Source organism: the organism of the source record quoted next, unplaced genomic scaffold (genome assembly GCF_019419815.1).
Source record: "Pyrus x bretschneideri cultivar Hongxiangsu unplaced genomic scaffold, Pyrus_bretschneideri_v1 Contig4, whole genome shotgun sequence".
NCBI classification, from domain to species: Eukaryota; Viridiplantae; Streptophyta; class Magnoliopsida; order Rosales; family Rosaceae; genus Pyrus; species Pyrus x bretschneideri.
Window position 1 is genome coordinate 4,220,654 of NW_025999723.1, and position 103,304 is coordinate 4,323,957.

At 37.0% G+C, this 103,304-nt stretch overlaps 15 protein-coding genes and 1 long non-coding RNA gene across 26 annotated transcripts; 9 read left to right on the top strand and 7 right to left on the bottom strand.

The window, feature by feature from the left end:
- Positions 1–17,088: 17,088 nt before the first annotated feature.
- LOC125468693 lies at positions 17,089–17,469 on the bottom strand. Its single transcript, XM_048564913.1, has one exon. The coding sequence runs from the start codon at positions 17,467–17,469 to the stop codon at positions 17,089–17,091; it is 381 nt and encodes a 126-aa protein (XP_048420870.1).
- Positions 17,470–18,869: 1,400 nt separating this feature from the next.
- On the top strand, positions 18,870–19,599 carry LOC103953703. The gene is made up of 2 exons (XM_009365479.3): positions 18,870–19,278; positions 19,392–19,599. Exons 1-2 carry the CDS (start codon positions 18,972–18,974, stop codon positions 19,406–19,408), a joined length of 324 nt encoding a protein of 107 aa, XP_009363754.1. The 5' UTR covers positions 18,870–18,971; the 3' UTR covers positions 19,409–19,599.
- A 7,436-nt stretch (positions 19,600–27,035) lies between these two features.
- LOC103953705 (probable pterin-4-alpha-carbinolamine dehydratase, chloroplastic) lies at positions 27,036–28,395 on the top strand. The gene is made up of 3 exons (XM_009365480.3): positions 27,036–27,392; positions 27,717–27,909; positions 28,054–28,395. Exons 1-3 carry the CDS (start codon positions 27,048–27,050, stop codon positions 28,143–28,145), a joined length of 630 nt encoding a protein of 209 aa, XP_009363755.1. The 5' UTR covers positions 27,036–27,047; the 3' UTR covers positions 28,146–28,395.
- Positions 28,396–29,194: 799 nt separating this feature from the next.
- LOC103953708 (SET and MYND domain-containing protein 4) lies at positions 29,195–34,612 on the top strand. Of its 2 annotated transcripts, none has more exons than XM_048565872.1 (15): positions 29,195–29,476; positions 29,581–29,715; positions 29,810–29,893; positions 30,001–30,072; positions 30,213–30,411; positions 30,890–31,095; positions 31,339–31,731; positions 31,844–31,978; positions 32,255–32,392; positions 32,653–32,808; positions 33,026–33,265; positions 33,381–33,541; positions 33,648–33,762; positions 33,930–34,010; positions 34,234–34,612. In XM_048565872.1, exons 1-15 carry the CDS (start codon positions 29,348–29,350, stop codon positions 34,459–34,461), a joined length of 2,472 nt encoding a protein of 823 aa, XP_048421829.1. In that variant the 5' UTR covers positions 29,195–29,347; the 3' UTR covers positions 34,462–34,612. The 2 variants fall into 2 exon arrangements, with proteins under 2 accessions (XP_048421829.1, XP_009363760.1); XM_009365485.2 differs by having other exon boundaries at positions 29,197–29,476; positions 30,977–31,095.
- Positions 34,613–35,085: 473 nt separating this feature from the next.
- On the bottom strand, positions 35,086–40,504 carry LOC103953707 (muscle M-line assembly protein unc-89). Of its 4 annotated transcripts, none has more exons than XM_018649029.2 (10): positions 40,229–40,501; positions 39,690–39,829; positions 39,506–39,612; positions 39,015–39,200; positions 38,745–38,856; positions 38,615–38,649; positions 38,385–38,537; positions 35,836–38,258; positions 35,629–35,718; positions 35,086–35,479 (listed from the first exon to the last, which is right to left on the bottom strand). In XM_018649029.2, the coding sequence occupies exons 3-10, from the start codon at positions 39,574–39,576 to the stop codon at positions 35,409–35,411; spliced, it is 3,141 nt and encodes a 1,046-aa protein (XP_018504545.2). In that variant the 5' UTR covers positions 39,577–39,612; positions 39,690–39,829; positions 40,229–40,501; the 3' UTR covers positions 35,086–35,408. The 4 variants fall into 4 exon arrangements, with proteins under 4 accessions (XP_018504545.2, XP_018504546.2, XP_009363757.2 ...); XM_018649030.2 differs by having other exon boundaries at positions 39,690–39,833; XM_009365482.3 differs by lacking the exon at positions 39,690–39,829.
- Positions 40,505–43,890: 3,386 nt separating this feature from the next.
- Positions 43,891–47,478, bottom strand: LOC103953706. The gene is made up of 8 exons (XM_009365481.3): positions 46,821–47,478; positions 45,954–46,101; positions 45,695–45,845; positions 45,378–45,503; positions 45,206–45,286; positions 44,895–45,087; positions 44,545–44,815; positions 43,891–44,402 (listed from the first exon to the last, which is right to left on the bottom strand). The coding sequence occupies exons 1-8, from the start codon at positions 47,022–47,024 to the stop codon at positions 44,140–44,142; spliced, it is 1,437 nt and encodes a 478-aa protein (XP_009363756.1). The 5' UTR covers positions 47,025–47,478; the 3' UTR covers positions 43,891–44,139.
- A 7,020-nt stretch (positions 47,479–54,498) lies between these two features.
- Positions 54,499–58,826, top strand: LOC103953709 (cytochrome P450 714A1-like). The gene is made up of 5 exons (XM_009365486.3): positions 54,499–54,855; positions 56,881–57,107; positions 57,217–57,461; positions 57,597–57,945; positions 58,186–58,826. Exons 1-5 carry the CDS (start codon positions 54,561–54,563, stop codon positions 58,612–58,614), a joined length of 1,545 nt encoding a protein of 514 aa, XP_009363761.1. The 5' UTR covers positions 54,499–54,560; the 3' UTR covers positions 58,615–58,826.
- Positions 58,827–60,230: 1,404 nt separating this feature from the next.
- On the top strand, positions 60,231–67,264 carry LOC103953716 (peregrin). Of its 4 annotated transcripts, none has more exons than XM_048565318.1 (12): positions 60,231–61,146; positions 61,251–61,343; positions 62,013–62,273; positions 62,445–62,525; positions 64,044–64,271; positions 64,595–64,619; positions 64,721–64,790; positions 64,962–65,013; positions 65,091–65,189; positions 65,521–65,589; positions 65,690–65,861; positions 66,004–67,264. In XM_048565318.1, exons 5-12 carry the CDS (start codon positions 64,074–64,076, stop codon positions 67,038–67,040), a joined length of 1,722 nt encoding a protein of 573 aa, XP_048421275.1. In that variant the 5' UTR covers positions 60,231–61,146; positions 61,251–61,343; positions 62,013–62,273; positions 62,445–62,525; positions 64,044–64,073; the 3' UTR covers positions 67,041–67,264. The 4 variants fall into 4 exon arrangements, with proteins under 4 accessions (XP_048421275.1, XP_009363767.1, XP_048421276.1 ...); XM_009365492.3 differs by having other exon boundaries at positions 64,968–65,013; XM_048565319.1 differs by having other exon boundaries at positions 62,059–62,273.
- A 360-nt stretch (positions 67,265–67,624) lies between these two features.
- Positions 67,625–69,467, top strand: LOC103953714. Of its 2 annotated transcripts, XR_007251195.1 has the most exons (5): positions 67,625–68,294; positions 68,378–68,436; positions 68,700–68,756; positions 68,841–69,133; positions 69,440–69,467. XR_007251195.1 is itself a non-coding variant. In XM_009365491.3 (4 exons), the coding sequence occupies exons 1-4, from the start codon at positions 67,746–67,748 to the stop codon at positions 69,025–69,027; spliced, it is 852 nt and encodes a 283-aa protein (XP_009363766.2). In that variant the 5' UTR covers positions 67,625–67,745; the 3' UTR covers positions 69,028–69,202. The 2 variants fall into 2 exon arrangements, 1 of the variants encoding a protein (XP_009363766.2); XM_009365491.3 differs by lacking the exon at positions 69,440–69,467 and having other exon boundaries at positions 68,841–69,202.
- Positions 69,446–70,677, top strand: LOC103953713 (protein SRC2). Its single transcript, XM_009365490.3, has 2 exons — positions 69,446–69,902; positions 69,993–70,677. The coding sequence occupies exons 1-2, from the start codon at positions 69,446–69,448 to the stop codon at positions 70,559–70,561; spliced, it is 1,026 nt and encodes a 341-aa protein (XP_009363765.1). The 3' UTR covers positions 70,562–70,677.
- LOC103953712 (abhydrolase domain-containing protein abhd-5.2) lies at positions 70,630–73,786 on the bottom strand. The gene is made up of 6 exons (XM_009365489.3): positions 73,418–73,786; positions 72,605–73,076; positions 71,768–72,107; positions 71,404–71,502; positions 71,196–71,316; positions 70,630–71,006 (listed from the first exon to the last, which is right to left on the bottom strand). Exons 1-6 carry the CDS (start codon positions 73,635–73,637, stop codon positions 70,792–70,794), a joined length of 1,467 nt encoding a protein of 488 aa, XP_009363764.1. The 5' UTR covers positions 73,638–73,786; the 3' UTR covers positions 70,630–70,791.
- Positions 73,787–73,877: 91 nt separating this feature from the next.
- On the top strand, positions 73,878–76,091 carry LOC103953711 (quinone oxidoreductase-like protein 2 homolog). 3 transcript variants are annotated; one of them, XM_048565321.1, is made up of 6 exons: positions 73,878–74,236; positions 74,339–74,455; positions 74,545–74,625; positions 74,725–74,983; positions 75,381–75,524; positions 75,799–76,091. In XM_048565321.1, exons 1-6 carry the CDS (start codon positions 73,878–73,880, stop codon positions 75,892–75,894), a joined length of 1,056 nt encoding a protein of 351 aa, XP_048421278.1. In that variant the 3' UTR covers positions 75,895–76,091. The 3 variants fall into 3 exon arrangements, with proteins under 3 accessions (XP_048421278.1, XP_048421279.1, XP_048421280.1); XM_048565322.1 differs by having other exon boundaries at positions 74,545–74,604; XM_048565323.1 differs by having other exon boundaries at positions 74,347–74,455; positions 74,545–74,621; positions 74,710–74,983.
- Positions 76,092–77,310: 1,219 nt separating this feature from the next.
- On the bottom strand, positions 77,311–83,110 carry LOC103953710 (disease resistance protein RPV1). Its single transcript, XM_009365487.3, has 6 exons — positions 81,848–83,110; positions 79,913–81,032; positions 79,392–79,673; positions 78,598–79,305; positions 77,991–78,486; positions 77,311–77,755 (listed from the first exon to the last, which is right to left on the bottom strand). The coding sequence occupies exons 1-6, from the start codon at positions 82,354–82,356 to the stop codon at positions 77,673–77,675; spliced, it is 3,198 nt and encodes a 1,065-aa protein (XP_009363762.2). The 5' UTR covers positions 82,357–83,110; the 3' UTR covers positions 77,311–77,672.
- A 5,316-nt stretch (positions 83,111–88,426) lies between these two features.
- On the top strand, positions 88,427–90,690 carry LOC103953717 (quinone oxidoreductase-like protein 2 homolog). The gene is made up of 6 exons (XM_009365496.3): positions 88,427–88,804; positions 88,880–88,988; positions 89,074–89,165; positions 89,264–89,522; positions 89,975–90,118; positions 90,412–90,690. The coding sequence occupies exons 1-6, from the start codon at positions 88,446–88,448 to the stop codon at positions 90,505–90,507; spliced, it is 1,059 nt and encodes a 352-aa protein (XP_009363771.2). The 5' UTR covers positions 88,427–88,445; the 3' UTR covers positions 90,508–90,690.
- A 132-nt stretch (positions 90,691–90,822) lies between these two features.
- Positions 90,823–93,792, bottom strand: LOC103953718 (autophagy-related protein 18c). The gene is made up of 6 exons (XM_009365497.3): positions 93,640–93,792; positions 93,427–93,489; positions 92,143–92,998; positions 91,631–91,886; positions 91,333–91,456; positions 90,823–91,061 (listed from the first exon to the last, which is right to left on the bottom strand). The coding sequence occupies exons 3-6, from the start codon at positions 92,896–92,898 to the stop codon at positions 90,965–90,967; spliced, it is 1,233 nt and encodes a 410-aa protein (XP_009363772.2). The 5' UTR covers positions 92,899–92,998; positions 93,427–93,489; positions 93,640–93,792; the 3' UTR covers positions 90,823–90,964.
- Positions 93,793–96,722: 2,930 nt separating this feature from the next.
- On the bottom strand, positions 96,723–99,096 carry LOC125468844. Its single transcript, XR_007251198.1, has 2 exons — positions 98,649–99,096; positions 96,723–97,757 (listed from the first exon to the last, which is right to left on the bottom strand). It is a non-coding gene; the product is annotated as an uncharacterized LOC125468844 (long non-coding RNA).
- Between the last annotated feature and the right edge of the window lie 4,208 nt (positions 99,097–103,304).

A 103,304-nucleotide genomic window follows, 5' to 3' on the forward strand; every position in this document is an offset into this window, starting at 1 on the left:
ATTAGGACTAGAATTATCACGAAGTGGTTAAATGGTTGGAGACAAATTTCAGACCCGGCCGTATGCCACACGACACGTCTTGTGTTCAATTTTTGACACTGGTGAATCAACAATGGTGACTAGAAGAAGCTGAAATGACTCTGTAAGTCTTCTTGACTTCCAAAAAAGTGGATTGCCTTAACGAAGCCACCATCTAATCTCTCTTTTTTTGTTTTTTTTTTGTTTTTTTTTTAAATACAGTTAGAACTAGGGAAATAGTTGATTTTTCTATGTATATATATGGGTGTGATTGAGCAAGCCACACACATGCATGCCTCGTGCAAAATGTATGTATACCATGAGCTAGCACAATGTATAGAACAAATATAGTGTCTTACTTTTCAAAGAATCTTCCCCATATGTTCCACTTTGTAAAGAGGATAATGCTCATCACCTGACGTGGAAAACTTATTTGTCTCCTACTTACGATTAACATATCTTTACTGTATGAACATCATAATCGAGATCATTCATTCTTTTTATTATCAGGTAAAGCTCATACATGTACAAAAAAATCAATTTAAAGATCTTTTAGTCATTTACATGATAAAGAAAATGAACGTTTCTTCCATGAGGGGAACACAAACAATATCCTTTTAAAGAATCCGCTAATTAGCATTCTTAACTACCATTTTAATTTGCAGAAAAATAAACTTTTCTTGCATTTTCAAAGAGATAGTATATACTTACATTCCCTCATAGAAGAATGAACTCATTCCTTATTTGCAAATAACGTATCTTCACCACTGAAATTTTAAAATCAAAATTATTCAATTTTTTAGTTAAATTGAAAAAATTTCTAGACCCTCGCCTAGATGCTTAAGCACTAAAAGCTCCTACCCGTCTAATATCCGCCTAGACGCTTGAGCTCAAGCTGTGACATTTCATCTGGAATCCTAAACCCCACCCCCAGTACCTCCTTTTCCCTCAAGAATTTGTAGAGCTACAAAATAGAAGTGTATTCTTAGTTTGATTGTTTTGTAAAATTAATCAATAATTTTCTTTAGGGCGGCAGCTCAAGTCAATGGCAAGTCTCTCCACGTCAACTTCATCACAGAAGGACCCATGACATGCATGAATATTAAAATAAAAGCCTTCAGTTTTGTATACGACGCGTCAATTTTAATTTGGAGCCTATTACCCATCGATTTTGTCCACAGCATGTCACATTACTAATTTTCTTTTTCCACATTGCTGGTTTTTTATTTTTCTTCGATTTTACTCAACCAACAGTGCACGACTAAGAGAAAATTTTCAATGTGCATAAAACATAACCCGATAGTCGAATAATTCAATTGATTGATTATTTTTTTTTAATTTTTTAACTAATTAAACTATTACATTTGATGTATCGAATTATATTCTCGGTATACTAAAAAGTTTTTCCACGACTAAGAGAGGAACAACAAGTCATCTCACCACATTTTCTCTTCCACATGAATACAAGTGAATACACTCCATTATGATTTTCTCATTGATTTGTGCCATCACAACCTGCCGGCCGAAAGATTTTTTGAAAACTGCCTAACTAAAATGGATAGAAATTAAATTTTAAATTGTTGAATTGATTAATATAAATTATCGACGATATGGATAATGCTAGGGAAATCAAAATTTCAAACTAAATTTTCAAACCAAATGATGTGGTTGTAGATGATTGGATTATTAATTATCGATTAACGTGCTTGTTTTTTTATTGGTAACACATTATTTCGTTTGTAAATTTGGTTTTAAAATTTGGTTTTCCTAGTATTATCATTAAACATTAATAACATATATAACACTCAAAGACAACACATCGATTAATTTCAACAATTGAAATTTAAAACAAATTTGTAAATCAAATGATGTGGTTGTAGATGATTGTAAACCAAAATTTTACAACCACATCATTTGATTTACAAATTTGTTTTTAAAAAGGGGTCTTTGAACTTTAATCCTTGATGAAGATTAAAATTCAATAAAAACCTGGTGTTAGATTGGATATTAATTTTAGTCCTCTAATGCGTACTTAATTCAAATTTATATTATATTTTTGTTTTAATATTTAATAGATATCTTAATGTCATTACATTAAAATTAAAATTATTATTATACACATTTTAATTCATTATATTTATTTTACTTCCTGTAATTAGTGTACCTAAGTGTTCGTATCATAATATATTGTACTAAATTAGTGTACCGAAATGTTCGTACCTAAATATATTGTAGCGAATTAGTAGCACATAAGAAAATATGCAAAAACATAAGTGTACCGAAAAATTCCGTACCTCAATATATTATATTAAACTAGTGTACCGAAATGTCAGTACCTAAATATATTATAATAAACTAGTGTACCGAAATGTTCGTACCTAAACATATTATACTAACCTAGTATACCGAAATGTTCGTACCTAAATATATTGTAATGAATTAGTGGCACATAAGATTATATGCAAAAACATGTGTACCGAATCTTTACGAAAATATTTTTTTATATAAGATACTTACCATAATGAGAATTAAAATTTATAATATTTTCATAAAATTTAATTTATGAACACCATAAAATTATAAATAAAAGAGAGAGACATTTAATATGTTGGCATTAAATAGAGTCTAGGGACTAAAATCAATTTTCAATATGCATAAGACATTTTTCTAAACTTCATCTTATTTAAGTATTAAAATCTAGGTTGTTATTTAAAGAATTTAGTTTTCCTAGCATTATCCATGGATAATATACTACATTTTGTAAACTTCTCAATAATAAAATAAAAGAGTTAAGTTAAGGTACTCAGTCACTTACTGTAACATATCCCACATCGCCCAGGGGAGTGATCCTTATATGTATATTCTCATCCTTACCTAGCACGAGGCCTTTTGGGAGCTCACTGACTTCGGGTTCCGTAGCACGATATTGTCCGCTTTGGGCTTATCATTCCCTCACGGTTTTGTTTTTGGGAACTCACGAGCAACTTCCCAGTGGGTCACCCATCATGGGATTGCTCTAGCCTCTTTCTCGCTTAACTTCGGAGTTCCTACGGAACAAGAAGCCAGTGAGCTCCCAAAAGGCCTTGTGTTAGGTAAGGATGGGAATATACATATAAGAATCACTCTCCTGGGCAATGTGGGATGTTACACTTACACAGAAGGAACTCAAACAAGAGCAACAAAGAAGGAACTCAAACAACAAAGGAAAAATATCAGGGAAAATCATGAGGGCAACAGGCTCACTGGCCGTGATCATATGCTTGTTATGGTGTGGTGTCTGGGAGGGAGGAGGATTCTCTATCCTCCTAATCTCTCTACCCTTCTATGCCTCCTATTTGAACGGTCACGGTTAAGTCACGTCGACATCTTATACTGATTTTTTTATAGAGATAATAAGACAAAAGACAATGTGTGAGAGGAGGAGATGGGAATAGGAGGGTAAAAAATCTTCCTCCAATTGGGAGGTGGTTCCGATGGCGAAGGCGGACTTGTCGCCGAGCCAATGTAAGCAGGAGGTGGGCCATGTTCGTGATGAATGCAGGAGCGCGATACTTCCAGGACGTAATCCTTCTGCACTCTGCTGCCAACTTGTTAGGGCTGCTCATGTTAAGTGTGTGTGCCCTTATGTCACCCCCAAGGTGGCCAATTTTATCCCTGTCCGACGTACGATTAGGCAGATTGAATGTTGTGGAAGAAGTGTCCCTCGCAACTTTAAGTGTGGGAGTGAGTTCTCCACATCTAATCTCTATCTGATCTATATTAGCTAATTATTTTATGTGCTTAATAAATCTTTTTCCCTTTTTTCTTTTGCAGGCATCACAACCCTGCCATGAGCATCAATCCCACAAGAATAAGTATACTTAAAGAGCTCCTACTCACCGACCGACTAATGCCTAACGCCTAACGTATTTTAAAACCTTAATATATATTTCACGTAAAATTGATGTGTTAAGACAAAAGACATTGTGGATTTGCAATTAATGATTACCGTGAAATTTTCCATTTTATTGGGGTTTGAAATTTTCCATCTTATTAGGGTTTGAATAAGATTGCAAAATTCTACAACGAGGTGAACACGTTCACATTTATATTACAAGCGGTGACATTTCTTCATCTAGAATCCTAACCCCCCAGTACCTCGTCTTCCCTCAAGAATTTGTAAAACCATTTAGGGCGGCTAGATGAAGTCAATGGCAGAGTCTCTCCAGGTTAACTTCATAGGACCCAGGACATGCATGAATATTAAAAGCCTTCAATGCTTTAGCGCATTGCACGGCAATTTTGTGTACGACGCATCAATTTTAATTTGGAGCCTATTACCCGTCATTTTTTTCTACAGCATGTGACATTAATAATTTCCTTTTTCCACATTGCTGAATGTGCGACTAAGAGAGGAACAAGAAGTCATCTCGCACATTTTCTCTTCCACATGAATACAACAATTGAACAGATCATAGTCTTGCGTACACAGTACACTCATTGCCGGCCAAAAGATTTATGAATACTGGTTAGCTAAAATGATTCGAAATTAAGTTTTGATTAATATAAAATATCGCCAATACAATGATTAAATATTCAAATATCGACAATATAACAATTAATTTTAACATTTGAGATTTAAAAACGATCATTACGGTGTCATAATATCAACCCAAAAAGTTTTATTGGGCAATTTCGTCGAACAACTAGTAGGCACCTATCAATTTCTGCCTAGGGCAGCCTAGGTGAGAGTTGATTGGCCATTGCCATGATTAATTCTTAGACGTTTAAAAAATAATAAAGGGTGCCTAGACTTACCTAGGCAGGTACTTAGCCCGCCTAGATCGCAACTTTCACATAGGCAGGAAATAGATAACTTCCATTTTACATTTTATTTTTTCAATAAGTTGTAAGAAACTTGTTGGATAATTGAATGAACTCTTTAAGACCCCATCTATAAAAAGGGGTAGTCTCCACTGCTAAAATGCACAAGAGCAACAAAGAAGGAACTCAAACAATAAAGGAAAAATATCAGGGAAAATCATGAGGGCAGCAGGCTCATTGGCCGTGATCATATGCTTGTTATGGTGTGGTGTTTGGGAGGTGGTTCCGATGGCAAAGGCGGACACGTCGCCGAGCCAGTGTAAGCAGGAGGTGGGCCGTCTCCGTGATGAATGCAGGAGCGCTATACTTCCAGGACGCAATCCTTCTGCGCTCTGCTGCCAAATTGTTAGGGCTGCTCATGTTGAGTGTGTTTGCCCTTATGTCACCCCCAAGGTGGCCAATTTGATCCCCGTCGGACGTACAATTAAGCAGATTGAAGGTTGTGGAAGAAGTGTCCCTCGCAACTTCAAGTGTGGGAGTGAGTTCTCTCCACATTTAATCTCTATCTGATCCATATTGGATAATTAATTTAAACTACATTAATTATTTTATGTGCTTAATAAATCTTTCTCCTTTGTTTCCATTTGCAGGCATCACCACCCCGCCATGAGCGTCAATCCCACAAGAACAAGTAGGGGTGGAAAAAATTCCCGAAAATCCCGAACCGAACCGAAAAAATCCCGATCCCAAACCAAAAATTTCCCAAACCGAAATTCCCGAAATTTTCGGGATGCTATCCCGAACCAATCCCAAAATTTCGGTATGGGATTCGGGATTGGCTTCTCGATATTTCGGGAATCCCATACCAAACCGAAAATATATAATATTAATTATTATATATATTTATACATATATATTATTCTTTTATAATTGATGCTAGTAGTTTCTAATTCATGCTCAGCAACCTCGAATGCCCTACACCTTGCATATTTTTCATGTTCTGTTTGATATTCATGTGGATTTTATTTTTGCTGCTGCCATGGCTAATGATTTCAGAATGCTTGATTCTTTTGTCTCTCAACAGATTGCAAAAAGAGTTTAATTAATTTGAATTTTGACTATGATAAAAAGAGTCAAGCATGCCAGTGTTCAATTAAATAGTAGTGTGAATGAAATAAAATTCCTAGTTCATAAATGTGTTCTTGAATTATATATTTGAAGAACAATTCATAATTTCATATTTCAATTTGGGATTCCCGATTTGTCCCAAAATCCCGAAAATATTTCGGGATTCCCGAAATTTGGGATTCCCGAAAATTTGGTTTGGGATTGGTCTTCAAATTCTCGTCCCGAAAAATTTCGGTTTAGGATTCGGGATACTAGTTTCGGTATGGTATCCCATACCGAACCACCCCTAAGAACAAGTAATCTTAAAGAATAAAACGTCCCTTTTTATTAGCTAGCTTCCTTGCTAGCTAAATGATGAATTAATTTACATGCAATTTAAATTATGAAGGGATGTAACGTACCCATGTTTATGTAATAGAGAGTGGGACGGAATGTATTACTTTTAAAAGTCGTTTGTTAATTATTTTGTTTTAGGTTTTATTTTTTATTTTTTTTAAACTGAATTCTTATTTAGTAACTACGTTCAGTTTTTTAGAAAAAAGAAAACTGAAAACCAAAAGTAAAAACTCAAGGAAGTGGTTTTTAGTTTTCATTTTTTTTTTTTTTGAAAGTTGAAAGTAGTTACCATACAAGATTTCAGTTTTCAAAAAACTAAAAAACAAAATTATCAAACGGCCCGTAAATAAGTCAAATTCTATTGATCTGGAGGGGACGTCACTTTGTTTTCTGTGTCTTACCATTTGCTCACAAGGCTCAACCTCCTAAGCTCAGAAGGGGATCCGGTTCCTTAACTGAGCAAGCCTATATATATCGGTGTTCTTAAGGACTTGCTTAGGGATGCTTAGGCGCTAGGTGCCATGATTAATTCTCAGACATCTAAAAAATAATACAGGATGTCTAAACTTACTTAGGCACCAGCCTAGATCACGACTCTCACATAAAAAATAAAATAGATAACTTTCATTTTGAATTTTACTTTTTCACTAAGTTGTAAGAAACTTGTTGGATACTTGAATGAACACTCATTATATGTTTGTTCCCAATGTTTTCAATATGCTCTAGTACTTTATAATTTATATGTCAATTTATTTTGTAATTTAATATATTGGAACACAATTATGTATATTTTTTTAAGTATAAGTCATTTATTTATAAGTTATATATTAAATTTAGTAAAAACTGAAAAAAAAATATCCTAGGCCCCCGCTAGTCTCCCTAAGCGCTAAGCTCCTACTCCTGTCCAGCTAACACCTAGCGCATTTTAGAGCCTTAATATATATTACACATAAAATTGATGTGTTAAGACAAAAGAGAATGTGGATTTGTATCTAGTGATTCCCATGGAATTTTCTATTTTATTAGGGTTTGAAATTTTCTATTTTATTAAGTACAATGCTTGGCTACTCAAGAATGAGTAGGAACTCTTACTCAAAACTCTTCTAGTTCAAATCATAGAGATTTGTGCTTCTGATCAGAACCCTTCATATTATGAATCACATTGTAAAGATCATCTCTATAAAAAATAAAATAAAAGTAAGATCTTTTAGTCGATCTATTGTAGCAAATATATAAACAATTCATAATGCTTTTACTAGTTCCATTCTTTTGTTTTTATACAATTAGATTATAAAACAATCTTAGTTTTAATTATTTTTTGCAGAGATGATCGTTATAGAGTAATTTATAACATAAATGGTTCTGATCATAAATGACACACCCCGACCGAAGTCGAGACGTGATGACCGTCACGTGAGGATGACGTAGCCAAGTGCGCAACAAAAGTGATGATGGTAATAGGTCAATGCGAATAAATAAAAACCAACCTAAGCTAATTTAACTAGTGATAATAAATAAGTGCGTGAAAGTGATCAAGTACCAAATACAAGTATTCAAAGCATAGGCAATCCACAGTGCAGTCAAACCAACTAAGTGCTAATTATACAAAACAGGGAGAAGATGCCTATGCTTATTTAGTAGATCGTCAGAACCGTCTAGAAGTTCTCGTGTGCCACCAAGATGTATAGCTACTTAAGACCTAGAGGAGCATAAAACAGAAGGGTGAGTGGGCAAAAATAAAACGTTTGAAAACACATTTATCTTTTCTGAACATAATAACCCCTCACTGTAAAACCCGTATAGTTTCTAGAAAATAATACTATGTATATACATACGAATACCAATGCAGAAGGCCCGAAAAAAAAATGAAGTATGCCATGTCATAACATTTCCGCACTAAAAGATGTAAGCCAGGTGAAATCAATATAAAGTAGTATGCCAGTCGGAGTCACCTAATGTGACCTATACGACTAGACCCATAGCTCATTAGTATATGCTAGCACATGAGTCGGAATCACCTATTGTGATATGTATGATAGGGCTGGGTGTAAATATGTACGCTCAAGTGCTACGATCACGTGAAGGTTGTGCGAATAATCGTGGGTCACCTACGAGTCGGAACCACCTATTGTGGTCTGTATGATAGGGCTCGCACCAAACTTGGATCCAAGGTGAGCGTGCTGTGCGGGAGGTAAACATCACGTGAATGACTGTGCCCTAACCTTGGGCGGGAGCACTAACATCGGGATGCAGCAATGATGAGCTCTAAATGCATCTATGCATAACAATGTGTAATGCAACCAATACCATCACAATATACTCACCTGAAGCTTACTTGAGCCTACGCAGATCAAACAATATAATTTAGGATTTATAATAATGCAATACTTAAAATGTAACTCATTTTCGACATGGCATTTAAAGCATAAATCATTTTAAAAATGTTCTGGAAACCACGATGTGTGTGTATATATATATATAGAAAGCAAATGCCCACTCACTAATAAGTAACAGGATCGTAGCCCCCCAATCTTGCTTGTCCACGCTTGTCCTCAGGGTACGTTTCACCTATATGCGAAATCACTAATTTTTCATTAATTTTAAAGCACATACATAAACCCGAGGAATAACTTCTCATATGTTGCTCAAATGGGTGTTTGAATATACCAAAATGATCTACTCGACAACACGAACACCCTTATATTTTTAGAATAATTTTTTGGACGTCACACACGCCTTCACATGCCAACCAAGGCACGTGCTTGGCACACTTACGAAATCCCTAACGACATTAGGGAATATTTTATTAAAATAGTAGAATATTCCATTAAATCCTAACGGAGTTACTTGATGCCGTTAGTATATTCCATCAAAGTTGACGGAATCTTCCTCTTCTTCTTCGGTGACTCGCCGGAATCCGCCGTCGGCTGCCGTCTGTACTCGCCGGTTTCTGGAAAAATTTCAAAGTTTAATATCCTCTTCAATTCTTAACCAAAATCCATGAAACTTATATGGATTTGAAGGTCTTGAAGAGTAGGACACAACCATACCTATTAGAGGTCCAAAATCTAACGGAAAAGCCGACCAAAACTAGAACTTCAAGAACTCGACCATTCCTACGTCCAAACCACTCCAAAATTGTTCCAAGATGTTAGAGAAGTTGAGTGGGTACCTTACTAAGCCTTAAAACCTTGAAATCACGTCAAGATCGTGATCAAGCAAACTTCACCTCGCCGGAGGTTATGGTTTCTCGAGTTCCCGTAATCCGTTCTTCGAACTAAGGGTATGGTTAGGTTCCTAAGCTTGCAAGGAACACGAAGGTGGTCTTCAAAAGCTCGATCCATGCGAGTTGATGATGGTTGGGTGTATGGGTGCTACGGTGTACGGACAAGGAAAGGTTAATAAGGTGAAGGAGAGAAGAAGGATGCATACTTGTGTGGGTGTCTATGTGTGTGTGCACGAGATTAGTCAGAAGAAAATGATGACAAGCCCTAATTGGGCTACCGTGAGGAAGAGAGAGAGAGTTAGGTTCTAGTTGGCCCAAGGAAAACAAAACAACCTAAATCTAATTGGCTCAAGAATATAGGGACTAAAATGATTGGTGAATAAGTGATAGGCAACCCAAAATTATATTTCTACCAAATCTCGATCTTTAATCGTCGTAACATTTTTGTTAGAAATCCGATTCGACCCTAACTCACGTCGACGGGCTCGTGACGTCAAGTACGATTTAATTACAACGGTGAGGAAATAATTTAAAACTACATATGTGCATCCACATCACCAAGCCAACGATGGCATATTCGTCACTTTACACACTCGGGGAGAAAAATTATATAGGGACGAGTCGTCACAATAAACACAAAATTCTACGAATCAAAAATGAATAATTTTAAGTGTGAATTCTTACTCATCATTTAAATAGTCAAGTATTGTTCTTTTATTAGGGTTTGAATAGCATTGCAAAATTCTACAACGAGGTGAACACGTTCACAGTTATATTATAAGCTCTAACATTTCTTTCTACTTGAATCCTAAACGACCCCCCACGCCCCACCCCGCCCAAGGCCACTACCTCCTTTTCCCCTCAAGAATTTGTAAAGCTAGCAATATTGTGGGATTTGTTGATTTTATGATAACTTTGAATACTTGTTTTATTTCAAGTTTTTACGTTGTTTTTAATAGAACCTATTGGGCACGATTGAAAGTTGTGCGCAAATGATTGTCACATGGTTGTCAGAAGTAAGGCACAAATAGCCTGCTAATTGTGTTTAATTATTATGAGCACAAATAGCAAGTGTGTGCCTTATCACCAAAGAACACGTCCATAGAAAGCACATATAACATTTTAGTTGCTGTATTATTGCTATTGGTCTATGGACACATATGTAGGTGTCCTTAAGCCTCATAGGGCACAAGTAACTTTTTGTGCGCAGTGGTTATATTTTTTGTAGTGGTACCAAATTTATGCACTAAATTTGTACACCAAATAATGTGACATTACTCAAATTTGTGCTTTGATTCAAATTTAAATTTAAATGATAATAAATAAAAGTCCATGTGGTGTAACATAATTTGGTGTCTCTAATATTACCTTATTTCAACTTTTGAATTTGATCTAGACTACACTTCAAAGTAATTAACCTTGTAAAAAATTGGATCAAAACATTTAAAATTTTGACGATTCTGGTGAGGAACAATACTAAAATCTAGGGGTGGTTCTGTATAGGATCCCAAACCGAAAATGGGATCCCAAATCCTAAACAGAAATTTTTTGAAGGAATTTGAAGACCAATCCCGAACCGAAATTTGGTATTCACAATTTTCGGGATTTCTGAAATATTTTCAATACTTCAGGATTGGATATTGAGTTTTGGGTTTTTGGGTTGAAATTTGAGATTTTTTGGATGTGGGCTAAAATTTGGGCTTTTGGCCTAAAATTTTGTTTCCCAATTTCATATTAATTGAAATCTAGGTATTTTTACTCGTATTAATTTGAAATTTTATACCAATTGAAATACCAATTCATTCATATCAAGTCAAATTGATGTTTCAAAGTTCCAAACTACTTTGATTTCATACTTCTATTTCTGATATAGTTTACTATTAAACTACTTAAATTCAGCATTCAACATGCATGCAACCAAAGTAAATATATATATTTTTTCTCTTTGGTTCAGGATTCCCAAACCATTGAATATGTAATTCTGATTTCCGTACTGAAAGGTTCGTGATTGGTTTGGTATGGATTCAAAAAAATTCGGTATTATCAGTTTGAGAATTTTTCAATATGGGATCAAGATTTTTTTGGTTTGGTTTGGGATTTTTTGGAAAAAATTCCAGCCCTACTAAAATCTTGTCATACAAGGGAGACAATTGCACAATGGTTCAATATTAGTGAACATTTTCTTAACATACTAGTTTTTTTGGAAAAAATTCCAGCCCTACTAAAATCTTGTCATACAAGGGAGACAATTGCACAATGGTTCAATATTAGTGAACATTTTCTTAACATACTAGTCTCTCTAAATGCACTCACACGTAAGCAAGAACGCGACTTTTAAGATACGTTGTGTTAATTGTTTTCTTTCTCACACAGACTTTTACTGCATTCATCTACGTGAAATGTATTATGATTTGATACATTTTTGAAATATAAAATTTATTAAACTAACTGTGTTATGATTAGATTCAACAACACTTGCATATATTTACATGATAAGGGCACACCTCTTATTATATTAAAGAGATACAAACAACTTTTGAATTAATCTGCCATCTCAATCCACATTGCTTTGATATTTATTCTATCCAACACCCCACCAGCTATCAAATCAAAAGGTCTTGAGGAACGAACTTCTGCATATATAAAAAGGGTCACGAGAAGTCTTGCATTTTAGTCCAAAAGAAACCAACTAAATCACTGTTAGAGACACTTGCAAGCTTTCGGCCAGAAACGCGTAGTTACTATTAAGTAATGGGAAGTGCATACTGCTGTCATGTAGAGAAAAAGCTTTTAAATTGAATGCAACGCCTCTTGGCCATTTTTTTCATCTTGACACTTTATGAAAAGCTTACAGCATAATATAATTGAAAATGTTGCAGACCAATCATGAACTCAAATGGTTGCTGAAGCTTTTTCTTAGTTGCCAAACCCTTTGGACTGCCAAATTCACAATTTACGTTATGCATACTTGTGCAACAACATCATGCATTACACTTAAAAAATACAATACCCAATATATGTGAGATCAAGTTCATTTGAAATTATGAAAAAGGAACCTCAACTATGCGTTTTTTATCGTCAAGATGAATTTATCCGTACATTTTGCGCATGGTGCCATTTAATTTCCCTCCATTTTTCACACAGCCGTACTTTTGAGATTGAGAATTGAGAATAAAAGATTAAGATTGAAAATTAAGAAGTTGTACCAAGGAAGACTCTTTGTTGATCTGTCTCTCCGTTTCTCCCTCGGCCTCGCCCTGGTTCTCTTCTCCTTGATTTCTGCACAACTACAAACAAACTGCCGGTGTGCAGTTAATGACTGCGTGGGAAACTAGCGTATGCGAGCGCTGCGGTTGGCTGAGAAAAAGGATGGTGAATCAGTTTTTTTTTGGGTTTTTCTTTTTTTCCTGATTTGTTTACAAAAATACCTAGGGGATTCATGATAAATCAGTTTTTTATTTTTTTTTTTTGCAGCACTCCGATGAGAATCGGGTCAGATGGCTATGATTAAAAGACAACCCTTGCCCTGAGTAATCGAAAGACAAAAATCACACCCTCACCCTCAGTCTAAACTTCTCATCGCCAACTCTATCTTTATCTTCCTCACATGAACAATGGCCACCACAGCATCATTGTCGTTCGACAGCGACGATGACGCAACTAATAAATTAGAAACATCTCTCTCGAGGCACCTCCCCTTCACGATCTAGCAACCACCAAAACCCTAAATACCAAAATCAAACGTCCTTTGAATTCCTACCCAATCCCTATCAGCCCCTAACCGAATGGCGGAGACCCAGTGGTCAGACGGAATGGCCTCCGCCTATTCCTCATCCGCGGGATATCTGAATTTGCAGTTTGAGAAAAGGGTGATGTGCAGATTAAATTTGCAGACAAAATTTTGAAAATTAAAAAACATGAAAGTTGATGATTGATTTATTACTTAGGCGTTAATAAATGTGCTCATTCATATTGGTAACACATCATTTAGTATGCAAATTTTGTATCCTTAACATTACCCTTGACAAAAACTGATCTGCATAAAATGTGGTGGGATTTTTCTCTTCCACGTTTATATTTCTAATTGTTCCATATTACTATTTTATCCCTATTTAATTGGGTAATTGTTAATTAATTTCTTAAGACCTTTGAGTTATCAAGGGTGTTGTGATCATGTTATTTAAGCTATTGGCTAGCTCTTAATCATCTTTCAATCATTAATCAAGTAACATTTTCGATTGTGTCCCTATCTCTAGTGAATTCCAAAAATTGTTGTTCCTTGAAATTTAAGCTTGCAACCCTTATACCCTCGTGATTTCTCCTAAAAAATTTGTAGAGCTACAAAATAAGTGTATTCATAGTTTGATTATTTTTTAAGGCTTTAATGTCAAATTGGTCCTTGTGTTTTAGTCTAACAATCAATTTAGTCACTGTGTTTTCAATATGGTCAAATTGGTTTCTGTGTTTACATCAGCTAACCAATTTAAGACAATTCGTTACAAGATACTTAAAACTGACATGACCTAAATCGCATAGTACTCAAGTGAATTGATCTAAGCGTCAATTTCTAAAGATAAACATCGTATATGTTTAGTGGATGTACGTGAAATCATGTTTTTGTCCTCTCACATGCTTGGCACATGTCAATTTTAACAAATTGTCTTAAATTGACTAACTAATATAAACCCAAGGATCAATTTGACTAAATTGAAAATAAAGAAACTAAATTGACATTTAAGCCATTTTTTAATAAAGGGGCTTTTAGATCCAAGTCCAAAAATATAGATGGTTTTTAGGAGTGAGTCCAATTACCTAATTATATGTATTTATTTTTTTAATGCTCATTTTATATTTTCTAAAAATATTAAAAATCAATTAAAATCTTCTAATATTATTAATTTTCAACCCCAAAAAATATAATTATTATCTTATAACAAAAAAAATAATATATTGACATAAATCTATCTGCAAATCATTCTATTCTAACTCAAGTAACAAATATATGAATGTATATCATACATATAAGTAAGATATGAAACTTAACTAAAAGGTAGGAAAAAAACATAATATATCTACAAGCAAGACACATGAATCTTACTTGATTATAAAAAAGAATTTATCATATAGGTAGATAAATATAATTAACATATGATATAGGTTGATTATAAAAATAAAAAATAAAATCTATAAATGGGGTTTAAAACGGGATAAAGCACAAGAAAGAACAAAACAAAAAAAATAATCAAAGATATAATTAGGAAGAAATTTTATTTTTATAATAAATCTTATCATTTAAGAGATAATTATTGATAATAAAATAATAAGATTTAAGGAATTGAACTTATTTTAATAAATTAGACTATTCCTACTATTGGCTCAAAAAATTGGACCTATATCAAGTTTCTCCTTTAATAAATAACCCATGTGAATATTAAAAAACCTTCAATTTTTAGCCCATTAAACGTCAATTTTGTCTACAACGAGTCAATTTTAATTTGGAGTCTATGACCCATTAATTTTGTCTACAACACGTCACATTACTAATTCTCTTTTTCCAAATTGCTTGTTTTTTCTCCTATATTTTCTGATTTACCTAAGTAATGATGCCTGATTGAAAAAGATTTTTCAATGCGTCGATGACACGACTTAGTACACAAAATGTAATAATACAATCAGTTAAAAAAAATTTCTTTAAATTTTTAGCTAATTGTATTATTACATTTAGTGTACTGGACCATATTCCAAACCACTGAAGAATTTCTCCACGACTAAAAGAGGAACATCAAGTCATCTAATACAACAATTCAATACACTCCATTATGAAGTTCTCATTGACTTGTGCCATTACAAGCAGCCGGCCGAAAGATTTTTGGAAAACTAGCTAGCTAAAATATCGACTTACAGTGATTAAATATTCACAAACATATATAGTGTTCAAATCTCAAAAATATCACGATCAATTTCAACAATTAAGATTTTAAAAATAATTTTTTTCCAAGATTTTTGGTTGGTACCTAACTTATACATCTGTGGAAAATATACTAGACTTTTCAACCCCTATCGAAAATAAAGCAAAAGAGTAATGTTAAGATACTCGGTCACTTACACAGACGCAAGTGGGTGATCTTATGAACCTATATGTACATAGCATTATTGATAATCTATAAAAAGGAGTAGTCTCTACTGCTAAAATGCAACAGGAGCAACAAAAAAGGAATTCAAACAACAAAGGAAAAATATCAGGGAAAATCATGAGGGCAGGACGTTCATTGGCCGTGATCATATTCTTGTTATAGTGTGGTGTTTGGGAGGTGGTTCCGATGGCAAAGGCGGACACGACTCCGAGCCAGTGTAAGGAGGAGGTGGACCGTATGCGTGAAAACTGCCGGACAGCGCTACTTCCAGGACGCAATCCTTCTGCATACTGCTGCCAAATTGTTAGGCCTACTCATGTTGAGTGTATCTGCCCTCATGTCACCCCCAAGCTGGCCAATATTATCCCTCAAAGACGTACAATTCTGCAGATTAAAGGTTGTGGAAGAAGTGTCCCTCGCAACTTCAAGTGTGGTAGTGAGTTCTCTCCACATTAATCCCTATCTGATCCATATTAGCTAGTTAATTTAAACTACATTAATTCTTTTATGTGCTTAACAGATCTCTTTCTCCTTTGTTTTCATTTGCAGGCATCACCACCCAGGACCAGGAGTAGCATCAATCCCACGAAATAATTATACTTAAAGAATAAAACGTCTCTTTTTATTAGCTAGCTTTCTTCCTAGCTAAATGATGAATTAATTTACATGTAATTTAGATTGTGAAGGGAATAGGCGAGTTTTACGGGGGAGAATAAGGGAAGAAGAACGCAGAAACTGTAATAATCCAAAAAAAATTTCTCTCTACACAATTTTTTTTTTGGGAGTTTTAACGAAAAGTCCCGGTACTGTTCACTTTAATGAAAAACCACATTTTTACACTAAAAAGTCAATCTTGGTACTATTCACTTTACCCTTTATTTTGTCCTTATCATTAAAACTCAAAGTTTTCAAATCATTTTCATTAGTTTTTATTTTTTTTTAAAACGAATTGGAATGTAAAATATACCAAAAAAATATTGGATGTGGAGATTATTAAAAAAATGAATATTACAGTGGTATATTGAACGGCTATGGAAAGCGATGGACTGAATACCCTTCGAACATTGCATTGCCAAAGTAAGAGTATAATATATACACAGCTAGAGTCAACTAATTATCTCTACAAGAATGCCTAGGAAAACATGTTATCCAGTATATTACACGATCCTTTCTTAATATAGATAAAATTATTGGGTTCGAATAAAATTTTTCTTTTGTTCTATATATACTCGTATCAAAGTTCCAACCACAAGTTTATTAGGTTTTCAATTGTATTTAGGGATAACCAGGTTGCAAAGTCCATCACAATATAAGAGCCCTCTCGAATTTCAGTCCAGAAAACAATCCTTGAAATCTATTCATACAAAATGAGAAAACAGTAAACCTATCCTCACATGAACAATAGAACAAATAAAATTACAAACCCTCCCTGACTAAAATGTCCTATATCAAATCCGGAGGCTCCTCAAACCACACAAACTCCTGAGGGCTACTAAGGCCCATCCAGGCAAGTCGATGCGCCGCCTCGTTTCCTTCCCGCTGAACATGACTGACCCTCGAGTTTGGCATTCCTGCAAGAAAGCACCTCAAATCGTTGACTATAGGCCTTAAGGGGGAAGAATCATCCCCTTGTCCCTTCATAGCAGCCATCCCCAAGCTAACATCGCCTTCAAAAGTAATTTGACAATCCTCCGACCAACAATGTTGTACCAGCAGCACCGCCTGACGTGCAGCCATGAACTCCGTGTGGATTGCAGAGGTTGGTCTCGTAATGGGACCTGCAGCAGCTGCCATGAAGTCCCCCAAATGGTTTCGTATCACCATCCGAATCACCACACCCCCCCCCCCCCCCCGCGCGCGCACGCGCGCAGAGGATCCGACTTTAATAAGATTATACTTAGAAAAACACTTCAAACTCAATAATTTCGAAATACGTAAAAACTAATCATTTTGTATCAAAAGAAGGAACCAAAAAAATCCGAGCTTACAAGTAAATAGATGATGAGTTTTGTTTTCCTTCTTTTTGAACTTTTAAAGTGTTTTTTATATAAATCGTGAGGTATTTTTTCTTATTTACTAACCCAGTCAATATGGGACTAAAAAAATAATGATGTTTTCGAGTCTTTAATTGATATGTATAAGCAATGAATGAGCACTAAATTAAACCTATTGCTGACACGTCATATGATTTGTAAATTGGCCTATGCATTACTCTTTGTTGAATGTTAGACTTGAATTGAAATGAATGTTTAAAAATTGCGACCCATGTAGATACTAGCTAGTGATTAAAGCAAAAATTAACAACCAAACACAAATTCGTAAAAATTGAAAAGAATAAACATGCAAATAGTACTTCTAACTCATGGCTTCTCGTTAATTTTAAACAACAAAAAGCACCACTTCAAGTCCAACTTTTTTATCATTTGGCCATATAAATTTATACTTTTATGAAAAGAAATTTATAAAAATTAGAAAGTAAAGACACATGGTGTTTTGAACTCAAGACCTTCTAATTAATTTAAACACAAAAATACTAGTTCTACTTAAATTTCTTTGACTTTTATCCAAATTATATAAATTTATAGTTTACCTAGCCCGCACTGGACCTGGGCCATCCCTGCACCCTACTAGCAAGGTTACCCTTCCTAGCAGGACCCAGTTCCATACCGTATGCATTCGCTCATGTCAAGCACTTTACACACTTTCTCCTACTTTTCCTCGTTCTCTTATACACTACCTATGTGGACAACATTTCGTGTGTTTTGGTATCTTATCTTTGGTTTTTATGGGGTTAGGTTTTGGTTTTGAGAATGATTTGGGATATGAGTGGTTAAGTAAGAGGATTCTCTCAAAGTGTGACTCTTCCAGATAGACTCTCTGTCATCTCACAATTTAACGTCAATTTATATGCCATTATTATTAAATATTGTGCAAAAAATATGGTGATAGAAAATTCATGAAGAGTCCCACTTCTAAAATAGTCACCTTAACTTGAATTATAAGTTGGAATAAACAATACCAAGTTCGGAAAACTTATGATCAAGTCAGGTACGTAGCCATTTCCAATAGTTGACTGACTCATGCCCTTCACATCGACCCAGAGGTCGGCGGGGCCCTCCTAACAAAGGAAAATATTCAAGCCGAAGGTTGACGTGGTTGACTGGTTGCCCTAAATTATTGAACCATCCATCCTCTGATTCCTCTCTCTCACAACCAATAAAAATGCGTATTGGTGTAGTTGCTAAAACCCAAAGTAATTAAAAATCAATAAAGAAAGAGAAGGAAGAAAAAAAAGAAGAAATCAGCAAAAACATATATATTATATCATGAGGCATGCAGCAGGCAGCAGTGTGGTATTAGGGTTCGTAATATTATGCGTGGTGATGGTGGTGGATGCGGACACGAGCCCTAGCCAGTGCAAGCAGGAGAACAACATTCTGATTAGTGCATGCAAGCCAGTTTTCATGGGGCAGAAGGCTTCTGCGTACTGCTGCCAACGCTTTAGGATTATGCACTTCGAGTGCGTCTGCCCTCTCGTTACTCCCAAGCTCACTAATTTGATCAACGTCCAGCATACCATTCAGCAGATTCGAGCTTGCGGAAAGCGTGTCCCTCACAACTTCAAGTGTGGCAGTGAGTCTCTCCCTCTGTCTCTCCTTCTCCCTCTCTCTCTGTCTCTCTGATATTATGTAATTAGTGTATATAATTAGCTGATTTGATGACTAAATCTTATTTGATTTATGCAGGTATCACCACTTCATAGAAGACAGCGGTCGATCCTATCAGAATCAGTATATATAGTTATATTTAATACAATAATATGAATTACATACTTTGAAGTTGAATTCATGTACTGGTGAGCACATGAGTGTTGCAGGAGAGGAAGAAAGGATGCGAAAATTGTATTATTTAGTATCCATAAATAAGTGGAACTAAAAAATTTCATTTTTATTGTTTGATAATAAAAATATACTTACCTTATTCTTTTCAAAGTGTCTATTTTTTCCTCTTAACAATCAACTTAGTTCGCTAACTAAAACCTTTTTCTTGAATTAGAAGTTGGAATAACCATTTCCAATGGTTGACTGACCCGTGCCCTTCACATCGACCCGGTAGGTCCCAATGGATAGATTTTTCAGTGTGTGTCCAAAATACGGGTACATATGTCATTGCACAAGTGGAAGAATTCTTAGAAGAAAAAAAAATTCCTCTACTTGTATAATACCATATGATACTGTCCTGTGAAAAATCTCTCTTCCTAATGGCCCTCCTAAGGAGAAGTTTTTCATTGCCCGAAACAAGGATGGTACAACATTTGCAGAGACAGATCTATTAAGGGACTGGAGTGGTTTTGGGATCACCCGGAAGCTCGGATAAGTGGCTGTAAGGACCTTCGATGACCACCCAAATTTGGGCTGTGGTGGCAGAGAAGAGCAACCATGGCAGTTGCACGTTCTGCAAAACAACAAGAGGAAGAAGAAGACACTTTTTTTTTAATGACTTGGCCAAAAAATATCGTTTTAGCCAATCTATTAAAAAAAAATTAAAAGCACAGAACATGAGAGACCTTGCAGACCAACATTTAAAAAGCATTTATTAGCATGCTAGTAGCACCACTTTTTAAGTTCAAAAGGTCAAAGCATTTAAATATAAATAAAAGACAAATCAAATGACTTTTGAGTAGACACCATTTTCAATCTATTATGCAACAAAATGGGTGATTAACATTAAATGATAGGTTATTTATTTACATTGAGAAATATTTTTTTTTTTTTCTGAATTGATAATCAACTATCATGATACGTTTTTAAATTATAAAAGCTTATTGTGGACAAATTTAGTTTTTGTAGCTTGTGATTATTTTGCACAAAGATTATGAATGAAAAATTGTAATTTGTCGTTTATTTTTTCAATGTTATTTTCATCTCTTTTTTTAAGCTTTTATATTGGGATTATCTTGTATTAAAATTTTAGATCCACCACTAACCACATGTCATTATATAAATAGAGGAAAATTTTATTTTTTAACACAAGTATCTCACCACTTGTATATATAATAACACGTAGTATACAACCTTGTGTTTTGAGCATACTGAAAAATATCTCCCTCCTTACAATGAAAAATATCCAAGCGTCGGTAGTCTTGGTTGACTGGTTGCCCTAAATTATTGAACCATCCATCCTCTCTCAACCTATAAAATGGGGTATTGCTACAGTTGCCACAACAACCTAAATAATTGAAAAATCAATTAAGAAAGAGAAGGGAAAAAAGAAAAAAGAAATCAGCAGAAACATATCATATCATGAGGCAGCAAGTGGCAACAGTGTTACTATTAGGGTTCATCATATTATACATGGTAATGGCGGCGGAGGCGGATACGAGCCCTAGCCAGTGCAAGCAGGAGAACAACATTCTGATCAGTGCGTGCAAGCGAGTTTTCATGGGGCAGAAAGCTTCCGCATACTGCTGCCAACGCTTTAGGCTTATGCACTTCGAGTACTTCTGCCCCCACGTTACTCCCAAGATCACTAATTTGATCTCCGTCCAGCATATACCATTCAGCAGGTTCGACATTGCGGAAAGTGTGTCCCTCACAGCTTCAAGTGTGGCAGTGAGTCTCTCCCCCCTCTCTCTCTCTCTCTCTCCCTCTCTCTCTCTCTCTCTCTCTCTCTCTCCCCTTCACAACAACAACAACAAAAAAATTTATCCTACTAAGTGGAGTCGACTATATAAATCCAAGAATGCCACTGCGCTTGGTTTTGTGCTATATCTTTCGTTAGGTCCAAGTAGTCCAAGTATTTTCTTAGATCACTTTCCAAGTCTTCCTAGGTCTTCCTCTACCCCTTTGTCCCTGAGTCTATGTCTCATATATTAGTGTTTATGATCTGTGTGTAGTATTAGAGGTATCAGAGCAAATCATTCAAGCAGAAAAATCAATGAGATGATGATCTCTACTCTAAGAGCATGGAAGAATAGTGATGCAAGAAACTCATAATCATAGCTCCTTGACTTCGATTTAGGTGTAACTGAATTGATGCTTAGAGAAAATGGAAATAGAGGGTGAGTTATAGCCGTTGGAGGCGCACACATTCATCCAACTTACACACTCACATGGACAACACATGCTCACTTATAAGTGAGTTGTTATGACATGTGACACACATCTAACCTATTAGCTTTGTTTTAATTCCAGCCCTACATTACAAACTAAGAACAAACCCTCGAAATTGTAAGGAAACATGAAGCTTGGATCAAATGCAGCTGCAAAATCTTAAGCACCAACATTGTAATCACATCTTGTAGCCGAAGGGTCTGTAGGCCTTCGTTTTAGATGTCCAAATCATCTTAACCGATTGTTTCTCATCTTATCTTCATTTGGCTACTCCTAATTTATCTCGGATATTCTCGTTCCTAATTTTGTCCTTTCCCATGTGTCCACACATCTAACGAAGAATTCTTATATCCGTTACACTCATTTTGTGTATGTGTAGTGCTTCACCGCCCAACATTCCATACAATAAAGCATTGTTGGCCTTATTGTCTTTCTATAAAATTTTCCTTGAGCTTTAGTGGCATTCAACGGTCGTTCAACGCACGCGATGTATTCTTCTACTTCATCCATCCAGCTTGTATTTTATAATTGAGGTCTCTATCTAATTCTCTGTTTTTTTGCAAGATAGATATAAGATAGCGAAAGCGTTCGCTTTTTTGTACTTCTTAATCTCCAATCCTCATTCCTAACTCATTTGAATATCCAATCCCACTGAACTTGCACTCCATATACTTTTTCCTTGACCTACTTAAGTGAAAACCTTTAAATTCTTGAGTAGTGCAAGACAGACTAAATTTGTAGATAAAATTTGCAAACTAAGTGATATGTCACCAATAAAAAAATGAGCACGTTTTTCAATGTTTAAGTAATAATCTAATTGTCAACTTCCTTGTTATTTAGTTTACAAGATTTTATCTATAAATTAAGTTTCTCTATCATTACTTATTCTTACTGAATTTGCACTCCATATACTCTCCCTCCCTTGTAACTTCAAGTAAATCTTATTTAATTTATGCAGGCATCACCACTCCATAGAAGACAGTGGCCAATCCTATCAGAATTAGAATATTTAATATAAATAATTTATAAGTTGAATTCCATGTATTGGTGAGCGTATGACTATTGCAAAAGAGGAAGAAAGGACACAGAGGTGGTATATCCATAAAGAATAATGTTAAGGAGACCAAATTGCAAAACAAATGACGTTTCACCAAAACGAAATAAGCATATTAATCGACACTTAATTAATAATTCAATCATCTACAACCACATCATTTGACTTGCAAATTTAATTTAAAAAATTTGGTCTCCCTAGCATTAGTCGTCCATAAATAAGTGGAATTGAAAAAGGTGTGTGTTATCCACACACCCCTTTTTACTTCATATACACCATTTTAATTTGCGGCCATCAGATTGACTGAATCAAAGAAGATCAAAGGATATAAATTAACAAGGTGTGTGTGAGAAGTAAAAAAATGTGTGTAGATAGTATACCCCTTAATAAATTTCATTTTTATTGTTTGATAATAAAAGTATACTTTTTAATTTTTTTCTGTTTTTTCCTCTTACCAATCAACTGATGAATGCTCCTCACATAGGGTTTAGAATATTTTAATGAATAATGCGAAAGACACAAAATTCATGCACTAAATTTGTGTAATAAAAATTGAGAAAATTAGAATTTCCTATATATTAGATTAAATATTCATCCTTTTTAAAGATTTGATTAAGGTGCTTTGATCAATTGTCACCTCAATAACTTTCTATTTATTTAATTTCTATGTCATTAATTTAAGGGAACTTTAACGAAAAGCTCCTGATACTGTTCACTTTAACGAAAAACCATATTTTTACACTAAAAAGTCAATCCTGGTACTATTCACTTTACCGTTTATTTTGTTCTTATCGTTAAAACTCAAAGTTTTCAAATCTTTTTCATTAGTTTTCATTTAAAATAAATGCATTTATTTAGAAGCATAAGATAGCTTAGCAACTAATTGCCTATAATATAGGAATTTAATTTCGTCAATCCCCTTTTACGTATTAAATGACATTTTTTAATAAAATAAAAAAAAATTAACTAATTCCTCATTTCCTTATTATCAGTATTTTTAAATAAAAAAAAAGTTCTCTTTCGATTAAAAGTGTCTCAATAAAAAGTTTTCAATACGTATTTTTTCACGTATAAATATGATATATATATATATATAATATACTTAAAACTTATGGTACATTTGAGAACAAAAGTACCAACTTTTGGTACGTTTAGTTTTCAAGTGTACCGAGAAACCAAATGTACCAAAAATTCAAATGTACCCATTGTTATGTAACCCTTTTGGTACGTTTAGATTTCAAATGTACCGATAAACCAAATGTACCATAAAACCAAATGTACCCATTGTCAAGCAACCCTTTTGGTAAGTTTAGATTCCAAATGTACTAAAAGACCAAATGAACAAAAAATCTGAAATCCATTACAAAACCAAATGTCTTTATCAGATAACCTTTTTGGTACATTTACATTCCAAATGTATTAAGAAATACAAAAAATCAAATCCACTATAAAACTAAATGTATCCATATTATAGGTAACTAGACGTAGCTGTATAATCAAACAAATCTTTATTATGTGCTCGGTCTTTTCAAATAATCAAATCTGACAAATTTTCTATAAGTGTTCTACTATATTCACACAAAAAATAAAAATTATAACAAACAATAAAAACAAAAGCATAGAGATGGATAATAAATGCATAAATATAGGGATAATAGGTAAAGAAAAAAAAATGAAAATGAAATGCCCAGGAGAAGCGTGAAAAACTAAAATTCTAAACAAAGTTGAACTTATGTGAAAAACTAAAATTAATAACCAAAATTTTAGGAAAATGTTTGATCAAATTTCTAAAAGGAGTATATGTTTAGTCTAAAAAAAATTAAAAAAACGAGACGCCTATATCAAAATGTCCCATAAAAATTTATGTGGTGTAAAATATACATGCGCATCATTTGGTGCACAAATTTAGTGAAGATTTTGGTATCTCTAGCCTTTCTCTATTTTAATTTTGCAGTTTGATTTGGTAGACACTTTCAAACTAATTAACCCTGTAAAAAAATTGAATCAAAACATAAAAGAAATTGATAAAATAATCACTACCACAATTCTGAGGAGGAACAATACTAAAATCTCGTCATAAGTGAGATAATTGCACAATAGTTCAATATCAATGAACATTTTCTTAACATATGTTGGAAGTTTGTAATTCAAGTAATTAAAAAAAAAATTATTTTTAATTACGCCTCTTGGAACTTTATTTTTATCTCACATTGCTTATGCAACTCAAAAGTCACCATTTTTTTCATTGAAACTCAAAATTCGTTCCACTTTGACTTGTAGACTCTCTCTTCTCCTTGAAAATTATAGGTTGACTCTTAGAACATATGTGAGACCCAACACCCAATAAGACTATATCATATGTGAAATACATTTGATTATAAATAACATTGTACATTAACATTCAATAATTATATAATATTAAATTTAAAAGAAATTGAAGAGATGAAAAAAAAAAAAAAATGAAATTTGTTTAACTTGGCACACACAAATCAAACTCACATAAGAAATTAACAGATTTAAGGCAATATAGAGCAAATTTTGAGTTACATGAATCAAATGAGTTTAAAATCGAGTTCTAAGAGACGTAACTAAAAATAAGCCTTAAGCATATATGTTTTGTACCCGATTTTCTATGTTCGAATACATATACCCAAAATCACTTAGGGCACGTTTACCAAACATGAATGAAATGGAAAGAAACGGAATCGTATTCCTCCCGAAGCATTCCGGTGTTTACTAACATGTAAGGAATGAAAAAGTAAGTGGGACCCACTTAAAATCCGGAATCGAATTCCTTAATCTTCCGGAATTCAATTACCTACATGGAGGTGGTAATTGAATTCCCGGAGAAAGCTTTCTTCTGTAATCAAACATTTCTACCCAAAATACCCTTGTACCTGTCACCAGTAGCGCACCCTCTCCTTCGTTTCTCCTCCGCCGACTCCGTACACCTTGACCACCACCACGACACCGAACTTACACATACCAGCAAGAACACCAAAATTGATTCGACTCATCCGCCGAGTCGACCATTCAATCTCGTCCGTTAGCCACCACAGTGGGTTTTTGCTTTCTGTTTGTCCATAGTCATCCACCACTGACCCATCTTGATCCACACACCGGCAACCCATTATAGCACTTTCCCAGCACAACCCACCTTATATATGACAATAAGATATGGTAACAATTCTATCTTCTATTTTGTGTATGATTTGGTGAAGACAAAGGTCAAATTTGGTGGAATAGGGATTGGGCGTCATGATTGCAGGGTGAATTAGGAAGTACTATGCGAGTTGGTATTGGCGAATGAGGTGCTTCGGTGGAAGAGCTGGTGAGATGCAAACGAAACAGAGGGTTGGTATCGATAGAAAGAGTTTGTGTGTGGTGGTGGCGGCGGCAGAACGAGGGCTGGTATCGGCACAGAGAGAAACTGATGGCCCTTTTGTTCTGGCTGGCCCTGTTTTCGGATGTTTAAGACCTGATTTAGTACTAAGGTGTTTTTTGAAAAAGTTGGTATCAAAAAAAGTTAGAGCTATTTTTGTGTTTGGTAAACATTCAGCTTCTGTTTTTTTTCACAGTTTTGGGTAAAAAAAGCCAAAAACAAGAAGCTGCAAAACCCAGCTTTGAAAAATCTGTTTTTTTTCACATCTGTTTTACATAAAAGTTTACCATACACTATAATACTATTTTTTTTTTCAAAAGCACTTTTACAAAAAAGTTTACCAAACACTTTGCTGCTTTATTTCACAGCCGCTTATTCTCACAGCACAGCAAAATCAGCTTTTTTTCAAAGCACAGCAATACCAAACCAGCCCTAAATCCAAAAAAATTTATATATTACCTAACACAAGGATATTTTAGTAATCACATTAATATTCATTCCGATTCATATGAATTAGTAAACAGTTTATATCATTCATATTTCGATTTCATAAAGTTTTAGTAAACGACTTTTATAAGAATCTGATTCTGATTCCACCTCATTCAATTCCTTCTCAATTCAATTCCTCCTCAATTCAATTCTCTCCCTTTTGATTACGGATTAGTAAACGCACCTTTATAGCAAAAACATGATTTCTTAAAATTGAAAAAAATAAAAATAAAAAAACATAATACCATTAGTTAATGACGTGGGTTTTATCCAGCCACTGAGAACCGACCTTTCCCTGGAATCCAAGATAAGCAAACACCAATCCAAACGACCCTCAAAGCAGCACTCTGCCTGCACATCCCCCATGGCCATGGCTACCATCATCCTTTCCTTACCCCATCTCTCCCTTCCAACTCACCGCCGCCACCACTACCTACCCACCTTAACCACCGTTCCAACTCGGGTTCGACTCGGCCTGCGAACTCAGGCTCTGGGCAATGACATGCTGGGGGATTTCGGTGCCAGAGACCCCTTTCCGGCTGAGATAGCGAGTGGGTTTGGTGAGAAGGTGCTGGGCAGCGGCAACACCGACCACAAAATCCTCATCCCCAATTTGTCTGCTCTCTCTCTGTCCCAGTTAGACTGCAGCCCCGTCTCTCCCCTCCAGCCTCCTATGGCGGAGGACGATGCCAAGGAGCTCCTCAGAAAGGTCAATTCGATTCTTCACGTACATGCCCATTTTATATGAGATGCCCATATGGTGTTCGATGAAATTACCCTTTCAGTCTCTGTCTTTTTTTCTTTTATCATAAACGAAAAATATCAACTTCACTTGAGGGAGGGGACCCTTTTGGGTTCTGTTCAAAGTTCAGGACTTTGTGGGTTGTCTGTTTTTTGATACAATACAAACTGCGGGCGCGAGGGGGATTCGGACTTTGGGTGAACTTGGCACATCCGCTCCAACCAATATGGCTACGCCCGCCCTGCTTCGGTTGTGTTTGTAGAGTTGAAATGTGCCTTTTGTTTTCTGTAGGTTATTGGGTGGAGATTGATAGTTGGAGAAGGTGGGCTGAAATTGCAGTGCCTGTGGAAGTTGAGAGATTATCAATGTGGGGTTGAACTCATCAACAGGATTTATAAGGTTGTGGATTCTGCAGGGCATTTCCCAAACCTTCACTTGGAGCAACCCAACCAAGTTAGAGCAGAGCTATGGACATCTTCCATTGGTAAAACATCTTGTTACAACGTCTCTACTTTTTTTAATACAAGCGATATTCTAAATTAACACAGGTGACGTCCAATGAGGCTACGTCCACACACGCTTAACTTTAGAAAGTTTTGATTGGGCTAACAGGTAACTTTGATTGCAGGAGGATTGAGCATGAATGATTTCATCGTGGCTGCCAGAATAGATGACATAAAAACATCAGATCTTGTGCCCAGAAAAAGAGTTTGGGCTTAGTGGAAAGCATTGTGTTTGTAATATGGATTTTGTTACAACAACAGAATCTTATGATTTTCGTATAAATTTTGTGGATTTTGTTTCTCAGCTTTGTGTTTGGACGAGGGATTTTAAGGGGAGTGTAATCAAATGAAGCATTACGGAATTACATATGTTGTTGTACCATAAAAACATGTTGAATCAAGTAGTGCAAAACATTGATTTGTTGTACTAAACATGGTTAAAATGCGATTCGAAATTTGATTTGGTATTTCGGGTTGCTGCACTTCTCTTTGATACAACTGGACCTTGACTCCCCCCCCCCCCCCCCTTTTTCTAATTTCAGGGAACACAGTAGCAAGTAACAATGCTTGGCTACTATGAGTAGAATCTTTTACTTAAAATTCTTCGTGTTCTAATACAGAGCTTTGTGTTTATGATCATAACTGTTCATATAATGAATCACCTTATAAATATCATCTCTGCAAAAAAATGAATTAAAACTAGAGAACTTTAACGAAAAGCTCTCGTATTGTTCATTTTAACGAAAAATCACATTTTTACATTAAAAAGTCAATCATGGTACTATTCATTTTACCTTTTATTTTAGAGAGTTTAAACGAAAAGCTCACGGTACTGTTCACTTTAATGAAAAATCACAATTTTACTCTAAAAAGTCAATTTTAGTACTATTCATTTTACCTTTTATTTTGTCCTTATCATTAAAACTCAAAGTTTTCAAGCTATTTTCATTAGTTTTCCTTTTATTTTATCCTTATCGTTAAATGTCAAAATTTTCAAGTCATTTTCATTAATTTTCCTTTAAAACTAAGGTTGTTTAATCAACCTATTATAGTAAATACATATTATTCCTAATGCTTTTACTATTTTCGTTCACCTGTTTTTATATAATTGGATGAGGCCTTAATTTTAGTTGATTTTTTGTAAAGGCGCTCTTATAGACTGATTTATAATATAAATGACTTAAATCATAAACACAAAATTCTGTATGTCGACAAATGAACGATTTTAAGTACAAACTCCTACTTCTCATTTGAGTAGCCAACGGCCTTCGTGGTTACTTCACATCACGTGTGATTTCCAAAAAAAATGAAAGAAACTGGCTTCACACGTGTGTGAAAAGCGGAGCAAAAGCGGCGTGGCCGTTCGGCGGGTAGCAAATAGCCGTTGGGTGAAGTTCCAAAGCTCAAAAACCCGCTCTCATGGAGAAGCTGAAGTCTCTGGTTCCAGAAACCCTAAAGCGATCGATCGCCGCCAGCACCGCCGACGATCTTCCTCGAAACTGCTCTTCTCTCGCCGATTTTCTCCTCCACTTCGAGCCCTTTCACCAAGTAAGTCGATATCTTTATACACTGAAATTTGCGAGCTTCGAAAAGGAAACAGGAACAGAAGAAATCAGATAAGAAATTGATTGGAATTTGTGGGATTTTATCAGATGGTGAGGGACTTAGCGGACCCTGAAGTAGCTCTCTGTGGAAAGAACATAGAAGCTGCTTTGGAGGCGAAGCAAAAGGGCAATAAGTGCTTTTTGAGAAGTGATTATGCTGAAGCTTTGGATTGCTATACCCAGGTACTTCTGTATTTGAGATTACTTCTCTAAACAGTAGGCATTGCTAATTCTATATTATGTTTGTATATATTTTTCATTGGCATGGGGCACACAGGCATTGAGAGTTGCTCCTATGGATGTAGATGAAGACAGAAATCTGGTTGCTACTTTGTATACAAATCGGGCTTCTGTGTTGCAGGTAAGTCTCATTCTTTAGATATGTGGGTAATTGTGTATGCACCAAACTTAAAAGTTCAAAGCTTTTTCGACAGATTTCATTGCTTACTGCTATATGTTTTCTTTTAGAAACTGGGTCTTCTGAGGGAGTGTGTACGAGACTGCAATCGGGCACTTCAAACTTCTTCAAACTATGCAAAGGTGAAATGCTTTTATTGTGTTGCGCTATTTCGTGTTTTGTAGCGTGGATTTGAGTTTGACTCCTTTGTGACTATAGAACAAGGGTAACAAAAGGAGTTGCGCTAGTTTTTCCAAATTTACATTTTTTGTATGTGCTGCAGGCATGGTATAGAAGGGGCAAGGCAAATGCTTCTATCGGAAATTATGAGGATGCAATCCGTGACTTGGATGTTGCTAAGGTTCTGGAGTTGTCAATGAGTGGAAAGAGACAGATAGAAAGTGAGATGAAGATAATTTCAGATCAGCATAAAAGTATGAATCCATCAGAACAAGATAACGAGAATAACTCAAGTATTTTCGGTAAGATATTAACACTGTTAAGTATTAAAGTATGTGACTATATTCAAATCTTTTGACCTCTGGACTGACAGTCACTGCTCACTTTTGATGAATAATCATTCCATGGTTTCTCAAGATAATTTTAGAGATTGGCCCCAATACGTTTTTCTAAACCCTGTGATTAAAACAACAGATGAATAAATAACAATTTGGAGACATACAAAAGCTACAAATATGAATCCATGTTGACGCCTAACAGCTTGAAATGATATAACTCGCTTGGAGTATTCGTTATTTCATAATATTTGTGTGTCTTACATTATATTCACTTAAGCTGATGGATTTTTCACACTTACGTTAGGATGTAGCAGTGGCCAATGGTCTCATTTCTAGTGTACTTTTGTTATTAAAACTCTTAATGCAGTCTTTACATGGTTTCCAGTTTTTCTAAGATACCTGTGACTGTGCAGCTTGTTTTACTGGTTAAACTTCGCAACAGTTATTTTCTTTCTAATAAAGCTAGTCGTAACTCATCTTGGGGATGCAAGTACTAATGACCTAATTAAAGTACGTTGTAATCCACCAGATGAACTGCGCCAAATGGAATTACAATGTGTCACCACACCAGAGAAAGGAAGGGGTATGACTTCAACCAGTGACCTTCCTCAAGCCTCCTTGGTACATACAGAAGACCCTTTTGCAATGGTATGAACTGACATCTCTTTCATATTTGCTATTATTTACTTTTTAATCTTGTTAATTTCCTTTAATTTTAGATTTTAGTGTTTCAGTCCAAGTAGATTTCCTTTTTATTCAGCTTTTCTTGAATCCTGATGCTATATTTGTGGTGTGGTCCACTGCCTTGTCTTCTTTTCCCTTCCCAAAGGGAGGGATTGGTGCATTTCTGTGCAATACTGATGGATGAAATTTTGGCCTGGTGTTTTGCAGATAATATTAAAGCCTTGTCGGGAAACTCACTGCCACTACTGCTTGAATGAGCTACCCGCGGATAAAGTCCCATGTACATCATGTTCAACACCATTGTATTGCTCCCAGAAATGCCGTATACAAGCAGGAGGAAAAATGTGCTGGGATTACCCCAGCAATCAAAACATTCTTGAAAATCTGTCAGCCGATCTTGAAAAGTACATTGCAGATACCACTTTAAATGTTGAACCTGAAACAGGTACTGAGCACATTCCTGAACATAAACATGAATGTAAAGGTGTACACTGGCCAGCAGTATTGCCATCAGAGATAGTTTTGGCTGGCCGAGTGCTAGTAAAGTCTGTGATCAAAAGAAGAGGTTCCACTGATACTTTTCATCTTAGTGAAATTTCGGTACATATACTTATTATATTGTCCACAGTACTAACTTTCATTTCAATTTATCATATCACTATCTCATGAATAGATTTTACTTGTAGCTAATGACCTCTATTTTTTCTTGCAGGATCTTTCTCATCATTATTCGAAAATGCCTCCAGAAACGAAGTTGGAATTACATATATATTCTGCTGTATTATTATACTGTCTTCAGCATTCCGATGGTTTTGAATTACCAATAAATGGGCTCTCTATTTCACAGGTCGCCTCTCTATCTCTCAGTCTTTCTCTCACTCACTTACACACACACACACGTACAAACCCAATGCTCTCATAAATGCAAGGTGCACGTGCAGATCCTAAATTTGTTCATTGGTATCATCACCAAATTATGTTATCATTTCAGAGATTGTAATAAATATTGAACTTTTTTTTTGACATCTGTAAATACTTGGATGACCTATATTTCAAAAGGATTTTATATGTCACATCTTGATTGTCATCTGTTATATGAGGTTCCATTCCCCTGTTGTTGCAGATTGTCATACTTATATCCCAAATTAGGGTGAACTCTATGACAATTGTTCGTATGAAATCCATTGATTATCATGGGTTAGAAGATCAATTTGGAAAGCTTACACCTTGGGGAGAAGGTCTAACTAGTAATATGGAACAGGTTCGCATTTATGGTATGCTTTTGTTTTTATTTGTTCTTGTTTGTTTCTCCTCTTTTCCTGACCATCCTTGCCATCCTTGTTCACTGCTCTTGCGTTGAACGATCTTTATGAAGTGGCTATTTTCATTTGTGACACTTGTGATAATTTATGTAAAAGATGCTTGTGTTGATCAGTTGATCTGTTTATGTACATCGAACCTCAATTCATAAATATTATGCCCTCTGATCTATCTGCAACATTATTTTTGCTACTTATATAGGTCAAAGTAGGTCAAGCAATCTATTTATCCGGAAGTCTGTTCAACCATTCTTGTCAGCCAAACATCCATGCATATTTCCTTTTACGCACTCTCTTTATACGAACAACAGAATTTGTCGCATCGGGGGTTCCTTTGGAATTTTCATATGGTCCACAGGTATGCCCAGTTACCATTATATTGTTCAGTTTTTCTAATATGGAATAAGATTATGATGTTCTTCCATGAAATGCTATGGTGATGTTGAATCTTGTCAATGAAGGAGCTGTATATGTAATTGTGTATCAATGCAGGTAGCCCTTCCGAAGGGCCCTTTCTACATGGTGAAACACTACAAATTTCTGTTCTTACTATAAACTAAGTTTTGTTTATACAGATTGGGCAGTGGGACTGTAAGGACCGTGTCAAGTTTCTGGAAGATGAGTACTCATTTCGATGTCAGTGTAGGGGTTGTTTAAATGTGAACTTTTCCGACCTGGCCCTAAATGGTTTTCACTGTGTCAAACCAAATTGTTCCGGCATAGTCTTGGATACCGGCATTGTTAACATTGAAAGAGAGAAACTTAAGTATTTGCCCAGTATCATCAGCACTAGTAGTGTGGAGCCTCATCTTCAGGTATTGTAAATAACTATATATCTCAGGAATGTATGATCTCCCAAGTCACTTTCGGTTCTTTTCATGTGGTCCTTAACTGAATTTTTTTTATTGATTTTCATTTATGATCATACAGGTTGAAGAGTTCAATACTGATGAGATCAATAAACTGGCTCCTCATGTGCAACCCAATAATGTTTTCGACATTAATCCGGGCTTTTGTTTAAAATGTGGTTCTTATCGTGATCTGGAATCTTCCTCTGCAGCTGCAGATAAAGCTCGGATGTGCATCAGAAGGTATAACACTGTCTGAAAAGTGGTTCTTATCTTTCCAAATTACCGGAGTGCCTATTTTCTATGTTCACTATGCGTGCTGGAGTATTGACTGTTCATTTCTTGACAGACTACAGGATGCAATAGTCTCACAAGATGTTTCTAGTACCGTACCTTTGGATGCTTTAAGTTCTCTTGGTCTGCTGAGATCAACATTTTTTGCATATAATAGGAGCATTGCAGAAGTGAGTTCTGACCACCCTTTTGTATCTTAGAAATTTATCATCACTAAAATCATTAGGATCTTTAACTCTACGTTTTTATCTAAGGAGCTACTTGGCCATTGTTTATATCATTTGAATGTGCAACTTTTATTTGTATACGGTTAACTAAAATAATTCGACATTTGCAGGCGGAAGACAATCTTGCTCAGGCATTTTGTTTGGTCGGAGAGTTACAACCCGCCATGGAACATTGCAAAGCATCAATCGAGGTAAAATTCTTGTCGTACACAAGCCATATCATCCTGAACTTTATGCATTAGTGTTGATTAGATCTAAATTCTGCAAGGATATGTATTCATAGATAGTTATTTGTGAATTAAAATGAAGTAGATCTTCTTTGGTTTTTATAAAAATATCTCACTAGTCACTTGGTGTATTTTTCTCGTGCATAATTCCAATTGACGTTTTCACATTCGCGTTGGCAATTGGCAGATCCTGGAGAAGCTCTATAACCCTAATCACATTGTCATTGGATATGAACTTGTGAAGCTTTCATCTCTTCAGTTATCCTTGGGTGACTGTGCTGCCGCGGCCAGCATAAAACGACTGTATCAAATATTTTCATGTTATTATGGGTCTCATACGTACGTGATTTTCCCGTACCTTCGATTTCTGAGGAGGGAAAAGCACATCAGTTCTTTGGAGGACCAACTCACATGAAAGCATGATTCGGTCTGATCTCTTCTGTTCTTGTAAGGACCAACTTCCCTGATTCTGTTGCAATATCTAACTCATCACAGACTGATTAATTTTAAAAACTGTTGAGAATACTACATGTAGATATAAGTTTCGATGGATAATTTCTCTTTGAGTCTCGGCACCTCTCGACATTGTTGCACGAATTAGCATTCGTTTTGCATCGTCTCCTTCGATTCATAAGCCGCCATCTACGTGAAACAAGATGTGAGGTTGCAACCGAGATCTACCTGGATAAGATTTGGATATGGTATTAGGTTGCAACTATGATATTTTTCCAACATGTATGCGAAATTCTTCAGTCTGGACGCCGCGCTAGACGCAAGTTGGTGTGACCGGGGGTGGGTAGGATCAAAATACAAGAGGATGGGGTGGTGCGTGTGGTTGACCTCCGCACCCAAGAATTTTCCCAACCGACCGCACATGTAGATAAATTCTTGGGCGCAAGGATCATCCGCACGCACAAAAAGGCCCAAGAGAAAACTGGTAAATGACGTGCTCTTCGCAATTCGGGTGACGCAAATAATGAAGACGAAGTCGGCATTTTACTATGTAATTTTGTAAAGAACTTAGGAAACAGACATCCTCTGTCACAAAGCATTCGTATTGATGCCAAGATACGCAAAGCATTCATATTGATGCCAATGTACCGATCTGTAGTCGCTTTGACATCCGAAGCATAAGGGTTAAGAACAAGAGCTCTGTTTAAATCTCTGAGAACAACAGAACAAGGGCATATAGCATGTACAAAGACCCGGCAACACAGTACTAACACAAGAAAAGAAGTAAAAAGAAATGCCACAAGTATAGGGATGAATGCATCATGCATGCTAGTATGCTACAACGACAGTGAACGAAAAATTGAAGGTTTCGCAGAATCTGACTCCGGTACTCCACATGCGCCTCTAGGATTAGCGAAACTTCATTTCATTTGGTTTGCTGCCTCTAAACGCTGAAAGAGAGAAGAATGACCTTGTTGCAGCTGAAACACAAAGATAGTAGCGTTGGAATCTTATTAAGCGAATTAGAATTGGCGCGTTGAAATTCTGTATGCAGGTGTAGAAAAATTTGCAAGAAAAACAAATCAAAGAAAACGATACTGTGTATACTCTAGTCGCGTGGGAAGACAACCTTTAGTTGCGGGTCCTGCAGCTGCGTCACGGTTCTCTTGTGACTTATGTGAAGAACTCTGATCGTCGAATCTGCTAATATTTGATTGAGCTGCATGCACAAATCCAAAATGTTAATAGCACGAGGAAAAAGATGAACATTCAAACGTCTAACTTTTCACAACTACAATATGAAATACCATCTGCTTTTGTCAAATAGAAAACTTACTAGAGTATGGTTCATAGTTCCTTGTATGAAGCGAAGCCTTTCTGAGTACACTGTCAACATCATCCTCTCCTTCAGAGAAAACTGGCGGACTAGACCAATCAGTCAAATTACCATCTCCCTTGCTCTTCCGAGCAAACTTTAAGAGCCTCTTCAGTCCTTTTGGGGCATCCTTTTGGAACACAATGGCAGGAGGATTTTCAGCATTTCCCCACTCAATATTATCTGGTCCGTTAATTTCCTCTTGCAGCATCTGGGACAAAGAATGACGGACACGAGGACTTGACAGGCCAGCTGGTGCAACATTGGCTGAAGTAGTTACTTGAGATGAGCCGTTGTTACAAGGGGGCATGGCCTGATGCTCCTCTATTTCCACCCAAGCACTTGGGGAGATGGTTGATTCTTCTTCAGCTTGAACTTGCAATGATGATTCTGCAACATTTTTTAAGTCATCATTACGATCAGGAGAAACTGGGTCAACATGTTGTGTCTCACTACATGTCAGGCTATCATTTACCAGAGCTTCTGGTTCCACAGCATCATTTGAAGGGCTGACTGACACAACATCTGGCTCTTGATGCTGACTCACAGGATCAGAGGCACTACCAATTACCTCATCCTCTTGAGTCTCAATCATATTTGTGCTGTTTCCCAAAGATTCCTCCGAGTGAGGAGAAGTTCTTGTCTTGTTAACAACGGGACCAACACCAGGGCTCATTCGAGAACCCTTCCGAAGAAATGGTTTTGATTCCACTGGAACTACACTGCTTTTCTTGGTCACCTTGCTGTGCTTTGCTGAAATTATATCAGAATAATCACCAGAGGTTGTCGCTACTTTGGGTTTTGTTGTTTTACCACTCTTTTTCACTGCTTGCTGCTGCTTCTCATTCACTCCCTTTGAGCTCCTGTCATTAGTACTCACAGATTCCTTCACATTCCTCTGTCGCTGCAGGGGTCTTTCCACTTTAGTGCTGGGTGGTGTTGGCTTGGGTTTTTGACGGGTAGGGGTAGTGCTGGTAGAAGAGACCCCAACTGGAGTTCTAGCTGGCGATGCCCCTGTGGCTCTCGGTGTTGGTGTCGATGGCCATGACTTGCGTGTAGCAGGCAAGGGTGATGTTCTAGGCAAAGCCTTCTTTGTAACAGAAGGTTTTGCATTTTCCTTTCTAGGATTTGCAGGTTGAGATACTTTTCCAAGTGATTTTTGGGGCTTCTGCATGGCACTTTTTTTATCAATATCATTCGCCTTTGTAGAGGACATTTCAGCTTTCCTTTCATCAAGAATTTGTTGCATGGCTTTGAATTGGGCTTCTTTCTCTGCTCGCTTTCTAGAATTCTCACCTCGTAGTTTTTCATCTCTCTTCTCCTTGTAGTGGTCATAAAAGCCACCTCTCTGTTCAGAAGGAAGGCTTTGATTTCTGGTAGCTTGAGGCTTTGTAGATTTAACAGGCTTCACAGGCTTAACAGGCTTCACAGGCTTAATAGGCTTACTTTCCATCATTTTCATCAGCATTCGGTTCAATTCTGCTTCCCTTTCTCGAGTCCATTCCATTGATGCTGTTGATTTTTGATTACTTTTCTCTCCCGGAGTTACATTAGAGTCTGCTTCATTATCAATTGGACTAGATAATTTTTTCTCAAATTTTCCTTCGTTAACTGCAGGTTTAGGAGCTTCAATAGTACTTTGATCTGTGGGTAAAAGGTCAGACTCTGGTTTCACTTCTTCTGAAGATGTTGGCATCTCATCATTTGGTATATCATTGGGAGTCGTTGGAACACGGTCTCCAGAGACAATTTCAGATTGGCATTGGGTGGAAGCTTCCCCCAAACTTGAATTCCACCTTCTTAAAACAGCTTTATTTGTACTCGTAGAGATATTTGTTAACGAGCTCCTTTTTTGAGCATCTGCAGCAGCTTGATCTCTTTGTTTGCTTTCGAAAAGACTAATTGCATCTTGAACACTCATCCTCAGTGCATTACTCTCAGATTTCTTATTTGAGTGTTCAGGTTCACCCTCTTCAGAAAAAGGCTTTTCCCTAGAAGGAAAGTAATTGAGGCTTTTAATGGTTAATGCAGCGGCTCTGCGCGATCCAGTTCTCCCTATTTGAATCCTCCGCATTGGAGATGCTGACCTTCTAGATGTGGCACTTCTCATAAGACTCCGACTTCTTTCTGCAGATGTTTGCTCCTCATCACTTGACTCAGATGACTCCCTGCTTTCGGTTGAACTCTGGCGCTCAACCTGGGCAGCTTTTGCAGGTGAAACACTATATTTTACTGGCGTATCAAAATTCATGGGCTTTGATATCTGAGCACTTCCATTTGTCTTATCAACATTCGCAATTCCAAAATTGCCGCACTTGTCATCATTTTGAGGATCACCACTCTTGCTTTGTTGATACTGTTCTAAAATCTTTAACAGAGCATTCCTGCATTTTCACCACAGTACTGCCTATGTAAGAAAATTTAGCAGATAAATCTTCAAACAACGGATTCTTTCAGAGCAACTAGGAAGCTAAAATACCAGTGCACTTTCTATCAATCTAAGTGACTACCTGAAATCTGTTGTTCCAAAATGTTGAGAAAAGTTTGCTAAATTTGAAATCTCTTTAGTGTTAAACGAGGAATGAGAAGCCTTTTCAACAGCGGTAATTAATTCCCCTTTTAGTGCTGTGAGCCTCAAATCCAAAGCCCGCAAAAGTTCGTTCCTGACAGCACAAATTCCTATAGCGTCAGGCTGATGCAACTCAAATGAAATTTTAAATGAAGAATTAAAAGGACTTACTTTGAAGCATCTGATGATGCAATCTCAGCTTCAGACTGTTGACAAAAATCACACACCTTAGTTACCAGATAACAGAATAGTTATTAAACCATACATTCAAACATCAATCTTGAAAGAAGGGAGAAGGGACCTGGCCATATAAAGAAACATGAAACTTTCTGGCTTCTTCCAGTTGAGATATTTCTTCTTCGGTAGCTGTAATGGTTTGCATTATTTCTGGTGAACCAGTAATTTGCAGGAATCTGTGATGAAGTAAAACAATTTGTGAATCAGGAAATAAAATGGATAATTTCCAAAAGTGAAAGGTTAAAAGAATTCTAGTGGTAGGAATTATTACAAGTCTTTATTATAAACTAAAGGTAAAAAGACAAGAAAAGTAAAACACTAGTGTGTTTAAAACCTGGTGAAAGTCGACTTCGTGAACCAGGCTGCACCATGCAGGCTTTTAGGAAGTCGAAGTGTGAGGCTGGCATTCGTTCCCTTCCGATGCAATTCATTTACTTCTGGTAAATGTGGCAACAGTGGCTCTAGCGTCCTGCCTGCTAACTTTTCTACTTCTCCATCACTGGAAACAAGCGCCTCATACCTAGAGCATCCCTCAACACATTAGTGAAGCAAACTAGAAACAATTGGAATCACCAACGGGAAATTATACATATCTTTCTGTCGATTTATAGGTTTCATGAATATCTTGAATTTATTATAGAATCCTATCTCCAAAAACTCGTTCTAGTTAAAGTGATGATCAAAGGTTTCGTAACATTTGTTGCGATTTTGATAATGCACTTAGTGTAGTATATACAGAAAGAATAAATTTTATAATCCAATACAACAGAAGAGAAAACACATGCCCTTAAAAGAACAAAATTTACCGAAAGGCGAAAACCTAACCTGTTCTGGGATGGAAAAATCTGAAATTCAGCGTAGTCCAAGGGTGCATTGGCATCAATCTTCGCCTCCATTCTAATGCGCTTACAACTGAACCGAAGCAGAGCAACCTGTATCGCAAAAGAGGGAAACAGATTTTAGGTAAAACCCAAAAAAAAACAACAAAAATGACAATAACTAGAGTGACCTTTGACCGAGTAGAGGTAAAGAGTGTATGCCCAGGCTGCTAAAAAGTAGTAAGCTTTATGCTGCAACAAGTGCAGTTTCTAAGAGAATTTAATCCGGTAGGCGCACCGACAACCCGAAATTCAAAGCATCGTTCTCAGTCTCTCTCTCGCAATTGCAATCACAGTCTCACATTTACTTATCCACATCAAAATTTACAGAAAATATATAAACCATTGCTCAACAAAGTCACTGAAAACTCAGATTCAGCTGAAACTTCTTCTTTTCCGATCGAGATTCAGCTGAAACTTGAGCATTTCATTTACTAAAAGAAAAGTCAGCATTTTAAATTTTGAAAATGCAGATCTAGAAAAATGAAAGTCCTCCCCTATATCTCAGCATCCAAATTAGAAACTAACAACCAAATCAGTCAATAACAATCTCACCAATAATCTAAAAAACATTCGATTCATTCGCAGTACATTGATTCGAATCCAAATCAAATAAAAAACAAAGAGATTCAATCAAAATAGTAACCAAAAATGCAGAGGCAATGCTTACCTTTTAGCCCGAGAGATCTGCGAGCGAGTGCGATTGCGAGTGAGAGACTGAGGGCTCCAATGGCGAAATGCACATGCAGGAGGCGGAGGAAGAAGAAGAAGACCGAGGAGCAACACACACTAGACTTGTAGACTGAAGAATATGAGAAAAGCCACCGCGTTGATTGCTTTGTGTGGATGCTGGAGAGTATACTTGTCCTCCACTCGCCTACTTCTCACGCTCTCACCTCCCTCCCTCCACCTCCTTTTTTCTCTGTGCGCTTCTTTGCCTAATTGGCATTTTTTATCCCCGCAAGTTTGTTTCCTTTTTCACTTCACTGTCATTTCAGTTTCGAGTATGTTTGACTTTTTAATAACAAGGCGAGTTTGAGGCAGTGTTCGAGAATTCTTCGATACGGGTTGATATTTTCGTAAAAAATGTTAGGATAAAAAAAACATATGGAATGAAGTGAACTCTAACTTTGTATTGGAGAAATTTTCAAATTTCAGTTAAAATTGACAGTTTTCATTAATATTTCAAACATATCATTCAAATATCGACAAAATGTTATATAATACTCCTTAACGTTTCATTTAAATTTTCACATTTTTGGACAAATTTCTATCGTTTTCATCGAAAGAAACGGATATCGATATATCCCCTTGGTATTTTTAATAATTTATAAATTGATATTTCCACCGATACCATATCGTAAACACTGGTTGTAGGAAGTTTATGATATTGGTAAATGTTATTGTGGCGAAGTCTATTGACAAAAATGTTTTAGAGAGATAAGACGTCACCCCCACGTGGTGGTTGCATACTACCCCATTGGATTTCATGTATTAATATATATACATATATATATATGGATTTTATGATTAGGACTTGACTGCAAGTCATACTAAACTAGAGGTTAAGGGAATTATCTTAGAAGTGCGACTTTTCATGAACTCTTTGACACCTTACAATTTAATATGAATTCTTGTGTAAATATTATGCAAAAAACATGAAATGACGAGAGTCAATGAAAAGTCTCACTTTTGAGAGAGTCAATCATCTCACAATTTAACGTCAATTTTCTAACTAATACTATTTTTTATTATTTTAATTATTACTAAAAGTGCAATAATTAAAATGACAGAAAATAAAGTGAAAACGAGTAATGTAATAGTTTTTGTAACTTTTGAGTTTGAAATTCCAAAAGCAACAGTTCTGTTATTATCAGATAGTTGTGCTAAACACATACTACCTTTTACCTTTTATGCATTTTTTTTTAATTTTTGACTATTAAATTGAATAAAATGTATAAAATCAACCGAAAAATGAAAAATATATAACACTACTCATTCTCATATCACATGCTCGTGTCGTGTTGCTCAACAAATTTAAGGACAACAACAAAAGTAATGTAATAGTTTTTTACCTCACAGTTTAACATGAATTCTCGTGCAAATATTATGCAAAAAACATAAGATGATGAGAGTCGATGGATAGTCTCACTTTTAAGAGAGTCTATTACCTCACAATTTAACGTCAATTTTCTGACTAATATTATTTTTTGTTATTTTAATCATTACTAAAAGCGCAATAATTAAAATGACAAAAAATAAAATGAAAACGAGTAATGTAATAGTTTTTGTAACTTTTGAGTTTGAAATTCCAAAAGCAACAGTTTTGTTATTATCATATAGTTGTTGTCACATCCCGGTTTTGGCCCCCATCACATCCCGGACTCGACTTCACCGTAGCATAATATTGTCCGCTTAGGGTCCCGACCACGACCTCTTGGTTTTGTTTCTAGGAATTCATGCGAGCAAAACTTCCTAATGGGTCACCCATCCTAGGAATGCTTTGGCCCCTTTCTCGCTTAACTTCGGAGTTCCTACGAAACCAGAAGCCAGTAAGCTCTCAAAAAGCCTAGTGCTTGGTAAAGATGAGAATATTCATATAAGGCTTACAGGATTTATTCCTCCGGGCGATGTGGAATGGTACACTTGTGCTAAACATAGACTACTTTTTACCTTTTACGCAAATTTTTTTTTTTAACCATTAAATTGAATAAAGTGTATAAAATCAACCGAAAAATGAAAAATATATTACACTACTCATTCTCATATCACATGCTCGTGTCGTGTTGCTCAACAAATTTAAGGACAACAACAAAAGAGGTCGTTTCCAAATTCCGAAACGAAGGAAATTTTATATGTTGGTTTGGTGCCATTAAGATCCAACAGACAAGACGAAACGACTACATTTCCCACAAGCATTATTAAATCTCGTTCTCTCTTCCTGTATTCTCATCATCTCTTGCCAAATGTTGTCTTATATGTTGTCAAGCACAACCAGTGTGGAAGTGTGCATATAGTTGCAGCACAAGGACACCTGTAGGTCCGACAGTGTATGACATAAAAATTTAAAAATACTTACGGACGCAAGTGATTTGAGTAATTAGATACTCTTTGGGAGTGTGTTTTAAAACAATTAAATGTGTTCTTAAATGCTTTTAGGTTAAAATAAACAGTACAATGAGCTTTTCATTAAAGTTCCCTTAAAAATATTAATGTGCTTTTAATAAAATTGCTTTTAATGAAATCACTTCTGAGCAAAAGTGCTTTTAGATAAGCACGTTCAAATGGGTCATGCACAAGGGCGGATGCACATTGGGACCAAGGTGGTCCCATGAGCACCCGGAGGTTGGGAAATAATCATGTGAAGGCTTTCTGGAGATCCTATGAATATACGGCACTGGTTCCTCTTGTGATTACCAAGTGTTTGATGTAACCCATGCTAGATATATCTCGGCAGTACTCCAAAGCACTCATCAGATTGTTTTAGTAAATGTCGATATTTGTTAACATATGTCTAACATAGTTCAACTGACAACAACAATCCCACTAAATGTTTGATGAAATGTCTCCGTGACTAAACTGAAATTTGGTTGTGCGTTTTGCACTATGTTTATATCTAAAAACCTTGGACATTTAACATTAAGACCCCTAAGTTAAAATCTTTATTCCGTCACTTGTCATGCATCTTCATGAAGCATTTTCAAGATATTTTTTAAAATAATTAACCGACCTTTTAAAAAATAAAAAAAATAAAAAAGTCTGGCATGCTTTCAACAAAAGCTCGTACAAGCAGAAGTGCTTCCAACGAAAGTTGTCGCAAACGGCCCCCTAAATCATTATAATTGGGTGGTGCTGCAGAAGTAGCACGAGCTTCACAAAGGGATCGAAGGTTGGCAAATCGTAAAGCTGCTGATCCACTCATGCCTTGGCATTTCCATATGATGCATGAATGGTAGATATTGCGAGCCTTCTAATCCATGCAAAGTATTCTTCACACACCAATTCCCACTTTATTCCTTTCAGAAAAAGGTAAGAAAAAAGTGAGCTAGCTGTTCCATGTGGTCACACCAATTCAAATTTGGATCACCCCTGACTCTAAAGTTCAATGTTTAAAGATCAGGAAATCCGAACCCTAAGTTTGTGTGAAGAGAAATATATGCCTCTAGTTTGTGCAAGGTGAGATAACGAATTGAATTATTATGGACCGTTAAATTCAATTTGAGTGACCTGAGTGAATCTCTGTCCCACCAATTCCACTTCCTAACATTTCCAGCTCCATTACTGTAACAATAATTGTTGTAAAAAGAGTGCAGTTAAAAAGGGAAAAAAAAATGGCAAACTCAATTCTACATTTATATTACACCACCATGAAAGAGTCGCTATAAAATAAGTTCTCAAGCTCAACAGAGACACAAGGAACGAATTCGGATTTCAGGCAACACAAAGGGATTAATGGTACACGAGCAAACTAATGGTACAGTTCTAGGGAGTCGTTGCGGTGGGGAGCGGCGCGATCAATTCAACCATCTAGAAGACCAAGAAAGAATCTAATGGACATGGAGAATAAACTCGAAGAAACCATTAGTTGGACCATACGTGAACTAGACCGAGCCTATTGCCCGTGTAAATCTCGTTGCGCTCTTCGTCGTAGAAGAGAGCGGTAATGTCTTCCAAGGCCTCTGCAACTGTACTCCTAATTCGGGATGAAAGGGCCCGCTTCTTCGAATTGGAACTGCCACCACAAGACTCACCACTACAAGTGCATTCTTTTTCAGCATTGTTGGTTGCTCTTATCTTAGCAAGGCATTTTCCAGTCAAGATATTGCTGATGTTTATGGATCCAGCTGCAAATATAGATGCAAACACCGTTTCAGATACAAAACAACTGTCACAGAGAGGACTCTCCATCCAATGAGATCCCTGTGGTGGATAGTTGAAGATCAAATTGGATAGAAGACTAGAAGTAAAGGAAGAAAACAACGTTACCATTTCCTTCAGATAATGGATCGTCGGAATCAGCCTTGCAGTAAGAAATAATAAGATCCTGGTCACTTGTAATGTATATGTTATTGGTATTGCAGTCGGGATGCCACAAAAGATGATCCTCAAAAGAAGTCACAAGTTCTCCTCTAAAGTTCCAAACAGCCACGGTTCGATTCCGAAACGTCAGGAATAACTGATTCTCATACAGAAATATGAAGGCTGATGGTGTCATGAATTGAGTTCTGCTTACTTCTGTCATCTCAAAATTGCGAACCTACAGATAATAGCAGTCAGACGTACAAATCCAAACGAATAAATTATAGTACTTCTGCAAGATATCAAGAAGTCCTCACATCGAGAATTTGAAGGTTCTCATTTTCTTGCTTTACAAGAAGCTTTTCGTTGAACTGTTCGATGAAATCCACCTTTTTATTCCGATGAAGGAGATGGTTAAAGGATTTGAGGACAGTACCATCCTCTATAGACAGAATCTTTAGAGGAACATGGCTACTAGCTTTAGTAAAAATCAACAGCATGATCCCAGGGCTATGACAGAAACAAAAGAAAAATTAGAAATCATAAGCGACACAAATGTCCACTAAGCAATAACAAAAGAATTCCAAATACAAATTAGACACACTGTGTAAGGAGGCATGCGAACTACCTGATCTTAATCTCTTGGACATTCTTATCCGATATGGAGTACAACATTGTGTAGTTTTTCAGATCAAACACCTTGTATATACTGATAATAAAATGGAAGCAAAACGAAGATTAATCAAATCAAGAAGACAATAGTGTATTAGAAAGGTATACCAATAAGACAGACTACTTACCTATCCTGTGCAGAATAAGTAAGAACCTTCCCATTTACATCATCGAACTCTACAAAACCAGGCCATTTCAGTGACTCGGATTCAAAAAGAGCAAATCCAGCATCTGGTTTACCCCTTCTTATGTATCTGGATCATATAATTTTACAGTGCGTTCAGAAAGAAATAAAAGAAGATAACGTAAATTGGACAACTACACTGTTGTTTCTTTTGAATTTCATTTTTCTTTTTTTTCTTTTCTTTCTTTCTTTTTTTTTTTTTTTTTTTTTTTTTTTTGTGTGTGTGTCTGGAGGGGAGGGGGAAGATAGAGAGATACGTACTCAATCCTTGTGCTTCTGCATTTCAAAGAACTGAAGTTGTCTGAGGCATAAACCGAAACAGTGATAAGTGAGTCATTGTTTTTATTGTAAAACAAGCTTCTTATCACTTCATCAGGACTGACATTCAGAAAGCATATTCTCTGGTTGGTTTCTGCATAAAACAACATAAACATTACATATTCCCTTCATTGAATATTTATACGTAATAAGATTAGTGCATGCAATATAAGTTCAGAAATACAGATAATACAGCTACTACCTCGGCTAAATGCTGCACAAACACCGGATTGTGCGAGGGCAAACACAATGTCACGTGCTGCTACAATTTCAATAATTTTGGACCTCTTTCGCAGGAAAGGCAGAACCATGGCACAATGACCCTTAGGATCATGCGTATCATATTCCTCCTATGCATCCAAATATCATGACAAGCAGAAATTAGGTATTGCAGACACACACTAACACCACTAGTGGAAAAAAAAAAAAAAATCCTTCCACACAATTCAAAATTGAAGAGAGCATGCGTACACAACAGCTTGACTGCACAAATTCAAATCTCCAATCTTGAAACTCAAAACTTTCTTACTGCATCGTTGCATCTAGGCTTTATTATACAGCATGCTTTCAAATGTTGGCATTAGTAACATGGCATGGACTCCGAACGTGTACTACCAATTTGATGGTAAGAACCTCACGAGGATAAAAGACATATTTGCGCAAACTTAACAGGAAGTACTAACGAAAACAATCACACACTCACGAACACATAAGCATAAGCATGTTTATGTTGATTGAATTCCACTGAATGTTCCTAACACCCAGATGTAACGCTACGGGGGATTTTCTGGTAGGGGACTTGACAAAGTAATTATCCATTGCTCAACAGCTAACAGAAAGATAAATCAAAATTAAATAAAAATGCACATAATTCATAACAAAATCCCCTTTTTTTCATGTTTTTGTGAGAGGATCTAGCATCCTAGCAATTTAACAACAAAATCCCATTACTTAACTTCGGTTTTTGAATTAAATGGAGACCATCGAACCAAGCAGATGAGGTAAACAAGGATCAAAGCCCCAACCTTTCCTTCGATTAAATAAATCAATTCAAAAAAGTAAATAGTACCTGGAGGCGGATATTGCGAAACCTCTCTTGGGCATCGCTCATAGTGAAAGCACGGTCGCGCTTGGAGCTGATTTCGCGCCTCTGGAGCTTCTTAACGCTGTTGACGAACCCATCAACCCCACCAATACGAGGTCGTTTCTTCGCCACCACCCTCCTACCGTTGCAAGGCCGAGGACTCGCCGAGATTCTCCTTCCCCCTTCCATCAATTTCTCTCACAGAAAAACCCGAATAAACTCACTTCAAACCTAGAACCAAATAGCAACACATACCTACTCCTCCAATTCCTCACTAATTACCCAATTTCTGACCTTTAGCAGCATCGCATAAACCCTAAAAACTCAGAGAAATCGAATTCGGTAGGAAAATCAAAAAAGCTCTAGGACTTTAGCTGCAGAGACACCCACACACAACCCTAATTTCAGAGACAAAACGGCGTCGCCTCCCTCTATCTCTCGCTACGCGGAGCACTCGGAGGTGGAGCTGTGACGGAGAAGGAGATTTTTGTTGTCGGATAGGGGATGTTGGAGTGTTTCTAGCTCCGATACATTTTCAAAAATCTCTATTTTTAGAAAAGTTGACGATAATTACCGACGGCGGTTTTGTGGGCTTTTAAATGAATTATTGGATCAGATAAGGCCCATCCACATGTTTGGGCCAACATTGTTGGATTTCGAATGGTTTTGTTACGATGCCCAGTTCTAATTTGGAAGCCCGACTTGTACCCCTTTGGTTCTCCTTTTTCTGTTTATTTTTGGCCTCTGCTTTCCTTTTGAGTGCTTCGATCAAAAAGCATATAACAGGTGCTGCTCCAGAAATCATTTTCGATGACTCATATGCTCAATAGTGATTTTGTTCGAAGCGCACACACACATACACACACACACGAAGCACAACCCATTTTTATTAAAATTTCAAGTGACGGTTTTTTGAAGGTAATAAGTATTATATTAATTAAATAAAACGAAGAATATCATCAGTTAAGAATACAATTTTATGACTACAAACACAACAGAAAGACAATACAAACCTACCCCACCACCCCACACATCTATATCTAATAAAATGTAAAGATAACACTCACAAGGACAAAACCTTGCATCACTTTCTAATGAACTTGCAAAAGACGACGCTTCTTTGGCAAAGAAGCCCTGCTATGAGTGTTGTCATAGACTCACGGTCCTTTGGCAGGCAAACAAACAACGAAAGCACAACCAAAACAAAAAAACAACACAAAAACTAAAGTCTTCAAATGTACGATTCTTTATCATGGGAGACCCACACCTAAACAACAACAAAAAATATGCTCACAAGGCCTAAACCATCCGATCAGGACCTAACACCATTAAGACATACAAAATAAGAATCGTACTATCATCAGAAGACGTTGAACAACAAGGTAAATAAATTCCAAGTGATGCTTGAAGAAGAGTTATTTCTCTAGCAAGCACTCATAAATTCTTTTATAATTTAGAAACACTTTTTTAATTTTTGCTACACATCATAACGAACGTTTTTGGTTATTTAAAAACACTTTCTTCTAAAAGAGGCGTCAACAAATGCCTTTTAAGTATCTTATGTGGCAATACACAGTCTAACTTGTAAAGTCCTAAAATACATTTACACATCGACGGAACATTAAAGCACCATTCTAGCAACTCATTCATTGTACCTGAATTCCAAATGACACTTTCAAATTGCATGCGTTGAAAGGGAAGTCTGAGATTTATATGATCCAACATGCATTAAGTATAATGTTCTTTAGTATTTTGTTTTCTCTACTTGGAACTTTGAAGTAATAAGATACTACCACCACTTTGAAAAATTTTCAGCGTGTCAAGAATACGGTCCGATACACCAAATATTATAATACAAGTGGTTGTTTTTTTTTTTCAAGTATCTAACTACTTATATAATAATATCTAATGTACCGAATCATATTTCTAACACATTAAAAAATCTATCCTCCACTTTGTCGTATCAAGAGATATCTCTTTCCCTCTTTGTGTAACCAATTATTGAACCATACAGTCCAACAAGAAGTTTATTATTATATAAGTCTTCTATGGTGACCTAACATATATAGATAGCTAGATTTCACTATGGTCATCATCATCAACACTTGTAGACTTGTAGGTTTTTGAAACTATAGTGTTGACACATTCAACGTGTCCTGATAAGCTGTATTAAAACAGATAACGATGACATGTCAATTTAACGATTATTGCTGTGTTATCTTACTTGACAACTAAAGGGTGATCATAAGCTAACAAGACTTTTAGTTCTGCGAGTTTCAAAAGAAAAAAAACGTCTATCGTTCATAGCCTAACTTTTACTTTATAAAAATGTTATTTTCACTACTTAAATCCATGACCTTTTGATTACAAATAAGTAATTTTTGTGTTGCGTCAAGACTCGTCCTATAATTACTAACAATTAACATGTAAAATGGGTTTTGAAGCAATCGTATTGATACAATGCAATGAATTGTGTTAACCTATATATATTGCACTAAAGAATGATGAACTCATCAATCTAACAGATACAACCGCAATAGCTTACCAGACAACTCACATGTACAGATTTGGCTTTGAAATCATCGTGTTAACACAACTCAATTGATTGTGATTAATCGAAACACAAAAATATGAACTCGTGAATCTAGCATCAACAACTTCGTTCACTCACCCGACAACTCACCCGTCAAACTGACAATTCAGTTCTCTGAACACATTCTGTGTATTTCTGGAGGATGGTGGATCCCTCTCGTCCCACTCTATGATCCCAATGTGTGTTGTATGGTTGAAAATGGTTGAGATGAAGTGGAACAAGGCTGGCTGTCCTTCCAGTGGAGGGCTACCTGATTAACCAAGGAACCCCAATCTATCTTCCGGACAACGAGGAGTACCCCTAGCCCCTATCCATTTTTATGCCACGGGGCAATCCTGTGTTCCGACTTCCAAGGACGGCGCGGTCCGCCGGTTCCTGATCTTGCTTGCTCTCCGAATTCTCTTTGTCATGATTCTGAAAATTCTTAAATTATGTATGTTCATCGTACATTTTACGATCAATTTTTCTTATTACTATTTTTATTTAATTTTAAATAAAAATATTTAAAATAATTTCTAATCGCACGATGTACGATGAACAGATGCATATTCTCGTAAAGAGAATTTGGAAAGAATCCTCATCGGCTTTCTACCTGTACCCAATAATGCATAAAAACATTGTTGATTGAAGCATCACATGATGGTGAATCACATAATGGTAGTTAAGGGAAAACTAAAATGCATTTATGAGCCTTTTTTGCTCCAAAAATAATGAACTGTCGTGTCAAAGTCACCATCTAATCCCTTTTATTATAGGAAAAAGCATCACACCATAGTCCTCTACAGCCATTAGCCATTAGCCATTAACTAGCTTTTGTTTTAGACCTTGGCTTTTGCTAAAGTTTGGTTGGATTCTTATTATTCACGCATGCGACACAAGTATGCCTTCGATCATTGTCTGAACCTTTAGATCAACAAAATTATGTTGATCTAGCAATTCAAGAAGTGTCTTCGTAGCACACCACATTATTGTGCAATGCTGAGGGGAATTTTCTCGTACGATCGTTGTCTGAATCGTTAAATTTGTTAATTTAATAATTCAAGATGTGTTTGTGTAGTTAATAACAATGGTTTGAACTATTAGGACAATATAATTATGTTGATCTAACGATACACTATGTGTTCATATAGCTGGCAATCTCGTCAGCAAATGCGATTAGGGCATCGTAAGTTGAGAGTTGGAAACAAGAAGATAGTTTCAAAGCCCTTCAAACAGGATTAATTTACAAGATAATTAGTTTGGTCACATCAGTAGTCGATTAGTTTATTGAGATAGCTCAAGTACAAAGTGGTCCAAAAATGTAATTAAGAACCTTGAGGTTCGTTTGTCAATTTCTCGCATATATAATAAGCTTATCGGCCTGGTCCATCCTAAGATTTCACCAGGAAGTGGCACTGCATCTAAGTGTGTGCAGATTACAATATAAGTGTTATTTTCCAGTAATTAAGTTTCTTTAGGTTCGATTATTATTAAATGCGAGTTTGAATCATATTATTACTAGCTTATTATAAGGTTAAACTCATCCATTCTCTCTTAACGTAGATAATATCATTTGGTAAAAAAAAAAAAAAAAATTTAGTTATTATTATTATTATTTTTTTTTTTAAATTCCTATACGGTACGATGGAAGATCACTGTTAAGTTAATTATAGTTGCATTTCTCATGTAGTTAACGTTTGCGAATAACTTATTTCCGTCAAGAATATTTTTTCCTCACAACTTTGTTCATTATCATTAGAAGAGTTTAAATTTCGAGATCTATTTAATGGATAGATACAAATTTTAAAATTTAAACTCATATGATAGTAATAAATAGAAGGGTGAGCATTACCACCATTTGAGGGTGGTGAGTAAAAATGCACCTATTTTTCCCTTCCACCTTATCATAGGCTACACCCCATCCCGAGCATCTACAAAAGTGATAGCCAAAATTTCTAGCCACTTTAGCCAAAATTTCTAGACATAATTCCTCATTTTGGTATTTGACAATGAAAATCGATAAAAGTGGTCTCTGAGCTTATCCACTGTAAATCATTTTAGTTATTCCATGAAAAATCTATCAATATCCTCATTAAATTGTCATGTGAACAACCACATGGCCACCTTGTAAAGAGTATTTTTGTCAAACCAATAAACTCTTCCACTCAACTAGAATATTGACAGATTTTTCATAAAATAATTTACAACAGACAAACTTAAAGATTACTTCAATTGATTTTTATTGTCAGGAATTAAAATACGAAGTTACGTCAATATCAAAAATCATTGTAGCTCAAAAGCATAATTTTTGAGGCGCTCTTCGCGTTCTTTTTTTTGGATAGTAATTCGTGTATATATTATATGTGTAAATAAAATATGAAAAATGCATGCCATCAGCACCCCATTTAAATTGCATACATCAACGTCTAAGTTTCCCAACTTAACATAAAAAAATAAAATTCAACTAATTGATGATGTCGTCCTAGACAGATCCATTTCATCAATCATCTCATCACCAAACAAGTACTTGATCATTCTTCTGGCAAGACTTAAAACTTGCTTTTGTGTGTACGATAGATTACAACCCCATGTCCCCTTATATATGGTTGAATCATTCGGAAAGAGATTAGGGGAGGATCTCTTCTACTTAATTCATTCAATTATCTAATTCGAGCGCTTAAAATTTGATCAAATAATTAAAGTTATTATAATTGTTAAAGGGACCCCCTGTTTGTAGCCGTTGGATCAAATTTCGAGAGTTCTGATTGATTGATTGAGTGGATTTGGTGGACGGGATCCAGAGAGAATCCCTTTCCAAATCCTTCAACCTTTTATGTGTACAAGCGTGCTGCACGTATAATTATTTATTGTGCACAACTCAATTTTATATCAATAATGCTAGACATATCAAATCTGTTTACCGTATACATTTGTTTTTTCATTGGTTATTCAGTATAAATGTCATATCTCGCTTGTCAAAAATAAGATTTAGTCAAGTTTGTTAGGACATCACAATTCACTATTTGCATTCAAGTTCGAATAACCCTATTTATATCAATAATTTACAAGCATCCTACACGTTTGACCTAGATATTTACTGTGCACAACCCTATTCTATATCAATAATGTTAGACATATCAAATTTGTTTACCATATGTATTTGTTTGTTCATTGGTGTTTTAGTTTAAATGTCAATATCTTGCTTGTCAAAAAATAAGGTTTAATCAAGTTCGTAATGTGATTCACTGTTTGCACTCAAGTTTGAATAACCCTTTTTTATATTCATAATGTAGAAGCATGATACACGTGTGACGTATATATTTATTGTGCACAACTACGTTTTATAATACTAGACATATCAAATCTGTTTCTTGTATGTATTTGTTTGTTCATTGGTTAATTAGTATAAATGTCAATATCTTGCTTATCAAAAATAAGGTTTAGTCAAGTTCGATAGGGTAGCGCAATTCACTACTTGCACTCAAGTTCAAATAACACTATTTTATGTCAATAGTGTAAAACCATGCTGCATGTGTGACGTATATATTTATTGTGCAACAACCCTATTTTATATCAACAATGCTAGACATGTGAAATTTTTTTTACCATATGTATTTATTTGTTTATTGGTTTTTTAGTATAAATGTCAATATCTAGCTTGTCAAAAATAAGGTCCAGTCAAGTTTGTTAAGGTAGTGTGATTCATTATTGGCACTCAAGTTCGAGGAATCCTATTTTATATCAGTAATGTACAAGCATGTTATACATTTGACGTAGATATTTATTGTGCACAACCCTATTATATATCAACAATGCTAGACATATCAAATTTGTTTACCGTATGTATTTGTTTGTTCATTGGTTATTTAGTATAAAGGTCAGTATCTTGCTTGTCAAAAATAAAGTTTAGTCAAGTTCTTTATGGTAGTGCGATTCACTATTTGCATTTTTGCATTCAAGTTCGAATAACCCTATTTTATATCAATAATGTACAAGCATGCTACATTTGTGACGTAGATATTTATTGTACACAACCTATTTTATACCAGACACATCAAATCTGTTTACCGTATGTATTTGTTTGTTCATTGGTTTTTTAGTATAATTGTCAATATCTTGTGGGTGGTGCTATTAGGACACCTGCTTTGTTGAAAAAAAAAAAAGAAAAAATTGGACACCTATTTTTACCTTCCACACATCCCTTATTAATTTATGTCCTTTGATTTTTTTCAATTCATCTAATTCGACAACTGAAATTTGAAAAAGGTGTGTGAAAGGTAAAAAGTAGTGTGTGGATAGCACCACTCTATCTTGTTTGTTAAAAAGTAAGGTTAAGTCAAATTGGTTAGAATAACACAATTCACTATTTGCACTCAAGTTCGAATAAATAAAGAAGAATTGTATGGAAATCATTTCCCCAAAGTAATTTACTTTCAAAGTGGATCCAAATTGAATAACAATGGCTCATTTAAAAGTATTTTTAAAATTGTTAAAAGCGTTTATGGTGAAATTGTTTTTAATTTTAATCTTTAGTAAAAATGCAAGTGAAACATGGAAAAACACTTAAAATGCTTTTTACAAGAAACATATAATTGATACTTTTTGCAGAAAGCATTTCAAATGCTTTTGGGATCTAAAATCATTTTCAGTCATTTTAAAAATACTTCCAAATGACACCTAAAACAGTATCAATCGCTCAATTAACAAAAAATTGGTAAATGTTTCATCATTTCTTATGGAAAAATATCAAACTCTTTATATATATATATATATATATATATGTATATCAAGTCATTCTTCATTGCACAAAAATCAGTATTGGCATGTTTGCAAAAACTTTTCTTTTCTGCTTTCAATGAAACATTACTGTAATTTAATTAAGAAATAAATACCTTGTAAGGAGCTAAGCAACTGTGGTCTGTAAGACAATTGGCATATTTTATTTTTCCATACTACATTTTGAAACCGAATAATATTAATATAAATAAGTACATTTACTCAATAATTCGAAAGAGTCTGAAAAATACGTATGACAATAGAACATTTCCGCTCGTTCCATGGCCTATATATCATCACTCTAACTAGCTACAAACTGAAACTGTGAGAGAGAGAGAGAGAGAGAGAGAGAGAGAGAGAGAGAGAGAGAGAGAGAGATGGATGTCTCTATTGTCTTGAGAATAATTTCTTCCATGGCTGTCGTGGGACTGGTTGGCTTCTTCCTCCACCTCTACAGCACTGTTTGGCTAAAGTCCGAGAGGGTCAGAAGGAAGCTCCGACTGCAAGGCATCAAAGGCCCTGCACCTACTTTTCTGTATGGGAATCTTCCCGAGATGCAGAAAATCCAACAACTGCAAGAGTTGAAGACTCCAAACCTGCAGGCTGATTTTATAGCCCATGACTACACCTCCACTCTCTTCCCTTATTTCGAACACTGGAGAAAACAATACGGTATTAATCTTATCCCTTTCTGTTTGTCGTAATTAGTCCCATCCAATGTTTGTTCTTCTTTAAGAATTTATCTGTGGCATGTTATATGTATAATATATATATATATATATATAAATTTTCATACGTAACACAGGCTATAGCTCCTATATATTTCTGTAAATTTCTTTTTTTATTAAACGTGAAAACAGATAATTTATTAGAGAAATAAATCCGAAAAAAGAAATGGATATCAGCTAAGAAGGAAATAGAGTTCATGAGAATTTGATTCTTGCTGGATATGTTGAATATTTTGGAGATTTAAGAGGCAACCGTCCAGCTAAGAAGGAAATAGAGTTCCTGTACACGCCAGTCGAGTTTGACTATCAAAACCAGGCCATGTTCTAGCCAATTAATCTGAACCCGTGTGTCTTTTAAATTCATGTTTGAATCCCATGTAAGTTAAAGTCGATAAAAGTATTGTTGTTTTTTTTTTTTCCGGATGAGAAGCGATAGAGATTTCATTAATATGATCATAACAAGTACAAGGTGATAAATGAGTATGTATTCTGTAATGATTAATTTCTGGATTTGAAGTGAATAACAACGAAGGTAAGGAGAAAACAACTACATCAACGTCTGCAGATCCTTAAGCCAGTTGGTCTATATATGTTCAAATCTCGTTTCTTGTAAATTAAACCAAATTAAAAATCGTTTTTGTTAAATAAAAAAAATTCATGCCAATGTCTCAGGCCCTAGAACTAATGACTAGAATCCAAGTTGAACAAATATCCAAATTTTAAGGGTGGTGCTTTCACAGCTTTCTTTTTAACCTTTCACACAATTAATGTTATTTTTTGTCTTTTAATTTTTTTCAAGTTATTTGATCCGACGTTTGAAAATTAAAAGAGATATATAAAAAGTAAAAATAATATATGGATAGCCGCACCCAATCTTAAATCATGTTACTTTCTAATCATATTCTCTTTATTATAAGTTACAATTAAATGTGAGATGTCAAGACAGTGACTACTATTAATAATAATTCAAATTATGAAAAACGATACCACTTTTTAATACAATATTCTAGAATTTTACTATGTTATGTAATTTGTTTAGGATGATTGGAACATGGGAGGGCCACATCTAATATATAATATGAGATTATAAAATACTAATTCTCAAAATTATCAACCAGAATTGTTGATGTGGCCATGGCTCACAATCTAACAAAAAAATAAAAGTATTTTATAAAAGTGTGGAGATTTAGATGAAGGTTTAGAGGATTAAATAATGATTAAATGGTTGTTAACATGGAGAGTCATATCTTTTAGGTTTCCCAAGGTGTCCTCAGGCAAAGCCTGGGACTAATCCTTCAAGGTATGGTTGGGCGCATATGCGGAGACCGCTCTTAAGGGCTCGAAACCGAGACCACTTACTTAAGCGACCAGAGTCCCTTCCACTTTGACCAACCTTTATTGGAGAGTCATATCTTAATTGTTGATGATGAAATTGATGAGTTTTCAATTTGGGTAGACAAAAATAAATTTTTTTATAGCTGGCCCGATCTCATTCTGTCCCATCATAGAATCAAAATGGACTTCATGAATCATGAATGTTCTTTGTTAACTTGTTCAATTCCTTTGGTGGTTACAACGGAAGTATCCTCCAAATCATAGGTACTAATATGCTCATGACCTGTTAGGATTGTTTTTAAAATGACTAAAACGCTTTAACATAATTTGGACAGAAAAGGTTAACATTCAAAAGTTTTTCTGTATTATAAGAACACGATTTAGTGTTTTCTATTGTGGTAGGTGTTTCTTCGGTAAGCAATTCCAATTTTTAATAAAATCTTCAACGTGTTTGATGTTTCTAATAATAGTGCTTTCAACAAAAACAATTATAAGCAGAGGTGCTTATAAGCATTCTCAAATTGGCCATAATCTGGTGGAACAGTTATTTCGAACGTTGAAAGATGTTCCAAGTTTGGATCTCCTCTAGACGTCGATAAGAAAGATTGGTGACGTGAAGTATGAAATGTTGCAGGTCTAGTGTACACATATTCAACAGGAATGAGGCAACATTTGTATGTGAACAACCCAGAACTAGTGAAGGAAATGAACCAGTGCATGAGTTTGGATTTAGGCAAGGCTACTTATGTAAGCAAGAGACTTGCACCCATGCTTGGCAATGGAATTGTGAGGTCCAATGGCATTGTTTGGTCACAGCAAAGGAAGATTATTGCCCCTGAGTTCTTCTCAGACAAAGTCAAGGTAATTAAACTCGCTTCCAAATCAAAATTCGAATGGTTTTGCCGCAAATAATTGTTTCATTGCATGATTAATTTGTAAACTGAGACTCACCGTTGACATAATGTGGCAGGGCATGGTGTCGCTGATGCTGGAGTCAGGACAGACATTGCTTAGAAAATGGGAGGACTTAATCGAAGCGCAAGGCAGCGTGACAGCGGAGATTCAGGTGGACGAGGATTTGAGAGATTTCTCTGCAGATGTTATATCAAGAACTTGTTTTGGAAGCTCTTATGTAAAGGGCAAAGAGATTTTCAAGAAGCTTAGAAGTCTTCAAGAAGTAATATCCCAGCAAAACTTCCTCTTTAGTAATTTTGGGTACGAAAACTTTCCATTAGTTAACAGTGTATGCTAAACAGCAGACCTGAGCGTAGCCAGGTTGATAGTTTAGATTACATCAGAATATCGCTACCCATAAAATTTTAATTCATAAATGCTTGTTTAACAATGCAGTGGATTGAAGAAGCAAAATGAGAAAGGCTTGGAGAGGGAGATAGAAACTTTGATTTGGGAGGCAGTGAAAGAAAGAGAAAGTTCATGTGACCAAAAGGATTTGTTGCAGAAAATACTAGAGGGAGCCATCAATGACCAAACCCTAGGTAATGGTTCATCCAAGCAGTTCATAGTTGACAACTGCAAGAACATATATTTTGCAGGCCATGAATCCACAGCTGTTGCTGCCTCTTGGTGTTTGATGCTGCTCGCGTTACATCCTGAGTGGCAAGCCCGAATCAGGACGGAGTTGGCACAAGCTTGCCCGGATGGCCTGCCAGACTCAAACACCCTCCCTCAGTTGAAAACGGTACAAGCGTTTACATTGCTCGTTATGTTAGTTAATTAAGTTCGAAATAGAGTAATGTTTTGATGCCATACTATATTGTCACTGTACATTCAAACAAAATGCTGATAAATCGGCGATCTTGATTGATAGTGTGACAATATAACTATGGATTGTCTGCCCATTCAAACAATATTCCACCTCACTAGTAACTCGTATTCGCAATCTAAAAACATGACATGTTAAGACTGTTTGACCATGCAGATGGCAATGGTGATCCAAGAAGTCCTGCGCCTATACCCGCCGGCTGCATTCGTGTCAAGGGAGGCACTCGAAGACACCCAAGTGGGAAACATGACTTTCCCAAAAGGCGTATGCTTATGGACATTGATCCCAACACTGCACAGAGACGCAGAAACTTGGGGACCAGATGCAAATGAGTTCAAACCAGAGAGGTTCACTGATGGAGTCTCAAAGGCATGCAAGTTTCCCCACGTCTACATCCCATTTGGGTTGGGGCCTAGGACATGTTTGGGCAAAAACCTTGCCATGGTTGAACTAAAGGTTGTGCTATCCCTTGTTATCTCCAAGTTTTCCTTCACTCTATCTCCAAAATATAAGCATTCTCCTGCCTACAAAATGATCGTGGTGCCTGGAAATGGTGTACACATTCTTATTCAGAAAATCTGTTGACGGATTCAAAAATAAGTCAGCTAGGTGTCTCTTGATCGGAATTACAGATAGAAGATAAGAAATGTCATGTTTGCAAAATGTGGGATAGTGGAATGTAGATGTAGGTTTACTTATCTAAAACATTTTTTTTTTTTGCTTTGGTAATATCTAATTTGTATGCACGTGTTAAGTTATGATTTTTCTATAATGAAAAATGACTCGGCATGTATATAGTGACAGATGTACATTGAGATCATGGTGGTCCCTAAACCACAAGGAGCTCGGGAAATATATATATATATATATATATATATATATGTAAAGTTCTTTCGAGGATCCTTCGACTTTTTGGTATGGATCCATTTTGTTCACACCAAATGTTTGATGTAATTCATGCTATGCATATTTCAGCATCACTCAGCAAGTTGCGCTGAGAGCAATTGACAAATTCTCTTGATATCACTCATCATATTACTTTGACATATATCAATATTTGTTGCCATGTGTGCAACATAGTTCGGCTGACGACAACATGTCCAAAGTGTTCAACGAAATGCCTCGAGGGAAATAAATTGTGCACGCTTTGCGCTGTATTTCTATTAAAAAAAACCCTAAGACCTTTAACATTGGGAGCCCCCCAATGTTCGAATTCTGAATCCGGTATTGCATATATGAGGAGTTGAAAATTTCTCCCAAGTCCTAGTTTTTCATTCCATTTCACCGGAAATTTTGCAATTTAAGTCGTTAACAACATTTACTTATGAAATCAATCATCAGTTTCATAACCAAATAAATGATAGGGAAATTAAATTCATATATAACTTGGAGAATTTACGTCATCATTCCAATTGGCAGATAATATACATCCAAAAGAAATCTGGGAATTTACATCATCATTCTAATCTACCGATGTATGCATCCAAAATAAATTAATACCTTACACATAGATAAAAGGAATTCACTCAAACAAAGTCCTCAAACACCTTTCTCTAATGTACAAAATGAGAAATAAAGGAGGTTTTTTTTTTTTTTTTTTTTTTTTTAAGTGTTAATAACATTCTTTTTGTAAAATCGTGAATACATGCAATAGAAAATAGTGAATATTTGGATTGTTAACAAAAATTTGATTGTGTAATCATACAAGGTGACATAATTCTTTATTTTAATTCCTGATAATAAAAAACAGTAAGTATTCTCAAGTTTATCTTGAACCATTTTTGTCATTTCATAAGAAAACTACCAATTTTAATCCTAAATCCTAAAGACCATTTCTTTTCATTTTCACTGTCAGAAAGAAACTATTGGGGAATTTATGTGAGGAGAATACTTGGGTACTCACTTGAGAGGAGAGATTTTTCAGTGTGGCCGTTACATGAGATGATACATCACGTGCCATTATATAAATGGTGGGATATGTGTGTTAAAAAGTTAATAAGTTAAAAAATAAAATTTCTCACCACTTATATAAAAACACGTGATGTATCATCCATATTCCCGTCACAACTAAAAGTTTCTTCGTTGGAGAGTACCCAATATACTGATTTTATTATATGGAACAATTAAATAGCGACACATGTTCATTTGCACACATATAACCAATTAGCCTTTATTCTTCTAGCCAAACATGTGTTATTGTGCTATCCAAACACGGTGGAAACACTACCCAGCCGTCCATCCCAATCCACCATCTTTCCCCACCACCACCAACCAAAGTCGCCCAATCCACCATCCTTTAAACACACCGATTCATCTCCTTCCTTCCTCCCTTGATTTGGTGCTGCCATGGCAAATCTACCATGGCTGCCGGCAGACCCACCCCCGTCCCCTCTCCACGCACTCGCCACCCTCATCACCAACGTGTTTCCTCTTCAATCCCTCTCTTCTCCGGTGAGCCATAACCAACCTTTCCCTTTTCCGTCGACCCCCACTCTCTCATGCTCTTCGACGGTGATGTTTGGTTACAAGAATAGTGGGTTTATTTAATTTGTTTTAAAATAACATGTGTCATGATATTACTGGGCCAACTAAAAGGTTCAGTATATTGGATACTCACAAGTGAGTACCCAAGTTTTGTCGTCTATGTGACGGCAGTTTGGCTACAAACCCACCGAGTTTATGCTATGTGGATCTGTTGTCCCATGGAAAACATCACTTCTTAATCGATTTAGCGACCATTTGCAAAGCGCAGTTGTATCCAAGCTTCTCCACATCCTCCTCCTTCACCATGTTTCCTGAATTTCGCAGAGGTCAAAGAAATAGCAGCGTTTCAGCACCGTTTCAGCACCGTCTTCTTTTACTGCAATGGCGACAGTGGCGTCAGATTCCGACCCAGAAGGAGTAGGTCACTGCAACCCCTCAAAGTTATGGACTATTGGGGCTCTCTTGATCCTCCCTTCATGCAAAAAGGCGGAGAAATTTCCCCAAAAGATCACAACTTTGAGTGCTCCGGCTGCTTGGAAAATCTTCAAAGTCGGCAAGAACATCTCATCAGTCATTTGGATCCTACGATTATGGGGTTTTCATCATTGCTTGCAAATTCGAGACTGAATCTTTGTAAGAAAACCCAACATTTTCTATGATTCCTATCTCTATATCTTTTGGGTTTTTGTTGATTTTCATAAACAAGTTTATGTAAGTGATGAATTTGGTTTTTGTAGTGAGGGTTGATGATCCAAGAAATCTTCTTGGCCACTTCGGATTGCTTCAGACCACCATAACTGGGTTTCCAATGGTTTCAGAAATTGATACTGGTATGCTTGCTTCTGCAGTTATCGTGTTTATTGAAGTGTTTTCTTAACAAATATTTAATATAATTGATTTGTTTTTTTAGCTTTACCTACCTTTTTCAGTGTGGTATGTGCTATATGAACAAGCCTTATCACATAATTGATTCGTGTTAAAGCATTGAGCACAAGGCATGACCACAAAATAGATATAGAAACTAATGTGCTTTAATCAAGAGCATCTAAAGGTCCTATAGTGTATTCGTTCTAAACTTTAAAGAATGATCTATATTTGGGAAACACGTAGGAGTTTGTAGGCATTTGTCAAGTGGTTCGTTCACTGATTTAGTCCAAGATTTTCATAACAGATGGCGCATTATTCAGAAATTATATCTAAAGCTAGATATGTGTTTTTATTTTTTGTTCATGCTTCAAGAGAGTTACTAAGAAATTGCCATAATAGTGAAGATTTGATTTGTAAAGGCTTCTGAGAAATCAATTCAAAATCACACATGGAAATGAAACAAAGTAATCGTTTGTAACTCTTCATTTTATTTTCATTTACATTACTTTTAGAAAAATAAAGCTCTTATTCATTTCAATCGCTTTTGTTACCGCACTTTAGAGAATGAATTTGAGTTTAACCGCTAAGTTTTGTTTTTTATTTATGCATTTATTCTTGATGTGTTTTGCCAGATGTGGCAAATGCCACTGCACTGGTTAACTATAACGCATTTGTCAGGTCAAGTGCTTCATGCACCGGGTGACCCATGCTAGTCATTATCCGTTCATATCCAATCAAATCCACCAAGCTTACCTTAAATGAGGGGTGGAATTTATTGAGGCGCTTTATAAAATGGCCTTCATAGGGTTTGTTTGAGCAATGAGGATTGACCTTATCGCGGCGGAGGTCTTGTAAATACTTTCGCTGGTCGGTTTCTTGAAGAAGAGCAATTGGTAATTCTCTATCGCTTTTATTTTTTTAATGCAAGTCTTGATTGTTGTCTTCAGTTGTTTTTTGATGGCCGAAGGAGAATCTAAGAACAAAAATTGCAGATCTTGATTGCTCTTAGATAATCTTCCTATGTTTTTGTATATTCACTAATCATTTTTTGCTGTCATGATCAGGATATAAAGGGATCGAGGGTTTACTAGTGGTGAATCGTTGAGTAGATCAGTTGCACGGATATCACATTTACGATAATCGAGGTAAGCTGCTGATAGGCAAGTCCTGCTAAAAAGAAAGAGTATTTCTGATAATCAGAAATATGAGTGAAATTTTTTTTACCCCTTCCCAAAGGGCTTTGTACCTTGTTGATTCTTTAATTGTTTTTATATCAAGTGGTATTTTTGACATAATTGGATATAATCCTATCATTTATGTTGTGGTTGTCATCAATTTATGATATTGATGTGTTAAGATTTTGTCTCTTAGAGAAGCTCTGATGCCGAAATGGTTGTGATTGGTAAGAATTGAAGGATTTGGAGTAGTATTGGAAGTTCATTGATGTCGAAAATGTTGCGGCTGGTACAAAAAATGATAGATTTGGAGTAGGCTTGGAACCATTTGTGTTGAAATCAGACCTTCAAGCACACTTGCTTGATATTAAGCTAAACCCAGAGTCATAATATTTTGGAATCTGAGCTTGGTTCCAACACCTGATTGCTTATCAGATTGTTAAACAGTTGATGCCCAAAGGGGAGAAGTCAAATGGATGGAGGAAGGGAAATATTTATATACTCTAGTTTGGTTATAAATTAGAATGTCCAAGGATTTTAGGGTTATGCGATGTCCCTAATTTGAATCCGAGTCCAGAAAATGGGTTTGGGGGATTTCTAGGTGTAAAACACAGAAGTTTTCCTCATAAAAAAGAAAAAAAACAGGTCCATCAAATTAGCAATATAATGAAGAAACAAACAAGGAAAAAGAACATGTACCATGTTCATTATGTAGCCTGTCATTGAGTGTGTATTTCTCTTCATGTGTCTTCTTTTGTGGAAAATGCCAAATAGATGGTGGTAGTAGTACTCATTAATGCAAAAACAGGTTGCATGTTGTTCTTTTGGAATATGTATTCTATTAAAATTGGACTCGAAAATTCACTTGCCTTCTTTTAGGAGATTGAATTGTGAATAAGAAACTTATGAAAGTTAACATAATTACTCATATTTCATTCTGCAGAGTACAAGACGATTGGGGTTTGCTTTTTTTGGTTTGCATTTATTGTAAAACTGGCAATGTTTCAGTTGAATAATGGTTGAATTTGTGTTCTATCACATTGTAAATCTGAGATCGGGTGGCATCAGTTCTTTCAAATTTTTCCAATTTTGCTTGGTTGACTATTATGCAAATCAGATTTTTTAAATTGAGATAAAAAGGGTGCCAAATCTAAAGAAGTGAAAGATGTGATGGTTTCCTATCTAAGAGCATGTGAGAGAATATGAAAATTCAGTGAGTTTTCTAGTAAGAAGAGCACTGATCAACATGGTTTTGTGAAGTTTGAGAACCTCCCCACAGATTAAGTTTAGGAACAAATATATCCGATGTCACCCTTACTCTTCCACTAAAACTATTTCTTTTTTGTGGAATCACTAGGAATTTCAGTGCCTTTTATTTTCTGACACCTTTACTTTTCCAAAATTGAATGTATTATACATGAACATCTCATAGTCTTCTTGAAATTACCATGCTTCATCCTGATATTTATCACTTGATTTATGGATTAGGAGACTGGAAAATAACAAATAGCAGTAACTATGACGTCAGACGGAAATAGACGTAAGAGCGCAAGGTTACTGGATGCGGAAAGCAAGGGCAAGAAAATATGTTACGCTGAAGAGGATGTGTCTTCTGAAGAAGATGATTCCTGCCAGACACGGAGAAGAAAAAAGGTTCAGATTGGACCTGTCCAAGATCCGGCCGCAAGCAGAAATGAGAATAAACTGAAAACAAAGGTGTGTACTTAATAATGCTGTGAAAACTGGAACGGTTATTGAAGTGGGAATGTCGAAGTGTGTTGACATAATATGTATGTAAATATACCTTATATAGAATAATATCGGACCACTTGACGATTAATTTATTCTTTTGAGTTTTTTATTAGTCAAGCATAATTTCTGAGTAATAAAATCTGGCAGGCACTCCACATCTTTTCTACATACTTTATATTTATTTAAGTTAATTTATTTTGAATGTAAGGACATGATTGTTTATTGTGAATTTTGCACTAGAGTCGTGGTTTTTAATCTTTTTTTTTTTGTGTGTGCATAAATTGCAGGTTGACAATACACATGCTGGTGATGGTCTGTATTTTTTTTCTTTAAGATTTAAATTGCAACTTACTATATATATGCTAAGAATAAAAAGACTCGGTAATTCATTTTTATTGTATTTAATCAAACAGCTGCCATGCCATCAGAGACGCCTCTACCAGAATCATGGAAGCTTGAACTGCTTCTTAGCTTTCTGCGAAAGTAAACACTGGGTTATGACATCTTTTCTTAATGATTATTTACAGTTAGCCACGCTATAATATTTAATGAAGTGAAATTTTGTTTTCTTTTGCTCGTATAAGTGATTAGTGTCTTCTTTAGTGAATTCCTCATTGAGAAAGTTAATGCCTTTCTATCTGTCTCCAACTTTAACTACAGGAAAGACTCTTACAATATGTTTGCAAAACCAGTAAATCCACAAGAGGTTTGCCCTCTTTATTTATGGTCTTTCCAAGTGTATATACTTGTATAGTTGCTAATATATGGTTCTTCATGTGAAAGGTTAAAGGGTACAATGATATCATTAAGGAGCCAATGGATTTCGGCACGATTTCAGAAAAACTCAGTGCAGGAAGCTACAGAACACTGGAAGAATTTCAGGTGGTTCTCTACTTGTTTTTCCTTTCAGTAAGGCTCGGAAGAGAAAACTGGTCTTTGAGCGTCTGTATTTAACTCCTCTCTCTTTTTGAGTTTGCTGAAAATTTTGGGTCAGCGTGTGCATAAACATTTGTTTTGACATAAACAGGTCATCTGGGGTTGGTTCATAAGTTTCCTTATCAAATTTTAATTTTCGTTCTACTTTATGGTTGTAGGATTGAAACAAACTGTGTCCCATCACATTTGTGATTGTAACCTTAATGGTGGATTAATTGTTAATACTGATACACAAGTCTGGTGCTTTAGTTTTGATGTTCATTTGGTCAATGTACAGCATGATGTGTATTTGGTGTCAGCCAACGCAATGTCATACAACCCCCCATCCTCCATTTTTAATAGAGAGGTCAGTACATTAAGCACTGTTATCATCAAAGTTGACCAACATTTTATGCTCTTGGAATATCCATTTTTGCCTGAACTATATTCAATTTACGGCTTTCCAGGCTCGTGATATTAAAATTATAGCGGATGAGTTGTTTGGTGCACTGAAGAATGACCTCAAAAGCTTTGAAAGTGTGCGTTCCTCAAAAACATCACGAGCTGGTATGAGGAGCAAGAACATCACGAACAGTTCTGCTGATAGGTCAACTAATGGGATGCCTTCAAGGGGTAGGTGTAAGTCCAAACTACGCATGCCCTAAGTTCAACTTTGAAATTCACATTTTGGCTAAAGTGATTATACAGGAATAGGCTACCCTCATTTCTTATGAGATATTGATCAAAGACTTATTCAGTATTCTGCATTTGCTTGTAACAGCGCAAGGGGTTGCCGAGCAGAAGTTACAAAAAGCTGAAGTTCTTAATCCTCAGTTTTCAACTTCAAACTTTCAGCGTAGAGATCTAGATCTTAATGTGGCATTATCTCATAATGGCATCAATAATTCTCAATCTTCAAATATCCTTCTGAGTTCCACCCCAACTCAGTACTGTGGTGCACAAACAAACGTTGGGCGCCATAATGGTCAGTTTATTGGGACTCTGCCCTCAATCAAAGCCTCCTTTAACAGCAGCATTGGAACTGATGTTGGTAGGGGTAGGGGTCCCGTTATAACTAATCTGCCTGCTTCAGAACTAAGGAGGCAATTTGAAAAGGTTTATGGTCCATCGCCATCTTCTTCCAGGTGGTGCTGCCCTCAGGGTAATTCAAGTTGGACTCCAGCATTTTGCTCCACACTTGGGCTGAACTCAAATTGTTCGGGAGGTGAACCACGTCAATTTCAACCTATGGGTGGTAGAGGATGCACACCGTATGGAACTAATAGTTCCAAGCAGGCAAGCGAAGGTCTGAACCGGTTGAGGCCAGCGCAGATAGGGCCACAACGACCTGTCTTCCAACCATTCGAGCAGCAAGGGCAAGGCTGGAGCACACCAACCTCTGGAAGCCAAGGTCTGAATCCATTGAGGCCAGCGGAGATAGGGCCACGACGACCTGTCTTCCAACCATTCCAGCAGCAAGAGCAAGGCCGGAGCACACCAACCTCTGGAAGCCAGGGTCTGTACCGGTTAAGGCCAGTGGAGATAGGGCCACGACGGCCTGTCTTCCAACCATTCCAGCAGCAAGGGCAAGGCCGGAGCACACCAACCTCTGGAACCAGCATGAGGCCTATAAATTTGTCAGACGTAGATCAATGGTTTGGGCATCATTGGAGTGGAGGGGTATCAAACACTGGAGCTCCTCCTGCAAGCTCACAAGGGCTAGGTGCTGCGGAAACAAACATGTTTCCTTTGAACTCTCCGCACTCAGGGGGATCAAACACTGGAGCTCCGCCTGCAAGTTCTCAGGGATGTGACTGAACCCGTGGAAATATCGGCCATGAAGGTTGTATGAATATGTTGCGTGAACAAGCATGTCAGTGTGCTCGCGGTTCTGTTTTATCGTACCGTTTCCATTTCGTCAGAACATAAGAGTTTGAAGTTATGCTTTGTTGTTTTTTTATGAAACTGCTGAGATGAACTCAACTTTTGGCTTTGGTTTTGGTTTTTCCTAGACAATTACAATCCATCTTCTGCTTGTTGCATGTTGCTTCTGTGTCGGAGGTTTTAAGTTCAATTTCTCGTTAAGTTCAATTCCCGCTACTTCTGTAGTGGGCCTAACTTGTAATGGGCCGAATAAGAGATAGTCACATATAGTGGCCCAATGGATCCTAACAATCTTAACCCTTAAAATACTACGTGTCCTCGTGCTGTTTCCGGTGAAACCTCACCGCAAGCAACCTGATTCCCTTTCCGGCAGTAAACGATAATTTGAATTTTTTAAGATTCTGAAAATTTGATTAAACCCGATGTGTCCTCATCTGTAAAAATGCAACGGACTTAGGGGCCTTTAGTGAATAAGGAGAAATATATAATGTCGATTTTGCCCTGTTAAATTGTAAAAAGGCAAGGGTATAATCGACTTATTGGACTCCAGTTGTGCTGTTTCTAATCTATCACTAGATTTTGGTACGTATACCCATTATCTTCCACTATCGACGCAGAATAAAAGCAGAGGGAAAGAGAATGGAGGTCAGTGCAGCGGTGGCTACGGCGGCTGCCGCCATGTCCGTCAAGAGCATGGAGTTGAAATGGGTAAGCAGCAGAGGCAAAACCCAGATGGAAAAAACCATAAAAACGCCATCAAAGTCCAAATCGCCATTTCCTCTGCAAGCCATGGTCCCAATTTTCATATCCACAAACCCATCTCACGTACACCCATCTGACCTCCGAGACCTCTTCACCGCCTGCAAACTCTCACCCCACCGGTTCCCCAATTACGGCGACGACGGCGGCGTTGAAGCCGTCGACTTGCACAAGCTGCGCATTGCTCTCTCCCACAGCTCAGTCCTGGTCTCTGTCTTCTGCAAGCCAAGTGATTTAATTGGTGATTCATCATCGTTATCTTCTTCCATCGAAGCGCAGCAGCAAAAGAGGAAGAAGAAGAAGACGGTTGGCTTTGGAGAGTTGCTTCATAATGCGGTGACGCCTGTTTCACCATCTAACGGTCAGTTGGTCGGCTTTGGCCGCGCCGTTTCCGATCTCGGACTCACCGCCTCCGTCTACGATGTCATGGTATAAATTAACACCATTTTTCCAAGAGAAAATGTTGAAATATGGATGTATTGGATGAAGATGCTTCAGTGTCTGTTTGTCAGGTGATTCCTTCGTTGCGGGAAATGGGAATCGGCAGGATGATTGTTAGAAGAATCATAAGGTACTTCAGTTTTCTATCGTTCTTGAAAACCGACTTTTCGTAAAGTTTTCAACTTCATCTTTTCCCTGAATGGTCCCTTCATGATATGTTCATTTAGCTCACATTGTTAAGTAACACCGGGATTTGCAGACTTGGGCGTAACTCAGTTGGCTACCCAAGTTCGAATTCTCTTCCTGTAGTTTAGATGAGATTAGAATATCGCTCCCATAAGAAAAACGCAAGGATTTTGTGGTGTGTGAAAAGCTTTCCATTACTTGTTGCAGAATACTCACAAGTAGAGACATCTATGACATAGCAGCCCTGTGCTCAGAAGATGAGAGGTAACAATTACACAGATCTCGCTTGAATGCCGAAAAGCCTCAATCTTTTGGTGAAAAAAATATCTGCTGTGAATCTTGATTCAGGTCATTCTTCAAAGGGTGTGGCTTTGGGGATGACATTTTGGCCTCCACTGCAATGATGTATACAAGGAGTAGTATTTCAACTGATCCTGAAGGCAATCAACAGATGATTAAACGTGCCGGTCGGAAGCTATTGCTAGTTCCACCCCTCTTAAGTACCTTAGGATGCAAGAAGACTAGGAAATCGTAAAGCCCAGCCCCGATATACCCTTGGCTGCAGCATCTAGATTTGAGACCCAAAACGGACTCTTTTCTTCTTCTCTTTTCCTGGAGGGAGGGAGTAAGCTAGTTTACCTGTAAGCTTTTGATCAAGTAAACTTGTGTAAAAAATAGTCTCACTGTTATATATTGCCTTCATAGTCATATTCCCTACAGTATTATGCTGTGCGTTTTGTATTTTAAATCACAGATTCCTGCCCATCTGTGGTGCACTTTTGGCAGGGAAAAGAAGTCTGACAAAAGGGGTTAGCCCAAAATGTTGGTAGGGCATAAAAATTATCTCACCTCCAAAGTAAAGTAGCAATTTAGATCATGCTAAACAGCTTCCCTTCTTTTTCTTCAAGAAAGTTGTCTCTCTCAGCTTCTCTCTTTCCTTCAATTAGCCTGGCATGGGGAAACTCTGGGTTGAAGTGTGCCTGATATCCGCTCGAGGGCTCACGCGTTCCTCTTCGTTATGGAAGCTCCAGTGGTATGCTGTTGGGTGGACTAATCCCAACAACAAATACTGCACCAAGATTGATGCATCTGGAAATGCAAATCCGGTTTGGAGAACCAAGTTTGCTACCTTGGTTGAGGGCTCAGAGGCGGACTTGCAGGATCTGGCGCTGCATATTGAAGTGTACAGCAGAGAGCCTATATTCCTCGGAGAAAAGCTTCAGGGGACGGCAACTATTGTCCTGAAAGAGTTTCTGTCTAAGCATAACAAGAACTCTGGGGCTCCAAGGCAAGGAGCTGAAGAAGTCGGGAGCTACCAGTTGCGGAAGAAGAACTCCAACAAACCTCAAGGGTTTGTCGATGTTTCAATACGGATTTCCGAGGATATGGAAGCTCGAAGCTCGTACACAGGTTCATAATTTATCGAAAAACTTTGAAAGATCTTTGTATAAATTGAGTTTCGAATTTAATGTGATTAGACTTCACTTCTGTTTTTTATAGGCAGTGAGGGAGGACCTATGGATCACAGCAATACCATCACCTTGGCTACTGGAGACGGGTCTGCACCGGCGATACGACCTGTAGCTCGACAACAAAGGCCAGAAGATCAGTTCCGTATCAACTCCCCATATGCACAACCATTGCCTTTCCCTCCAAACTATTCCAATCCATCTGCAGTTGGACCAAGCTACCCACCAGCCAGCGCCACAAGTTACCCACCAGCAAACGGACCAAACTACCCTTCAGCAAGCGGACCAAGCTACCCACCAGCAGGCGGGCCAAGCTATCAGCCGCCTAGAACTCCACCACCGCCTCCCCCACCTTCTAATGTTGGCTACATACCCACTTTTGTCCGGAGAACAGATCGAATGGCAGAGACCTATATCAATATGCCATCATCTGGAGCACCGCCTGGTCGCAGAGGAGCAGCTGGTGTTGGAATGGGAATCGGTGCTGGAGCGCTGGCGGCTGGTGCTGTGATCTTTGGTGATGACTTCATGTCAGGATTCGACGTTCCTTCTGGCTTACAAGATGCTAGTCTTACTATATCAATTGATCCTCCTTTCTGAGCATGTTTGTAATTAGCATCAGATTATGAAATGAAAATCTGTTAATTACTTGTTAATTACAACTATAATCATCCAAACATAAATTTTATAATGAAAAGTATTGTGTTATACTTCAATTTACAGGCATTTCCCATTCCGTTGCTGAAAAAAAATTCACGTCCTAAGAACTTCGCCTGAGCACATTCCGATGTTAATTTGCTTGATCAAACCCGTCATTTATGAGACAAGCGTCACACTACAGCTTGTATGTGCTGCTCCTGAGAGTCTCCCAAAGCTGTTTGCAGAAACTTCTTAACTATCGAGACAAACTCATGAAATTTCTCTTCATGTGGCAAGTGACCACAGTGCTTTATTACTTCAAGGTAAGATCCGGGTATGGCTTGTGATAGCCTCTTGGCATTCCACGAGGGGACAATCCGGTCAGTATCACCCGTAACAATCAGAACTGCGTTTCAAAGAGAGAATGATTAGGATCAACATTACATGTTTCCTCTCCAACATAAACGATAAGACAGTGTCTATTAGCAGAGCATAAAAGGTCTTGGCTAGACTAAAAGTTCATGGCTCAAACACACTAGCCAAAACTAGAATCTGGTTATTTGGCTCGGGGAAAAATATATGGTTAAACTGTTACCAGGGCATGAGATTTCACGAAGTCTTTTCGACAATGGTGGCTTCGACTCAGATGAAGTGTCAGTGAGCATTGCTGCTGTGTACTCCAGAAGTGCCTTGTCCCAACCCTTAATCCTCAATGGCTGCATGTCATACGAACGTCCAGGTGAGCACTATGCTCCCCCGAAACCAAACACAAGAAAGAAGGCAAAACTATTCAAGATGATAACCTTTGTATAACCTTGTATGACATGTTCAGTGACTTGTTTCGAGTCATACCACGCATTCTTAACACCAGCAACACCAAACTTATCAATAACCATCCTCACCTGAAAATCGTATGGTAAGTTACTGTCAGATGTCAAAAAAAGAAAATACCAGTATATCTTGTCCAGGGACATAACTAAACAACCATTGTACTGAACTAATAGATTTTTCAAGCCAGAACTTAGGACATTAGGAGAAAATGTTTTCGAGACAATCTTAAACGTTTGATCTTTTGCTCTAGTTCGCTGGAACACTTGATCAATTTACAGTAACTGGAAAAATGAAACCAAATGCAATGTAAAAAAATTGAGAGAGGGAGATCCTTACGAGCATTGCAGCAAAGGCAGAGCGTAGAATAGCCAATAAGAATTTCTTGTACAAAGAGTTAAGCATGCCAACCATTCCCTTCACGAGTCGCATTACTGCGTCTGAAATAAATTTGGTAAACTTGGACAGAGTCTTGAAAAACTGGATAAATGGATTTCCTTGATTTACAGAATTTGAGGCATCTTCTTCAGTCTGGTTATCTTCTTCCGGTTGATGGCCCTTAGCAACCTTCTCAATAGCCCTTGGGGCAAAAATTGCTGGGGAGATAAGGATTAGAGCAGCAACACGCTCTGGGGATTCAAAATATGAATCAACTGCTACAAGACAACCAGCGGAATGCCTGATTTAAAAATTCAAATCATAGTGATGAAACGATGACAATGATTGAGAAGCTTTACTATCTCTCCTAAAACAACTTATATATAGCCCAAAGGCACTAAACGAGACTTAATCTCAATGGGAGTACCAAGAAAATGTCAGCATAACCATTTTTTTTCCTTTCTCAAGACTGATTTATAGGGTGCAGAATTTGCCCGTGTTTTCTTCTCTTCTAGATCAGCGAATATCATATTCAATGCTTGCATAGATGGTGCTAGTCATTTTGATTCGGACACAACAATAAAAACGGCTAAGATGACTGGCCACCCGGTCAGCAAATTTATATGTTTCATTGAGGATTTAATTCAAGTTTATCCAACATCTACTCAGGGTAATCCAAAGTACGAGCTTTCTTGACACATGCATGTTTACTAAAATTGCAATCTCCAGAATAGATAAATGAAAATCAAGGATTCCCTTAGAATAAAAGGCAGATCAAGAGAACGACAATGTACATACCCCACTAGAATCGCCTTCTCAGCTGCCAGAAAATCCATGAAGTACAAGGTAGCAAGCACTGCAAACGCCATGGAGTACGGATTCAAAGGCTTGGATTCCCCATTTTCAAAAGACAAATGCCCAAAAGCGCTTACCCTTGATGTCAATCCAAAGGCTGGTCTATCAAAGGCAAGAACTTTGGAACCAGTAGCCTCTGCCAACGGCTTCATAACTCGACTGAACGAGAAAACTGAGGCTCCGAAGCCATGTAACAAAATCATAGGAAACCCAACATTCTTAGTCTGGCTAGAGAGAGCCTCAGCCTCATGTACCTGTGATTGTGCATCATATACCTTGTGGTGTATCTCCACTCCTCTAAACTCACAAAAACAACTATCCGGGTCAGCTAAAAGTTTCGGATTCTCCAGTTCATCTTCTTCAACCCCAGCTATTCCCCTCCTCTTCTGCTTTGTTTGCACATCCAGCAATTGCTCTGGTGGTGATTTAAAGTCAGAAATAAAATAAAAAAAAATAAAAAAAAAAACAAACAAACAAACAAACATACACAAAAGGTGAAGGGAAGTGATTTCCACACACCCCTTTGTCTCCTTATGCACGTCTCTGTTTAATTCTAACTTACGCAGAAGGAGAAATCATTTCCTAACGTATACTAACAACTAAGAACAACCCAATAAGGCATAAAGCAAAACAGGAGCAAATAATTCCAATGATGAAAAGTTATCCCACTTCCCAATTCCAACGGCTAATTAACATGATGAGCGGAATAACGAGTATCGATAATAAAACACAGAAAGATAAGGAATTTACGCTTACCAGAACCGGAGTATTGGGCGCCGCCGGAGCCACTGACGGAAGCAGCAGAAGCGACCGGAAAAGACTTGAGAATTGTGTGGTTTTTGGCATCTGAACCAAATCTTGACGGAAAGCTTAAGCTGATGGTGGTGTTGCCGCCACGAAAGCTTGATACTTCGCTGCAATTCTTGAGCAAGGAAAAGTCCGGAGGAAGCACCCCAACTCCTGCGCAGCTCCCCATTGGGATTTTGGCGCCTTCAATCTCTACCCACTCACCTGAACTTTACGTAGTGGCCTTGAATCTGTGAAAAGACTTTTATTTAGGTGTCAAATTGTAATATAACTTGCACTTTGGGTGATTCAATGTAAAATTATTAGTTCGTGAGGCAAATTCACAAAAATAAAAAAATTCAGGGGCCATTTCTGCAATTCTTCTTTTTATTAATGTAAGAATTGGACAGTCTAGTTGAAATTCCCGAGGATGACGACGATGGAGGCTGTGGTGTGCCGGAAACTGGGCGACCCGACACAACCCATATCAGACGGAGGAGCGGAGAAAGCGATAGTGGTGGAGAAGAACCACCCAATTCCGGAATTGGGTTCTCCGACATCGGTGAGAGTGAGAGTGAAAGCTACGAGCTTGAACTACGCCAATTATCTGCAGATACTGGGTAAGTACCAGGAGAAGCCGCCCCTCCCTTTCATCCCCGGCTCCGACTACTCCGGGACCGTCGACGCCGTCGGACCCGCCGTCTCCAAGTTCAAAGTCGGCGACTCTGTTTGCTCTTTTGCCGCCCTCGGCTCTTTCGCCCAATTCATCGTCGCCGATCAGAAAGAGCTGTGAGTTCACTTTTCCCCTCTCCCCTCCTCTCTCTCTCTCTCTCTCTCTCTCTCTCTCTCTCTCTCCCTCTCCCTCTAAATTACTGATGTGGGATTGTTGAGGTTGGAAGGTTTGGAGTGCCGGAGGGGTGTGATCTGGTGGCTGCCGGTGCACTGCCTGTTGCATTTGGGACCTCACACGTGGCACTTGTTCATAGGGCCAATTTGTCCTCCGGTCAAGTACTGATCTTTCTGATAATCTTTCTGTGTTTGTTTTTCTATGTGTTTGTTCGTGTTTGATTTATTGTGTTGTGTGTGTGAATTTGTAGGTATTGCTGGTTCTTGGTGCAGCTGGAGGAGTTGGCCTTGCGGCCATACAGATTGGCAAGGTTGTGGGAGCCATTGTCTAGGTACTTAAACTTGTTTCGATTTGACTGTAATGTTCGTTAGTTTTGCTTTTGAATGCATTTAAGAAATGGGATTTTTTTTGTTGGGTGCTTAATTTGCAGGGGAGCTGAGAAGGTGGAGTATTTGAAGCATTTGGGGATTGATCATGTGGTGGACTCGAGCAGCGAAAATGTTATCCAAAGTGTGAAGGATTTCTTGAAATCCCGAAAGCTTAAAGGGGTTGACGTTTTGTATGATCCGGTTGAAGGCAAGCTTACGAAAGAGGCCATGAAGGTTTTGAGTTGGGGAGCCAACATTTTGGTCATAGGCTTTGCAAGTGGAGAGGCCCCTGTCATTCCTGCAAATATTGCACTCGTTAAGGTACAATTATTGATTGTTTGCAGTCCCAAATATCGCAATTGTTGGCGGCAATGAGTAATGCCGGCTTAAGATTCGATGGTTAGAGAAACATGGGAGTATTTAGGATTGATCAGTGGATAGGAATTGATCACCTGAAACTCTTACTTCCTTTTTCCAAGTACTGATTGCAGAACCAAGTCGATGGTTTAACAGTAACTACGACTTCAATCATATAGCCTTTAGCATCTGTATGTGAAGCGATCATTGCTTGAAATATATGAGAATAATGTTGGAGAAGGCTGAATGAAAATATGAGTATAAAATTGTGTATCTAACTTACGTGGGTCTTACTTATATTTTGTCCCTGAAGTTTTCGTTCAAGAATAATGCGCTTATGCTTGTGTGTTATTTGCACCAGAACTGGACGGTGCATGGACTTTACTGGGGTAGCTACAAAATACATCAACCAGGTGTTCTTGAAGAATCACTCAAGGAGCTACTGTCCTGGGTGGCAAGAGGCTTGATCAGCATCCGCATTTCTCATGCTTATCGCCTGCCCGAGGTTAGGAACTCGTACTCTTTTTTAACCTCTTATCAGAGCTACCAGCTCTGGCTTCTGAGTTTTCAGTACTCTGTGTGAGTAACATTATGATTTGGATGATGGTATGAAGACACATCCTATAGAACTGATCAGATATAAGTGAACGATATTTAGAATAATTCTTCAAGGAACTCCGTCTAGTATTGTCCATGTGATTAGGTGATTTGTTGCTTTGACTTCAGTTTACTGCGGAGATTGATTATCTGAGCTGTTTTCATTTGCATGTAAATGACAGGCCAATCTCGCTTTCTCTGCCATCAAAGATAGGAAAGTCACTGGAAAAGTGATGCTTGTTCTCGATGACGAGAGAAGTGCAAGGTCAAAGCTTTAACTGGATCAGAGTTCATCCGGGATGGCGGAGCCTTGTAATCGTTGGCACTTCAAAACCAGAAACATTCGTAATGTGTTAAGCGTAGTTTACCATTTGATCAGATGATGATAGAAAATCAAATAAGATCTGTTTGATCATATAATGATAGAAAATCAAATAAAATCTGATGGTTGGGGCCCGTAGTACCAGTTATGTAACCTCTCTGTTTTATTGACCTGCCTCTGTTTGTCCATTTTTGTTCATTTGTGAATGCACAATGAAGCCAAGCTTTGAATTTCGTGGATGGCAAATTAAATTTTAATTCAGTTGCCCATTGTGAGATTTAGCCGAGCTCTCCTTCCCATTAGTGTAAAAATATCGATGTATTAAAAAAAAAATTGAAGCCAAGGTTTATTTGCGAATGCGAGATCAATTAATTGATGCACTTCAATTGAGATTACAAAAGCGATATTTTATCACATTTTTTTATTGATTAAGATAAGAGAGTATTAACGAAAAGCTCACAGTACTGTTCACTTTAATGAAAAACCATATTTTTACACTAAAAAGTCAAACCTGTTACTATTCACTTTATCTTTTATTTTGTCTTTATCATTAAAACTCAAACTTTTCAAACCATTTTTATTAGTTTTCTTTAAAATAATTGTTTTTTATGTATGGGAGGGAAAAGAAGGCAAAAAAAGAGGAGGTTTGGGTTCCACCAATGAGAGGTGATGCAAAGAGGACGTGCTCCTAATTTGTTAAAATGTTTGTTTAGCCAAGAAGCCCATGTTCCATGTTATTCTCTTTTTTTGGTCAATGCATTTGAGGGCATTTTTGCTCACCATCTTATTTATTACCGTTAGATGAATTTGAATTTTATCATTGTTAGATGAGTTTGAATTTTAAAATTTGTGCGTATCTACTACACGAATCTCGAAATTTCCCAAGAAAGAGCCGCCGTCAACAAGCTCGTGTTTTCTGCACCAGAATAAGGCTCCGTTTCATCAAAGATCCGTTCTTTTTCGTTTACATTGTAATGATCAAGGCGTTTGGCAAAGGGTAGTTTCAGAAGCGCCGTTGAGCTCTTCCAGCGGCTGAGGGAGGACGGATTGTGCCCTGATAATTTCACCAACCCATTTGTTTTTAAAGCCATTGGAAGAGGTTCAGGAAGGTCAAATGGTTCATGGGTTTGTGCCTTTGTAGTAAAAACTGGTATTGGGTTTGACGCGTATTTGTAACTCGCCCATTGACATGTATGCGGAATTGGGCATGGTTGAGAGTTTCAAGCAGGTGTTTGATGAAATACTTGAGAGAAACAGGCTTTGTTGGAACATTACGATTTTGAGGTATATTCAGTGCAGGAGGTTTGAGGAGGCTTTGGATATGTTTCGGAGGATGTCATGTGCTCCGTTGGGAGCATTAGAGCAAGGGGAATGGATTCACGGGTACACCGAATATAACAGAATTAAAAATTGATGCAGTTGTTGTTGGTACCGCGGTTACAGAAATGTATGCAAAACGTTGGAGCATAGACAAATCTTTCGACTCCAGTCATTTATGGGCTTGCAAGGAATGGCAAGACAAGCAAAGGAATCGAGTTGTTCACGAAAATGGTACAGATTGGCATGAAGCCTGATGATTTCACCTTCATTGTTGTCTTATGACTGCATTCACGGAGGGTTGGCAAATGAGGGTTGTGAGTTCTTGTTCTTCAACTCCAAGAGAAAGGTATATGGGATCGAGCGAGGTTCGAACACTATGGTTGCCTGATCGACCTTCTTGGCCGTGCCAGACTGTCAGACGAAGCAGAGGAGTTGATAGAAAGGGTTCCAAGTGAGATTATAGTCCCGATTTCTACGTTTGCATCCATGGTCAGTAACTGCACATTTCAACCTAAAATTTTGATTTAGGACCGAAAAGGTCGAAGTATGATGCTAATAATTTGGTTCCACAAGAGAATATGAATATTTGTAAAGCATAGAACAAGTAACAACTGAACAACTAGTCAATATGGCAAATGAATTGTCAATAAAATGAGGAACAAATCATCTGTTGGATGCGATCAAATCAAATGTCCGAACAAGGGAGCTGGGAAAACAAGAAAGACAGCCGACCTGGTACTGGACTTGACTCATCATACAACCAATCCGGAACTGCTTCAGATTCATATTCATAGTAATAATAATCACCCCTACCAAAATGCTTGTTTTCCTTCAAAGGTTTGTCCCATACAAGATTTACCCCAATTTTCTTCACCGTACAAGAATAATAACCCTCTAAATGAATAACAATCTTGTCCCCGCCTTGCAAATTGAGCTTGAGCTTATCGTTCGATAATTGTACCTGCCAAAAATAATCCTCTCTTCCTCCCGAAGTAGGCTTAGAGACCCTCGAAGTAGTACGCTTGGTACAATTTACAACAGTAAAGGTAACCATTCCAAATTGGAATTGGGAGCAAACCAAGCAGAGTGTCAACCCTTTAAAATTACGACCATCACATTGAGGAACATCAAAACTGACTTTATTGCCGTCACCGACAAAGTCAAACCACTCCGGAATATCATAAATCTCATTCAGAAAAATACCACCACCTCCGCAAGAAGTCCATCCCTATAACATACATACCATGTAATATAGTGTCAAATACTTGTACATGTGCGATTGTGTTTGTGTGTGATTGACAGAGAAAGACAAGAGTAGGAGACAGAGATAGAGAGAGACCTGTAGGATGTTGTTCCTAAACTCAGCTGTGAGATTGGTGCACTCGCGCATACAAAGCTCTGTCATGGAGTTTAATGATTTACCCAAACCTAAACCTGGAACCTCTCTTACTTTGGGCGAATTATCTAGGCACAGTTGTCTCATGTTTGACATTTGCGAAAAGTCTGGCATTGTTTCCAATGCAGGGCAAAAATCTGCTTCCAAGACTTCCAAATTTGTTGGTAAATTGGGGATTGCACGAAGATTCTTGCACACAGATAACCTCAAAGATACAAGATTTGAAAGACCACTGAGGCTAGGTAGGCTACGACAACTATTGTCTCTAAGTTTCAACTTTTGTAAAGAAATTAGACTCCCAAGGTCGTTGGGGAATTGTTTTATGGCTGTACTAGTTACATAAAGTTTTCTCAATGATACCATCTCCCCTAAGCCCCCAGGCAGTTCTCTTAATGAACTGCAATCATTAAGTAGAAGAGTCTCAACAGATTTCAACTTGCAGAATTCCCCTGGGAGACACCTAAGCTTTTGGCAGTATTCAAAATTTACCAAAGTGAGTTTTTTAAGTTGACCGATGGATGGGTGAATCTTGGACAAACTCTCACAGTATGAAAAATGCAGTTCTCCAAGATTTCGGAGCCCTGAGAAGTCTGGTGACTTTTTTAACCGAGGGGAATCACTGAGATCAAGGATTTTCAAATTTTCGAGCAGCTGCACAAACCCCAAAGAAAATATTATTCAAAATCCAAGAAGAATATGGCTTAAAAAATAAAATCAGAAGCTAAGGGTGATTGTACCTTGGAATTCTTCCAGCCTTTTCTGAGTTTGCTGAACTGCAGGTCAAGAACAACAAGTTTTGGCTGATTAAGAAGGTGCTCTGGCATGTACTTGAAAGGGAATTGATGCCAGCACAACCATCTCAACTCTTTCGGAAAATGTTTGAAGCTTCCAGTGAGCTCTACATAGTTGAGCCTTAGCAATCTCAGTTTTTTCATATTGACAAATGCTTTTGTACTGAAACTAGCCATTTTTTTAGAGCTTGGTAAATCTAGAGATAGTGCTTCAATTTCTTCAGATCCCTGTTAAGTAAACAAAAGGACATATGATGAGTAATAAAAGGGTAATTTGCGTCTGAAAAATGATTTACTTACAAACAATTGCCATATAATCGGTTGGAAATCGATTTAATTGCTTCCATTTCCACGTGAAGGTTTATTGTACTTATAAATGTATTTCTAAATATCATTAAATGTAAGCAGTTGCACTAGGATATGATTTAGCGAGCATTAATATTAAACTTTGTTGGGAATCTACTTACAGATTTATTTGTCAACATATCTGTTACGGCTTTAGGGTCCCAGAGTCTACTCAATCTTTCAGGTTGAGTAGGAGATTTTTCAGAAATGATTATCTTGCCCATTTCTCGAATCAAATCATGCATCTTCAGCTTGCCCTGTTCAACAGCTACAAGGCACCGTTCACGAAGAACACTGATTCCTATTATTGGAGATAACCCACATCCATCTAAAATTTTTGTGACATAATCCTTGTTCACATAACCCTGGCCGATTTCAAGAAAGAAACATATATCAAGGAATATAGCCTTCTCTGTATCGTCTAACCCATCAAAGCTTATTCTTAGTTTTTCAATAATGTCTTCTTCAAGTATTCTTTCCAATTTCTCCAGATAGCTTTCCCACTCTATTTTGGGTCTGCCAATAAGAGAAGAGCCTAAAACTTGGAGTGCTAACGGCAAACCCCCACAATAAGAAACTACCTTCTTTGACAATTCAAGATATTCTTCATTAGGGCAACTATTGCCAAATGCATGCCAACTGAAAAGCTCAGGAGCTTCCTCTTCATTCATTCCCCGAGGTTGATATCTCATATCCACTCTCAGTTGATTTAGTAAATGCTCATCTCTTGTTGTTACGATAATTATACTTCCTGGACCAAACCATTCACGACTTCCAGCTATCGCATTTAGTTGCTCCACTTTATCTACATTGTCAATAATGAAAAGTACCCTTCTACGTTGGAGGCGTTGTCTTATAACAGGGATCCCTGCAGCAACGCTACTAATAATTTGAGGCTTGGCATGTTTTAAGATGTCAGAAATAAATTTTCGTTGCAAACAGAGCAGACCATGTTGGCTTGTACCATGGTGGCAAACATCTTCAAGGAAGCATTTGAATTGGAAGCTATGATGAATTTTGTTATAAATGGCTTTGGCAACAGTTGTTTTGCCCAATCCACCCATCCCCCAAATTCCAACCATTTTAACGTCATCTGATCCACCACTTGAAATATCACTGATAATTGGTTGAACACGAGAGTCGATTCCAACCGGGTATTTGGCCACGTGTAATTCATCTGTGCTGGGAAGCAATTCCCTAATATTCTCTTCAACAATTCTCCTAATAAGCTTTGCTTCATGCCTGAAAACTCAATTAGTCAGCATTAACTCAATGAAGGATTACTAGAAGCTATCACCTTCACTCAATTAGTCAACATGAACGACATGGAGGGTGATAATATAGCCTGACTTCTTAGACTTTCAACAAAGGTTTAAGAAATTACGGTTTGGGATTTGTAAGAGTTATTGGGTACATGTGGGATTTAGAATTTGAGAATTAAATTATATTTGTAATCTTTACTTTGATCAGTAGTGGAATTTTCTTGCTATCTTCGAAATGCATATGAGTTTAAGCCGAACGAGTATAAATCTTTATGTCATTTTGGATTGTTTCATTTTTGTTCTATTTTTTCATATTAGTTTATTGATTTCATATTTGACACTTTCACACAACATATTATTTCTCATTGGTGCAATTATATACATATACAAATCGACTAAACTAGCATATATCTATTTGATACACTGATTTCAACCTATAATCAACTTGCAATATATAGGAACTTAATTTTCGATGCGTGGACTTGGGAGTATTGTATATAAATTTCAATCCCAAAAATTTCATTTCAGTAACATAAATTGAAATTTAGATGATATAGCCTGTAATCTTAAAAAGCACAGATGTTTGATTAAAAAACAAAAACTTCAAGTTTTAGGCGCTTAAATATAATCAAACTTTTGTAAAATATATTTAAATAGGTAGTTTCCTATCTCGTGAGCATTACTGAGATTTTATCTTGCAAATCTTGATGTTTCAATCAATGAAAGTATTTTTCCTGTGTGCTATTTGCCTAACAACCATTCATTAACATGTTTCAGATCAATGAAAATGGTTACCCGTTATTAAGATCGTGGCCAGACAAATTTGCAGCTTGAGTAAGAGCCTCTTTCCACTGCTTTACCCTTTCTTTCTTGGCTTCACGTTCTTTGTCATCTTTTTCTTCAAGGATGCTATCTTCGTGCTTCTTAAATGCTTGGGCTAAACAACCTTGCTGCTTCCTCACATGTGAAGGATCGACGTGATAGAATATTGGCAAAACCTTTTGCCCCAACTTTTCTCTACATTCCATGATCTTTACCAGCTCGTCAAGACACCATCTTGATTCTGCGTAACTCTTTGAGAAGACAATAACCGAGATTCTGGACTCTTCGATTGCCCGCAACAGTTCGGGTTTTATTTCTTCCCCTCTTTTCAGATTATCCTCATCAATAAAGGCATCGAAGCCCCTGTCTTGTAATGCCGCGTGAAGGTGGCCCGTGAAGCCATTGCGTGTATCTTCGCCTCTAAAACTCAAGAACACGTCGTAATTCCAGAGTTTTGAGGAGGAGGCTTCATGGGATGTCATGGTGTGGTGTTACTGTTTACGGCACTGGAGTGATTCCAATCCAGCGAAAAAAATGGCAGTAAAAGAGTATACTGTATATATGATACTGAAGGGACACTTTTTGTTCTTTCCAGGAAGCATCCGCCCCAAGTTTTGAAGAAAACCAAGAACGTTTCCTGTGGAAAACCACGATGTTCGTGGCCTCACGATCTGATCACTGGACGCCTGAGATTGAAGTTTCGGAAAAGATCGGGAAAAAAAACAGCTTCAATGAAACCGCGCTCAACGGAGTAAAAGGACACGAAATGATGGGACTTGAGTAGGTTTTGCAGCTTTCAACGCGGACTCAGATCCTCTCCTGAGCCGTTGCCAACGGGGCCTAGGGATCAATTGATCCCAGCCCTTCAAATTCATCCTGCGGCCAAGAACGGCCAAGTGGCTTTCAAATTTTTTTTCACGCAACCCAAGGCAATTTAGTTTGCCTTTCCCTACAATTCCCTCTCCCTTAACCCATAACTCCAGCTTCCTACGAATCCATATCTAATAATATTAACTACAAACAAATCAGCTACACACAGGACTCTAATCCCATCTCTCATCACCGGAAACCCACCATAATCGCCGGATAATTTAGTCAAACCCGCCGGGCCGGATTTGCATGCTCCGACTTCCAACCCCGTCAACGACGATCTCTCTCACAAGGCTATTCCCACACCCAAAGATCTCAGCTTTCGCTTATCTTCTTCCACCTCTCACTCCTCTCTCTCTCTCTCTCTCTCTCTCTCTCTCTCTCTCCCCCCGTTTCTCCCTATTTTCAACTGTCTCCTTTTTAGGCCGCAGGATGAATTTGAAGGGCTGGGATCAATTTATCCCCAGGCCCCGTTGGCAACGGCTCAGGAGAGGATCTGATCCAACGCGTTCAACGACGTCAAAGGACACGAAATGATGGGACTTGAGTTGGGTTTGCAAGTGCTTTTTACTTAGTTCATCTTCAACCGAATGATCCAAAATATTAGAAGGTCGAAAATAGTTTGAAAATTATCTCTAATCAAGGGTTAGACCAGAGAATTCTGAAATCTGAAAGGACCTCACAGAATCAGAGAGGGTTGGCCTTTTTTTTTTTTTTTTTATGTTGGATTTCCTGTATATTATAACCGACAGGAATACATTGTATTACTAAAATAAATGTATTACTGTCGGTTATAACCGATAGTAATGCATTTATACTAAATAATACAAATGTATTTCTTTCGGTTATAACCGACATGAATTATTTGAATTTTTTTAACATTTTTATTATTTTTTTTATTTACAAAAATTTTCCTATAACTTCTATTTTTCATATTTTTTTTCAAATTCTATTTTTTTTCCTATAACGTTTATTTTAAAATTTTGTTTCATATATATTTTTTTTAAATTTCATTTTTTTCCTATAACTTCTATTTCACAAAATTTGTTTCATTTTATTTTAAATTCTATTTTATTTTTCCTATAACTTCTATTTCACAAAATTTGTTTCATATTTTTTTTAATTCTATTTTTTTCTATAACCTCCTAAGCCATTATACAACATTAAATTAAATTAAGTAACATGAAACAACATTAAACAATATTAATAACATTAACCAACATAAAAATTATACAACATAAAAAAAAACATTTAACAACATGAAACTTAAACAACATTTAAGTTGTAGTTTTTAAATAATAAATTATGTTTGGCCCTCGGTTGGAAATGATTTTTTGTGGCTAAAACGAGTCATCTGGCCCTCGATTGGAGACGATTTTTTGTGACAGGGCTAAAACGAGCCATCTGCCCTCGGTTGGAGACCGAGGCAAATATGGCCTTATACTGTTCATTAAAATATTAATATTTTAGAGAATCTTGGAGGGCCAGAGGACTAAAACGAGTCTTCTGGCCAGCCCTCGGTTGGAGATGGCATTAGTCCTCTTTCAGAACTAATTGGACCAGGATCCCCTCCTGAGGGTGGGGATCTTTCTAACCAAGCTCATCGGATCGTTGAAATTTTATCCAACGAATACAATTATTATAATTTTTAGAGAGATTTCCTGTTTGTAGTCGTTGAATAAAATTTTTAAAGGAGTTTCCGATTTGTACTCATATTGGTGCTAGAGTAACTTGTTATGTATTTTCGTATTATCTACTTGTTCTTTGTTTGAGTGTGAGCTATTGGTGTATGTGGGATTTCGGATTTGAGTATGAAATCTATTTTTAAATGAAAGTATGATCGATTTTTTAAAGCTATTTTTTGACCCCATTGCTATAAATTTCTGACTCCACCATTGCATCGACATCTTGAAAAGCTCGGATATTCGAAGCTAAACGAAGACGATGAAGGGGTTGCGGCGGAGGCCGAGATCTAGGAGGGAGCTTCGGCGAGCTCAGAGGAGCGAAGTGAAATTTCTACGACGTAGCAATGCAGAGAGAATGGTGTTGTGGAGGAATAGCATTGAAATTTCTACGACGTTGAGATTTGGTTCATACAGGGGTTTTGTGGGGGAGGGGAGAACGTGGCATTTTGAAGACTTTTTGATTATTTAATTGGGTAAGATTTATTTAAAGTCTGCTCTGATTTTTTGATCTCCTACAGATTTTGAGTAATTTTATTTATTAGTGATGTAACTGTGAATATAATATCCCACCAAAAATTGACAAAGTCGTCAGATAAAATTTTCTCCTTCTTTTACGGATAAAAATAATTTTCTATTTTTTATGTTTTGGAAAATAATTACGACAAAAATGATAAAGAATAAGAAATGGGAAAGGAGCCAAGAAAAGAGAACGTGAGGCCGCGTCCTAATTTATTAAAGGAGGCAGATTCTATGTCCTTCTATTTTCCGTGCCCTCTTATTTTGTGTGATTATAAAATGCTGACATGGTTTAACCGTGATCACACAAATAGAAAGACACGGAAAATGGAAGGCAGAGAACCTACCTTCTTTATTAAAAGATTAATCTTAGTTTAGTGTAATGAAGTTTCTCGATTTTCAATATTTAATATATGAATTTTTTTTATTCCAAATAGTACCTAAAAATCATAATTTTAAAACATTTTCATAAATTCCTTAACTTTTCAATCAGAATCTCTATTAACCGATGATATAATATCGACGTAAACAATTAGGGGGCGTTTGTTGCGCCGGACTATCTCAGACTGGATTAGCTTCAAGGATTAAGCTGGACTGGCTTAGACTAGACTAAACTGGACTAACTTAGTGAAGCATTTGGTGCAGTATTGAAATAAGAAGCTGGATAATAACAAATTCTAATATTATATTATTTAATATATAAATTATTAATATTTTATTATGATCTTATCTTTTTCTTCATCTTTTCCTACCATTTTTGTCCCACTCTTTTCCTCTTCTTTCATCGTCCCAACCTCTCCCTCTTTTTTTCCTCTTAGACCTCTCAATTCATGTCTTTTTTTCATTCCTGGTCAAACTCCTTATTGATACCAGTGTCTATTTCTCTGTCCTCCCTCCCTCTCTAGCTATGTGTTGTTCGAATGGAACCTCACGGCTCCAATTTTTCCGACGAGTTGCAGGTTTCCCGATGTGTTTTCCGGCCAACCCTCGTTAAATTGGATGAAGTTAGCACCGCCAAAAAATTCATCACCATCCCTAGACCGAGATCTTAGCTTTGAATGCTCGAATCTGTCATGGATTTGAAGAAGCCCAAACAGGCCGAGACTTCCAGACCATTTTCCAGCCACATTCGACCACATTTTGGCCTCTATTTAGGTAAAATCGTAATCTTGTCACTCCCAGCTTCAATTTGGTATATTTTATATGAAAGTTAGTTGTGAAATGGATCTGAAAGGGAGTCGGAAAGTTAATGATTGATCTAGGTGACCGGAGATGACAAGGAGTTTGTCGGGAGTGGTCGTTGAGCATGACGAGGACGAGAAAGAGAATATAGTCTTAGCTAGTCCCATGGTTATTGGGGGGTCTCGCTAAGACCTCTTAGTGAAAGGTTTTGTCCATACTAGTCCCCTTTAGTCTCATTAATGTTAGTCCCAGCATGGAACAAACACAGTATTGGACTAATAGCTAGTCCAATCCAGTCCAGTCCAACTTAGTGAGAGCAAACAAACGCCCCCTTACTGGACGCTACGTGTTAATATGAAGGATATTAATAAATGAAAAATTTACAAGGGCACTTCCTCCCTTGCTCCCCCTCCCATCGTCTTCCCTGCAGTACAAATCTGCGGCGGGGAGCGTCGTCTCTCATCCATATTTGCACCAGTCCAAACGACGAGCCCGAAGTCCATTCTAGCACAAACACATACACAATCAACCTCCTCTCTCATCCAAATCGACAACCTCCCCTCAATTCCCCAATTTCCGCAGATTCAATAATCTCAAAATCACCACCAAATTAAGAAATTTCAACACAAATTGAAAAGGAAACCCTTGAAACTTTGGAGAAATCAAATTTCCAAACCCCTAGGATTGTTCAAAATTTGAAATTGGAAATCCTAAGCTCTCTTTGGGCACGAGAGATCATTAGAGGGCCGCAGTGACGGTAGCAAATCGGAGAGAAGTGGAAAGGAAGTCAATGAAAAGAGAGAGAGAGAGAGAGAGGAAAGGAGAGGAGAGAGATGATCTCCTCGTTAGTGGTGCGGGGAGTCGAGGAGGGAGGGGGTGGATGCAGAAGAGAGAAGGGAGAGGATGAAGGGGGTAGGTGCAGAAGAGAGAAGGGAGAGGATGAAGGGGGTAGGTGCAGAAGAGAGAAGGGAGATGAGAAGGGATGGAGTGTCGGGGAGGGTATCAGGGATAGGGAAGGTGGGGTGGCTGATGGGACGAGATAGAGCCCAGATTTTAATTTTTAATTTTTAATTTTTAATATTTTTAATATCCACATGGATGCATATTGACAGTGACGTACAATGCTAATTTACATTGTACCGGCAACCTTGACTGATACAAGAAAGGGTCATAAAATTATGACACTCTGAGATGAAAAGAACTTGTACTAAATATTGAAAACAAAAAACCTTTCAAGTAGTAAAATGAGCTTACCCCTTTATTAAATGTTTAGCCAAGAAGCCTATGTTCCATGTTCTTCTCATTTTTTGGTCAATGCATTTAGCACTTCTTATTAATTTGTTAAAAGTTTCAAAGTCTGGCTAATATCACAATCCTTGTCGGTTCTTTTGCTCTAGTTCGCTGGAACACTCGATCAATTTACAGTAACTGGAAAAATGAAACCAAATGCAATGTAAACAAATTGAGAGAGGGAGATCCTTACGAGCATTGCAGCAAAGGCAGAGCCAACCATTCCCTTCACGAGTCGCATTACTGCGTCCGAAATAAATTTGGTAAACTTGGACAAAGTCATGAAAAACTGGATAAATGGATTTCCTTGATTTACAGAATTTGAGGCATCTTCTTCAGTCTGGTTATCTTCTTCCGGTTGATGGCCCTTAGCAACCTTCTCAATAGCCCTTGGGGCCAAAATTGCTGTCAATTACTAACGTATCCTAACAACTAAGAACAAACCGGAGCAAATAATTCCAATGATGAAAAGTTATCCCACTTCCCAATTCCAACGGCTAATTAACACGATGAGCGGAATAACGAGTATCGATAATAAAACACAGAAAGATAAGGAATTTAGGCTTACCAGAGCCGGAGTATTGGGCGCCGCCGGAGCCACTGACGGAAGCAGCAGAAGCGACCGGAAAAGACTTGAGAATTGTGTAGTTTTTGGAATCTGAACCGAATCTTGACGGAAAGCTAAAGCTGATGGTGGTGTTGCCGCCACGAAAGCTTGAAGCTTTGCTGCAATTCTTGAGCAAGGCAAGGTCCGTAGGAAGCACCCCAACTCCTGCGCTGCTCCCCATTGGGATTTTGGCGCCTTCAATCTCTACCCCCTCACCTGAACTTTACTTAGTGGCCTTGAATCTGTGAAAAGACTTTTATTTAGGTGTCAAATTGTAATATAACTTGCACTTTGGGTGATTCAATGTAAAATTATTAGTTCGTGAGGCAAATTCAAAAAAAAATAAAAATTCAGGGGCCATTTCTACAATTCTTCTTTTTATTAATGTAAGAATTGGACGGTCTAGTTGAAATTCCCGAGGATGACGACGATGGAGGCTCTGGTGTGCCGGAAACTGGGCGACCCGACACAACACATATCAGACGGAGGAGCGGAGAAAGCGATAGTGGTGGAGAAGAACCACCCAATTCCGGAATTGGTTTCTCCGACATCGGTGAGAGTGAGAGTGAAAGCTACGAGCTTGAACTACGCCAATTATCTGCAGATACTGGGCAAGTACCAGGAGAAGCCGCCCCTCCCTTTCATCCCCGGATCCGACTATTCCGGGACCGTCGACGCCGTCGGACCCGCCGTCTCCAAGTTCAAAGTCGGCGACCCTGTTTGCTCTTTTGCCGCCCTCGGCTCTTTCGCCCAGTTCATCGTCGCCGATCAGAAAGAGCTGTGAGTTCGCTTTGCCCCTCTCTCCTTTCTCTCTCTCTCTATAAATTACTGATGTGGGATTGTTGGGGTTGGAAGGTTTGGAGTGCCGGAGGGGTGTGATCTGGTGGCTGCCGGTGCACTGCCTGTTGCGTTTGGGACCTCGCACGTGGCGCTTGTTCATAGGGCCAATTTGTCCTCCGGTCAAGTACTGATCTTTCTGATAATCTTTCTGTGTTTTCCTATGTGTTTGTTCGTGTTTGATTTGTTGTGTTGTGTGTGTGAATTTGTAGGTATTGCTGGTTCTTGGTGCAGCTGGAGGAGTTGGCCTTGCGGCCATACAGATTGGCAAGGTTGTGGGAGCCATTGTTATCGCCGTAGCTAGGTACTTAAACTTGTTTCGATTTGACTGTAATGATCGTTAGTTTTTCTTTTTAATGCATTTAAGAAATGGGATTTTGTTGTTGGGTGCTGAATTTGCAGGGGAGCTGAGAAGGTGGAGTATTTGAAGCAATTGGGGGTTGATCATGTGGTGGACTCGAGCAGCGAAAATGTTATCCAAAGTGTGAAGGATTTCTTGAAATCCCGAAAGCTTAAAGGGGTTGACGTTTTGTATGATCCGGTTGGAGGCAAGCTTACGAAAGAGGCCATGAAGGTTTTGAGTTGGGGAGCCAACATTTTGGTCATAGGCTTTGCAAGTGGAGAGGTCCCTGTCATTCCTGCAAATATTGCGCTCGTTAAGGTACAATTATTGATTGTTTGCAGTCCCAAATATCGCAATTGTTGGCGGAAATGAGTAATGCCGGCCTAAGATTCGATGGTTAGAGGAACATGAGAGTATTTAGGATTGATTAGTGGATAGGATGTGGAAGTTTTTAAGGACACCAAAGTCTTAGTGAGAATTATAGTTATTTGGAATTGATCACCTGAAACTCTTATTTCCTTTTTCCAAGTAGTGATTGCAGAACCAAGTCGATGGTTGAACAGTAACTACCACTTCAATCATATAGCCTTTAGCATCTGTACGTGAAGCGATCATTGCTTTAAATATATGAGAATAATGTTGGAGAAGGCTGAATGAAAATATGAGTGTATAAAATTGTGTGTCTAACTTACGTGGGTCTTAGTTATATTTTGTTCCCGAAGTTTTCGTTCAAGAATAATGCTCTTATGCTTGTGTATTATTTGCACCAGAACTGGACAGTGCATGGACTTTACTGGGGTAGCTACAAAATACATCGACCAGGTGTTCTTGAAGAATCACTCAAGGAGCTACTGTCCTGGGTGGCAAGAGGCTTGATCAGCGTCCACATTTCTCATGCTTATCGCCTGCCCGAGGTTAGGAACTCATACTCTTTTTTAACCTCTTATCACAGCTACATGCTCTGGCTTCTGAGTTTTTGGTACTCTGTGTGGAATAACATTATGATTTGGAAGATGGTATGAAGGCACATCCTATAGAACCGATCAGATATAAATGAACGATATTTAGTATAATTCTTAAAGGAATTCCGTCTGGTATTGACCATGTGATTAAGTTTCATGCTCATTGTGCATGATTTTTTGCTTTGACTTCAGTTTAATGTGGAGATTGCTTCTCTAAGCTGTTTTCAATTTCGTGTAAATGACAGGCTAATCTTGCTTTCGCTGCCATCAAAGATAGGAAAGTCATTGGAAAAGTGATGCTTGTTCTCGATGACGAGAGAAGTGCAAGATCAAAGCTTTAACTGGATCAGAATTCATCCGGGATGGCGGAGCCTTGTAATCGTTGGCACTTCAAATCCAGAAACTTTCGTAATGTGTTAAGCGTAGTTTACCATTTGATCAGATGATGACAGAAAATCAAATAAGATCTGTTTGATCGTACGATGATAGAAAATCAAATAAAGTCTGATGGTTCGGGCCGCCAATTTCTGTTCATTTGTGAATGCGCAATGAAGCCAAGTTTTATGAGCGACCGAGCTCAAGATTGTTCGAGAGTAACCAGATTGTTAGAGATGGGTAGCCAAGCAAGTTATGGGACAGGTTTGCTTCTGGCAATGTAGCTATAAAGATTGCTTTATTTTACGAGATGCGGTAAAAGGGAACACAACACTTCCAAATATTTACATCCAACGGATATTCCGAATCAATATTTACATAGGATAAACGAATGTATAGCTCCACGACTCATTCGAACAAATTCTAACTTGGCCGCCTGCTTTCGGTTTTCAGAAAGCGTACATATTCCTGCTGCACCATCTCACCTCCATTCATTGGATCAAAACTGCATTTGTAGAAACTGAAAAACCAGAAAAAAGGAAGCAGTGAGCAGGGGTGGGAGACAGATGAGTTGGTCCAAAAAAAGGCGAAAAACTAAAGGGAGGTCGAACTAAATAATCTTCATTCCGTTTATTTTCTTTGTTCTTCAGAAAGGATTCAAAATCTATGTATATGAATCTCGATGAAACTGTTGAGGAAGAATTACTCGAATATTTCCACAACTTTTAGGCTAGCGGAAAATGCAAGAACAAATAGAAACACACACATGCATACACAAAGAGAGAGCATACCTCCCATCCATGCCAACAATGATGACAGTGTTTTGAGAACCAAATGCAGTAATGAATTGAGTGTCTTCTGGCAAGTGGAACCGAGCAAATGACCGTTCTGAGCTAAAATATTTAGGTAAAACCCCTGCAAAATTGTCAGAATGATTATTTTTAGAACACTTATAAAACCATTCAAGGGCAAAAAATTACAGAGAAATCCAAACCGAAGTCCCTCAAACACTTAAAATGGAGAAGCGTAGTATCCAGGCAGATGACTCGTGGTGGTCTTGAAAAAAAAGTTTGAGCACAATTTTATTACCTCCCATGAAAGACAATGATGAACTAGAATTGGCACCGGTGCTTGGAGAAATAAGAGGATCCAGGGAATTTGAAGAGTTCTGCTGAAACATTGCTGCCCCTTGAGCAGAATTATGAGCAGAAAGAACCTCCCCGAATACTCTAACTCTGAGGCTGAATATATGCACAGTGCCTTTATCACTCGATGCTGCCAACCACTGAACATTTGGAGAAAGAGCAATACTGTAAATTTCTGCTCTGTCCACTCCTCTGCGTACCTACACAAAGGCAATAGATTAATAAAACCCTCATGAAACACAATTACTAGTGGGCGTCATTCCTCGCATCCACAAAAGAATAACATTATAAAAGAAAATTTATGGCTAAATACGAATGACCTTTGTTCTTCTATTTAGTAATTCACAACATGTTAGTTTAAAAGATTAACTTTCTCATACAGAATCTGAAGCCATTCATCATAAACTTGAGGAACCACCATAATATATTACTAAAAATTCACATGCAATATGCTACCTCTTGCAAGCGAGTCCCATCCATTGTGTTGAAGATTCTTATCAAAGTACCCTTATTACTAGCAGTTGCAAGAAGCAGCCCGTCCATTGTTAAGGTCAAGCATGCAATATGAGAATCATGAGCATTGATTAACTTCGTCAAGTTCAGCCCAAAATGTTCAATTCGAACTTGTCCTCGTTGAAGGCCTGGGCAAGCCAGCACAGATGTATTTGGATGGTGTGAAAGGCTGCACAATCCCCTAGGATTTGCTACAGTCTCAATCTGATGCAGCAGCTTCAGATCCTTAAAGTTGTAACCATATATTTTGTGCTCAAGAACCACAACTATGCGATCACGCCTTAACTTTACAGCACGAACCTCAGATCTGAATGAAAACTCACCAATACATCGACTCTGATGATCATCCCAAATCAGAACCTTGTTAGGCGGATATTGTGAATTGTCCCCGCTACCAACAAGTACAAGAATGTTGCATCGGAATAGCATCTCCACAATTTTGAATCCCCCACTTTTCAAATCACGTCTAAAAGTTTCTTTGAAAGGCTCGCAGTTGTAGATTCGAAAACCATTGCTTGTGCCTGCAGAAAAGCAACCGTAGTCCTGATTCCAAGATACAGAGAGCAACTCCGTTTCACTGTCATTGACATCTGGTTCGAGCGGGCTGAAAGAACCAGAAGCCCCAGAATCCGGTGATTCATGCATGCCAAGCCTTGCGGGTGAATGCATTCCTCGAGATGTTGACACTGTTGAACTCATGATGGAATCAGGCCCACTTAAAACCAATTTCCACGATCAATAATCGTGCGAAACGAAAGATAACCCGAGCACAAAAAGATGGATAACTCCAAGATTAATTCTGTCATTCCATGAAAAAAAATTAAATCAATGTCAAAAATTTCAAATAAAAGAAAACCAGTTTATATCAGTTACTAAAGCTGGGGGAAGAGTACCAGTTACTTATAGGGAACAACAATTTCAAACAGAAAGTATAAACTTAACAAGAATATCAAATCAACCTTGTGAAGAATGCTAAATCCAACTAATTCGAAACAAAAAGTAACCAGAAAGAGAGAAAACTTATAAAATTCTATATAAATTATCATCCTTTAGAGAAAAATCTCCGAAACCCATCACCAAATTAACCTAATTGTACCAAAAACCTAGCAAATCTCCATTAAAATTAGCACATTTAGCAGTAAATTATCCATCTTTTCTTTTCACAGTAAAGCAATGAGAAGATCATGAGCAATCAATAACCATAATTATAAATTTTGCCAAACTCACAGTTGCTACAGCGTTTGACAACGATCAGGCATATACTGAATCTTTCGTGGCGCCGCAGATGCTCTATCAGAAAAAAAAAAAAAATGAAAAATCGAATTAATTGATTAAATTTATAGAAGAAAGAGACAAGAGGGGACTGGAGGGGAGCAGCAGGAAGGAGACGAAATCAGATTCAGGGTTTGAGAGTCAATTGCTGAATTTGGATGAACTGACCTTTTCGATCTGAGATAGGCCATCAGCACCAGACGAGACGAGAGGAGACGACAGCGATACGTCTGTCTTCCCTTTTTCTAATTTACGAATTCTCTGTTTATTTTCTTTCCTCTCCTTGTTTGGTTTTTTTTCTTTTTGTTGAAAATAATTGTCGCTCAATTGCTCGTTTATTTTCAAAATGGTTAAAAGCGTTTTTATTGAAATATTTTTAAATAAAATTTTAAATTAAAATGTAAGTAAATTAGATAAATGTTTTTTTCTAAAAGATTAAAAGTGTTTATTACTACAATTTAGTATTATTCTTTTTCGCTTGTAAATGAGGGGTTTTAGATTCGATTTTTATCAAAGATGGAATTAGACCACATTAGTGCTAGCCCGTTGTGAGATTAAGCTCACCCCCTCTCTCTTAGTGTAAATAATATCATTTGTTCAAGAAAAAAATAACGCTTCCAACAGGTCCATAATCTCTCAACTAAGAGCTCATTTGCAAGTGTTTTTTTTTCTTTCAAATAACTGAAAACACTTTAAGAAAAAGATTGTATAAATAAATAGTTTTAAAAACACTTGCATATTTACAAAGAACTGATTTTAAAAATATTTTCACTAAAAACGCTTTCAGTTATTTTACAAGCACTTTCAAACAAGATTAGTTGATCAAGTTGATGTTGATCCCACTCAATAATAAAAAGGGTTTACTTGTGATGCCAAAATTCATTTTTAGGAAGCGTAATTTGTCATTATTGTCCCACTTTGTCTTTTATAGAGATTATCCAAATAGCTAAATTTGTTTTAAATTTTATTTTAGAAAAATTTAAAGTTGTTTTTTTTTTTTCCTTCACTGAAAAATACCCTTAATGACATGAGCATCCTTAATGAATTCGTTAACGCTCAAAGCTTACAGGTCAAATCCAGATGGGTTTGATGAGTGAACACTCACAAGTTATAAGCTCAACAAACAAAAATCTTGAACCCTTGATAGGTTTGGGATGTAAGTAGTAAACCCCTCAAATTGGTCTAGATCCATTGTGTAGCACAAATTCAATTAACTGCAAGATAACGCTCGAGTAATACATGTAATTTCCCATTTATACAGGCCCTTAGAAAATCCTAGTGCTTTGCATCCCTTCCATTGGGCATTGATTGTGTCACCAATGTAGACTAGCCTCGTGACATATCTTTTCACTTGCCAACTTGACATTCGACGATGAAATGATCATGGGTGGGATGGGAATTATCTACCCTCCACTTACCTTACCATTTCCATCATTTCTTATTTGAGTGATCACGATTAAATCACATTAATATTTTATATTAATTTTTTAATAAAGATAATAAGATAAAAAATAATATAAATAAAAAATATTGATGTTACTTAACCATAACTGCTTAAATAAAAAGAAATGGGAAATAGATAGTAAGTGAAGGGCAGACAATCCCCATACTCGTGGGTGTCCAGCTGAGTTTACACACAATCCCAGAGTAAAGTGCGCTATTCTTCTCGGTCAGTCTCAATCGTTCAACCCAATATCTCCGAGCGCTTCTCGGTCAGTCTCAATTGTCCCATCCTGGGTCCCTGTAGTTAGTTGGCTTCGAGTCACCAAGCTACGCGATTGACATCTGAGTAGACCTTTCCTTAGAGAATCGCCACGTGCTCTTGTTGGTCAGCAGTTAATGCATGACATTGACCAGCGATCGGCCTCTTGTGATCGGGCGTGTTCCACCCTACGCTTCTCATACCTTGGGCGTCTTGGTCTATGGGGCCTTCGCAGCTTCGCCTTGGACTTTTTCATGAGTCCTTTCCATTCTGCTACTTTCAAATGAGCCCAAAAGTCCCATTAACAGAATTTTCCAACCCCCAAACCCTAAACTTTCCATGTTCTTGATAACTGCTGCGGGATACATTTGAAACTAACGTAAAACTTGATACAAGAATGAACGCAGTAACGTATTAAAATTTATACAACCGACCCACTTAGTAAGATAAAACTTTATTGTTGTAGACGACAACTACTGCCTTCTAATTGAATTACCACGACCCCTTTGTCATTTATCATGCCCCGAGAAAAACACAAAAAAGATTCGTGAAATGGTGAAAATAATAAAACAAGAAAGTCGAACTTGATCCTAACAAAATAAAGTACTCGAGCTGCACCATTGGAACTTGAAACTCCTGAAAAGAAGGGAAAAATTGGAACTTGAAACTCCTGAAAAGAAAGAAAAAAAATTAAAATAAACGGACCACAGTGCATGCTAGTATAGGTCACTCTGCACCACATTTTACAAATATTAAAACGTCAAGTGAAGGAGCTCCAAGCTTGTCTCTGCGATCTGCATTAAACAAAAGCTGATTTCCAAAAGAGGACTTAAGGCACATCAGCTCCAATCAATTCCAAATATGGAAGTATATAAACTCACCACATCGTCAGATAAAGCCATTCACCGTCCAGTTTCAGAAATAACTTAAAAATATAACCCGACTCCAACAAAAGATTATATAAAATGCTGGCTTTAATTTCCTTTTCTGTTCAACAACTACGACCATTATTTATAAAGTATTTGGTTAAGTACGGATTAAGCATCTGCTATGTTACTAGAGAAATTGCTCTAATTAAAAAATAAAATAAATCAACGAATGACAGCATAGAAGACTGGATGGCTCAACTCCAGATGAATTGAAAATGCGACTTAGGGTACACCTTTCGATGAACACATGCAATGCAAGAATGAGAACCGAGGCCTTCTGCCTGCATATATATATATATATATATAATATAATACATATACATATACATCTCACACACACACACACACACACAATAAGTACTTGGCCAATATTGCAGAAAACACAGTTTCTTTAGCCTAAGGAAAGGAGCACAGTTTCTTGAAAATTTTTGGTAAAATGTCATGAATGGTGAGTGCATGCATGCTGCATGTTACTGGCATGGCCATGCCCACGATTTGAATTTTGAAGTACATGAGAAAAACTGCAAACTAAACCCAGAACCTTCAGTGTTCTTTATTAGCATGCACAATATGGAGAACCTACAGATGACACATGTTTTCTTTGAGTATCACAGGTGAGAGAGTGGGGGAAAAGGGAAAAGTTACTGAACATTATTTAAAAAGATGGGAAAGTAAATAGAGATAAAAGCACCTGACCAAGATTACTTGTCGGGTGAAAAAAGTAGAGGAAATGAAGTAAAATTATTAGAGGAGGACAATGTGAGAGCTGTGATCAACCCCGTGGACAAGAGAAGGCACTTGACGTAGGCCCCTTCTTCATATGCATGGTCATTGGTACTAGCTGGAGTACACCTACTCGTAACTAGTAACCCATGAAATACAGAAAAGGCTTTTTTGCTTTTACAACAAGCGAATTGATTCATCAAATGCTTATGAGGGGTGCATATATGCGATGGCTTATGTTGCTAGATTGTGAATCTAAACATATATTTCTTAACTTATGTTACTAGACTGTGAATCTAAACATATATACATTCATAACTTGTGTTGCTAAACAACACGTTTCAGTAAGAGAACTACACATTACTTCTTGCGAGAGAAAACCAAATGCTAACCATCAGTCAACTTAAGCATGTAACAGATGGGAAAGAATGATGATGATGATACTATTAACTCTTCTCTAACTGATATATAAGCATATGAAACTAATTAGTAGTAACTAAGTTTTGGCACCTAACTTAGTTTAGTGCTCCTAAACCTTAACTGAGAGATGGAGAAAAGTGGAGAGAATGGAAAGGAGGAGCTCCCTTCAGTCCAAGCGCAGAGCAAGAGGGATGTAAAATATCTCCCGCTTCATTCACACAATCACAGTAGCAAATTGTCTGCGTTTACACTCCTTTAATCTCTACTGAGTGCTTGAGTGAATGAGTCGGCAGCTACTTCAACAACCCTTTCAATTTCTATCCATGAGTGGACTGAAGAAAGCTCTCTCTCCCCATTTCTTCAATATTCACCATATAATTTTTATACCTAGCGGATATAGCATTGTAAATTTGTATCCATAAATCAAGTAAACCCCACCATGCAACTGCAGTAGTACTGGTAGTACTGTGCACCAGTTTCACACTCCAAATCAATGAAAGCAACTTCAACATCTGCAAATCATAGACAATGACATATTGAATTCTTAGTCCAGAAAAAAGATTCCGAATTCATTTATTCAATTTTTCAAATACAAGAAAGTGCTTTTTCATTATATTGAGAGCTTTTTCCATTAAGAAAATGCCCAAAAATTAGCTTAATTAAGAGCAACCCTATTCCTTTCCATGGATTCTTTAAGGAAAAAAGAAGGGAAGATCTAAATAGGTAAAGATATATCTATTTACATATTCACTAAATCAATGGCTATATATCACTACCCAAAAGATTTTCATATTCATTGAGTAGCTAGGAATCATCAAACACATACAAGTTGATTAAACTTTTGTTTGGTCTCAGATTCTCATAAATCCAAGAAGTCGAAAATAAATTAAAATGTCTATTTCAGAAATCTAGAGCAGTACTGATAAGACCCCGAGTTTCATTATGAACATATAATTTACAGTTGGAAAATCAATTCGTTAAGTTAGTTTAAAAAGGAGCGCATACACATATTACAGTTGAAAAAAAAAAAAAAAAAACAAAAACAAATAAAATTTGGTTGTTTAAGGAGGCTAAGGTAACAAGTGAATCTTTAGCAAACTGAAAAACAAAGACGCTCTAATATTCATACTATAGCTTAAAACGAAGAGGCTAATAATCATATAAATTCAGAGACTCAAATCTTACAAATAAAACCCACTTTCTGCTTCAGATTAAATCAATTAAAACAAAAATTAAAGGACCAAATACAATACCAGACCAAAGGACTGCAGCTAGAAGAGGGGGGTAAATTAAACCCCCCCAGGGCACACAGTATGAAAAACTAACAATATATATATATACACACACACACATAGAGAGAGAGAGAGAGAAGAGAGAAGAAGAAGAAGAAGACATTGACTCACTAGTTATGAACCTTCCAAGCAGTAAGTAGTAGTATCTTCGTCTGCAGAATATAGGATCCACAAATAGTGTACAGAATAATGGAAGATACCGAAACCCTAAAATCTTAGTAATTAGAGGCGTTCTTCAAAACCCTAATCCATATTTTCCTGGCAGGAGAAGAAGGAAAGGGAGTTGCAGGAGAGAGAGTTTTATATTTGTGATGCAAATAGAAAAGATGGGTCATTGTCCCCATGGCCATATGAAAGTCAGACGCAGGAAAGCGACTCAGGAGCTTAGCAAATCTAAACGCAGGAGAGAGGGGGGTTTCACTTTTCTGCTTTCAGGAGAATTTTCACTAGAAGATAATTATGAAGATAAACAAGAAAGGGTTGTGAGAGATAATTAATTCAGGAGTTTCTCTCTCTCTCTCACAGACGCACACTCCAACACGCACATGTAAACAACACTTTAGCTGACCCAATGAAAGGAGAAGAATATATAGACATGGTCTTGAATTGGATTTGAGTTTGCACTGTAGCATTCTTGGGTATCGGAAGATTAAAATTGTAAATTATATTTACAAATTAAATAATTTATTACTAATAAAGAATACTTAAGTAATAATTTAATATTAATATTAACATTATTTTGTTTACAAAATTTAATTTAGAAAATTTTAATCTCTAGCATTACCCATACTAATTTTACAAAAAAAAAAACATCAACGCTAAATGATTTCCATTAATAAATTTTTCTTGTTGATTTAATTTTAACATAATATTTTCGGTTGTATTGAAGGGGATTGAACAATGAGTCTATCCTGATCCAAATTCAAGATACTCTTTCTTTTATTATATTTATTAAAAGGAATCCAACTACGAACCAACGTATGATGATTCTAATTTAATAGATTGAAAGAACGTTTCTCACAGTCCCACTGCAACTAACATTAGATATTTTGATACACTTAATTACCATGATTAGTCGAGAAAAACAATAACATGCACTTGTATTTTATGTGACGACTGTTAACTTAAAGTTCCGTTTTATGGGATGACTTTTAACATAAATTTAACTGTGTATGATAATAACGGATGCAGAGCAATTTGTTTGTCCACAGCGGTAGTTAGTATGTTATATAATTAGTTGTTAGGAGCAGTGTTTAAAATATTAGTATCGGTAGAAATATTGATAGGTAAATTTGTAGAAATATCAATTGATATGTCAAATATCATCGATTGTCTTCGATACAAATGATGGAAATTTGTTTAAAAATATGGAAATTTAAAATTATTTTTTAGGGAATGTCATATGAAGCCACAACACACGTGTGAATCAATAATTAATAATTAGATATTGTGTAAATAATAAGTATGTGACATGTAAGAAGAAAAACTTCCTTTTAATGACAAATAATAAAATAAAGCATTTCACTAGAAAGAATAAATTATACATAACTTAATTGAAATTTTCGTCACAAAAGCAGCACAAGTTTTATTGAAGTAAACTAATTCCATAAAGAAAGAAATTAAAAAAAATAAATAATGCATAGGCTCATGGATATTTCCTGCAAACTTTTTGTAAATTGTCTACAAACCCTGAATATTTCCTTAAAATATCAAAAATATCAAGGAAATTGACTGATTTCGGAAAATATCGCTGATATGGGCTCCTCTTTCCATATCATTCCCTGAATTTTTGGATATTTCTGTGGAAATATCGAACATATCCAGGATATTTCAAACACTAGTTAGGAGAGAGAAGAATAAATGAAGACTGAACCCTCATCAGAATGTATAGATAATTGATTTTTGTCACTGTGATTGTTATGTAGTGTAAAGCAATTTATTTGAGGAAAGATAATGAAATGTAGTGAAAAAAATGATAATGCTAAAGAGACCAAATTTTAAATTAAATTTACAAATTAAAAAATATGTTACGATTAAGAAATAAGCACGTTAATCAACATTTTCAATTACCAACGTCCACATCATTTAAATTATAAAATCTAATTTAAAATTTTGATAGGAAAAAAAATATTATTGAACGGGGACAACCGACAGCCCACGTTTATCTCTGAGAGTATACTGTGTGCACTCTCATCACAGTCCCACTCCCACTGCAGCTACCACTTTGGGATTTCTTTTATAATTCTCTGCGCTCAATCAATGTATGGCTCAGTTTCTAAACAAGTAGACACCACAATGGCACTAGTAGTGGTAGTGGTATCCTTTCAGCCTTGGGGTTGGGGTTAGGGAAGGATCCTTTTGGGCGGTTAGGGTTAGTATGTACGCACAGGACACAACCAAACTCATGCGTCATGTCCATGATGTCCTTTATATCATTTTTTAGTGAGACAGATTTTACTATCATCCTGTTTCGCATTATGTAATTCTATTCTGCGACATGCTTAAACAATTTTCACCCCAGGCACTGTTCCTTTGGGAGGAAAGTTTTGGATAAAATGACAAATTTACTGACAGTTGTAGCCGCCCTCGCCGAGTGCATTCCATCATCGAGTTCGGACCTAGCTTTAGCTCTAGATTCTGACTGTGTTGGGTGTTAACGAGGGGATGCACGCATTCACGTGGTTCTCTACTGTTACCCGTTCTCGTTAAAATCTTAAAAATAAAATTTTTACACAATAATATAAGAAAAATAGATAAATAATTGTATACAATCAGACACTACAAAAGTATTCATTTCGATCTGGGGAATAGCTTGCATGGCTTAAAAAACAAGGGATGCACACAAAACAATTTAGAAAAAGTACATGAACAATCGGCCATGAAAGGTAACATAACTTTCATACAAGTGTTCCTAATTTGATGTGCTAATTAGGGTCATGAGTGGCATAGAGTGCTTATGGAAACCAGACGGGCATCTGTGCATTTTTTTAGCTAGTCCTGTTTGCCATCATCATACTGTATACATATCTAAGCCTTTGAGAGACTGGATATTGCGATCTTTTACCACTACATACACTCATTGATCAATGGGAAAGTGCGCAAGAATCAAATCAAATGCTAAGGGACAGGACCAGTCCTGCATTATCATAGCCACCACCAAAGACCAGATGGTCTCAATTTAGTGTCATGGCCAACTAGCAATCAAACCATAACGGGACTGTTAGAATCGCTTCCATTAGATACACGTTGGAAATTTTGTAAGAAATACTGTGTTTCACATAAACGCACTTCTACGTTTTTTATGTCAAATGGTGTTATATATGAACGTGTTTTTGGTTTCCTAATAACACTTTTAATCCTTTCAAAATTGTTTTTGGTAGAAGTGTTTAAAATTTCAACATGTTTACAGCAAAACACATGGAAATGTTGCACCTAGTTGGTGTTTCTTCATAAAATGCTTCTACAACCCATAAACTCTTTACATTTTCTGCCGCACGTAATCAGAAGTGTTCTTAATTAGTTGTCAGAAAGAACTTTTAACCCTTTCAAAAGTAACCTCAAACATATCTTTAACCATTAAATCTAAATAACTCTCAGTTAGGCCTTACAGGTTACATATACAAGTTACAACAAGGAAATAGATGCTTTGTTAGTAAACAAGCTGAGGAAACCCTAGCCTTAATTTGGTCCAGATATTCTTCGAAGGCTCTATTGCTGGTAAACATGAAGGGGAAATATGTAATAAACTGAAAGCAGTCAGAAACTTCCAGTGCCCAAGAAGCCAAAAAAATAACCAAATGATGCAAATTATAGGAGTCAACACCTCAGCCAATGATCCATGATGCAAAAACAAATAAATGGTTTTGCCAAATTGTGGTCCCAAAAGGCAGAAGTTGAAGCTATTTGAGTAGCAGAAGGAAAATGAACAAGTAAAATATTGAATTATTAACCAAATGCGTGAATGCATGAGCTGTTTTTGTATTACTTTTTTAGCACTATAAAGAAAGACATGAAGATTGCAGGGCTGACGATGGTACGACTTTGATTCCACAGCCATCGACTATGGGGAGCAGCAACAGCAGGCGAGGCTATGTCACTGGACCACAAACAGTTCTGGTTCCTGCTTTTTCTTGTTAGATTCATGTCACTCATAAAATATACACCACCTTATAAAGTTTATTGACTTGGAATGCAAAAGCTAATGGACCACTTAGGTTTCTTATATATTGCATTTCACGGCATGCAGCAACGTCATGCATAGTAATGCTTAGTAATGCTATTTCAGAAAAATACATGCATGGTAATGGTATGTTTAGATGAGGAATTTTCAAACAATGAGTTATTTGGACTCAAATAGTTATAAACGAGGCCTACAAATGATATTGGTCATTCAGATTCTTGTTTTGCGCATTTACTAAAAGTGTGGTGTCATTTATACACCTCTTTCAATTTTCAACAGTCAAAACGAAGGAATTGAAAATGATCAAATGACAAAAATTAATAGAGTGTGTGAAAAGTAAAATGAGGTATACAGAATCACCCTTGCTCAAAACATGAGTATTCTAGTTAGTCTAATTTCTAACTCTCATGTTTGCTAACATATGAAACAAAAACAAAAACAAAAAAAAAGCGAATTTTTGTTTTAAATTCGTAATCCAATGCATGAAAAATTAAGAATCAGATCAGCTGGGAGGGATGGATGGTTAATCTCATCCTCATTCCTTCTTTCGTGGATTCATGACTTCACACACTGTATGAAAACATACG

Excerpts from the sequence above, each read along its gene's own strand:
- LOC103953706 (XM_009365481.3), bottom strand. The coding sequence starts at position 47,024 with ATGGAAGGGGGAAGGAGAATCTCGGCGAGTCCTCGGCCTTGCAACGGT. Across the intron at positions 46,102-46,820 it reads TTCGCAATATCCGCCTCCAG|GAGGAATATGATACGCATGA; the intron begins GTACTATTTACT and ends TTGGATGCATAG. Across the intron at positions 44,816-44,894 it reads AGAACCTTCAAATTCTCGAT|GTTCGCAATTTTGAGATGAC; the intron begins GTGAGGACTTCT and ends TATTATCTGTAG.
- LOC103953714 (XM_009365491.3), top strand. The coding sequence starts at position 67,746 with ATGGAGGTCAGTGCAGCGGTGGCTACGGCGGCTGCCGCCATGTCCGTC. Across the intron at positions 68,295-68,377 it reads CCTCCGTCTACGATGTCATG|GTGATTCCTTCGTTGCGGGA; the intron begins GTATAAATTAAC and ends TCTGTTTGTCAG. Across the intron at positions 68,757-68,840 it reads CTGTGCTCAGAAGATGAGAG|GTCATTCTTCAAAGGGTGTG; the intron begins GTAACAATTACA and ends ATCTTGATTCAG.
- LOC103953708 (XM_048565872.1), top strand. The coding sequence starts at position 29,348 with ATGGAGAAGCTGAAGTCTCTGGTTCCAGAAACCCTAAAGCGATCGATC. Across the intron at positions 29,477-29,580 it reads ACTTCGAGCCCTTTCACCAA|ATGGTGAGGGACTTAGCGGA; the intron begins GTAAGTCGATAT and ends GGATTTTATCAG. Across the intron at positions 32,393-32,652 it reads TAACTAGTAATATGGAACAG|GTCAAAGTAGGTCAAGCAAT; the intron begins GTTCGCATTTAT and ends CTACTTATATAG.
- LOC103953709 (XM_009365486.3), top strand. The coding sequence starts at position 54,561 with ATGGATGTCTCTATTGTCTTGAGAATAATTTCTTCCATGGCTGTCGTG. Across the intron at positions 57,108-57,216 it reads TCTTCTCAGACAAAGTCAAG|GGCATGGTGTCGCTGATGCT; the intron begins GTAATTAAACTC and ends ATAATGTGGCAG. Across the intron at positions 57,946-58,185 it reads CCCTCCCTCAGTTGAAAACG|ATGGCAATGGTGATCCAAGA; the intron begins GTACAAGCGTTT and ends TTGACCATGCAG.
- LOC103953713 (XM_009365490.3), top strand. The coding sequence starts at position 69,446 with ATGGGGAAACTCTGGGTTGAAGTGTGCCTGATATCCGCTCGAGGGCTC. Across the intron at positions 69,903-69,992 it reads AGCTCGAAGCTCGTACACAG|GCAGTGAGGGAGGACCTATG; the intron begins GTTCATAATTTA and ends TGTTTTTTATAG.
- LOC103953710 (XM_009365487.3), bottom strand. The coding sequence starts at position 82,356 with ATGACATCCCATGAAGCCTCCTCCTCAAAACTCTGGAATTACGACGTG. Across the intron at positions 81,033-81,847 it reads GGCCACGATCTTAATAACGG|GCATGAAGCAAAGCTTATTA; the intron begins GTAACCATTTTC and ends TTGAGTTTTCAG. Across the intron at positions 78,487-78,597 it reads TTAGGAACAACATCCTACAG|GGATGGACTTCTTGCGGAGG; the intron begins GTCTCTCTCTAT and ends TGTATGTTATAG.
- LOC103953718 (XM_009365497.3), bottom strand. The coding sequence starts at position 92,898 with ATGAGTTCAACAGTGTCAACATCTCGAGGAATGCATTCACCCGCAAGG. Across the intron at positions 91,887-92,142 it reads ATGGGACTCGCTTGCAAGAG|GTACGCAGAGGAGTGGACAG; the intron begins GTAGCATATTGC and ends GCCTTTGTGTAG. Across the intron at positions 91,457-91,630 it reads ATCATTGTCTTTCATGGGAG|GGGTTTTACCTAAATATTTT; the intron begins GTAATAAAATTG and ends ACAATTTTGCAG.
- LOC103953705 (XM_009365480.3), top strand. The coding sequence starts at position 27,048 with ATGGCCATGGCTACCATCATCCTTTCCTTACCCCATCTCTCCCTTCCA. Across the intron at positions 27,393-27,716 it reads CCAAGGAGCTCCTCAGAAAG|GTTATTGGGTGGAGATTGAT; the intron begins GTCAATTCGATT and ends TGTTTTCTGTAG. Across the intron at positions 27,910-28,053 it reads GCTATGGACATCTTCCATTG|GAGGATTGAGCATGAATGAT; the intron begins GTAAAACATCTT and ends CTTTGATTGCAG.
- LOC125468693 (XM_048564913.1), bottom strand. The coding sequence starts at position 17,469 with ATGGTGATACGAAACCATTTGGGGGACTTCATGGCAGCTGCTGCAGGT.
- LOC103953711 (XM_048565323.1), top strand. The coding sequence starts at position 73,878 with ATGACGACGATGGAGGCTGTGGTGTGCCGGAAACTGGGCGACCCGACA. Across the intron at positions 74,622-74,709 it reads AAGGTTGTGGGAGCCATTGT|GTGCTTAATTTGCAGGGGAG; the intron begins CTAGGTACTTAA and ends TTTTTTTGTTGG. Across the intron at positions 75,525-75,798 it reads ATGCTTATCGCCTGCCCGAG|GCCAATCTCGCTTTCTCTGC; the intron begins GTTAGGAACTCG and ends TGTAAATGACAG.
- LOC103953717 (XM_009365496.3), top strand. The coding sequence starts at position 88,446 with ATGACGACGATGGAGGCTCTGGTGTGCCGGAAACTGGGCGACCCGACA. Across the intron at positions 89,523-89,974 it reads CAAATATTGCGCTCGTTAAG|AACTGGACAGTGCATGGACT; the intron begins GTACAATTATTG and ends TATTTGCACCAG. Across the intron at positions 90,119-90,411 it reads ATGCTTATCGCCTGCCCGAG|GCTAATCTTGCTTTCGCTGC; the intron begins GTTAGGAACTCA and ends TGTAAATGACAG.
- LOC103953716 (XM_048565318.1), top strand. The coding sequence starts at position 64,074 with ATGACGTCAGACGGAAATAGACGTAAGAGCGCAAGGTTACTGGATGCG. Across the intron at positions 64,620-64,720 it reads CAATACACATGCTGGTGATG|CTGCCATGCCATCAGAGACG; the intron begins GTCTGTATTTTT and ends TTAATCAAACAG. Across the intron at positions 65,190-65,520 it reads GAACACTGGAAGAATTTCAG|CATGATGTGTATTTGGTGTC; the intron begins GTGGTTCTCTAC and ends GTCAATGTACAG.
- LOC103953707 (XM_009365482.3), bottom strand. The coding sequence starts at position 39,576 with ATGGAGGCGAAGATTGATGCCAATGCACCCTTGGACTACGCTGAATTT. Across the intron at positions 39,201-39,505 it reads ATTTTTCCATCCCAGAACAG|GTATGAGGCGCTTGTTTCCA; the intron begins GTTAGGTTTTCG and ends GGGATGCTCTAG. Across the intron at positions 35,480-35,628 it reads TGCAGGACCCGCAACTAAAG|CTGCAACAAGGTCATTCTTC; the intron begins GTTGTCTTCCCA and ends TTTGTGTTTCAG.
- LOC103953712 (XM_009365489.3), bottom strand. The coding sequence starts at position 73,637 with ATGGGGAGCTGCGCAGGAGTTGGGGTGCTTCCTCCGGACTTTTCCTTG. Across the intron at positions 72,108-72,604 it reads GAGAAGGCGATTCTAGTGGG|GCATTCCGCTGGTTGTCTTG; the intron begins GTATGTACATTG and ends TTTTTAAATCAG. Across the intron at positions 71,007-71,195 it reads TCGTGAAATCTCATGCCCTG|TTCTGATTGTTACGGGTGAT; the intron begins GTAACAGTTTAA and ends TTTGAAACGCAG.
- LOC103953703 (XM_009365479.3), top strand. The coding sequence starts at position 18,972 with ATGAGGCATGCAGCAGGCAGCAGTGTGGTATTAGGGTTCGTAATATTA.